This window comes from Centruroides vittatus, unplaced genomic scaffold (genome assembly GCF_030686945.1).
Source record: "Centruroides vittatus isolate TY-2023 unplaced genomic scaffold, ASM3068694v2 contig_751, whole genome shotgun sequence".
Classification (NCBI taxonomy): domain Eukaryota; kingdom Metazoa; phylum Arthropoda; class Arachnida; order Scorpiones; family Buthidae; genus Centruroides; species Centruroides vittatus.
In genome coordinates, this window is record NW_027122488.1 from 637,701 (window position 1) to 761,620 (window position 123,920).

The 123,920-nt window shown below is 31.1% G+C and overlaps 2 protein-coding genes across 4 annotated transcripts; one reads left to right on the forward strand and one right to left on the reverse strand.

Moving 5' to 3' along the window:
* Positions 1–1,424: 1,424 nt before the first annotated feature.
* LOC136981319 (pantothenate kinase 3-like) lies at positions 1,425–39,739 on the reverse strand. Of its 2 annotated transcripts, XR_010881679.1 has the most exons (10): positions 39,644–39,739; positions 32,395–32,498; positions 18,444–18,619; positions 14,099–14,272; positions 13,642–13,886; positions 9,984–10,160; positions 8,555–8,678; positions 6,887–7,012; positions 1,705–5,710; positions 1,425–1,674 (listed from the first exon to the last, which is right to left on the reverse strand). XR_010881679.1 is itself a non-coding variant. In XM_067277631.1 (9 exons), the coding sequence occupies exons 1-9, from the start codon at positions 39,730–39,732 to the stop codon at positions 5,657–5,659; spliced, it is 1,269 nt and encodes a 422-aa protein (XP_067133732.1). In that variant the 5' UTR covers positions 39,733–39,739; the 3' UTR covers positions 1,425–5,656. The 2 variants fall into 2 exon arrangements, 1 of the variants encoding a protein (XP_067133732.1); XM_067277631.1 differs by having other exon boundaries at positions 1,425–5,710.
* Positions 39,740–43,186: 3,447 nt separating this feature from the next.
* LOC136981321 (phospholipid phosphatase 5) lies at positions 43,187–113,582 on the forward strand. 2 transcript variants are annotated; one of them, XM_067277637.1, is made up of 7 exons: positions 43,187–43,357; positions 89,920–90,025; positions 97,908–97,995; positions 107,415–107,478; positions 109,727–109,851; positions 111,175–111,345; positions 112,973–113,582. In XM_067277637.1, the coding sequence occupies exons 2-7, from the start codon at positions 90,017–90,019 to the stop codon at positions 113,149–113,151; spliced, it is 636 nt and encodes a 211-aa protein (XP_067133738.1). In that variant the 5' UTR covers positions 43,187–43,357; positions 89,920–90,016; the 3' UTR covers positions 113,152–113,582. The 2 variants fall into 2 exon arrangements, with proteins under 2 accessions (XP_067133738.1, XP_067133737.1); XM_067277636.1 differs by lacking the exon at positions 43,187–43,357 and adding an exon at positions 83,990–84,112 and having other exon boundaries at positions 112,973–113,580.
* The last annotated feature ends 10,338 nt before the right edge of the window (positions 113,583–123,920 follow it).

A 123,920-nucleotide genomic window follows, 5' to 3' on the forward strand; every position in this document is an offset into this window, starting at 1 on the left:
TTCTAAAGATATTTTCATTGAAGAGCACGGATTCCCTGTTTAAACTGTTTCATAAGTATAAAGGAATCATGTAATTTATATATGAATACGAGGATGTTTGTTTGTTTCGCTATACACTCTTAGGCCGTTTGACCAATTGCTACGAAACTCGGTAGTTCCGCTGAAATACTTCTAACTTAGATCATGTCGTACGTTCCATCCCAAAATATCTATTGAATTTCTGTAAACCAATTAATTTCTATCTACATCCAATTTTCTGATTTACACGTAGCGCCATATATTGGCAAAAAATGTAACAAAATCATAAACTAAATATAATTCTTACAAAACAAAAATATATATTACATTCGCTCGATTACTGTGACACATAGCACTTGCCACTCGTATTTTTGCTTTCTGAACGATATTTTCTTAATTAAATAAAAATTATGTCCGAAATAGGAGCACCAGCGGCTTTACTTTGTAGAGAATTACGGTGCAGGCGACGTGCTTGTTCGGTTGAATATCGTAATTTTCTGGGCATATGCTACGATAACTACGAGGAAACCTTGCGTATTATAATATTCTTATCGTTAGTAGTTTTCGAAAGTATCCGTAAATTCATAAACGGGCAAATTTTCACTTGGAGAAAACGGTTACTTGTTCGAATAACGTCGACGGTTAATCCCTCTTTTCGATGTTCCTACTTTACTCACTAGGCGGCTTTACTGTCCGTTGAACGGGATGGCCGTCGGATATTAGCAATGGCTGCCTTCGGCAGATTCGACAATCGTAACCGAGCAAAGGCGTTTCGATCGATAGCAGTTACGTAGTTACGTCTGCCGAACGACGAGCGACGTATGCGTTGGAACGAAAAGCAGCCATCGTCGGTCCGTTTCGGATAGCGTAAATGAAAGACGCAACTAAATGTGATGTCAAAATACCAAACGTGTTCCTAAAACAGCGGGCGTTCGGCAGAAAAATATTCAACAACTCCGGAACTAATTTTTTTAAACTCTTATCAGGATCATTATGGGTTCGGCCGGACGGTGAGGGACGGGCCTGACATAACCGGACGGACTCCTGCCCCCCACCTAATCCCGAGTTCCCCACGGCGGTAGGCTGTCACCTCGATCCAAGGTCCTAGAATATTAGTCATACAGCCGGTTTAGCCAGATTCCGGATATATCAAATTTCGATAACTTTTCTTTCCGCTCGGAAAATACGCTTTAACCGTATTTAACTAGAGGGAGGAACGACGTCCTTAAAAAGAAAGTGTTTAAATTCGACCAAAAAATTTCGTTTATTCGTCTTCGGACCTCCCGGATTTGGAAAAAATGTTAATCTCGGCGTGCGTATATAAACTAGCATTTAGCCCGGTCCGTCTATTATGACGGAATTTAAGGGTTTTTAAACGGCGGTTAAAAGAAAACAGGAAACGACACTCCGTTTAATACTAACTTTATTTGTATTTTATCACAGTACATCCTGAGATAACCTCATCCGATCGGTCTTACGAGTATCGATAGACGATACGAAAATATTTACAAAAATATTTTATTATAACAAATATAAAACTTATAAAAAAATTAACGAGATTCCCTTTAAACCGGGTGGAAGATATCCGTCTGTCTTTTTAATATCACAGTAAATTTTGCCCAAACGTTTTACTATACTTAAAAATTAGCGTTATGTCTTACGAAATGGGAGTGGCGAACACCCCACTCCCATTAAAAACGCGTGGATTTCCGTTTAGACGAGGAAATTAAATAACGGAACCACTCTCTCCCGATATTCCCTACGTTCCGTTCTGATGGAAACAAACCGTTAGGCGGGCCGCTAAAACTCCGATCGGACGGAAACTATTTTCGCCTCTGTCCGGTCGAAAGGTAAAGGGATATGTTTTCGGCAGCCGCGTCCTCTAGACCAGGGGTGGCCAACTTTTGTGCACATAAGATCTACTTTTTATCGTAAAAATGTGTCGCGATCGACTTGTTGTCATAGGAATAGTCTAAGTCGGGGGGGGAAGTGTGAAATACATACTATGTTTATACACTGTTTCAGTACGAAGTGCACTCACTGCTTATGAGTCGAGTCATAACTGCATGCATACAGTTGCGTTCGGTTACAAATATAATACATTAAGTCAAGACATCGCTAGCGATCGACCAAAATTGGCTTGGCGATCGACCGGTCGATCGTGATCGACTTGTTGGCCACCCCTGCTCTAGACGACCGTACCTCGTTATAACGAAAAGAAGATCCGAATTCCATTAAGGACCGGCGCATTCTTCCACCCGTTCAAACTCTATAACCGGAAACTCCACCCCGGACGTCGATTCCTTCCGTAAATCGTAACCCAAACCGCGGACGAGAATTCGCAGCGGTTTCGGACTTCGGTGTTTTTTTTCCACCTAAATACCTTACTTTCGAAAATATATCCGGGGAAATTTTACTAACTTTATTGGAAAAGCCCAGGGATATCCGCCTCTCAAACTAAAAAAATTCCTAAAGAATTGCTAATCGAACAATACTATATGATTATAAGTTTACAACGTATTAAAACAAGAAAAAACAAAAAACTGTCGTCCGATCGCTAACGCTAACGCGGGTCACTAGCTTAAATTCGGAGACTCGGTCCTACCGGTCCTTTTTAATACTCAGCACGCGATATTATATACACCTTTCGGGCTGCAATTTGAAAAAAAATATAGACCTATCAATTCCCACCGTCGTCCGTCTTTCCTTCATCTACAGAATGGTGTTACATAAATCAAATTAGCGGGAGTCCCCGATTAACTATATACAAACTTCCGGTGTAAACCGGAAATCACGCTATTTCCATCCAAAACTTTCCCCCGAAAGGAGCCAGATAGACGAGCGGCAACACTCCGTTGCTAACGGAAAAGTACGGGGACCAGCCACTACTAATTCGAGGCGGAGAGCGTATATTTTAAACGAAACAAATTTAAAATACGATTAAAAATTGCAGCCCGGCGTGGTGACAAACAGTTTCGCGTATTACGCTAAAAATGCGTTAATTGAAGGAAAAAAAAACAAAACAAATTTTACTCTAAGACCGATATTTGTTAAATCGACAAATTAAGTACGACGGTGTAATAAAAAGACCAAGCTCCGAAGGAAATTCTTTTGCTTTCTAATGGTACGCGCTTCTCTGCACCTCAAACCCTGAAGGAGAAGTAGCGAAAATTTAATAAAAGTGGGAAAAATCCTTTACCGTTTAACGCAAAATTCCATAAATGCGATTAGAACCGATGGCAACTACCGTTTCAAATACGGTAATAAATCGAAAATTATTCTAATTATTCGTTAGTGGATTCGACCACCGACGACTACTTTATCCTCTATTATTCGTCCGTAACTTTTGTAAAAACTGAAAATATTTTGGGAAACCCATGGGTTCGTCTTTAGGGACGAGTTTTATAAAAAAAATTGTAAATGCTAATAACCGATAAAATCGTCATTTAGTCCCACCCTACAGGAGATACTGCACTCCTGTATCTCCCTACCCCTTCGACCTTCAACCACTAAAATTTAGTAGCATCCCATAAGCAAGCTTCCCTATAAAATTTCAGAAATTTTCGACGAAAAGCACGGGAGTTAGTAAGCTGAAAAGAGGGTAAACGAAATCGTGACCCCCCACATATTAACATCCATACATACAGAAAAATCCCCGAATTTATTTGCATTTCTAGGTCCCTAAAGCCAGGAATATAAAAATCTCGGGGGGTGGTTTTTTGACCCTTCCGATACTTTCCGTCTGTTATATATGACAAGGCCGGGACAGTAAAAGTGCCGAGGACTATAAATAAAGTTCGTAAATCCTATAAAATTATGCAGTTCCCTCTCCCATGACCTTATATGGGTTTAAACGACGAACGAGTGATAACTAAAAACCTTTTATTTAAAACACCCGGAACACTAGAGAAATGCCGAAAGGATTGGGGAAATATTGATTTAGAAGGAATCCCGTCTTTTCTTTAAATCAAAATATCTCGTTAATATGTTTAATATACACTATCACAATTCTAATTATAAATATATGTATATACAATAATACTAACAATCGTATCCTCGATCACCCACAATAATATTGAAAATGTTAACGATACCGTAGCTTCTGGTCTGGTTTGTGTTTCCGCTTTCGTTCTAAATTATTTTTTTACCGCAAGTGGCCATTTGGTTGGCCTCGAACGTATGGAAATTTAATGGGTATCGAGATGCTAGCTTTTCGATTTGTATGAAAAAAATATGCAATATTTAAGTTGGCAAATATAATACGTGGTAATTGTCCGTAACAATATTCAATTATAAACTTACTGTCTGAAGCCTGATCTTTCCAATTTTAGTACAATACTACCAAAGAAATTCCCAACTCCGTGCATAGTTTATAAAAACGCACTTAATACGAGGATGTGACGAAAAATATTTCCGCAACACCTCATTTTAAAATGCCAAATCGTAAACCATCTTTTTTTAAATTTAGATTTGTGTAGTAAATTACATCGAACGTGGTTAACTTCAATTTTGCCTGTCGTTTGTTATATTTTTCGGGTTCCCAGAAAAACCAGACTTATGCAGGAGAATAACTAAATGTTTTAGTAAGAGTGATAGGAAGATTGAAGTTCTGTCCCAAAGAGGGGTCTTCTAATGTCACTTCCCTTTATACACTTTTAGTAAATTATGTTTTTTTGCCGTTTACTCAAACTAATAGTACAACAAACAAATCCTTATTCCAAATAATATTCTTCCAACTTCAAATTAACCGAGCCAATTTTTAGGTATAATTCCTAAATTAGAATGTGATGCTTAATGGTGGCTTTACTAAGAACTAACATAAATGCCATTCAATTTTAGAAACTACTTTCTTCCAAATTTCCTTTTTGAAACTTTAAATTAATTTATACACGTTTCTTTTAATGCTTACCCAATTAAAAAACATGCTAATTTCTTAATTACCTATTCATCATTTTCAAATAATTAGTCAGATAAGTTTAGTTTGTTCATATTTTGAAAATGCTAATGATAAATTGTAATTCGGATTTCTTTACCTGACAATTTTCGTTACGGGATAAATGTAGAAAATTAATAGGATATAAATGTTCCCCTTGGCAAAAATCCACCATGGATGTAAAAAAATAGCCCTGGTATTGGCCACAGAACAGAAAGTTTTAAAAAAATGTAGCATAAAAATGTAAAAAAGCTAGCATTCTCAAATTAAAATAAATGTATTTTATATTTACTGGTTAATACCATATCTCCACATCAAATAATTTATGCGCTGGGTATAAAACGATTTAAAAATTCAAAATTTTTGTAGAAAATGTTGCATGTAAATATTCACAGATTACTGACCAGAAAATACAGTAAATTATATATATATATATATATAAATGTATATTTTGTCTATAAAAATTAAGTAAAGATTAAATCACAAAACTTGTACAGTTAGTCAAAATACACTAAGTATAAAATATTTTAAAAAGTCTTCTCTTAAAAGTAAATCCATAAATATATTTTCTTTAAATGATGGTTGAGTAATTTTTACTAATTGATCCAGAATGAGCCAAGTTGTTCTGGAAAGTCATTGTGTAATAGCTTTTGGAATGTGAGTAGGTAGATACAATTGGAAGGAATTAATTTTGTCGCTAAAAATTTACATGGAATATTTCATCATTTCCATTAAACATCCAACAGCACCAAAATAACCCTGGAAAAAATTATTTTTATTTTATAATTCAAATGCAACTTAATGGTATTAATTTATTTTCATAATTAATTTAATTTTTAAAACTTTCAAATTTAATAATATAATTATAGAAGCTAAAGATGTAATAGACTTGCTAACAGAATATTTTTTACATTTATAGAAGCGATTTTCATTTTTCTTCTAGTAATCTTGTATTAGGAGTAATAATTCTTGTCCAAAATTAAGTTTTCCTGTTGTATTCAATTTTTTCTCTAAACATTATCATTTTAATTAAATGAGTAATTTATATTATTTTGGCAATAATCTTTTGTGGTTTCATTGTGGCAGTAATTTGTTATTTATATCTTAACTATTAATTTCAAATGAATTGATATAAAAAGCTTGTGTTTTCATTAATGATAGTATTTATTTATCGCTTCAATGGATTGCTGTTGAAATTTATTAAAAAATTTATTTTTAAATTCTTGTCAATTTACTATTTAATATTACTTAATTAGAAATGTAGAACTTACAAAAAATTGTCAATTTATTTTAGGTGATTTAACTAAATATTTTGTTCTAACAATAACATTAGAAGAGTTTATTTAATGAGGATATAAGGCTATTTGGATTTAAAATGTATTCATATGCTAGAAACAAAAAACAAAATTCTTAATGACTTCATTCAATTGCATTCATTCATTAGAATTTAATTTATTTTAAATTTTTTGTCATGTTAAATTTAATGTTTTCTGTATTAAAATGTCTAAAATTGTCTTTTAGAACAGCGATTTTATTTTAGAGAAAAACAAACAGTTCATGGAGATATACAATGTATGAATGTTCTTTAATGGGTGTTTTTTTCTTAAAAAGAATTCAAATAGTAACTAAAAACCTGAAGTTTATGTAAGCTATAATATTTCTTATTTAAGCTTAAACATTCTCGAAAGGAGAATGCTAACAATGGTTTGTTTTAATTTCGAGAACTTGCTTTTTACCATCAATTTGCAAAAAACAAACAATAAGATGAGCGGCCGAACGTACACTGATGAAGTTAAAATGTAATTAGAAGAAGTACTTAATCAGTAAATTGTTTCTGATACTTACTTTTAAATAAATAAATACACAAACTACCATAATGAATTAATTATTTAATAAATAATAGTGAAAGCAAAATTAATATCATTTAATACTAACCTCATGTTTTAGAAAGAGAGCTTTCATTGTTCCGCCAGACCAAAAATCCATGGCGTGAGCCAAAAGTTTCATAGATATTGTATTTACACGTAAAAAGTTTCCCACAAATACAACACGTTGAATTCCCTAAAAAATTATCAGATTTTATCAAAACGAATATTTTATATTTAGGTTAATAATTAAATTTAATTAAATTATTTCAATTAAGATTAATCAAGTCAATCCAATCAGTTTAGTTAGAATTATTTATTATATTACAGTGCACTCTTGCTAATCTGGACTAATATTTATACAAGTTTGGATACAGGTTGTTTGGATCAGCAAAGTTATATATAACAAAAAAAGTTAAATATGATTACTAAAAATTTTTAAATACAGTAGAGCAGGGGTCCCCAACCCTACGCCCGCAGGCACCATAGCGCCCGCCAATAGTTTTACGTGTGCCCACCACTGTGCGACCACGATAAAAATAAAAATATTTCAGTTTTCAATAAAATGCTATGTAAAAGTTTTTTCGTTTTTAATGATTAACCACTCAAAAGTAGAAATGGCATCCAACACAGATAAAAGCACAAAGCGAAATGCAACCAGTCTCTTTTTCCCCTCGTGCCAAATCTTCACCAACCAAATTTCCCATACCTGAAATGAAATAAACCAGTCCGTTCTGAATATCATAAAATCAAAGTACAGATCACGACTTACAGATGAACACCTTGACGATTGCTTATGAGCAGGAATATCATTATACTCTCCTAATTACAAAGCAATGGCCAATGAAATGCAATGCCAAAAATCACATTTACTTTCAGATTTATATTTTTTATAAAGAATTTTTATACTTTGTAGATTTTGTATGCATTGTTTAGTAATTACTTGTTTTGTAAAAATTATTGTTAATAGTCTTGTGTATGTTTTATTACATTTTTGGAATTAAATGTTTTCTGTACATTATGTGTAAGTATTATTAACTATGTCCAAATATAAATTCACCTTGAAAAAATAAATGGTGCCCGCCGTCCAGCTGGTATTCTAGAATGTGCTCTTAGGTACAAAAAGGTTGGGGACCCCTGCAGTAGAGCATCAATTATCCGACCCCCGATTAACCAACTGCGTTCTAGTCGGCAAATTCAAATGTCCACTAGTGATGTGGCGCTACAATATTTGGTTATGTCTTGGCTACTTTCATATTATTTTTGTTAAATTTTTGCATGTTTTAGCTGGCAGCACTGGCTCGACCATGAAAGGGAGGCTAGTATTTAAACCAGGCCTAATACACTATACTAATAATGTATTTTTTCATACTTTTCGATTATCCGACTTTTCAGTTATCCGACCAACCCCAGTCCCCAATTAAGTCAGATAATCAATGCTCTACTGTATATACACAAATTCTAATAAATATTAATTTTTCAAATTCCTCATATTTTTAAATACAATTCACGATTTGTTTTTGGCTGCAGAATTCAGTGTTAAATAAAACAAAAGATCAGTTTGATTTAGTGAAAGTGCACTGTATATTGTATTTATACTAAACTTAATACACTATAGAATGAAGAATTTATTTACAATTATTATAAAATTAGATGAGCATCATTTTAAAAACTAACACTTAAAATTTATTTAATAGTACATATAAATTTATTAGTAATCAATACACTTGCAGATTACCTCATTCATTGCACACATTCGAGCAATAGATCCAATGTTATTTGTAATAGTAACAAGTGTTGCTCTTGCAAGATCTTCTCTGGAAATAGCTGCTCGCCTTTCTTTACAAATCATGTTTCCAAAACTGAAATTGGAAATTTTAGATTATAAAGCTCCCTAACATGAAATTTATTTATTCACAAGAGATCATACAATTATAAATAAGTGTGTGATAACATATGTTAACACACTTATGTAATACATATAAAATTTTTTTTTAAATTAATTGGCATGCAGGGCCATTGGAATGAAGGAGCATTCAAATTCAATTTTTGAAGTTGTCATTTAAATTGAATCACTCAATTCCAGGCTTTATTATCAGACTTGAAATGGGCATACTTCCTTTAAAAATTATCATTAATTCAGGTAAGAAATTTTTGAGAAATAAAATTCAAAATCCAACTATTTGGAATTTGAGCTTGTACAAATGTTAATCAAAAAAGAAATATAAAATTATAAAATGGTTTCATTCTTTATCATTGCTTAGTTTTTGCTAGTTTTAATCTTTTTGATCTATCAGATGTATATCATCTCTATGCTTTTTGGCCCCATGTGCTTTTGTGGTGGAGTTGACACGTTTTGACACAATTGAAACAAAGTAAACATATCTTCCATTCTTGGTATTCATTTATTCTTAAGAATGCCCATCATCTATTCTACTAGAAGATACATTGTGATGTCTTTTGCTTTAATACTTCTAGTGAGATTTATAATGAATATTAAATTTATTTAAAACAAAATTGTTAACTAATTCAAAAAATCTGTTTTGAATGTAAAGAACCAAACTTTGTATCACGTTTTCTTTTAAAATGCAAATTATACCGGAGATTGAGATTAAAATATTTTTGGCAGTTCTTGCCAGATAATGATTGTTATTTAGAATATTATATTTATAAATAGCAATTTTAGAAAAGCATTTTTTAGAAAATTGACATAACAAAATAAGTTAAATGAGTAAAATATAATTTAACTAATTTATTGTAATATTTTAAATCATCCAAAAAAGTTATGAGTTTTTAAAAATATTTAAAGAAATTATGAAACTTTCTTCTAAATAATGTTTGTACTATTTACAACAATCTTTTTGTGTCTTTATAATTTATACCATTTTTTTGTAACACATTGTATTTTCATTATTCTGTATTTTGTACATATCTCCTCTTACATAAGGAAGGATTTCTTCTAAGTCAATAAAGATTGACTAACTGATTATAGAGATTAGAATTAAGATTTTCTATTTGAACCTTAATATCCTTTAAAAACCTTATATCATCATTCAAAGTATCTGTTTTGTTACATTAATTAAATTATTTTTTTAAAGAATGTCATATTCTACATATATAAACATATCAATATTCAATTTTAAAAAATAAGTTTAAAATTACTTTACCTGCTGGCAACAGTTCCTGCCCTGAGATTAAATCTAGTATAATCACCGCCGTATATATCTTGAACAAGTTTATCCACATTCGTGTTATCACCATTTTCGGCAAGAGCGATGGCTTCTTCAAATGTCTCACATCCCGTCAATAGGCAACATAGACCTAAAAATGTGCCACCACCTAAACTAAAATAATAAACTGTGTAAAAGTTCCGTGATAAAAAATAATACAAACTGTCAAATACAATAGAATACAAAAAAATAAACTACTCATAAAACCTTTTTGATTGCAGCCTTTTTTATTACTATTCAAACATATATTAGAATAATTATTAAACTTACTATTCAAAATAATTACAATAGAATACACTTCTTGTAATTATTTTGGACTTGCCTACATTTATGATATGATAACTGATAATGTTAAATAGGCTAGGTAAATAAGTCTACAATTGCTGGAAGTTCTTATTATATCAAATCTAACATTAAAAAGATGTTCAAATTATACATTTTAAATTGTTTTAAGATTTATTGATTATAATTGTAATGGCCAAATTATATTAAATTTAGGGAGAGATGGTGCCTCTAGTGCCAAATTACTTGTAATTCAACCATTAATTATTATTATTAATTAATAGTCATTCAGCCATCATATAAATGAAGTAACAAAAGTCAGTAATTTAAACTACTATCCTATAATTACTATTAAAGACAATGTTTAGCATTTAAAACACAATGATTGAGCTTTACCAGCCATATGTTAAAAATGACGTCACAAAATGGCAATTTAATGCTTATTTATATGAAAGTAATAATTGTAACTGAAATAGTTATAAAATTTCACTTTTAAATCAGAGTATTTTAACTTCTATGTTTTGTTAATATTCTAATTCCTATTAAATTAGACGACTGATAACAATAAGCCAATTCTATGGTTTCTCAAAAAATATGTACTAGACTGAAATTCCCATGAAAATAATTATGAATGATAAATTATTATAGTTGTTAAACTAAAATAAATTTATATTTAATAATTACATGATAAACAAGTATATAAAAGTATGGCTGTGAATCCTCTGAAATAAATATAAATGTTGTTACAGTTTAATTATAAAGATGATCAACTATAAAATCATAACCTTATCTCTAGCATTGATATAATCTATGGAACAAAAGTATAGGCAAAGTACTATTTTGAAAATTTATCAAAAGAAAAAAGATTTCGTATTTCTTTTTAATATCTTTGAAGACCTAAATTGAAATAATAAATCACTTAGGTGTATTGTTTTAGTTATAATTTGAAAATGGACATGATACTACTAACAAAAAAAAAATGCTAGAGTAATAATGAAGGTTGTATATCTTTAAATTTCTATGAATGATTAATTAAAAATTTAATATTTTTGTGAAATAAATTTGATAGACATTAGGATGTTTTGTTCCTTTATGTTGTTTTTGAGCCAATATAAAATATATCCAAAATCTATAGTGTATAAATTATAAAATATGAAAAAAAATATCCATATTAATACTTTAATTTCATTATTCAGTTTGACTTTTTATTAAATTTAGCAGTTGAAATTTAATTTGTTTTGAATTAAATTTACTTATTGCTTATCATTTGATACTGGTTGTTAGCAGTGGTGATATTCAGCGGGTTCGCACAGGTTCGCCCGAACCCATTGTTAAAATTTTCAGTTTCCCGAACCTTGTTAAACACATGTAACATTCCTCAGTGGTTTTGTTTTTTTTAAAAGATATATTAAAATATACGTATTATACTCTGTAATACTACTAAACTAGAGCTTTATACCCCGTTTGCACCGAGCATTTCAATCTAGATTATGACCAAGGTCGGGGACTATGTCTTGGCGCGATCTCTCTCGACCATTTTAATCTTGACCGAAACGACATTTAATCACGATTGATTCAAGAGTTCTTGAAACTAGATCCAGTCATAAGAGAGATCCCACAATCCCATGCGTGCAAGATAATACAAGATGGCTGTGGTAGATGTGTCGGGCTATGGACAGCGAAATAAAAAGGGTACTGTATTACGAGAGATGATGACATCTGTGTATTATCAGCAGTGCCATTTGGTGTGAAAAATTTCTTGCCCAAAAAAGAAAAAAAAAAAAGGTTGACAGCACTAATATACTATTGTTACCTGGTCTTCGCCCAAGGCTCATTACGTTCCAATTATGCCACTGATTATTAGCTATATCTCAAGAAAAGGTATTGTATTTATTTCTAGCCCAAACTTCCATTTCGTTTGTCAGTGACTGTCAGAGAAAAATTTTATGCTAGCGAACCCTTTGTTAACTATTTCGTATATCACCACTGGTTGTTAGTAATAATTTATCTTAAGAAACAAATATACTGTATTTATTCGTGTGTAAGGCTATCTCTCATATAGGACGAGGTGTGACTTTAAAGATCAAAATAAGAAAAATTAAAATTGTATTAATAAATCTGTTTCATTTAATCACAAATAAAGTATCAAATGAACATAAATGCACACATTGTCCTGCAAAAAATATGGCATTTTAAACTTTAAGGAAAAATTTTGTAAAATCAACAATATAATTTGTTCATCTAAAGCTGGACAAATCGGGAACCTTATTTGACAATTCTTAAGTGTAATCGACGGAGAATGGATTCGACTGTTGAGTTTCTCTGAATTCTGATTAATAATCTGTTTTCATGTGGGAATGGATTAAAACTTGAATCATGCTCCCATGTGGTTTTGGAATTTCAATCTGGAATTCAATTCAAAAGTTTTGCTTTTCCTATTGCTATTCATCTTTACTCCTGACAATACACAAGAATGATTCAAATGACCCAGATAAAATACTTTTATCTGGGTCATTTACCATAGGCTGAGCATCCAGTAAAAAATGCAATTACAGTCACAAAAATTATTGCTAAAAGGCAAAAAATCCTTTGCTCGCACGTATAGGATGACCTAGGTTTTTGAAGCAATAAAAAATAAAAATAAACCTCGTGTTATACAAGAGTAAATTCTCATTCAATATAGAATTACTGTTTTTTCCATTTTGTTTTTGAAAAAATTTCCATTTTATGAAAATAAATTTATTGTTAATATGATTAACAGATACAAGTTTATGAATATTCAATTTATTATTACTACTGCTGTTTAATCTTTTGATGTCCAAAGGAATCTTGTCTGATATAAGTTATATTAACCTACGGCTGACTTAAATTTTATTAGATTTAAATATTCTTTAAAAATTTTAGGGTTTTGGTAATCGTCGTTTGTATGTTTTTAATTGATTTAGTGTGCTTAATGCAAATTGAATATTATACTTGATACTATTAAATATTATTTGTTGTAAAAAAAATAGGAAGATATATGATATATCCTATGTTCAAAATTTTTATATATATATGTATGTATATATATATATATATATATATATATATTTTATATTATATATATGTTCAAAGCTATATTTTTACAATATAGCTAAACTGGGTTTCACCAAAAATTAGTCAACGTAACTAACCCTGCAGTGTACATTGTATGAATCAAAATTTACTCCTGAGATAAGAAATTTTAAAGAATTTTGATGAAATTACATGTTACATACAACAGATAATTTAATAAATATCTTAGAACTAAAATAAAATGAATAATTTTTCATACCTTGTACCCGTTACTCTTTTATATTGATTACGAGCGGTAACTGCCAGAATACTAACTCCAGAACCAATATTTACAACTAAAAATGGATAGGGGTCACTGAAATCATATCGCACTGTTTTACAATTTATTTCATCTAAGGGCATACTCCAATAATAGCATTCATTATAATTATTAGCCTCAACATATTGAATTCCTCTTATTAGCGAATCCATTTCGTCAGATTTATGCAATTCCATACTTGTAATCTAAATAAATATTTATTAAATATTAATTCAATACTGTATGATAAATATTTCAAATATTAAAATTTCTTGCTAATTTTAATATAGATTTATTATTAGAAAAAATAACCAATGAAATTTAATAAAAAGTATTATGAAAATCCAGACTAAGAGTCTTCCACATACTTTCATTATATAAATTGTTTAAATTTGCAAACTTCAAATAAAAATTTTACCTGTTGAAATTCATTTTCAAATTTATATGCACCACCTCCAGTAGCAAATACAGTTGTATTTAAATTTGAGAAACCCATATTTTTTGCCAATTCTAAAAAAGAATGCATTGCACTGGTTGGAAAGCGAATGAAATGAAGTGTTCCTCTTCGTTTATTAATACATACATTTTTCATCTACAATAATAAAAACAAACAATTAATATATATCATAAATGTTTTGTAAAAATGTGTTTGAACCACCATTAAATTCCAATAAGTTTGATTTTGTGTTACATTTTAAAATAAAAATGATCTTTGTATTCAACTGATATGAATTCTAAGCTGATGTCAGTAGTTCAGGATGCAAATGTTTCTTGTTGAATTAGTTATCTTGCTTTCTAAAGCAAGCATTCTTAATAAATAAATATTTACATTACTATGATGCCAAGTGTGTATGAAGTAGTTTATTATATAACCATTAATGCCAAATTATCGCAGGATTTTGTCGAGCTATAATAATGCTACTAATTACCAATTAAAATGTCATGTAATTTAGCCTAGAGGTAGGTATTAGGTGCCATCTTCTGATTAATTTAATTAGAATTATTGAATTTATGTTTTAATAATTAATTTAGAAGGTTCTGTAGGAAAGAACCTGCCCCAAGTGGAAATCAAACCCACAATTTTCACTTGCCATGCAGACACATTGCCAGCTATCCTACCTGGACATCTGTCCGATCTTTGCCTCCAGAACTATTAATTTAGATATAACCATACTGGTTACTTACGGCACTGACTGGGGACAACTTCATGCCCATGGCCTTAAACTCACACCATGGGTCTTCTGGTACTCGCTAACATTAAACCTATCCACCTCAAAGCCAAAGAGTAAAGGTGGGAATGGCATATTACAAGAGAAACTAAAAAATAATAATGAAAAAGAAAATAACTTAAAAATTAAGAATGGTGACCTTCCTCCCAATACTGACTTTATTAAAAAGATATATAGTAATGAAATTGATACCATCTCAGATAAAACAACAATGACAAGTAACCCAGCGGAGATTGGAAGTTATGAGGTAGAAATGGATTTTTATGGAAAACTAAACAATACTCACTACTGGAAAATCTACACTGATGGGTCTCTCACGACTAAAGGAGTTGGCAATGGGATAATAATTAAAAATAATAATAACCGTACAACTTACCAAGCTTCCATGAAAATGGCCAACTATTGCACAGTCATCCAAGTGGGCTATGTTCAATGCTCTAAAACACATCCAAAAAAATAGCAACTATTACACAAGACTGATGGAAATATTCACAGACAGCAGAGCTACACTGCATATTCTCAAGAATAAAACTGCCAACTCCAAGCTGGCATTAGACCTTATCCAAATCGCTGAAGCCATTCATACCAAACACCATGCTACTTTTCATTGGATCCCAGCCCACAAGGGCCATGATAGCAATGAACAGGCCGACAAGTTGGCTAAAAGGGTGACTGATTCAAATACAAGTTACTTACAGTAAAATCTCTCTGAAATACATCAATAAAAATATTGAAGACATCACCAATAGGCTATGGCAGGAAGAGTGGCACAGTTCAACTACGAGTAGACACTGCTACAAATTCTTCCCCTCTATTCACGAGAGGATTAATAATAAACATTTCAAACCCTCTTTTGGTATCACCCAGCATGGGAACAAGACCAAGACATTGTGTTGCCCATCTACCTCTGACTGTATGTGAAGTTTTTGTGCCCTCCTAACTTGCTTTGGTTTATTGTTATTTTCACTGCAATGTTATTTGTCTTTATTTCTGTTATTATTTTTGTTTATTGTTTTTAATGAATTTTTTGTTCTTTGTTTTCTATGTTGTAACCCATCCATTCTTGTAAATATCTATGTATTTATCACATTTTTGTAACTTTTGTATAATTTTGATCCTTATAAATTCCGATGCAGCTCCTTCCTCTTCATTTCCACTTTCCAATCAAACTTTCTTTTTCTTTCTCCATCTTAAGTTCTTCCCAGCCTTCTTTCTTTTCAACCCCAAAGTCAGTTTACATAACAGACATCCCGCTAACCCTTTATAACAACAACTACAACGGCGTGAGTAATTAATATGGTTTTGTAAAATAATAGTTCTGGAGACAAAGACCAGACTGAGGTCCAGGTAGCCCAACTGGTAAATGTTCACATGGCAAGCAGGAGTTGTGGGTTCAAGTTCCACTTGGCTGTGGAAGAAAAAAATTGGCCCATCTAAATTAATTATTAAAATATTAATTTAATTATAAAATTTATCATTATTATAGCCCTATGTAATCTGGCAATCATTGGCATTGATCTAAAAATTGGGTTAATAGATATTTATATCATAACCATTCCATTATTTAAATACTTTTAAAATTTTTCTAAATTTTATATGTATACTTGAAATTTTTAAAATTTCTGCCAACTTTCAAGGCATCTTTCAATTACAATGTCTGTTATTGTTTATTTCATTTTATCTTTAATTTGGTATAGGTTTAGATTTATTTCTCTATTATATAATAATTATTTAAATAGTTATATTGAAAATAAGTGAATTATTATTATTTATTTATATGTATTATTTTCTTGCATAACTGTTTATTATAGTCGTCCTTAAGCTTATAATATAAATTAAGATTTAGAAATGTTGACTATCATTCGTAGTATATATAAAATTAAAGTAATTCTGTTTAATAAGAATGAAAATGTACAGTTGAATTAAATCTTAATTTATAATTAATTAATTCTAAAGACAGTAAATAAGTACAACATTTGATAGAAAACAAAGCCCAAATTATATTAAAAAATCAAATAATAGCTAACTCTCAGGCTAGAACTTGGCTAATTAATTATATAAATATGTAGGATTAAATTTAAGCACTGTTTCAAAAGTCATTTAATTCAATATCTGGCTGTTCTGAATATGAATCATCATCAAACAAAATAAGTAAGCAGGATATTTGGAACATTATTTAATCATGAGTAATAATGATCATTCTACAGATAAATTTTCTCCTCTTTTTAGATTGAGGTTTCTCAATACATCTTGATGATTCATTTGATTCTAAGTATGATTGCAGCATTAAAGCTGTTAGATTCAGTGATAAAAGTCCTTCATAACAACATATCAAATATGGTTCATTGTTTGAAATGTATTTTTTGAATGTCCGAAATTATTCATTATGAAAACATTTAATATCAAAACTGAAAACTGAATTCACATCTGTTTACATCCAAATGTTGTCAACTTACACAATAGACATCATTTGTACTCAAAGCAAAACATTAGATATTAATGTTAATGAATCTAAGAAAATATTAGATCAATAATAAAAGTTAAAACTTTGATATGAAAACAATAACTTAAATATTTTTATATAAAAACTTACTCATCTACAACAGGACCCTCCATAAATTATGTAATGTAGGTGGGTTTGCAGATAATAGTTACAAATCGTTTACAAGAATGTAAGAGTATTCACAAAACATTATGTAATGCTAGGGTCTTAATACCTGGATAACAAAATGATTTATTTTCGATTTGAAGTATTGCATAGCAAACCATGCTGTTTATGTCACTGCTTTGTAAGCTATATATATTATTAATAAAATAATGTAATGTTTGCTACTCTGTGTTGTGTATTACTCCTTAGTACAATAAAAGAGATTGATTGAAGATACCCATCCCCAAAGTTACATAATATGTATGTGAAACAGCGATGTAGAGAATTATAGAGATGGGATAGTAGTTTAAAAGTATAAAAATAGCATTGCCTAATCAGATGATCCCATATAACTATTATACAAAAACAGTTAATCTAACTATAATTTTGTTTTAAAGACCAATAGCAAATTACTAAAAAAAAGCTTATGCCTGATGGAAACAATATTGAAGCAAACTGGTCTTCTTAGACATCAAAGCAAATTTACCTGCAATTGTGGATTGCCCAGTAGTGGAATTAAGGCAAGTTTTTTCAACAAAAATGTATGCATTCATTCGAGAAAGAGCATATTCAATTTATGATATTTTTGTTCGGTGAATAGCAACACTCACATCCAGTCGATTGTCACTCCGTGGCAATTGTCAGCCTTAGTCGAAATTGAACAGATAAGTCACACGAAATAAAAACCAGTTTCTCTATAATATACACATCGAAGCAACTGCATCGACTCATTTGTTCCACACTTAAAAGTTTACAAACTCCAATCACTTCTAAACTTTTTTAGAAACTTACATAAACTCATTTTATAATATTAAAACAAAAAAAAACTCAATTCTGCATAAATTATTTTAATTATTATTAAATGACTAGAAACTTTAAATCATTACCTCTAAATGTATATCTCTTTTTCCTGTATTACCATATGCAGCTCTGCTCTTAAGAAACTGACAAATTCTATTTAAATCTCCAAAATCACAATCAGTTTTGGATAATTCATCAGTAGGTTCAAAGTAAACAACTTTAGCTAAAGTTCCTCCAATGTCAATACCAAACCAGGGCATAGCTGAAAATTTCATTAAAAGTAATTAATTTTAAATGTTAAAATATTTAATTTTTATTTTAAATTTTAAAAGAAGACATTGTAAAATTAAAAGAAATTTATAAGAATTGCATAACTAAACTCGATCTTAAGGTTTTTATACGCAAGAATAAAATAATCCAAAATCAAAACTAATAATTTTGTAACAATCTCAACATTTTCTGATTCGTTACTTCAGTAAATTCTTAAAAATTACAGCAACTAATTTTTAAGAAATCAAAAACATTGATCAATGAAATAAATGTTTACTAGTTTCAAGAAATCAGAAACTTAAATTTTTATAATCAAACAATGCCAAATTTCTTCTATGCTATTTAAATAAATTTATAACTCACAGTATTTATTTTAAACCGTATTAAAATATTGAAACTTTATTATATTTTAGACCAAATTTCAAAATAAATTAATTTCTAGCCTATAAACAGTCAGGAAGGAACTGCTATTAATATTAGCTTGAACAAATTGTATATGGAAAGTATTCTATATTAATCTAAAAAAAAAAAAAGGGGGGGATCTTCTTATAAAAGCATAAAAAATTTAGATAATTTCACAAATTTAGAAGTTTACAGATTATTTTGACACAATTGTTTTTAGCATTCCTATTTGTGACTTTACAGATTAATTACTACAAACAGTTTGAATATTCAATATTTATTTATAAGTGAAAATAAATTATATATATTTCCATAAAATAAAATGTCTGAAAACCTTTCATGCTTAAATCTATGATTTATGTACTAAAATTAATACTTGATTTTTCAACAAGTTTCAATTTATTTTTCATTTCAGATAAACTACTTAAAAATTTAATATCTTTATGAAATTCCAGTGCAATTTCAATTTTGAAAATCAAAAACTAAAGTAATGCTGATAAGCAAAAGGTATTTTTCAGAAATAATTTGTCTAGCTAGATAATGTGTCTAAATGCCATTATTGTACATTATTGCCAGTTGTATTTAATTTTATATTAGAAAATATATTTTCCTTTCTTTCTTCTTCCTATTACTATCATCTTCCCTTCCTGGAATTTTCCCCCAACTGGTGCTTAACGGCGTAACAGCAGGTGGTCTCTTCAGGACAATGGGACAGTATGCGGCCCTCAGGGTAGAATGGGGACCAAGTGTTTATTCTTTGGAGAGGACTGGGAGAGGAAAGACATGCAAAAGGGTAGCTCTCCACCATGTTTTTGGAACTGCGTGGCGACGACAAAGAGGTACGAGGGAAAGAAGGAAAATCCCGATCGTAAAAATGTCCAAGAGTACTTTTTTGTCCAAGTCTGCTAAGCAATCCATGTTTTAGAGAAGAAATTGACATTTTTCGTGATTAAGAAGTGATCCATTCAATATATATAGCACTGTGAATAGTGCCAAAATATTTGGGTACCCCTTTCTTTTTCTTTCTATTCTTTCCTTTATTGTTCTACGTTTATCTATCGTCCTACATTAATTATAATTAATTATAAGTTTAGTTGTAAGATATACATATATTTTAATTACTCTTAGTAGACTGGTTATTTTGTAAAAAAAGAAAAGAATCGTGGTGAGATTTAAACTTATGTTGGTATTCTCTTTATATTGTCGGTAACTATACTAATATATATACCTGTCGGGGATAGAGATTTTTTTTGCTGGCATCCCACAAAATTTCCTGTATCCTGTTACGCGAATTAAAGATTCTGATTTTAAAACTTTCCGTTTCTTTGTGTATGGTATTCGCACACTTCACAATAATATAGTGAATTACAATTAAATGATTCTAAACATGCATGTTTAGAATCATTTAATTGAAGTTTTCCAGCTAGGATTTCAATATTAGAAAAATGAGACTTGATCTCTTGCATAACAATGTACAGTTTCATTCTTCAGTGATGATTTTGTAAAGTATGGAAGTGAACATGTCCTTGATCTTTCTCCATTAAATATTTTTTATTGCAAAAATCTAAATCAATACTTAAGGAAAATATTAAAGCTACAAGGAATTGGACTTTGTGTTCTTTAATTATATTGCAAGTAAAAAATTATCTTCAATAGTCTCAATACATTGAACATAACAAATCACACCCAAACAGAATGAATTATAGCAATATTTAATACACATATATGCTCTTGTACACAATGGTCCCAAACATTTAGATAATTACATCAATTCATCAAACCACTTAAATTTTGCTGAGCACAAATTTTTATTTCACAAACATTTTCAACCTATTTTCAATATAGGTCATCCTCGGGTTTTAGAATTACAATATAAATCTAAATTTATATTTTATTCTAAAACATGAGGATTACCTATATTGAAAATAAGTTGAAAATAGTGAAATAAAAAGGTTTAGGCCCAGCAAAATTTAGGTGATTTGGTGAATTGATGTGGTTTAAACTATCTGCTGAGAAAGCTATGGATAATTTAGATAATCTCCAAAGGAGAATTAAGAACAATATTAAATAAAAATATAAAGGAAAAAAAAAAATCTGTCTCGAAATGTAAATGTTTAATATATATTGTGTATTTGGAACATTATGTATTATACATTATTTTCAAAAAAGTTGAAACTGGTTGAAATAAAGGCCAAAAACAATTTTCAAAAGATTTCCATCATTAATTTCCCTAATTAGCTGTTTTTCCTTTCTATTTTTATTTGATATTGAAACACAATAACGACTTTTTCTAATAACACTGTAGTGCATAACACAGAGAGACAGACTACAACCATTCACAGTGTTGTATACGATAGAGAACCAACTAATGTTTTCGGCCTCCACCGAGGCCGCCTTCAGGTTGAGAACTAAAAGTCATCCCCACCAGACCGCCAGAACAGTGTTGCCCATGAAATAAACAACATACGTGTCACGTTTCACCCTTCCGCCCAGCACCGTTCGAATTCTTCAAACAGGTTTCCTAGACAAAATTCTTCCTAGACTGTTTGTAAAAAGTTCCTCACATGGTAGAGTTCACGATTATTCAAAATCAAATTCTACACCCATGTGCGACAGAGTCCCTGTCCGTAAAGTTGATGCAGGTGCCATTGACGCTGGCTTCACATATCTCCCACCCCTCTAGGTGCCGTATGTGATCGTAACGAAAGGCACGCCATAACAACTCTGTGCTCGGGAGGTCCGCCCGAATTTCTGGGTCGGAAACTAACGTCACAAGGGCCATGGTGTGCCTATTGTTTTTGAGGTCCGCCTGATGCTTCCGTAATCGTTTCTGTATAGAATGAACGGTTGGCACCAATGTAAACTAAATCCCTACCAAATCTATCGTCTCTGATGGGACAGAATAAACACCAGGGGCCCTGTCACGATCTACTGCATCCTTAGCATTTTTGGCATGAAGATAAATGGAATCTTTGAAAAATTAAAAAACAATCATCATCCAAACTATTATGAAGAAATTAATTTGTCCTCTCAAAGTATATTTATATACTATAAGAATACTTCTTTGCCAAGCAATATAACAATATTCTTCACAATTACACAAAAAATAGACCTCATTCAAATCATCAGACAAGGATATTTATATTCTATATCATAGAAAATGTAGAGTAATTGCAGTTATGGATGCAAAAAGTATTATAAGAAACATACTACCTAAAACTCTAGCAGTTATAGTTGATTACAAAGAATCATGTTCCTAGACTGTAAAAAGTTCCTCACATGGTAGAGTTCACGATTATTCAAAATCAAATTGCAAACAAAAAATTACAGAAAATATTTTTAAAAGCCATTGATAATAAAAAGTAGGCACTATCATAATTAATGAGACAGTATATTGTCACATTTCACTATAACTTGCAAACCCTTGTTAAGTCAAAGTTTAAGGGGTAAAAACAAAATAAAATAATCCCAACTTGAAATCAATTTTGAGTTAATGAGTTTAATACCAGGAATTTAAAAAAAAATTTTCTATAGTTGTAAATTGTCTCAGTATCAAACTGATTTTAAGAATCTGTTAACAGAATGATTGCAAAATTGTACAGTTTATGGCACATTTGAATAAGGTAATCCCTTGAGTTCCAATCAGAACATCAGTAACATACTGTATCAGTAAAAGGATGTCAACACAAATGTCTCACACTAACCTTGTATAGCTTTTCAGGTAATACTTAGAACATATCACTAACGTTTTCGACCCATTTCTAGGGTCTTTTTCATTTGTTCTATAAATTTTTCTGGTTTGATTCAGATTTTTAAACATTCCAGTTTCGAATGCTTCTATCTTCAAATTTATTTTTCAAAATTTAAATATCCAAAAAGATGCTATTATAGCGTTGCATCATAAATAGCCTGCCATGCTCTCAATAGTTGTTTTTCTTCATTAAAATTGATTAACAGGCCTTTGCAGTCCACTTTAAAAATTTCTAATGCCTCCAGATTTTCAGTTGGTTTATATGCTGGGTTTGCCAGATTTCAAAAAAAAGAAAAGCAATACCACATTAGCAATATATGCCAATGAAAATGGCATTACACCTAATCTACAACAAGCAGAAATGATCCGACAAATCCAGCATATAAACCAACTGTGAAATCTGGAGGCATTAGAAATTTTTAAAGTGGACTGCAAAGGCCTGTTAATCAATTTTAATGAAGAAAAACAACTATTGAGATCATGGCAGGCTATTTATGACAACACTATAATAGCCGGCACAGGCACACATCTTTCAGAGATTTTATTTTTCAAAATTTGGAGCATTGGAGACTGGAATATTTAAAAATCAGAATCAAACCAGAAAAATTTATAGAACACCAGAATAAGACCCTAGAAATGGGAATAAAACATTAGTGAGACGTATTTGTTTTATCGCTTTGTTCATTGAATGGATTCGGATGTCAACACAAGGTTGTAATGGATTGTAGTTGTTTTTGTCAACAAAGGATAGAGCTGTAGTGTTTATCTTATATTCTGTATGAAAACAGACTTAAGAAAAAATGAAGGTAATGGACCTATCAAAGGGTGGAGGGTATACAGGGAAAATAGATTTAATTTAAAAGTACTGACAATTTCAACTTAACAAAACCATATTATATGAAAAATATATACTATGCCTGGGACCTACAGACAGCTTCAAGTTAATACATTTTGGCTTAGCAAGATTTTACTGTATTATAAATGTAATAAATATGATCAAGTTAAAAACATTATCTTTCTGCTTACAGGAATCATTAACATTATTTTCTTTCCTATAATACGCTAAACACTTTTGGATGTTCTCTGTTCATATTCAGAGTTCAAAAAGAAAAAACAAAATTCCAATTCAAACCATCTAAGATGTTCAGAATACCTTCAAAATTCAAACTAACTACCAAATGTTCTAAAATGGCTCATCAATTAACTTTATCTTTCACTTGGAAATAGAAAATGAGAAATAAGGTAGTTTGAAAAGACAAAGAAGGTTAATAGAGATCATAAATCATTTGCATCATAATTCACTTTTTCCTGTACTGTTAAGATGGACAGAGAATGTTCAAAAACACTTAGTCTGTTATAGTAAAGTAATCAGGTTCTGAGATGTAAAAAATGGACATTTGACCAACACTTCAATGTGACATCAGATAAGGCACATGATTGATTCAGATTCTCTTGTTGATTTCCGACATCATTAATGACAGATTTTGCAAACCAATGAATATTTTACTTATCCATATACTCTTGTTTATAAAATAATGATCTCCGGCGATAACGAGTATAAACAGTTAATTATGGCTCAGTGTGTGGCTTTGTTTGCCTTTTTTTAAACTCTGATAAAAGGAAATTTATGATTTTTGCTAATTATAACTGATCAATAAGACCACTGTACTTTCATGAAGTGTATATATTCATTGTTTTTCAACACGAGTTGCCATGCCAAACATAAATTGCCAATTGAGCTATCAATTGATGATTTATTGTTCTATAAATTGGATATTAAAAATTTTTATGCTATGACATATATGATTCATCTTTGACTTAAAATTCATGCAAGAAATATAGCCTATTTTTGAATATAACTTTACAAAATAGTCTAAGCTTAGTTATATTCAGTTCAGTGGAACCTCACTTAACGAGCACCTCGCACAACGAGTATTTTGCATAACGAACAAATCAAATTGTAAAAATTTGCCTCGCTTAACGAGCAATATTTCGCATTACAAGTGATGAGGAGAGGGAAAGCTCCGAATTGTGCGCATGCGGCCTGCTCCATCAGACTGTGTGTAGCACTCCTTCTGCTAGCATCTTAGTGTCGCTTGTAATCACATATTTTTTCAAACTTGTGTTCACACATTACTTATAAACATCAACAACCATAGCCCATTATATAATAAACACGACAAACAATATGCCAAATTCTTGGGTCATTAAATTTAACGACCAATTCTAAATTAAATTTTAGAAATGTCTGAATTAAAAATTAACTATTTATAATTATTAAATTTAATATGAGATGGCAGCATAACTGCCTACCTCTAGTCAAATTAATTAATTTCTAATATTTAATTATAGCATTAACATAACCCAAAAATTTGGCATATCGTTGGAGCGTTTATCAAACATATTAACTGTGATTTTGTTTTTTTTTTTTTTTTGATTTCCGCAAATCGAATTCTCATTCCAGGATGGTTCATTCTGCGCTAGAAGAAAAGATGAGGACGATTCACGCTCGTTAACAGTGTATATTGTACAACTTTTTTTGAATAAACATTGTTATACATAAAACATTTGAGCATTTTTTTCGGCAAGGAACACATTGTCGTATTTTACATTAATTTCTACTGGAAAATTTGTTTCGCTTAACGAGTGTTTCAAATTACGAGTAAGACTCTGGAATAAATTATGCTCATTAAGAGAGGTTTCACTGTATTCAAAACAGTCTAAGCTTAGGACATTTTTCAAACAGTTTAAAAATTGGGATGGTACCACAGCTAAGTTTAAGTAATAGAATAAGCTCCTATCCTACAAACAATATTAAAATATCCATTATACCTTCTTAAGCCTTTTTTCGAATTTCTGGTACTAAGTACTAACATTAACGACCACTTAACTAACGTTTTCGATCGCCTCCGCGATCTTCGTCAGGTTTTATTCAACGGTTTTCGAGATAGAATGCAATAGAATTCTTTCAAAGTTCAAACGATCGAACCTCTCACCGCGTGCCATAATTGCGAACGATCCAACTTGTTTTTAATGCCTATAATATAATCATAAAGAAAGAATTCTTTCTTTATGATGCAATTATTGATGAATTCTTTCTTTATGATGAATTCTTTCTTTAGAATGCAATAGAATTCTTTCAAAGAAAGAATTCTATTGCATTCTATCTCGAAAACCGTCGAATAAAACCTGACGAAGATCGCGGAGGCGAATCGAAAACGTTAGTTAAGTGGTCGTTAATGTTAGTACTTAGTACCGGAAATTCGAAAAAAGGCTTAAGAAGGTATAATGGTCATCATATGTACTGGTATGAGGATTGTTTCTAATATTAAAATAAAAGAAGAAAAATAATCATAATATTGAGATAGTGTTCCCAATCAAGGATCATTGACAGGAGAGGAACTAGGGATTTTTTCCCAGGCCAGAGAAAACTTAGACCTATAGTAGTTCCTATCCATATAAATTAGTGTTATTTTTTCTAACAAAACATAAAATCTTTAAAACTATTTTATTAATGTAAAAAACATTCTATATACTGTATTTTTTTTTTTTTTTTTTTGAATAAATGAAATAAGGCAAAAGGATTCTCTCTACCCCAGGCCTCATACTAGCAGGCAAACAGTACTGAATGAATTACTATTAATTAATAATTGTAACTAAAGAATCTTCAAGTAATACATTTCTTAATCATTTAACATGTTTTTTAAGTATCAGTCAATAAAACAAGAATTTTTACTAACTATAGTCATATTTATTTATTAGTTGGTTATCGCAAGTCCAGAAGTGAACACAATAAGCAGATTTTTACTGTATATACTGTATGATGAAAAAACTTATTCTTGGTGATTAAGAAATGAATTTTTCTTTATTATATATTTTAAAAATGTTTAATATTTTAATATCAATAAATTTTGGAAAATTGAAGTAAAATTTAAATAAAAATTTAAGTTTATTTAATTTACTTATTTATGGTAAAGTAACATCTTTATTCAAATGTCAATTTAAAAAAAACTTTGTTATTAATAGCATTGGCATAAAATGTTAGTAATGATTCATAAACCATGCAATGCATTTATTTCAACAAGCGTACATACATAATTTCAAAAATTTCGTGTAATCATGAATTACTAAAATTTTTTTTTTTAATTTTAAATAAAAACAAAATTACTTTTGAAATATTAAAAATTAATTTACTAAAATTATTTTATATTATATATTTATAGCATACCTCTTGTCTGTTAGTTAATTTTCTCTTATTCAAAATAATGCAGGGCAAATTAATAATTGTGTTTTGATTAAGGAATAATTGATGGTAAGATATTCATTTTTAAATTATGTTTGTAGTTATGTATATCTAACTAATATCAGTCAAAAAATTACTATAAATTGCAGCTGTGGTTGCCACCTAGCTGGCATTGGGCTGGCTTGAATGGCAATTTTAAATCGAAGCCTGCAGTTGGCAAAAATATTTGAGTGTTGGCAAAACAGTTTAAAATATAAGCAACGTTATGTTTCATTGAAAAACTATTGTATAAAATTGTTTTTAATATTTAGTAAAGTTTACTTACAATGATAGAATGACTTTCATAATTAAGTTTCTGTTGTTATTCACAGGTAGTGCTGTAATACATTAAAATTTTCAAACATGATTTGCACAATTCTAAGTAAAAATATGGTATTCACACTAAATCAACTGCTGTTTTAAGTTTTAAAAATTAATTTTTCAAGATAAAAGAGTCTAGACATTCTAGAAAGTCCTTCTGATTCTTCTTCCCCTCAAAAAGAATGTTCACACAATTGTACATTTAAGAAAATCTGGCGATAAGTGAATTAACCAATTTTTGAATTCACTCTTGATGATGATTGGCAAATGTTAAAACACAATGAAGTTAAAGCACTTACAAGCATGTTGATTGTGCAAAGAACGAAAAAAGACTTACATTTCATTTACCTTCATCCTCCCTTCTGGTCTTGTCAGCCAGTAAAGCCAGTTTTCAAAGATGGCAACCTAACTGCAACATATATACAAGAATGCTACAAACTGACAGAAAACATTAGGATTAGACCTCCAAAAGCAGTCAGGGATGAAGTACCTAGTATGTATGCATATGGACAACTTGCATGTGACATATTGGAGTCCTGGATATATGTGTTGTGCATGTGCATTTTGCCCAGTGCCATATTTGTGACATTTCCATACCATTTAACCTCACCTGATACATGACAGAGTAACCAAACTTTAAATGGGAGAAAATGTAAACTTTGAGTGGTTCACCTATTTTAGAGATACAGTAAATGATAAAACAGAATAAAACAAATTTGACAATTAGAAAAAAAATTACTACACAGCATGTAGAAGTGATGCTACGCAATGATGAATATAAAACTATCATAAAATGTACATTTTTAGTCAGCCAATGATACAATGAACAAGTGTTATAGTTTGTTTTAATTAATGTACTGTACTTAAATTTCTCTTGCTAGGAAAGGTGTTCTGAAAAACTCTACCAACCCAGCCACTTGCTACAAAATTGAGCTTTAAGTTATTTGTATGCTTTTGTGTGGTTAAGAGTTAAAAATTCGGTTAAGACAAGGTGTCACTATATTCTATCTTTAGCCACAAACTACAATCCTCTAAGAATTCATTTGAATCATCTTCAAACAGCTCAACTCCACTATACGTTAAAATTTTACTCCTGTACCAGTTGGCATCTTGGCTAGTAAGAGTTGTTAAATAACACAGTAAGAAAAAACCAGCAATGAGTTGCATAACTTTTCTGGTTGTTATGAGATCTTAATTAAAAAAGCAAATTTTATATTATTAAACAAATAAATTTGTTGGTGGAACCCTTATTTATTACATATAAGGCTAGCTAAGTAAAGAGAAAACCTGTAAGACTACACATATCTATGTTTGCCCACCAACCATTGGTTGAGGAGAGAGAGGGGGGAGGAGAGAGAGAGAGATCCTTATTTATAAGAAATTTTATATTTTTAGTTATTATAAAATGGCAAAAGCCTTAATTTTGAAGGTAGAGATGAATTTTGAAAGAATTGTAAATGAGTAAAATCTTCATTAAGTCTGACTGTACTAAAGATATGATCCACTATTCCCTCAACCTTTAACTACCAAAATTTTTTTACAAAGTTAAAACAATATCAGACATCAGCCTTTCCTTGTAGGATAGTTTTAAAAAGTTAAAATTTCACAGTTAAAAATTCTAATTTCAAGGAGAATAATAGCATGTCCAATTCATCTAATAATTTAAATTAATCAAGTTTGAATTAATCAGATTCAATTGTATATACCAGGGGTGGCCAACTTTTGTGCACATAAGATCTACTTTTTATCGTAAAAATGTGTCGCGATCGACTTGTTGTCATAGGCATAGTCTAAGTGGGGAGGGGGAAGTGTGAAATACATACTATGTTTATACGCTGTTTCAGTACGAAGTGCACTCACTGCTTATGAGTCGAGTCATAACTGCATGCATACAGTTGCGTTCGGTTACAAATATAATACATTAAGTCAAGACATCGCTAGCGATCGACCAAAATTGGCTTGGCGATCGACCGGTCGATCGCGATCGACTTGTTGGCCATCCCTGGTATATACATTATATGAAATCATAAAAATAGCATCAGAATTTCAGAAATTATGACATTTTGTCAGTTTGTAATTTCTTTATTCATAATGCAATCACTCCAATTCATAATCCTAACAATAAACTGTTTTATTTCATTGAAATAAAAAATAGTTAGAAATAAAAGGAAAACATGAGGAAATTCTAAGTACAATAGAATATTTAAATGTAACACTTAATGTTTAATCATTTTGACGCTTGACTACACTGATGATAAATTATGGCATTAAGCAACATAAGTAAATAAGACTACAGTAAGTGGAAATTATGATTTCAATTGATTTTTAAGTTAAAAGTATGTTCAAACAAAATATGTATAACTTGAAGGTCTATTAATAACAATTAGTATGGTGGATCGTATTCTACTTGATTTATACTAGTCTATGCCAGACCAAGGTCATGGTTTTGCCACAGAAAAATTACAGTAAAACCTTGATTTAACAGACTTCAGATTTTACAGACAAAATTTTCACATATGACATAGGATCAGAAATTAACACAATTTTAAAATGTTTTTTTATGTGTAACTAAATTAACAGGTTCTCTTTTCAAATCAAAGAGCCACTATTCATAAAGTGTATTTTTCAAAAAATGCTTATTTTAATTTTGACTGGATACTTGTTTATTACAGTGTCAGAACTATGGTGAGTACATAAGCAATACATACATATAGAAAACTTTTCTGTGAAATTAAACTTCTGATACATTTTGTGTAATTAAAATTATGTATGTATTTAAAGTAAAAACAGATTTTAAAAAAATTGACAAATTAATTTGGAAAACCATTATTATATAATGGACTTTAGGCTTTAAAATTCAGGTGATGGGATGTCTGTTAATCTGTTAAATTGAGGTTTTACTGTATTCTTTGATTACGCACTGTGTGTGTATCTGTATTTAAGAATTTCCTAACTATGTAATGTGTTTAGTATGACTGCTTTCTGTAGCATCATATATGTGCTGTTTTAAGATCTAATTTTTCTAAACTTGTATAGTGTATGTAGTATGACACCTGTGCAGTAAAGGACAAACACAATAATTATTATATTCCATTTTCCACAGATACTTTATTTTGTAGGAGAGTTCTGGCTATTTACTAATTTTTAGTGTATGTGGCAAAATGCATCCAACCAAGTTTCCAGATGTAATCCATCCATTGGCCTTCCACCTGATTGAGTCCATTGGGATAAGAAAACAGAATTCTCTTTACAAGTCTTTCTTGTGGCATTCTGCTTACATGTCCAACATAATTGTGATCTCTCAATGCAAAGAAGAAAAATTACAAATTCTTGCTTCTTTGTATTGAGAATTTGTAACATTAAGTAAAAATATCAAATTTGACATAAGAAAGAAAACTTAAGAAAAGTCTGAAATGATTAAATTTCAATTAAAACCAATCAAAAGTATAGTTTATTTGAATTTAAAAATAATAATTTCAATTTCAAAATATGTATTCAAAATTATGTTTTCCAGTTCCAAAGATCCAAATATTTTTGGAATATATCATTTATCTCAATAAAACAACAGCAGGAATGATTTTCTTATAAGTTTAGTTTTTTTAATATGAACTATTCCCAAAAGATTGCTTGAGATAATACATATGCATTGTAAGTGTTCTATCATACTATATACATTAATGCTGATGATATGTTGAATAACAAAAATACTAATTTGAATATTATAACCAAATATTTGTCAGTCAGAAATCAAATATATACATATTTGTCAGTCAGAAATCAAATTAATTTTCATTAAAAAAAATTAAGAACTTTTGTAATTAGAATAAGTTGGATAATTCTGAGAATTTAACAAAATTATCAGGATTATGTAACTCAAAAATTAAAGAGATTAATATATTAAAGCTATAATTGTTAAATTTAATGGTCATACAATCATTCTCACATTTTGATTTCTTTAAAACCTATCTTCAATAAAATGAAACACAGTGATACCTCGGTTTTCATCGATAATCCATCCAAAAATAATTGGCAAAATCTGAAACCGATGAAAACAGAGGCAATAATTTCCATATGAATCAATGTAAATCCAATTAATTCGTTCTAGACACTCCAAAATACATATCAAAAACACATTTTATAGAGAATTAATATAGCATTAAATACTAAAAGCAATAAGAAATTAACATAAAAGGCTAATTAGCATAAAGATAAAAGTATTAAGATTAAAGATATGATAATTAGCATTAAGATGAAAGCAATGGAATTATTACCCCACGTGTCTAGCTGAACGTCTTTGTCTTGTAGAAGCTAGTTGGACATGAGCTTATAGCCTATATCACCCCGTGGTATAGTGTGTTGTAATTGTCATGTAATAGTAGTTGTATGTGTTTATAATGGTCGTACTGAGGGAAATAATGGATTCCGGGAAATCTGTCTAAGGGTAACTAGCCCCTATTCAGGCATTACACACGTGGAGAAAACCCAGAAAACTTCACATGGCCAGCCCACCCTGGTGAAGCGTGAACCCACGACCAAACTCCTAGTGTTCAGGGAACAGAACTGTTGGCCAATAGTGAGCCATCGGGGGGGGGGGGGGTAATGTTCACACAATGAGAAATAATGCCATACTGCACCGGAAAATGAGTGGGGTTGCCCTTTGTTTTTGCAAAATTAGCAGCAAGGTCACTTGAGCACGCCGACAAAAACAAAGACACATTTTTCGTGAAAAATATCAACGAAAACCGAAACTAACGATAACTGAAGCCAACGAAAACTGAGGTATTACTGTACTTTTTACATTTTTTACATAAATATTCATGTACATATATTAGATATAAATATGAAATTTTATATCTAATTTAAAGCTATAAATGAAAATTATGTATTTAAAATCCAAACATTATAAAATCCATAAACTGAATTTAGGACCATACTTAATGCAAAATTAATATACAAACATATACATCTGGCATTAACATTTAGGAAAAAGTAATGTTTTATCATTGCTTACGATGCTGAGATTTTCCATTTTCAGAACTTCCATTGATAATTCCATTTCTTGTGTTATGATTATGAGAATTGTTTAAAATTTTAACACCATCAATGTCAACCACCCTATAAAAAAAATAAAATGAATAAATGTGTGATAATAATAATAAAAATTTAAAAAAAAATCAATGAAAATAAAATATTAATATTTTATATATTTTATAATATGAGAAAAAATATAAATATGAAAAATTTTTACAAATTTGAGTATATTAATCACTAAATAATTTGTAAAAATATCTTCAATGTTTATATATCTTTTATTTGTAAATAGTTAATATAATACATAAAAGTACATATTAATGTTAAAAAATTTGGCTTTTAGAACTTTGGAAAATGGTTTTTCCTAGTTATTAAAAACAAAACATTATTATAGAACTATAATTATAATAATTAACTTGATAAAGATATGTATTACACAGCTGTTTTTCTCATCTTCCTTTACTTTATTTAAATGAAAATTATATATGATATATTTATAATAATAATAATAATAATAAAAAATATAAATATTCAAAATAAGAAATATAATAATGTGAATAAAGTTCATAACTTAAAATAAATACACATATTTGTATTTAAAAAATACAGAATTTTCTAAACAACAGAATAAATCAAAAATAAAGATATTTTCAGTTTCATTATTTAAAAACTTTCTAAAATAAGTATTTTCCTATGTAATCACTGTTTTGAAATGTAATTAATCTTTCTTTGATCAACTTTTGCATGCTCAGAATAAGAATTAATGCATTGAGCAAATTTGTATCTTGTTTCTTTTGGTCCAGTGCATTCTAAATCTTACAGTATTAAAAGGACTAATCACTTATTTTAATTAGTATCTAAAATATCCATAATTCTTTATATTAATCCAAACTGTATTATTCAAACATTGTTCTGCAAATCTCCACTGACATTAATAATCAATATATTTTGAGTGTAAAAAAAATCATATTAGAATAACTTAATATTTGGCTAAGTTTTTCTAATATGTTACATATCAAAAGAATGTAAGAAATAATTATTTATCTTTAAGATTTACTCAAATCATTTAAGTATTTGATGATTAGACATTTATAATCCTGGAAAAAGATTCATCATCTTTATGCTTTCTATTTCCTAATTTCACCAATTTAATATAAAAAATTATGTTACTGTTACATCTATAGAATTAACACTGTTTATAAATTTGTTTATAATTATCAATTTGGTTAAAAAATTAACATAAAAATATCAATAAAAACTAACTTTAAATAAATAAAATAATAGAAATAATAAAATATACTCTTTGACAAAAAAAAATCAATGCATCCCAAAAAATAATCCAATTGCATTGAAATGTCATGTTCAAATATCTTGACCAAATATGCAAATTATAAAAAATTAACACACAATGAATGAATAGTCTAAAGTACAGTTCATTGGAAGTGACCACCAGGCCATTGCTAGACAACTATACAAGTGGAATCTATGCTCACAGTGTCCATTACACCAGTTGACACTAATATGTAGGCATCGTCAAGAAAGATTGCAATGGTGCCGGGCTCGATTAACATGAAACTATTCTAATTGGGGAGGGATCAAGTAATGTCCCATTTTGACATCACCTGTTCTGTCTTCAGTGATGTCTGCTGATTGTCAGGATTTGGTTCAAAATGGGAGTCATTTCTTTTGATAGCCAGATCCTCCCCTCAGTGGTAGTCCATGGCACCCTTACAGCACAGTTCACAACATTCTGAGACCTGTTGTGATACTGTTCCTTTCGTAGCACCCAGGGCATACTTTCTGACAAGACAATGCCTAGCCACACACAGCACACCTCTCATGTGAAATGTCTTTAAAGTTGCAATATCCTTTCTTGGCCTGCCAGATCATCAGATCTCTTTCTAATTAAGCACATTTGTTACTTGATTGTGTATCGCCTACACCCATCTGGAAATGTTGACAACTTAGCCCACATACTAAACACTGCTTGGCAAGGTATCCCTCATGATGCAATCTTTGAGCTTTATGAATCAATAACAGCTTATATTCAGGCAAGAGGTAGGCCAATGTCTTACTGACTTCTTCACTTTGTGTAGCTCTGTTTGGAAGTTTTATCTAAAAATAAATCAGATAAACTCAAGAAACATTTAATACCAAAAATAAAAATTATCATCTCTGTCAAAATAGTGTTTGAGATGTTATAATATAACATGGGGTCAGAATTTGATGATACATATTATTAATACTTTAATGATATTACACCAGAACCATACCTAACAGATTTGGCACCCAAGAGAAACCTCATGCCTGGCACCCGATTCAACATTAATTATAAAAAAATTCTACAGGTTCATTTTGGCACTCCCAAGGTCAGTACCCATCGCACACGCCAACCTTTTCCACCTATAGTTATACTGTTTTTCATATGTCACTATAAATCTATTTAAAATTTAATTATCCTTTCATTGAAGAATAATTTATCAAAGATAATATATATTAACTATTTTATAAATTGATATATATAATTTATATTGTTAGAGTAGAAATGTTTAATTTCTTCTTGATTGAGATGATAGAATATTTTTATGTAAACTGACAGTTCCTATAACTTATTTATATGACTTTAATTAAAATACATAAAATACATTAAAAATTCGTCATTTTAATAGAATCGTAAAAAGCAAACAAACAAACAGTTATCAGTTGAATCTATTTAATAATAAATTAATTAATTTTTAATATTGTAAATAATCTGTCTTAATTCTAACTTACACAAGCAAGCCAAATCTACATACAAATATTTAAAATTCTTAGATTAAAAGTTTCTACCTAATTTTCAGATCAATGCATTATTGGTTGTGTATCTTTATTTTCAATAGTACAGTTAAGTCCCACAAACTCGACCTAATGCAGACCAAGGTGACAATTCCAAAAATTACAAGTTTTATGGCATAGCGACAATGCTAGTCTAAACAGCAGAATTTTCATAAAGATATATTCCAATATTTGTAGTTATATTTTAATTTAAAAATATTGGTTTTTTGGTTGCCACTTTCAAGTCAGTGGCATTCATGTTGTGCTGTTTTGCAGTAGCACCTTGGAAAAAGGAAATCTATGCTGTTATCGAGTGTCGCCAGAAAAGAACAATAACTTATTTGATCCTAGAATTAAGTTATACTGATAAAAGTTAGATGTGCTATTCAAAAAATAATAAATAAATAAAAGTTTTACAGAATGTCAAGTTATCAAGAGTACAGTTTTCAGGACTGCTATGCTTAAATATTGATTTTAATTTTTAGTATTGCAAAATAATATTTATATATTGTTTTACATACATATATATATATATACACTGTACATATGTAAGTCAACTTTTTAAAATAATTTAATAGATATATTATAATATTTAAAAGTAAACAAATAAACCAACATTTTTATAACTGGAATTTGGAAAGAAATGTGGATAAATTTATTTTATTGCTTGCTTTTCTCACAATTAGTTGTATGTCCTTCGGAATTGGCATAAAGTTGCTATTGGAAAAAATTTAGTTTATGAAGATAAAATAAAAATTATAATGAATTATGAATATAAATTTAATAATAAGTTCAGATTTAGAATATATATTAATAGAAATATTTCCTATAACTTATTTATATGACTTTATATAATTATATGCATTGTATTTTAATTAAAGCTTTTAAAATTCACAGAAATTAAAACGTGCAATGAAAACAAATTTGTGTATATTTTAGAACTGTAAACAGGTTTCATTTCAGATATAATTTTATTATTATTTTAAATTTACTAATAGCATATATTACAAATAGAAATGAAATTTGTGATTAAAATAATCTGTATTATTCATAGTTATTGTAATAATATTTCATTTGAATACATAGTAAAGGCTAATAGTTTTTATGTAGTGTCATTTAAAAAAAGTACACAATGTAAAAAAACACCATTTATCACGTTTAATAATTAATTCAATTAGTTATTATCCAAATCACTATTTCCAGTTTTAATAAATTTAATAATAAATATTTAGAATAAAATTATTAAAATAAATGAAAAGAATCAAATTTTATATATTAAAAACTTTTTTGAGTATAAAATAATAATACAGTAATAAAATTTATCAAAATATATTTTAATCCTTTCTTTATATATATTAATATTTATTTTTAATAATAATCACAACAACAATAATTATAGTCTACAAGTAGATCAAAGCAAGAAGAATTCTCTTGGAGAACACGTCGTAATGTTCCCATAAAAATATATAAAATAATCGTGGAAATAAGCTTTGCATCTAATTTAACTGTCAGTTTACATAAAAATATTCTATCATCTCGACCAAGAAGAAATAAAATTATTATAGACGAGGAAAAAGTTTTAAAAAAAGAATAAGGAAACAAAGAATAATTATTTGTAATCATCTCATCAGCGAATTACAAATAATTACAACCTAAATTAAACAAATAAAAACTAAAAAAGTCCTTTAAAAAAGCATTAAACATACACAAAACATATATATTTTGTTGTTTTAGATCTTATATATATATATATATATATATATTTTTTTTTTTAAAGCTGATTTTTATATAAATTAATAAATATAGAATCAAACAATTAAACAAACAACACTTTTCGTATTAAATCGGTGTTACTGTAGTTATTTTAGAACCTACTATCAATATCAAATTATCTAAACGGATTTAATTAAATTTTGCAATAAAAAAGTTTTTAATTCTAAGATTCTTTTCTATAATGCTTTATGAAATATTACTAATCTTAAGTTTAAGAAAAAAAAATCAAAATTTGTACGCAATTTAATAAAACAAATCATTTCGATTTTATTCTCTGTCGTCGTTATTTAATTTTATCGGTGAATTAAAAAAAAAAAAACACTTAAATAACTCGACCAAGGCCATCAATACGTAACTGTAGAAACATTAAAAAAAATTTTGTACATCTACAAATTTAACTTTTTGTATTAAAAGTCAATGACTTTAAAGTAAATTGCCTTGACACGACACTATTAAAATTTAAATAAATCTCGCCATCGTGCAACCATTTATTTCGACAAAGATTTTTTGTATGGCCGAACGCGACGGCACCATCCATTTGAATAAACGAATACCGAGATGAAATCCCACCGTTCGTTTTGGCCGGTGGATTAGGGTCTTTTTAGTCGAAGAGTACGTTCTCGCGCTTTTGTAAAGATGTCACTATTTATTTACAGAGGCGTTGGTTTAGTTTCCAAAAATGCGATAGGCAAAGCTACTCGATTACACAAACCGATCAGTCAAGGAACTCGAAACCTCGATTCTTAAAACTTGCATCATTTCATTCCGACGTCCTTCGATCCACACCATCGTTCGTAAAAGTTCGCTAGAAAAAAAAATTCTAGTTGCGGAACATTTCTAAGTTGTTTATAAACATACAATTGACTTAATTATTTTCTTTTACTCAAAATTGACAAATATTTCGGTTAATCGAAATCGAACGGATGACCGCGAAACATTAAGACTGGCGCGCCAACTCTTAGAAATAAACGATTTTTCGCCATCAACGTATTATAATAAGATTATAATAATTTAGAATAATTAAGTTATCGAAAATCTAAACGAGGTGAAGTAATTTTAGATGGTCGCGGTGGCTTTGGAAGAGCGACATCGATGTTTCGTAATCGCGGTACACAAAAAAAAATCTGCGGTACCGAAACCTTCGGATTTAATTAATAACTCGCGTGCTACGACGGAATGTTAACGCAAACCGAGAAGTCTCTGCGCTCTCGGCCCCGTTAAAAACGCCCTTTATCAAAATACGTCTCGGCCCTTTAACGTAAATGCCGTTCGATAACACAAGCCCATTAATAAGAACGTGTAAAAAGGGCAACGTTTTTCACTCCGATCCCTTCAGGGTTTTTGGCACGGACGGAACGAGTTATAATTAACGCTCGATTAAATTATTTCATTTTATATTAATTAACATATTAATGAAATAAATGTAACTGTATTTTTAATGGAAATTACAAAGCGTTCGATAACTTTTAGAGTTTTTTTAATTTTTCTTTTTTTTTGTGCTTAAACTAATTAGCGGGATAATTTAAAACGGATAACGAAGAAGCACCCGTACAAGCTTACAAGTCGGACGATATTTTTTTTAAAGTGATTAAATTTATCAAAGTTATTACGCAAATAAAGACAAAACTCGACGTGGAAACAATTAAATTATCCTCTCCCGTATTTCGGCAATTTTTGTTTGACGGTGATTGACGGACGCAACAAATTTCATTCCGTCATCGCTCAAAAGTTGCCAAATAGAAAAAAAAAGATCATTTTAAGAACTAAAAATGTGTAATTAAATAAACAAAACAAATCTTAAAACAGTATATTAAAAAAAAACCTAATAATGATTTAGGGATGCATTTCGTAAGCGAAACTTTCCCGAGAGCTTTTATAGATATTTTGGGGGCTCCAAGCGTCTCGGGTTCCGTTGACGCGGAGATAATTTGCCGTTCTTAGCAGATCGGTCCACTTAACCCCGAAGAAATTTATAAAAATGTTCAAAATGGTGGCGACGAAAGCGCCAGCGCACGGCCGGCGACGAAAGCGGAGCGGCGCGGCGCGTTGTTATCGCGGCATCAATGGGAGTGCGGCGCCAAAGCGCCAGTGGTTTACGTCGCCCGACAACAAACTTGGATTTCCACAGTGACGTAAAAATACTTTGTGTTTTAGATTTATTTACTTACCCCTTAATAACTCTTAAAATTAATTAAGGTTAGCAATATCGAATTTGGCCTACAACGTTAGTTTTTAAGACTATTTCCTTTTGTATGGCATGACCTAAATCTTAGTTCGTAGCATTTAGCATCAATCGGTCGAAAGAAGAAAACTTCAGGATTAATTCCGTATGCTTAAGATATTAATAATAAACACAAAAAAAGAAACGACCTAATAATGTCTAGATGGAGGTTTTTAAAAGGAAGGACCAATCCGAAATTAATTCGATTTAAACCGATGTAAAAAAGAGAAAATTCTAAGTAAATAATTTCAAGTTATTTGTTATAGGAAAAAGTCCTTACGGTAGACAAGACAAAATAATTATCGATAAAATGTTACTCGTCAATTACGTTGACCTCTTCCTGAAACTCTTAACGGTGGTAATTACGACTAAAGTTAATAAATTCGGAATACGTATTAAAGAAGAATAAAAGTCAATTTACCAACTGAATTTCCTTTCTGCGGGCACATCCGTATGGACTAAACAGAAATTCATCCTTCCTCTCTGCTCTGACGATGGCGAGTGAAACATACGTTCACGGTGCATTCTGGGTATAAACATCATCGTCTACCGGTTGTTCACGTGACCGAAGTGATGCCTTTCCTTAGTGGTTACGGGAAATTTTATAGAAATTTTTTTTATATTATTACAAATATTTACCCCCTTCGAATTTACAAAATTAGTGTAAATAAATAAATAATGTATAAAAAAATCTTTGTAATTGTTTTTACCTCACCGTTTAAGCTAGCCCGTTGTTCGGACTTCTCTTAGTTTAAGATATAGTTTTCGTGTTTATTTTTAGAATTTTTAAATATTTATTCCTATTAAAAATGGGAATATATTTGTTTCGTAAAGTAGTGAATAGTGAAATACTTTATTATTATTATTATTAATGAAAAAATAAATAAACCAACGCGCGTTCTCCAAAGCTGAAAGGTTTGCATGTTTTATTTGTTACTACTGTTTCGACGGCAATTAAATTTAATCGATGTTGTTTAAAATTATTAATTTAACGAAATAATTAGTCCAAATGTTTTTTTTACATATTAACGATTTATTAATTGTCTCCGAATAAGGAAAACGGTGATATTTAGTTTCGAATTTGGGCCGAAATCGTTGGAGTAAATTGAATACCCTTAATCGTAATCATTCAATTATTTGAAAATTATGACGAAAATATAATTGATTGGACAGATTGTTAGACGCGACGACGACGGTGAATTCTTTCGTATAAATAAATAAATACGCTCGAATATTCCCGAATGAAACTAAAGTAAACATCGAAATAAATTACTCCATTTTTAAATTGCTAATAATCCAAATTAATGTTTTGCGTGATGAAAGCAATTTGAGACGATCGGAATAAGTTCATTATATACCGGTTAGATCTACGAGGTAACCGTAGAACTTTAATAAGAATCGTTTCTAGTACTGTTAGAATGTGTCTGTACGAACGTTAAGCCGAGAACCGAGGGCCCACTAGTACCCTGAACCCTGGGAGTTCGTTCGTTCGTGGATTCGCGCCTCGCTCGGACGTGGAGTTTTTCGGGTCTTCTACACGTCTGTTATGGCCTAAATAAGGGCCAGTTTCCCTTTAAAAAAAAAGACCCTCCCGGAAGGCAGCCTCCCTAGGCGGATCGCCCAAGTGTTGCGTTGCCATAACTAAACAAACTACGAGAACGATGGTGCGTTATCCTGCGGGCAAAAAGGGCAATTCCTCGGGGCCTTCTCCGACGGCGGCCCAAACCCAGCTTTTATAAAAAAAATATTTTCCAAAAAATTCCCGGAAGAAAAATTTAGCCAATACTGTACGGTACGTGAGGCCCTAATTCAAATTCGCCTGTGCCCCACGAAGCTAAAACACTCCATTGCATAAGAACAAGTTTAATTGCTAAAAAGCTAATACTTGAAGGTTTTTTTATGCACGCTTCTTAACAGAGCACGCAGTTCTTATACCGAAGGAATTAGCCTAATCCAGGGTGGCGAACCTATGGCAGCGCGTGCCCAAGTGGCACGTAAGAGAAATCATCTGGCACGTAATGTATCATATGATTCCTGTCCTTTTCAATCATCTTTTCTGTTTATCATCTGATCATCCTTTTTTCAATCAGATTTTTTACATTTATTCGAATTAAAGCGTATTCGTTTAATTTCTTTAAATATCATTATTCAAAGTCTAAGACATTGGCACGCATTAACATCTTTAAACCTAAGTATGCTTACAACTTGGCACGCGGACTCAAAAAGGTTCGCCATCCCTGGCCTAATCGATCCATAAAGTACCGCAAGATACGTACTGTATGAAAATCAGGTCTACGGAAAAAGATCCATTATATTTTAAGCTTCAGAAGGAAAAAGGATCAGTTTATGGCTTATTATTACCAAGTCCACACTATACAAATACAATTCAGAATATCCGCTATGCTACGATCACGGATTCGTTAAAATAACATACCAAATAAAAAATTAAATAGATCATACTAATATTTCTTCAGTGTATAACATTTACACGAACAGTCAGAAAGAAACGAGAAACAATCTGATAATCAAGATTAGAACAGCGATGCCAGACAAATCTGTACAATAACAGTAAATTATGTACTGATTTAAATGATGAAGCGTTAATAGAAGTATAGTTAGTTTTATTAGTCTTGAAAACATTTATTTTTTCCAGTTTTTAGGAATCGATGTCAATTTTCTTTAAGCGATAGCTTATTGTAGTCTCTTCCAAACTCTTTCTTTTGTGTCCAAATACTAACAATAATTAGAGGATTAATAGCACAGGATGCCTAATATGTGGAAGGACGGCCGGATGGCCGTGCGATCAAGGTGTCAGCCTACCGTTCTGGGGGACCTGGGATCGAATCCGAACGAGTCGAATAATCCCCAGGGATTTTTCGGGGGTGATCCGTTTGGTTATGTCGGGACACATCCCTCTCCACCCGGTCGCCCCATTGTCGGTCTGGCCGAATCCATAATGGGCCTACTAAAAGAGTTAGTAGGCCCATTATGAGTTATTTTTTTTTAAACTCTTTCCACAGAGCGGAAAGAGTTAAAAAAGAATAATAAATAGAAAAGTATGTGGAAGAAATCTAGAATGTTTATAAGAAGCTTCGAATTCAGAATGTCGGGAGGTTACTTCAAAATGTTATTAAGAAGTTTGAAATGGCATTTAGAAATCCGAGATGCGCCTTCGCCATGATTTTAATATAGCAAGGCCGAATTTCTGAGTATGTAACGAATGATAGTGGAAGGTTGCATTTAAAAAAGAATTATCAAATATTCACGCAATAATCAAAACAGGAAAGATTGCAAATTGCCGAAGTTTTGTAATTAATTTATCGCAATAATCTTAATATAAACAAAATAAATTACCGAAATTAATCTATTGATTTTATTAATTAAATTTCAAACAGCCATTGCGCAAAATCTGCATTATTTTAAATTTATTTAAAATTAGAATTAAATTTTAAAAAAAATTATTTAAAATGTTAAAGTAATGTTAAAATTGAAAATGTTCTGTAATTAATATTTATGGTAAACTAAATAAAAATAGAAATTTAATATAGCTTTCTTCTAAGCTAAAAATAAAAAATTTTAATGTAAAAATCTATGGACGGCTTCACAAACTTTAAACAAGATCGTATTCAAAAATACTCATTTAAAAAATATAAAAAACTCCCCGTTATGGCGCTTCCTTTCTGGCTACCAAGGTCTATATGGACCTTGTGGCTACGTTTGTAAACCACCGCCATCTGACGATAATGTTGCTAAGTTAACCACAAACATTATGTATCTATTATGATAAATATTTTTTCCTGCATCTAACTAAAATGATTTCTTAGAAATAAATGTAAATTGGTTCTGCATCGTTGCTAAATTTTGAGGAAGTCGTAGCAAATACATCTCACGGTCAGGACTGTTTTAACTATTAGGCAAACTAGGCACGTGTCTAGAGTTCTGGAAACAGGAATCCTGCGTCCCGGAAGATGTAAAAAAATAACTAATACCGTTTTATAAAAATATACAAAATAGGGCTACCTACCGTCCCTATCCTATCAAGGTCGGGCTGTCAGCCGTAGTGGGATGAAAGATCGAAGTGCCGAAAGGTGCCCGAAATACCCGAAAGCCTAGGCGCCAATACGACCCCGTGGCGGTAAGTAAATTTTGTATAAAGACGTTTTAAGGCTTATAACTGTAGCGAAATTTCTTGAACGTTTAGGCTGAAGAATAATTTAAATCACGGCACGTCCGTGGTTTAATTTGAGATACTCCTCGTTCCCTTAACTAGAGGCATCCCGTATTAAGTAACAAATAGACGAATGATGAAGATAGAAACTATCGACTCATAATTTTATTCAGATTTTATATAGGGCAGGGAAGGCAACTTTTTTAAGTGCTCGTGCCAAAATTACCGGATCTACGATGCAAGATTTCGTCGGGTGCCAGCCGAAATTCTTGGAAGCGTATTATTATTCGACGTCTTGTTATTGCTAGAACAGTTCCGACGAACTAATTTTCTTCCGTACGATTTAGTACGGTTGCCCGCGCTTACAATGAATTATTTGTGGGCCGCAATGTCGGATGGGTGATAATCTCGAGACGACCAGTTTTTGGATATAACGAAATATACGTGGCTGAAAGATTTTTAGCATTGCGGTCGATACAGCTATTGGCCCGAAAATATTTGGCTTCTTTTCTGGAATAGGCGTTAATGCAGACATCGACCACCAAAAAGGGATAAAACTATATCGAAGAACATCGGGGAAAATAAAGAAAAACACAGAGGCTGCTACGGAATTAATGTTTTTATAGAAAATAGCTGGGGTTTTATTCGGGATTCGATTAGAAAGAAGTATATTTAAGTTATTAATGGCATTTTTAATTTCGGAAAATAAAAAGTGCATCGGATTTTCCCCATTTATTTCGAAATTTATGTAAAACATTGCGTAAATTTAAAAGATACGAGGTGAACCATCCGTTGCGGGAAATATTAAAGTTAATATATGGGAGATTTTTATCTACAGAAGCTAAGAAAATGAAATAAATTATGTCGACTTTTTTCTTTCATCGGCATTAGATTTTGCCTTAAGAATGTCTCATGGTAGAAACAGAAATAATGGAATAATTGTTTTCGGTCGATAGGAAACCAGAGTACAGAGTACGATGTTTATTAATTTATTATTATTGAATTTGGAATGGTCGGACGAAAGCAATTTTTATAAATACTGGTAAATGATCGGATTTAAATTCCGAAATAGAATAAGTCGTTATTTGACGTCGGTAGAAAAACTAGATCCAGATAAGTATTATTTGGAATTGGAAAATACATAGAGCTAATATTTTGAAAAAAATTTTAAAACTTCGTGATGACATAATAATAATAAAATAATAAAAATACAGTAAATTTTGCACCTATAAAAAATTTCATTAATTGATTACTTTCTATTCGTTTAATCGATTTTAAAGATTTTTTTCAAAACCCAATTTTTGTATAATTAACTTTAGTTCTTGAATTATATACAGGGCCGGATTTACATAGGGACATTTGGGGCCGGTGCCCAGGGCTCCCACAAAGCCATGTTTAAACATAATTTTTTTTTTCCTATTACTGCGACAACCTAGTGTGGCCTAATCATGAGGGCCACAGGAAAAGAAAACCAAACCCGGGATAAAACCTATGAAACATCGGAAAATTTCGGGAAAAAATTTTACATAGGTATTTTTCAATTAAATTACAGTAAAATAATTAGTTTTACACAATAAAATATATGTATGTTTACAATAACCTTATTTTTAAATGAAATTTACAACTTCCTAGTTGAAATCTAGTTGAAAGTACAGTATTTTGCGTAAATTTTCTAAATCATCAAATTTGCCTACTCTTAAAGGGAGCCCCGAATTTGTGCCCCGGGCCCCTGCATTATATATATATAAACTAATTCATCACTTATTTATCATCACTAAATTGATAAGAATTATTTATTCAATACATTATTTATACGAACATTTGATTGTAATTAAGAGTGAAACTAAAATTTTTTAAAAAGTGATATTGTAATTACTTACTCCGTGGTTTAGTTTTGCGTAATCCGAACTTTGGTTGCTTTACCCGGCAGAAGAGACATCCCGGGGGTTTCCCAGTAATACTAAATAAAATATATTACCGTATTTACGAAAATGTCTAATTTCAAAACAAATTTAAATTCTCATCGCGTTATGCCAGTCTACGAGGAAAATTATTTAAACACATTTTTGGGGAATTTAACAAAGTGAAAACTCGATTCCCAAGTCTTTAAAACACACGTCCAGTCTTCGGCGGAGTCGTCGGGTTGACATTTTTAGTCTGGTCAGATTAGGGGAAAACGTGAAACGTAAGTAGTGTGGCAAAAGTAATGATAGATGTGAAAAACCCTTTTGGAAAAATACCTTACAACTTAATGCAATTACTACAATTGCTTCGACATTAATAAACCATTTAAGATGGAGAATCGAACGGGGGATTTAGAGGTGCTATTTGCAAAAAGAATATTCACTTTTTTTCTAGAATTGTCTTGGCAAAATACTCAATTCTGCTCGTCAAAGAATCCGCTACGAAAAGAATTGAACCGTGGAGAAATGTAAGCCCGACGGACTCGACGAAATACTCGAATAACCCTCATTCAATTTTGAAAAAGTCCGATCTATTTCTAACTTCACTTTCGTCGAAAACTTCAATTCGTAATGCCGCAAAGAAATTATTTGATCGGTTTATTCGGCTACGGCAAGGCGACACGTGTGTTATTTGCCAAGGGGGAATGCCTCCCGGAAAGTCTTTTACGGGAAGCCGGGCCCTATTTAGGTGTTACTAACGTGAAAAAAACCATGCCGGCGTCAACACGGGAACCGGTGTTCGGCGGTTTTATCCACTCTGCCACTGATGGCAGAGTGGATAAAACCAAAAAAATTGTTTGAAATTTCGGTTTTTGTCTGCTCTTTCGGTCTTGGTTCAAAATTTGCAGCTGGACTCAACATTCCTAGCAAACAAAAAATCTCTTATAGAGGTGGTAAATAACACTATGGAAAGCTATAATTAAAAGAGTGTGCGATTGCCTTACTATGTAAAAAATATCGTTAATTTAAAGAAATGAATTATTTCTTTCCTGGGTTTAATCTCGTCAACTTCGATCGAAGCAGAGAGCTTTTCCGCAATGGGGCACTTGATCAGAAAATTACGATTCCAATTGCGCAACGTCGTAGACATTTTACGATTCTCCTGGCGACACTTTTAATCTAGTTTATTTTATTTTTGAAAATGTTATAAAAGATTTTTATTTATTTATTTTTGTTTTTGCATCTTTAAAATGAAATACGAGTTTTATTTTACTTTTTCAATTTGATGGCAGGAATTCCCGGGATATATTATTCTAGTTTCCGCTTCTTGGGAACGACAATTGCCGAGAAATCGAACGCTAATCTGCACTTTAAAGAGAGTCTGTTTTAAATTTTCGGCAAAGAATTTTTTCCGAAAAGACGAAACTTTTTAAATAGAATTCTTCGAGTCGAAAATTGATAACCTTTACAAATTTCACGTAAATATTAAACCGAACGTGATTACGGCGTTTTTTTTTTTTTTTTTTTTTTTTTTTTTTTTTTTTTTTTTGCATCGTGCTGCGGTTAAATCGAGAATCTTCTTTTGGATTTGGCCCGTCCATGGTGACGGGTTCGAACCCCATCGACGAGCTTTCCCGGATTTTCCCAAGTAAAAGCCAGTTTCCCGTAAACATACTCTCGGGAAGCACCCTCCTCTGCAGATGGCCCGAGTGTGACGTCGCCTTATCTCTCAATTTCATTCGATCCTTAGGCTATATTTATTAGTATGCGTACCGTTGTGTCCGTATTTTCGTATTTTAACCTTGACGACTGAATATTATTTATGATTCTCGGAAAGTTTTGATAGTTCTGTTATTTCAAAGTAACTTGCCATTGTTTAGTTTTCAATTTCGTCTAGGTCGGAAATTTTGTTAATTTTTGAATTAAAATTTTAAAAAATCTCATACCCACGATAATTTTTTTTTTTTTTTTTTTAAACTCTTTCCGCCCTGTAGGCACTAAGAGGGCCTCTTATAGTAGGCCCATTATGGGTTCGGCCAGGCCCACAATGGGGCGACCGGGTGGTGAGGGACGGGGCCCGACATATCCGAACGGACCACCCCCCCCGAAAAATTCCTGGGGATTTTTCGACCCGTTCGGATTCGATCCCGGGTCCCCCAGAGCGGTAGGCTGCCACCTTGACCGCTCGGCCATCCGGCCGCTTACCCACGATAATTAAAATAAATATTCTGAAATAAACAGTCACATTTTATTCAAAAGTTTGTTTTCGCTGAAGTAATCAAATTAGTAATATTCGACATAAATTATAAAAAAATTCCAGTAATGAGCTGCTTAACTTTCCCGGCAACATTTGGTGGCGCCATCTGTTACGATATTTTATTTAAAAACTTTTTATATTTTTAAATACAGTATTATAAAATGGCAAAAAGCTTAATTTTGAGGGTAGGGACGGATTTTATAAAAAATTGTAAATGCTAATAACCAGTAATACAGTCATTAAGTCCCACCCGACTGGAGATACACACCACCCCATTATCTCCCCACCCCCTCGACCTTTAATTGCCAAAATTTAATAGACGAATCCCGTAATAAACAAATCTCCCTGCAAAATTTCAGAAATTTTCGACGAAAAGCACGGGAGTACTTTTTCAAATTCTTCAAAAGAGGATGAGCAAAATCGTGCCCTCCCCAAACACATTCATAAGCACAGAAAAAACGGGGTTTTTTCTGTACTTATGTATTCGAAACGGGGGTTTCGAGGTGTCCTAATTCAAAAAATGTTAAAATCTTTGGGGAGGATAATTTTTTGACCGATGGCCATATTTTCCCTCTGTTATATATAACAGCCGGGAAAGTAATAGCTTATAAAAAGTAGCGAAGTATTCAAAAGTTCTTATTTGTATTTTGATTGCACATAAATGTAGTACGTTATTACTATTTTAAAATTTCTTTTTACTAATACGTTTTTATTAAAAATAAAGGAATGTCTAATAATTTTACCCTGATCTGTACGTATATTATTATGGATAGAGCCTACTCAAAAGTCTAGCCTGGAGAAAGGAAGGTAAGGGTATGGGAAAAAGGACGAGAAGGTCAGTTCCGTACATTTATAGTTATTCTAAATAAAATTTTATATCATTCGCTTTAAATTGACTTAATTTTAAGCATTTTATAATATATTAAAATTGCATTCTTTTTAATATTAATTTTAAACATGGTAGGAAAAACTGTACGCGCTACGAGCTCAGCACGGAGAACCACCATATTAAATTATTTTATTTTGAAAGTAAACATTTATTACGATCGTACTTTATACCTTTAAAAAATGATATTATTTGTCAAGAATAACCAAAGATAAATGTTTATCGTAATTTATTTTCTATTATTTTAGTTATATATACATATATAAAACTTAAAATACACTTTACATAAGTAATATTTACATAAGTAATAAGTAAGTAATATAAGTAATACTTAAAATAAATAATACACTTTACATAAGAATTATATATATATAAAATTCTTATGTAAAGTGTATTATTGCAAAACTAAACATACGGGTATAAGTAAGAGATTTGACCTCTTATTTCTATGTTACAAATGCTATATTGCTTTGCACAATTTATACATCTAATTTTAATTTCCGCTACTCTTGCAATAATATATTTTATATAAGAATATTTTATTATTAAAATACATAGCTTGGTTATTTATTATTTCTTGTTCTTCATATTATATAACATTCTTACGAAAAGTTGGTGGCACACGAGTTAAAAATCATAGTCCTAGATTGTTGCTCAGGTCTTCGGTCGCCACGCAATTCAAATGCGTAATTTTATTCTAATAAAACCAAGATTTTCTTAGTTTATTTATACTTAATTATTTTAATGCTATATTATACCGAAACTATCGAATACGTGCAGGAATTTTAATAAATTATTAAATAATAATAAGAAGAAGAATGTCCTCTTTGCGCCTTACTAGGGAGGGGCACCCCACAGTTAGAGAACCATTACTGTAAAAATATTTTTTGTTTAAGAATAAAATGACGATAAAAGTCTTATTAAACGACATTTTATCATGTTCTAGCAACGTTAACAAAAAGCTAGTTAGTTAGTTTATTATTTTTTGGCCCGAGTAATTATTAACGAGGTATTCGTTCATAATTATTCGTTTACAAACAAAATTACGTTAACGTATCTCACTCATTAACTCGTTGGTTCTCTGGAGATGTCGGAAACCGTTATAGCCTCGATATCTTGTTTACCATATTGACCGAGACTATTATCATATTGGTAATTTGCTCGATTATTATAGTCGTATATCGTCGTCTTAAAATAATAATCGTAAATTTTATTTTTTTAAAAAGTATACTACGACGAATAATTAAAAATATATATAGATAATTTAATGGTAAGATTTTTCTTATTAGGAAAATTAGTCGGCGCTTACTAAAGAATTTGTATATTTCACGAAGAATTAGAATTTTTCTTGAAAATTTTGAATACAGTATTAACAATTATTTAATTTCGTTTTGTTTAGACAGGCAGACAAAATATGTATTAATAAAAGGGGTTAAAATAAATAAAATTGCGAATGATTCTATTGACTCGGAGTAACGACGAGTTTTTTCTCCAATGACTTTCGATTTAGCTTATAAAATGAAACTCGCATTTCGGAAGGACAAAAACCACTCTTATTGTAAATATGAAATTGATGTACGGCAATAGATGACCAACCACTAAAATTACGGCATTTATTACGATATTTTTACGACAATAGGTTTTTAGACAATAGGCTTTAGAGATTTAAAACGATAAGTGCCGGCTTTTATCTTTCCTACCAACGACTCAAATATTTTCTAGAAACGAAAAGAAGTAGGTCGATATTTTTGGAGGATTATAAGTACGTATTTTACCGTCGTATTAGCAACCGAGGATTAGAAGTTATTGGCTGCGATTTGAAAAAATTGTAGACCTATAAATTCCCTCTGTCGTCCATCTGTTTGTCTGTCTTTCCCTAATCTCGAGAACGGAGTTAGATAGACGAAAGACGAGACCAGACGTGGAAACCTTAGGAGCAGGATGCCTCCATTAAAGTTAACTAAATAAGAACTTCCGACTCAAATCGGATGTTGCGTTATTTCGATTCAAAACTTCCCCCGAAAGGTAAACGATCGGCACGATTCTATTGTTAAAGGAGAAGTATGATGTACCGGGAAAGCCACTACAAGTTTGAGGTGGAAAGCATATATTTTTAAATTAAATAAATTAAAAATATGATTAAAAATTGCAGCCAGTATTGTGACCTTGTCACTATAAATAATTGCTCGTTCTATTGAGAATTATTTGAGATTAATTTTATTGAGATTATTTGCTACCGTCTGTTAGGATGAAATTCGGACTTCTTCTTATTACATTACAAAACTGTTTAATTTTTAAATCTTATTTATAAATGTAGCTCCTGTGTATACGAAATCGTAGTAGACAAATTAATGATTATCTTGTAAACTTCGATACATCACATTTTTAAAAATAAGACTCTGCAGTGTTTATAATTTTTAAGCATTTTCACTATTTCTCCCAATGAATCTCTATTACGTGTTAATTTCGGAACTCCTTTGCACGATATTACGCAAATTTGTCGTAATAATTGGACGACCGGGCCACCGGATCGGCTTACTGCTCTGGCAGATCCGAATTCGGGTCGGAGGAGGTTAATACTCAGAAATTTGCTTCTTAACACTTAGATTCCTCTCTTATTTAGCGGCAAAAATGAATTTTCGTTTTATTTCAATATTTAATTCCGATTCATTATATAAAAAGATTGGAGCTGTCTATCTAATCTCCATTTTCCGTCTTATGGCGAAATTCGAGAAACATATAATAATTATTTCAGAAATATCAAATAAAAGTAAATACTTCTTCGTATTTAACGAGATAATATCGGGGATAAATTTACGTACAGACTACATCTAATCTAAATATATATTTAATAGTTTATTAAGAATAGAAAAACAATAATGATAAAATAATAGTACATATAATTATTTGAAATTTTTAACGATTTTATTGTAGGAAGTTACGTAAATATTTTGATTTTGACATTGAGAAATGTCTTTACGCCAGGAAAATAAGAGATAAAAATAAAACTTGTTTTCGGAAAAGATGTTTATCTTATCTTCGTAATTTTTGGAGATAATCCGCGCGCACGCACCAATAGAAGCCAATACTTTTATCATAAGCTAGTACCTACGATTTCCATCTGAAATAATGGGAGCCACCTTTGTAACATTTTCTGTAAGCCCTAGTAAAGGTGATTCAACAACGCTACCATAGTAAATTGTTAACACAAATGATATAAAATTGTAACCATTTCTGTACGTTTTTTATTTATTTTTAAATCGATAAAAAGTAAATAATATTTATAAAATTTGGCAACAGAAATGTTAGAGTTATATTTTTAGTTATTTTTCATTATTAAAAAATTGTTTGTTAGTAAAATATAGGCGAAGAAGCATATATATTAGGATATATTAAGACTCGGAAATTTAAAGTCGGGACTATTTTTTGTCTAATTTTCATTCGAATAAAATTTATTTACAATATTTTATTGACGAAATATTTTCGGATTATCTCGTTGTTTCGGAATACAAAAAATAAAACGGGTTATATTTAGCTAGTGAATGAAATTAGAGGCGATTTTAATTTAATTCAGGTCGTAAGTAGGATTTTTAAAAGGGTGGAGGTTTTAAAAATTACGTTATTTTTTATAACTTAGTTTGTTCATTTTTACAATATAGAGGGGCACAATACAGTAGACCAATATGGACTACAGAATAAATGTAAGTTACTCTTTTATTTCGTTTTTTATGGGGGTGTTAACGCACATAATCGATGCTTAAAAAATCAGCTCGAAATCGGCTTAAAATGCTACTTAATGATAACATCTGACTATCGTCAATAGATATAAACGTCGATCAATGTCATTCGTGTCAAACAAAATCATTAATTATTATTATTTTCTCTACTATAAATATATTTTTTAGATTACTGAACTACATATTTTCGTGATTTATATAATATACGCATTTACGGGGCATTTTTGGAGGAAAATATGCAAATCCGACAAAATTTGTTGAATCAAATTGACATAACTTTATCATTAATCACTCGATAGACAATCGGTACAGACATTGAACCTCCCGAAGGCGTGACTGGCAATTGGAATTTACTATCAATTTTTTAATTAGGTATTATAAAACTTCTTCGTATAACGTAGATCTTTATTCTAAAATTTTAAAAATATTAAATTTGTTTTAAACTGGAAAAATCCTGAAAATACGCCTTTTTACTCAGTTTAACTACCCCCTCCTTCGAGAAAAACAGCTTTGCATATTTATTATATAAATTTAGAACCCGTGGCATGCCTCTCTGGTATTAAGTTCAATGTACAACCCCCATTCCTTTCATATTAGACAATATACTTGTAAACGAGTACGTAGCTTAAGTCGAGAAAGTTTTCAATTCATTAATTTTCAATTCGTTAACGAAATAATTTTTGAGTAAATTGGTAAAATAGGTTATGTAGTGTTTTTCCAACGACCTTAAACGTGCTTTTCTTTATATTTTTTATTTAAAAAAACAAAAAAGGTTCTTGTATTTTATTCGTTTTTCTGCCCCGTATAAATAAAATAATTATTAATTTAAATGCTAGATAAAATACTAAAAATAATAATAAAAAAATTTCCTGTAGGTTGTCCTACTTTATTTGTTACTTCTAAAAATATTTACAGGCAGGCCTAATCTCAATCAATATTTTTTTTTTTTTTTTGTAATTAATTAAGACATGCCAATTATTATTGTTTTCAAATACAGTATATGGTTAAATTTAGATATTTCATTCTACTGTTGTGTGTAGTTTTGGGCCTATATTAATTAAAAATTAATCGTATTTAAAGTTAATAAATTATTGTATCGAAGAGTGGAAAATAATGTTAGCAGAGTTTTTGAGAAAACGTAAAAAATACATATTTTTTTACATTCGGTCAAACCTGCGAACAACGGCCACCGGCGGGAACATAAAAATGGCCGTCGTTTGGGGGTTATTTGGTACGCATTTTCGTTCAAAATGAAGTATGGCTGCCGTTTGAAGATAGCCGTTAATAGTTAATTTTTTTGCAATTAATTTAAAGATTTTCACTTATAAATAGATAATATTTTCAATTAATTTTAATGTGCTATTTAAATTAATTTAACAAAATTATCATTATTTCAGTCATTTATATAAATATATGAAGTAATCACATATTAATTCACTAAGCAAGCATCTTTCGTACGAGGATGATAAATTTTATCTATTTTCTGTCACACACAACTAATAAGATTAATCAATAAGTCAATTCTCCTCTCACTTCTCTTACTAAGTCTGATAAATAATTCGTTGATTCGCAATATAAAAATTAACCCGTAATATATTGTAAGTAAAATATCAAATAGATGTGAAAAACTAAGATTATACGAGGAATTAATTATTCCTCGAACGAGTAGAAATGAAATTATAACTAAAAAATTAATGAATGAAATCCCATTCTGGGCTTTTAAATTATAACACAAATCAAAATAAGCGATAAAATATGCGCCCGATATATAATTTATAAAATGAATATTTAAATATTTAACGTATCTTCGTTAATAAATCAATTGTTTTGTAATCGTTAGTGCCCTTAATATGTAATTTTAATTATTCGTCGGATGGTTCTTACTTGTTTTTCAGTGTTTAATGTCGGGGGATAGATAAATACTGCGTATTATAATCAATTTTTTCGCCATTTTTAATTTAATTTGCATAAACGGACGAAATCATAAACGTAAATTCTTACTAAAGGAGCAGTTTGAGGGTATATTTTATTGGAGAAAATGCGTGCCAAGTTAAAATGCAATCGAAAATTTGGAAGTAAAATAAGCGGAAATTATTTTTCTTGGCTTTAAACTCTAATTATAAATGCACGTTAACAGCAAAATTCGATTAACATCGCAGAGTCGGTTGCCCATTCTCGAGGCGGCCGAACGTTGGGGGTGACAAAATGTGGCTAAAATGAATAGAATTTAATATTTTAAAAGGTAACGTAACGATGGAAGACGAGTCTCTCATTCTTTTATTCCTTGTAGATTAAGTTAAAGTAGAGGGGAGGCAGATTTACTTAGGACCAGTCCCGAACGGCCACTTGTAAAATCATAGGTAGGCCTAATCTTTAAAAAATGATTGGAGATCGGAGGGAAGCATAAATCCGATGATAATTTATAAAAACAATAAATACGTTACAAATAAAAATGAAGGATGTAATTAGGGTAATACATTTAAACGTACGGTGCCGACGTAATGGCCACGAAAGATTTAATTACGCAGTCTTAACGTATTTTTATTAATTTATTTTATTAAAAATGTGATAAGATTGCGTAATTAAAATGTTGACACTTATTTAATAAAATACAAATTTAGTATTATGTCGTCTTCTTACGTAACATCCGAGAAAGTAGAATTTGATGTCAAAAATTAATTAAAACTCAGACGAAATAGAAAACGACTGCCCAAATTAATCAAGAATATATTTATTCTTTTAGCTTTAGGGACAAAAGAAATCGTATTAATCGATGGCTCATCTAATTGTTAATCGAGAATAATCGATTTTATTCTCTACCCGCATACGTCGTATAAAATTTTTAAATATAAATTATTAAATAATAACGCCAGATTTATCGTACGCGATTATAAACCGAAACAAACGAACGTTCTTTGGTCCCCTGACAACTTCTATTGTCTCTGGTTTTACGAAACACTACCCGATGCAATTATGGGAGGTCCGTAGTAATGCAATTGTAATGTATTAATATCGAAACTTCCGTCTTTTCTTAACATTTATGTTTTGTTAATTTTTATACGAATAAAGTATTGATAAAATATTTAAAAGTGCACCGATACGTTTTTGCAATTAAAAGGAAAAATTGGCCAATAAACAAAGAAATATAACCGAAATATATATTAAGATCGTTGTGGCGAGAACGGTATTTTGTTAATAAAAATCAAAGTTTCCTTAAATATCTCGTGTAAATTTCAACTACAGGGCATAATTCCCGATTTATCACGTCTACCCAGTTGTACCCATCTCCAGAAAGGTGTTTTCCCCTCTTTCATATTTTCGAACGAATTTACTGTTTCTGAAAAAAAAACTAATCAAATAATTTTCGAAAGTTATTGTTTACTTTTTATTATTAGTTGAAACGTTTAAAACGAATGAAAATAGAAATTTTCTTAAATACGATTTAATTTCATCGATGCATTCCACGAAAAAAATCCGACAAAACACCCGTTATCTGTGTTTATTATTATTATTCGGCGTTTAGAATTCTTTACGCGTGTTATTATAATTTAAAATGATTGATCGAATATGTTATCGCATCTAAAACGATAAAAATAACATTTTAAATCATATTCTAAAGGTTGTATTAAATCGTCATTTTGTGTCCTTCGGAATAACTTAAAACTTGATTTATTTTTCGACTAACGTAATTTAATGTTATTTAACTTTTTTGTCTTTATTTTTTTTTGGCTCTCTTGCAGGTGTGGAGGCGGAATACCAACCTTTCTCGGATAAAAAAGATGATGCCATCATTCCTGTAGTAAACACGGAATCCGTCTTCTTAGTGGGTGATTTCGATGCACGTATTGGCAATAATTGTTCTAAGCGAAGGGAGTGATTAGAAGGAATGGCATATCCGGTACAAACTCGAACGGTTGAAATTATTAAGTTCAGCGGTACGAATGGGATGTTTAGAATTCATTCTAAACATCCCGTTCTAAACATCCCCGAGTATCTTTTTCCGGCACAGAGATATTCATAATTGTATGTGGTATAGAGCACAGGCTGTTTCTGTGATAGGAATCTGTTAGACCTAGTGAGTTTCTCTATTGTTTCTATGGGTCTTTTCCATTTAGTACTAGACGTTGGAACGAATGAAGGAGCAAAGCCGGCAACTGATCAAATCTTGTTGTCTACTCCCGAGACCAAACGATTCGTGGTTGTTTGATAAACCTAAAAAGTTATTTTGGGATAAAAGGGGAAGCTTTAGAAAATAATACAATAAGTAAGACTTTCGCAAATGATATTTCGTGCATATTGTATATCGGGGAATTCCCGAGAAGAGATCCGATGTCGAGATGGGATGGGAACTACAAAACCGCCGTTTTGTAGTTCCCACCGTGTCGGGGATCTCGTGCTGTGGACAGAAATGCACTGCACAGAGGCAAGAATATTTCGAGGTTGAAGAAGCCGAACCGGTATAAAAGAGGGCTCTCTGAACTGCTAAGATATTTTATAGAGACGCGAAAAATTGCAACAGATGTTTTGAAATCGTCAAAAGAGAAAGCTTGGCAATTGTTTGACGAAAATTGGAATAAGACTTTACAAATTCTAGCAGACCATCCGTCGTCTTCGTGAGAGAAGTGGGAAAACTGTTTGCTCTATAAAGAGTGCGAAGAGAAAGCTCCTTAGTCACGAGAAATACAGTACATTATAAACAAGTGAAAAATTACGTTAATGATTTACTAAACCCAGTGGATGCCGGAGTGACGAACACGGATAGGGTTCATTTTGGAACGAAGAATGATCTCATTACGGTGGAATTCAGAAAGGGAAGACCGCTTACATTCGGCAAAGTAGTAGACAACGACGAAATCCGATCCGAAATGTTAAAAGCCTCGAATGACGATTTGCGTACTTTGGTTAACTCGTGCTTATCACGTAGTGTGGGTTCCAGGAAAGACAATAAAGCAATGGCAGACTACGGTTATAATCCCTGATAAAAGAAATCAGATAAAGAGATGAATGATAAAGAGGCAAATTTCGGATAGAGGGCATGGAAAATATACGACCGAATCTTCTCTAATAAATTTAGTTTATATTAATAACTAAGGTCGTTGGGATCTATTTTTGAGAACTCGTTAATTGCACCGTTTTGCTTTTTCTTTCTAATTTCAGAAAAAAATCAAAATAATTAAAATATTAAAAGTATATTTCGGTTATATTTTGTCGTAACTGCGTAATACTTACGACGGTGGCAACTTCTCGAAATTACGAAGAAAGATAACCCGCAGTGGTCAACGACGTCAACTTTCGATGTAATAAACACTAATTAAAATAAACACTAATTTTATTTAATATTCGTATCTAAAACTAAAATAAAACAGAATATCTAATCACATTTTCCGTTGCGAATTATAAGAAAAATCAAGTTACATAACCGTAAATTCGTGGGGCAAAAATCTACGAATTTGGATAATTTACGCGTACATCGAGCAAGACTTAAATTATAAAGCTTAATCATATGGATTATATAATTATTTGAAATGTTTTTCGGCCTAATATACGGAATAATTTAAAATCTTAAATCGGTCAATCCAAAATATTTTTGATCGAACCAACCAAAAGTTTAAAAGTAGAATTTGCCATCAAATGACTAAGATTCTCGTTCTTAAATTCGGACGTTCTCGTCTTAATTAATTCAACCTAATTGGTATAAAAATAAGTTTTAATTAATTAATGTAAGTCGAAGATAATTGACGTCGATCGTTAGAGCAACAAAGACTTAAGTTTAGTAATCGAATGGATAACTTTCCTCGTTATTATTTTTCCAGTCGACTTACTCAATAACTACAGAAGTTAGGCAATATCCGCAGCCAAAGTTCGGCGTAATCTCCTTTGTTCTCCAATTTATACATTCAGAAAAATATTTTTATATTTCATATGCTTTAGAAAACTTTATCCGTATCCAAGAATTGCCGGTTTTTGACCCGTCCGGATTCGAACCCGGGACCCTTTTGGGATAGGGCCGCCTGGGTCGTCTTGGTCATGTCATCTGCTGCGATAGACAGTCGGCAGTCCGAAGCAAAGGCCGACTTTTACGACGAATTGCCGAAATACGTATTACGAGTATAATGTTAACGAGCGGTGGGTCCAACTAAAACTATTTTAGGAAGCCAACCGTCAAATTAAGGTTGTCGGATTTATATATTGTATATTTTCGATTTTACTTAATTTATTCTCTATGTATTTATTTAGATAGGCTAAGCTGGTGTTTTGGATAAAATCAAATAAAAAAATCAGCTAAAATTTTTAGGCGGTTATGTCGGTTAATAATCTCTCTGTCTTAAGTGTTTTGTGATCGAATGCCGGGAATCGGTTGCACGATTGCGTTCGGTTGCACGATTGCGTTCCTCTGCCGACCTTCCGTTGTTCAGTTGTTCTGCTTGTGGCCCAATGATTTAGAATAAGCGATATAAATACCGTAATAACTTCCATGTATAAACAAACAATTATTATTTTTTGTCCATGTTTCTTTTTATATATGGGGCTATTTTTATATATGGGCCAAACTGTTAATTTTTTTTTTTTTTTTTTTTTTTTTTTTTTGTAACTCTTTCCGTCCTGTGGGCACTAAGAGGGCCTCTTATAGCAAGCCCATTATGGGTTCAGCCAGGCCCACAATGAGGCGGCCGGGTGGTGAAGGATGGGGACCGACATATCCGGACGGACCACCTACCGAAAAATTCCTGGGGATTTTTCGACTCGTCCGGATTCGATCCCGGGTCCCTCAGGGCGGCAGGCGGCTAACCTTGACCGCTCAGCCATCCGGCCGCTCTAACTGTTAATTTAAAATAACCAGTTTCGTAATATATATATATTATAATTAAATACGAATGTACGAGTAGTAGTAGTAGTAGTAAGTAAAGTTTATTGTAATAGGGTATATCTGTTACAAGGGAGAATCAGTTGATACCAACATAGTTGATTTTGTTATTTAATAATTACAAAATATTGACGTCTTATAATAATATCTAATTTGTTCAACATTGCAGTATTTCAAATATATATCAAACATATGTATTTGATATATTATATTATATTACATAACTACAAAAAATTTTAAATTATACAAATTATCATCAAATTGTAATTTTTTCACATACAAAATGCTTAGTTAGTATTTCATTGTTGATCTTGTTCGTCGCACGGAAGTTATATCTATTTCGTAACACTAGTGCCTCGCTATAAAACGACACTTATAATTTTTGGGGGATAAAAACCCCTACATCTAGGATAGCACCAACTGCAAGGTAATTATTATTATTATTGAATTATCTTCTTATTATTAAATCTTAGCCAGGTGGAGAAATTTAATGGTAAAAAATTCTGAAACATATATCAGTTGCTATATAAGGTTCTGAAATTATATTATACCACACAAGATTTTGACAGATTAGAACAATCTTAAGATAGGCAGAATTCAGGAGAAATATATCAATTATGTACTTGATATAATGACTTCGGTGGAATAGTTGATATTTTTTCGATCCCCTAACTTAGAAAAAACTTTAATAATGATTATCATAAGGAATAAGTGTAGGCCAAATCTGTTTCAATTTTTCTATTACCATAGTTTTAGCATTTAAACATTCAAACTAACTATTATTTCTTCTAGCTAGCCATAATCAGAACTATGATGACAATCAATTCCTTCTCGAAAAATTATTCAATTGGACTACTTTATCTAGATTAATATCATATGTATATTTTATGTTGTCTTTAAAGAAGAAAAACACAATGGGAATAGAATTATTATAAAAGATGATTATTATATTAATTATTGCCAATAATTTTTTTCTTCTCATTCTGGATCTCATTCATAAATCCGAAGTAACTATTATCTTTTCCTTCACTTTATTATTTAAGTCGCCTTTCTTTTCCCAGAATTCTTTAATAATCAGATTCCTATCATATACGGACTCCAATAATATTTTCACTATGGGTTTGATTTCACTGTTGGTTAATCTAACCACTCCTTCTATGTGACTATTAATTATTCCCAAGTCCTTTTTTATAAACTGATTAATTTCTTTTACATGATCAGTCGAGTTGAACGGAAAGTTTATAACTATAATGTTATTATTATTTCTCACGTTAGCTAGCTGGTCTATTTCAAATTCTAACATACCTTTCAATTGGCAATTATTATTAGATATTTCCTCTAATTCTTCTACTTTTTGGGATAATTTTGACAATTCTCCATTCAAATATTTATTTTCTTCTTTCAAAGCAATGACTTCTGCTCAAATTCCTTGTAGTTCCGTATGAATAAGAGAAAACTTATCTTGAATTAGCTCGTATATTGCTTTCAATGTAAATTGTGACTCTTCCTGAAATTGTGGCCCTAAATCTCTTGAAGTTTCGAAGTAGTCGTAAATTTTCGTAGCTCTCGAGGTCCCAGGACTATTTTTATTAAAAACATCCTCTAATTGATAATAATCTTCACTAGTTGTATCGCTCAATTGCCTTTCTTTTTCTTTAAGCTTATTCTTGCAAGGTCTGCCTCGTCCCCTTCTTTGCATATCTTCTTGACGTATTTGTTGTAGAGATCGAGGGAAAGGGCCTGGATTGGACTCAATCCCAGCAATTATTAATAAACACACAATTAAAATCAAGGAAAGTCTATTCACAAATAACCACTTTAAAATTGTCATATTTCGGCTTCTTATGGGTTTTCAATTCACTCAAAACAGAGTTATCAAGCTTCACTAAAAGTTCATCCGTACCTCCAGCGGCTAGTACACGCCCCCCCCCGAATGTACGAGTACCTAACGAATGAACCTCGAGGTGGGCCCATAAATTGTAGAGTCGCAAACGGAAAAAATTATGTCTGGCCAGGTACGGACCACGCGAGCGGGGTTTAGGGTTTGGCTCCCCCCTTCGAAATTTGAAAAATTAAATAAAATTAAAATTAAAAATTAAAGAATGACTTGTATTTGTTTTGTATCCGTTTAGTTTCTCCATAGTTTAGCGTATTGTTTTACTCTATACACTTGTGGGGTTATAATACTTTTAACGCTAAACATTAACCTAATATTTAGAGATTTATGAAATTTAATTCAACCAAATTGTTTGTTGTTTTTAAATAAAATTATATTATACCTTAATTGTTTCTACCTATTTAACACGAAACTTTGTTTCGTATTAAGTAAATGAATAAGTAATTGATTTCTATTAGTGAAAAAGGACCCTCTTAGTACCCACAGGGCGGAATTAGAAATGTTTATATACAGTATACTGTATACGGACGATCTCACATATTGTATTTTTAAATACGATGTATGATATTTATACAAAATACAATTATTTCGAATTGTATACCAGATTACAAAATATCTCGAAAATTTAATTTTTCGTAAAAAAAAAAAATGGTTTAAATGTAGCGTTAATGGTTTAAATGTTATTAAAATTCCAAGCTGGAATTTTTGCTCTTAGAAGTTATTGAAAATAATTCTATCGAATTAACTTTAATTTAATTAAGAACCATAATTTGTGTTAATTTAAACAAACGTCTGATTTTAATATACTTTCACTTTTATTCCCTTGTGTTAAAAATATCCTTCTGTATATTTACAACCGAATTACCGATTTCGGAATTACGTTTCTATTAAATACGCCTTAAAAGCCGAGTAATAAACTTCAAATTCAGAAAGAATTAGAACAATTATAAATGTAAACTATTTGGAGTTTTTGAGTTCCTTTCGGACTATTTTCCCATATAATTTTCAAGTCATCGATGATTATAAAACATCCCGACGGCGTACTGTACAGTTCGTAATTGTAATTGGGCAAGTTTTTATGGAATTTTTGTTTTCGACTTTAAAACGGATAATTATATAACTATTTGGAGCAATTATCCATTGTTAAATCAACTTATTTGATTTACTTTGGTTTTAATTGGATTAATTTAATTGGATTAATTGGATAATTGGATTAATTTTTTTCAATAGGTGTTTAATTATCTAAATACACTCTCGTTTTTTCGGATGAGGTAATTACTCGTTTTGTTACTTTAATAATAATAATATAGCCTTTATTAGACTTTCGGGATTAACCCCTTTATCTGGGGGTAGGTAATTAGTTATAAAACGAATATTTATACGCATGCGGTTACTGTGAGAGAATACCTCACACGCAAATGTTAATGGTACTAAATCATCACTACAAAATTCCCAAGTTACAAAAGCATTACGCTAATAGGCAAAATTATGCAATCAAATTATGAATAATTTGATCGAAAAAGATAAAAATAAATCTGAATACAAAATTAAAAGGTTGATAACATTTAAACCAAATTAGATTAAGTGGTGAAATATTAACATTATCCGTTTCTTTCCGATACGTTTCGTCTCGCTCTCGACGGAATATTAATTACTCCAAATTGATTCGGGAATGCGATATTTAAATATTATATTGAGTAGGTTAACCAAACCGCGTGAAGACCTTTTGGCAATTCCCAATAATGTCTGGGTATCGTTATTATTTGTATTATATTTATCGGCTTCTCTATAACCTACCTTTTCCTATTTCGACCCAGTACAAAGTAAGAAAAACTAAGGATCAACATTGAAATATTGTCATTTCTTCAAAATGGACGAAAAGATGATAATTTCGCGTAATTTCGTTTTTTAAAAATATGTTGGTTTGTTTCGTAAAATTAAACATTTTCTTAAATTTCAAAATTGTTGTTGAAATATTTTCATAGTATAAAATCATCTCTAATAATAAACTTTATATCGATGTAGCATTTTAAATTAAGAAGGGATTTATCACTTAAATTATCTGTTCGTTTATGATAGGATTTTAAAATATTCTTGTATTTTTTCCTTCGAATTTATTTTTGCAGGATAATAAATCGATGCGAATGCCCTGGCAGATTTAAAGATCCGGGGATTCTGAACGGAACTACAGCGTACGGAGCTCTTACCTCATCATTTACATGTTCTAATTGTAATGATCTTTTGCTATTACGAAAATATTTTCTTATCCTATTATTGTGAAATGAGCATTTTAATAATAGTAGTAAATGTAATATTGTATAGCCTAATTATAGTTGGGCATAATATTTCTCGTTGTAAAATTATTTAAACTTATAAGTTATTAACTCCTAATTAAAATAGATCAACTAGTAGATCTACATTTTTATGTATTTTGTACACGAAATACAGAAAACCGAATAGTTACAATAAATGTTATTATTATTAATTTATGCAGACTTTTAATTCACATTTAATACAAATTTACAGAAGAATGGCTTAGCAGTTTTTCGGTAATCAGATCCCAAAAAACACCGAGTGAAAAATTAAACTATAAAAATTGTTTTTATTTTACGCTTTTAATACATTAAGCGACTATCGATAAATCTGTAAGTAGTATATAGGTTTATCTGAGATAAACCGATGTACTAGGGTTTCTTCTTGTAATATTCGGATATCTTCGCGTCGAGAACGTCCAGAGAAGAGAGGCCATTTCCTGGTATGAAGGAGAAACAGAAATTATTTATTAAAAGAAAAAAAAATTGTAGTCGTGTTGACGATGTATAGTAATATATAATACAGACATGTGCAAATGCGGCTTTTTTGAGTTACATGCGGCTCTTGCTGAAAGTGTTAATTTCTGTTTTTTATTATTATTTTTACAATCTTATTTTTATAATTTTGTGAAAATATGTTTATTATAAAAAATTCAATATTTGTTTTATATTATATTTATATTATATAATAAAATCGCGCGCCTTACCATACGACAGTACAGAACTGCGGCTCCCATGCATTTTGCAAAACCTACATTTCGGCTCCCACTGAACTCTTGCTTGCCACCCCTGATATAATACTTATATTATATATAAAGCGTCAGCCTTAACCGCCTCGTCCATTTTTCTGTGCGAGCCTTTTTCTTGTTCATATATATAACGTTGTAGGTGGGGGTTTTCGGCAACTTTCCCACGCACTTTTCTCCGGTTAGAATTTGATTCGAGAGAGATCGGAAGTGACGGTCCAACCCAAATATTCTTTCTTTCGCCGAATCCTTTCTATTAACATCATTCGACTCGTTTCTATTATTATATTTTTACCAGAATTATCCATTTTCTTACAAAGAGCGTCACGTGCGTCGAGATATACGCATAAGTAATGTTCGCGACTCATTAATTTCCCAAATTTAATCGAAATTTTAATTCCGTTACTGTTAATGTTCCTATTAATTGAAAATCTCTCATTAATACAATAATGTGCATTCTAGTTTAACTTCTACTTCTTTTACAGCACTTCCTGCGGCGAAAGATCCGATAATTCTTTCATTTCTGAATTCCAAAATTTGCCTTCATCTTCACGAATGTTTAAATTACAATTGTAGTCGATTTTCAGAGATATGCTAAATCTTGATCGCACTTTTAGCTTCATAAAATTTCATTTTTAATTATGTTATGAATGATATCATATGTATATATATCAGGCGTGAGCAACCTTCGGTCTTCTGAGATTTTCTATGGCTCGCATAATGTCGAGATCTTTGAACATATTTGTGTCATAAATAATATACAAATCTCCCAGTCAATTCGACGAAAGTAATGAGGATATGAACCATAAATTTTAAGATTAATTATCCAAGCATTACCTCTCCTAAACAAAGTAGTACTCAGCAACGTGTACGAACTTCTAATTGTAATTAAGGAGTTTTATTAATAGAGTTAAAACAATTAAGATTTCACAAATATTGAAAAGTTGTCTAAAAGTTGTAGTTTCAAAGTTCTTACAAAAATTAAGTAAATAGACTGCAAGCGTTTTGTTTTTCTTATATTTTCATTTCCGGTTTTTAAATGAATAAAAGGTATGTAATTTTATTGCTTACATTACAATATGAGATAAAATCTGATGTTTTTAGTGCTTTGATTCTAAAAGAGTAGCATTAACTCGCGGACAAACCCGACAATGGCCCGGCCTTCTTAGAGCCTCGTCTCACTTCTTATATTCTTAATACTTTTTATTTTACATCTGTATCTGTGTAATACCTGTAAAGAAATTGGTCGGGGCCTCAAAAAGTGCGTAAAATGATCCTTTACTATAGAAAAATTCTCTACTCTTTGTTTATAAGTAAAATTTATTACGTTATTTAGAAGTTTCAGAAAGCCATACCGCGTTACGTGGCCTCTCTTATAAGATTATTTAATAAAAAAAGTATTTACATTAAAAATTTTGCTAACGATTTCCTCTAAGATATTGTTTTTTTTTATTATTTATAAATAAATTAATGACGGTTAATTTCGCTTACCATAAGTGCCTTTCTTCGTTGCCTTCAACTATTTTACGCTTCTCGATCCCATCGACTGTTGACACAATCTGTTTACGTATTGTCTAGTGGACACTCGATACATAAACTCGTGCGTCAGTCTCGTCTCAGTAATTTGAAGCTAGACATTTTGTATATTTTGCATTATTCATTGCAGTTAATAATAATAAAAAAAAAATTGTCAAACAATTTTGGATCGGATATCGTGGAGGAGTTCGAAACGTAAAGAAAAATAGGGCAGAAAACATATCTCGTACCGTGGATAATAACCGACAAACAAGAATTTATGTATTCTAAATTTTGCTTGAAATTATCTAAACACATGTATTTTATTTTAGTAAAAACTGAGGATTAAAAACTCATGAATTATCTTATATTTTATTCATAATTACTGAAATATTATTTTACTTATCAAACTATTCGATTATCTGATTAATAGAAATTTAAATTATCCGCCATAACATCCGCATAATTCCTTTGTTACGTATGACATCCTTTAAAAAGAAATAATATACACGTTCCTTCTCTTATAAATGTGTATTGTTATAGAGCGTATTAATTAAAATAGTACACATATACACAATTGAATATTAAAAATGATTATTTCATTATCTTTAATAACTTTACAATTGATATTTTATTATAGCGTAGACCTAGACCCGAGATAATAACCGATTTCTGCATTAATTATTTTTGATAATAGGTCAAGACCAAGCAGAAAGGTACGTAAATTTGTATGCGATCGAGTATTTCACGTTAAAAAAAATAAATTATCAGTATATATTTTTAGCACATTTTATTTAAAAAATATATAAATTCATTGATCTAATTTCATTTAATCTTTCTGTAAAATATAATGTACGCAATACGACAATAATGACACGCGACGTTAACAACGTATTGTGACACTAATGACGCATTGTTTGAAATGAAGAAATTTTAACTTCTCGATAACAAATACTTGAGAAATGCGAAATTCGCGTGAGCATTAAAAAAAACAAATTGCGATATTTTCACCGAAAAATGAGCGTAACGTAAAATCCTCCAAGTCTTTAGTTCAAATACCACGTGAAGGAATATTTTTAGCATACTTTCTTTCGATTTAAGAAAACAGATGATATAGGTTATTTACAGATAGGTGTACAATCGGGATTTAAGATCTTGACCGAATTTTCAAGGAAAGTACAAATAGTCTATCAGTCATTTATTTTCTTAAAAAATCTGAAGTATTCAAGAACAAACTGCATTATATTTATTTTATTTTTTATTTCGCTACAGACTCTGTGGTCAATTGGTCTTTTTCGAGTGTCTTTAAAACAAAAACAAAACAAAAACAACAAAAAGCATAAAGTTTAGTTGCATTTTTATTATTTATGGTTAGTCCTTTCTGTTTTGATATCACAGAATTCATATACTGTATATTCTTTTACAGCCCAAAATGCTTCAATTCGTTAATTTTTCTACTATCTTTTCTATTTACTTATGAAAATTTGGCCGAGAGGATTTTTTTCTTATCTTTGTTTTGAATTTCTTTTGGTTGGTTATTTTCTGTATTATTATTATTATTTTTTTTTTGTGTAGCCAATTCCAATATTTTATTATTTGGAAAACTGGAGCAGACTGACTTACAAAGAGTTTTGTGGAGGGTATTAAGTAGTTATAGTTTCTTCGATGGCTGTAGTTTTTTTTCCTGCAGTATTTTCCTATTATATCAAGAAGACGACAGTTGTTCATTTTAATCTTCATTATACATATTTAACTTCTGTAATTAAGTTCAAACGTATGGGAAGCTTTCACAAAAAACAACTGTGATCCATACAACCGATACTAAACTATTTTTAAAATTAATTAACCCTTCGGGTGGTGGCTGGAAGATACATTCAGATTAATCTCTTAAATGTCTTCGTTCCGAAACTGTGTAGAATCTGCCAACTTTGAGTAATTATTCTTAAGGGTTAGGCAACATCGATTAGATAGCAATGATCGGTCGGTTCTTTTTTTAACGGGCAAAATGCACGTTTTTCTCGTGGTCCAACAAAATGGCTACCTTAATTTATATCCGAGAGGTACCGCGTGACCTATTACAGTAACCTATTTTTGTTATTTCTTAGATTTATTCGGTGTTTTGTCCGAAAATAGAAAATTATCGCTTATGGAATCGACAACGAAAAGGATTTTCAAGAATTACGGCAGATTTCGCTGGAATCAAATGATAAAAGTTCGATTATTGAATCAGAAAATGATTTGGTGGAAGAACGCGAAGAAAACCAAAAGGAAAAAATTCAAATGATGAAGTTATCATTCTAACATAATACATTAGCGCGTAATGCATGAATTGTCAACACGTAATGCATATATTAACATATATAGTTAATTATCGCACGTTTCGCTTCATTTTTGTCCTTTATTTTATTAAAATCTGTTAGAAATTAATATAGTTCTTACGCCATTCAAAACAATTTTAGCATCTTGATTAGAAATGCAATAAATGTCTTTAATTTGAACTTTTGACAACCTATACAATGGTAAAGAAATTTTATTAATGTATCCGACGGATAGGTCGACACCGCCGCAGGGTCGAGAAAAATATGTCGTTGCCATCCGTAGGTAAATGTATTTTACGTTAACTTTATTTAAACTTGACAAACGTTAACTTAAAAATATACGTATTGTGATAAATAAACTCTCTATATTATGTTTATTTATTTGGACAAATTGTGTAAATAGAAAGTTTAATAAAGTAGTTTATGATTGTTTTCATTAAAAAAAAACCTTTAAATAATTAAATAATTCTCATTTTATAATCTAAAAAGATCTGTTTTAATTATTAATTAAAATATTTGTATACAATAAAATAAATACAAATTCTAAATTGGCTTCTCTCGAGTCGCCAATTATATTTATACAGTAAAAATTGGTGGGAGAAACTCATAAAAAAAATTTAATTGACTATATAGATTCAATTTGTTCAGAAAGAAAAGCCGTCTTACGAGCTTATGAATTTACATAAATACAAATAACGACAGCTAAAGAAAAACCGATTTAGAATTTTTATTGAGTCGAGTGTGTTTGTCACAAAAACAATGCCAAGAACATCGATAGAAATTTCTATTCGGTTCACAAATGTTGTTTCTCTTTTGAAGAATTTCCTTGTAACTCGAACAAAACCGATAGAAATTTTCAATGATATAACCTTGAAATACATAAAAGTATTCATTAATTGTGTGCAATTAAACAAAAGTAAAATTCAGACGAGGAAAAACAGGAATTTATTTTTCTTACGTAAATTTCAACGTACCGATCGAAAATTCGATAAAACATTTTAGCTTCTTACTGCGTCGCCGGTATTTTCGACCCAAATTTGGGAAATATTCCTGGAAAATACACAAACGTAGTCATTCGGACGATTTGTCATAATTTTTTTTTTTCATTCCAATAAAAAATCGATAAATTTAGAAGTGTAATTCTTTAATTAATGCAATTTCCATTGATCAGAACGGGAACGTACTGCACATGTACTGTACAGTACTGTACAATAAGCGGCTGGTTAAACGTCACACAATGTAATCTGTAAAAATATATTTTATGTTAATAATGCATTTACGAATATTCAAACGAGCTTATTTTAATTTAAATCTGTATAACACGATCGAGTTTAACATAGTTTAGTATTGTTGGATTTGTTTAACGTACGCCAGAACGCAATATGGCCCGAGGCACCCCCCATTTATAATAAGCAATTCTCGAGAACTTTTCCCCATCTTTACACGTCAGACTACGCCATATTCATGAAAAACGTACCTAGTGATCTCATTTTTGCTAGCTGTTGTTTTTTTTTATTTTTTTATTTTCTATAAGCTACGCTTTATTTATATTGGCCAATATAACTCACTAAAAATTAGCCAATATAAATAATTATATTAGCCAATTTTTCTTTTAATAATTGACCAAATTTTAATTTAAAAAAATATAAATATAATATAATAAATAGAATGAATTATCGGGTGTTGTACAAAAAAATAACGATAAAATGTTGCGTACAAAGAATAAACATAAACAACCAAAGTAAATATCAATAAATGTCGAATATGAATGTTTCTTAATTAGCACAGCTTTAGACAGTTTAACGATTAAGAAAAGTCATCCGTATTCGTTTTTCGGTATCTAGATTTGAGTCTAACTTAGGAATTTGCAGCAGAAAGAGTACATAATTATACGTTTAAATTTATAATAATACATACTTTTTATTAAAATCGCATACAAAAACAATAAAAACGAGAAAAGGATTTAAAACGTATGAAAGAAAGGATTTTATCTACCAAAATCTCTCAGAACTCCGGGGTGCACTCCAGATTAAGATCCTCTGCTTTAGAAATTAGCAAATTTCTGTGCCGAATGTGCAAATATGTTTAGCATAAAAGTTATAAATAAAATATTACGTCAGAATTTACTTTAAATGACTAAAATAGGTGAATCAACATAATAAATAAAGGTACATTTTGTAATGTACGTCTTCTTTATTATGACATCGAAACTTCTCTCACAAGTAACTTACATAATTAAAGTAAATGCAGTATTTAGTACACAAGTAAACATATATTTCACCTACTGCCATCTGTATGCGATGTTATAAATTATTTCAACCATTTTCATTTTATAAAATGGAACAACGAATTCGTTTGTTATATTTACAACAATATTATTATGTTTATTTAATTTATATAAATAATTTGAAACATCAAAATGACTATTTTAAACCTTTTTATGTAAATGAAATATTAAAAAATGAACTTATATTGAATATCGTTATCACTAAACGGAGACTTCGAGAGGGAGAAACTGGGCATCTCCCCCGGATCTACGGGTCCGTTTAATGGCTGATAGCCCTATAAAATTAATGTTATTTTTACTAACAAAAATTAAAACCTTTAAGGCTGTTTGTTATTAATAAAGAAGCATTTTACCTATTTAATTTGTTTTAAAAATCATGACTAAAAGGGCCCCGTACAAGCTTTCCACGACCCTGTGAAGTAACTATTGTAAGCTATAAATAAACTCATTTAACGGTCAATAAGTTAATTAAAAGTTAGTTCGTTTAATTAATTATAATTAAAAAATCAACGATTATTTATTATTATCCTTATTACTTTCGAATTTCAAGGAGTTATTCTTCGGGTCAATGCTAAATTACTAAATTCTTTTAAGTTCTTATTTTTAAAAAAGCAGTTATATAGAACTATTAATTAATTTTACAATTTTTATAATCGAATTTCAACCGCATACTATATTATTTTAATTAATTAATTAACTAACTTTAATTATAACGTATATTAAAGATAATAAATTGCATATTAGTTAAATTATAACTTAATAATTAAATTTCAAAAAAATTGCCTACATATTAAATTAACTTAGTAAATAAATTTATTGATAATTTTTTTCATATTTAAATACAAATAGAATTCTGTGAAATCTTTTCTGTTTATGAAAGAACACAAATCCCGAAATAAAGGGGGAGATACTAGGGAAATTTCCCCGAATTTCTGAAATTCCCGAATATAAAGATTGGACTAAACTTTATCGAGAAATCTCTCGATAAAGTTTACTCGAATCCAACGAATTAAATAACCCTAAAATATAGATTAATTATTTTAACGGCAATAAATAAAATATAACGAAAATTAAGAGTTTGTATTTTATTTCCCGTTTTATTTCACATAAAAATAAAATCGGAGAGAAACCACAAATTAGCGTTATTCAAAAAAGATATATTTGATATTGATAAATCATATTTCCCGAAACTGAATCTTGGCCTCTTAATTTACGTCATCAAAATTAACCTCGATTTTTAAAAATACTTTGGAAAATCCTTGACCGAATGATTCCGATCGGAAATAATTAAAATATTTTTAAAAATTTCACGAAAAATATATTGTTTTAAAGTTCAACCTTATAAACATCATAAATTTTATGGTTTATAGTAACAATAAAATTGTAAATTTAGTCAAAATAAAGATTAGAATCAAGAAATTTTTTTAACTTGTAATTTAAAAGCTAGTTATTTCAGGTTTTAAGGGGCGTCATTGATCCCAAAGAATGATACATTAGAAAACTCGGAATTCTATTGTTATTTTTTTAACTTACTCTTCAAATTTTAATTGCAAATTTGGAATAACATGGTAAAATTCATACATTTGTAGTTGTTCCTCGTATTTTTTAAAATGTATGTTCCTAGAATAAACATTTTCCTTATTCCAATAAAGAAGAATAGAAGGAAATTTGAGAAATAAAATTTCCTTATCGCTATTTAAATCGAAAATTAAACACACAATATATAAACATTAAGGAAAAAATAGTAAATAAATAATCAATAAATTAATAAAATCTCCAATTCCTTTTAATCAGAAGGAAAATTAGTTGTTATTTATTTATTTACTCTTTCCGCCTGTGGGCTAATATTAAAAGGGAATTTATCGAGCCCCTCACCCGGCCGGCTTATTGTGGACCTACCGAACCCACAATATGGCGGCTGGGTAAGGGGCCCGGTGTATAAGGAAAACGATTCCTTCGTTCTGCATTAATACATTTTTCTGTGTATCTGTAGAAAATAATATTTCTACCAAAGTTATTATAATTTTAGGTCATTTCGGCGGAAGTGTTATTTCTTACAAACGTATATTTTCTGAAATATCTCGAATTTACTTTGTTACACGAATTAAATTTCTTAAATATAAAAAAAAAATAATAATAATTTGGAAGTTATATTACAAATTTATTTACGTACGTCGATGAATGTTAAAAGATAACTTTTATTTATTTTTAAACAAAATTATTTTCTTTCTCTTCGAGCACTATTAAATATTATATATTACTTTCGTGTAAATTCGAATAAATCGAACTTTTAAGTTACTCTCCAGAGCTTAAATTTATTTTATAAAAATTTATCGGATTTCATAGTTGTGTATATTGTTCTTGTGTATATTAAATTATATTATTTACTTTATTATTAAAGTTTGTCGTAATTTTGTTCGAAAGTACTTTATATTTGTTAATCGTAACACCTTACACAATTGCTTAAAATTAATCCTCCCACACCAGCGTATTTGTTACGAAAGGACTTCCTCTTAATATACAGACTAGAAAAATAAATTGGTTATTTATTTTAAAAATAATTTCGTCTTTAAAACTTTTTAATTTTGGTGCGTAAATTAATTATTTTCGTTACATTTTCATACCTGATTTATGCACCCGTGCGTAACCGCTTTTTATACGTGTACAGTATTTGTAAATATTGTGTATTGAACTTTCATGGTTGTTTAATTTTTAAGTAGGTTATACCATGGAAATAAGAAATTATTATTATTATTATTTTTTTTAGTTAAAGCTTTTTTACTAAGTTAAATTGTAAGAATTAAAAAGTAGAGGAAAAAACTAGGCGAGCTTTCATCACTTTATTGTGCAATTTATATTTGCACGGCTTTACAAATAAAAGGATAATAGAATAAACATAATGATAATTTTTAAATATAGGACAAAGTAAAAATTTAATGATATTAAAGATTAATATAGCCTACGTTAGTTATTAATCTCTTAATTAACCTTAATTAACGTCATATGACTATAGTTTGCTATTTGATATATTTATAAAATCAATTTAAATAATACAATTATAATTAAAAAATGGTTTTTATCTCATTTTTTACTAAGGTAATAAAAATTTCTCATTAATCTCGACGCAGTTTCATAAAAAAACGATGTAAAAATAATGCAAATAAACTACAGAATTTGTAATATTGTATTATAATTAAATAGTAATTAAAATAATTTCTTTAAATATAAGTACCGTACATAAATTCATAAATCCGCCGTATAACTTGCTGGAGAAATATTGTAAACAGTTCTAAAAGTTTATTTTATAGACCTGTATAAAGATACTTAATATTAGCCTAAATTACAAGTAAGGCGCATGGGGCCTAAGTTCCTGCCGGAAGATTGAGCAATAAATGCAAAAGTACGAATAAAAATCTTCTTTAATGGGTTTTAATGGAATTTACAGATCGAGTACATTATAATGTTTCGCGATAATGCACAGAAAACAAAGAATGACGTTAAATATTTAACGAAATATGCAAATTACGCAATTAATATCCAGAAATCTCAGGTAAAATCTCGACGATAAGGCGACGTTCATTAATTAAGGCCTGGAAAAAAGTGCAAATCGGACAATGGATTTGAAAAGATCGGCGGCGAGAGTTTGAGAGATTTGTTGTCGTTTCTGCCAAAGAGTGGATCCCAACTCTGGAGGTGGTGGAAACTATACCAGGACGGCAATTGGTCTTTCTTCCACATTACAGATATTTTCATTGGAATTTTGATGGGTGATTCGGATTGGACTTTCACATGGCTTAATCAAAATCGTCCAAGAATAGATCTAATATTAATACATATTTTGACTCGATTGTTAAAGGTTCTAAAGGCGGCCGGTAGAATCTAATATTGGGTGCCGTGGCGGGAGATCGCGCGACACCACCTTAATAGATTTCGCGAAATTTTTTAATCGGTGCAGATTTTGATTAATGTTTAAGTTAAAATTAACATTTTTATTAAAACCGGCACCTATTAAAACATTACGCGAAATCCAAACGATTCTATTAAGATGGTGCCGCCTGCCCTCCCGCCACGGCACTCCCGTATCAGACTTCACCGCTTACGACGCTACAATTACATTTAACCAGGTAGAAACCTTTGTCCGACTTTGTTTTGTCTCGAGCTTCTCCATCGCTCTCCGCTTCATTGTTCCACATTTCTTCCATTCATCGTTCAGGGGTTTTTCTATCGCGGATTTTGCAGAACAAAACTTCTAATAAGAAATAAAGCTGTGGCACGAGCCAGACGCTTTTTAAATCGAACCAATTGCATTGTACTCTGTGCAAACACCGGAGTTCGATCGGGGGTTCGCGCCTCACTCGAATAAGCTGGCAGCGGGAGTTTTATCCGGGTTTTCCTTCTTGCCAATGACGCCTGAATAGGGGCCAGCTTCCCCCCAAGTCCTCCCGAAAGGCATTTCTATCTCCCCTTCTCGAGGTGGCCGTCTCCTATAAGGCCGGCTTTGGTCGCGTTCGTGACCTTTCTTCTGTCTTTCCGGATTGGCCGTCTTCTATAAGGCCGTGTCTTCGGTCGCTGTGCGATCACTTCTCCTGTTTCTTCTGGAGTATAAAGCCACATATAAGCTACACACTCCTCTAGCCAAAGCAAATTGTACTCTGTGCTATGCGATATTCGGGTATACATTACGTTGGCATCCGTAGCTTACGCTGCTTATAGAACAAAAAGGAAAGTATTTTATACAATGTAAATAAGATAATTCACTTTTGAAATTTCCCGTAATAAATTATGTTAAAACGGTTTGAATATAAAATTAATTAAGGTCTCACACGCTTTAAGTGTAATTGTATTTTTTGCTGTGAGCCACCCGAAATGTAACTTTATTTAAATCTTGATATTGTTTCGGCTAGTTTACCGTAATTTAAAATCCTTTTCGTTTTTACATTTAGAACAAACGAGTCTATATAAAAACAGAACTTACAAAATAATAAACATTAAAACACTATTAAAGACTTAAATTTATCATATTCAATAGTCGTCCAGCTCCGGCTCTCTGCTTCCATTATTTTCCGTCTTCGTTATATTCACTCGACTAACGCGCACGAGAAAAGATCCGGCTTACAACTACTCGACGTCATAAACTTATTAACCAATCACCGAAAAACTATTACGGTGGCAAAAGCCGATCGGGAATAGAATAAAGGCAAGGCTCGCAACGCGCAGGCGTCCCCAAAGCCAAAGTGCTTCTTTCTTGTTAAGTTATGGCAATGCAACACTTGGGCGATCTGCCTAGGGGGAATGACTTTCAAGAGGTTGATTAAATCAATATTATGACCATACAAATAATTTTGGGTCTTTACAGAATTATCCTTTTTAATTGTCCAATCAGAGACAGATGGTAACAACTTAAAACCAACAAATGACATTAAAAAATTCTCTGGTGGAACTCTGGAACAGCTTCTTTAATTTGCATATCTACATTATTAAAAAAATTCCACCAGAGGTCAGCAGATGGATATAAATACAACTGTTTTTTACCTAAGTGATATTGTGAAGAATTGTGATACTGTGTTCTTGGCGTCGGATCCTCAAAGAAAAGGTCGGCGTCATTTGTATTGTATGAATTTTTTAATGTCATTTGTTGGTTTTAAGTTGTTACCATCTGTCTCTGATTGGACAATTAAAAAGGATAATTCTGTAAAGACCCAAAATTATTTGTATGGTCATAATATTGATTTAATCAACAAAATTAATCCTTGGAACTTTTTTAATAACTTCCAAGAGGTCTTTTTAAGGGACACTGGCCCCTATTTAGGCGTTACAGACGTGGAGAAAACCCGGAAAACTCCACGTGACCAGCCCGTCTGAGCAAGACGCGAACCCACGACCGAATTCCCAGTGTTCAGAAGACCGCTTGGCCACTGGTGGGCCAAAACCAAAGTGCCACTTTTGCACCGATTGATTCTATTTTATAATTTTAATTCCTCAATAATTTGTATTTTTACAGAATTTTAAATACGAAAAGGGCAAATGGCTCCGATATGGAAAACCCGTCGTTAGTAGCCTACCACCACTCCTTTGTGCAAAATATATTCGTGTAATAATATTACTGGAATGATGCGTTTTACTCTGTCTCTGATTAAGCATGTGATTTGCACTAATTTCTTTACGAATGGTTTCAACGTAAAATTATTTTTTCATTATTTCGTTATTATCGTTATCACTTTGAATCTCGCACCCCTAGGCCCGGGTCTGGAGGACATTACGGGAAATATACACAAGAACTTTTCCTAAAATAAACAATTAAGTATTTTTCTCGTTTGATAAAATCGGTTTAACTCGTAATTCTCAGTAATCCGGCGATACAATAATTTACAATACACAAATAATAAAATAAATTTCTACCGTAGAATTCGTAATTGTCCTTCGATCATTTCGTAGATATTTTTAATGCCCATCTTTATTTTTATCTCGAAGTTTTTGTTAAATACGGAATATAAAGTTTTAAAATAGTATTTTGTTTTAAATTCTGTACTTAGCTAGTCGACCAAATTTTGCAAATATTGATTGATTGAAGTATCTTGTTTATTTATCTCTCTTTTTAATCGAGGAAAAGTTATAAACAGATTAAAATATAAGCAGAAACCAGCGTGTAATTATATAAATAAATATATTGCTCGATTATATGTTTAATCAACGGTGGTTGTTTCCGGCTTACAAACTGGGAAATTGCTCTCTGATTTTTGAATCGGAAGCAGTGACGTAGCTAGGGGGTGCGGTAGGTGCGGTCCGCACCGGGCCCCTGGAAAGCGATAGGCCCATGGGGGCCCCAAAATCGCAAGAAAAAAGACCCGAAAAATTTTTTCACGGCAATCAGAACAAAGCAAAATTTGGCATTTGGATGCTCGAGCTGGGGCCCCTATACACAGGAAAACCAGCAACTCAACTGTAATCTAGTTATACACTATATAAACCATTACACAAAACTATTTTAGTCCGTTTACGTAAACAAAACAAAGAAATACAGTAATACCTCGGTTTTCGTTGACTTCGGTTATCGTCGGTTTCGGTTTTCGTCGATTTTTTCGCGAAAAATCTGTCTCGGTTTTCGTCGATTGCCTCGGATTTCGTCGGCGTGCTCAAGTGACCTCGCTGCTAATTTTGCGAAAACAAAGGGCGACTCACGGTCTTCCGGCGCAGTTTGGCGTTATTTCTCGTTGTGTGAACATTACCCCGCACGGCTCACCATTGGCCAACGGTTTCGTTCCCCGAACACTGGGAGTTCGGTCGTGGTTTCGCCAGTGGCGTAGCGTGGGTGTCAGCCGCCGGGGAGGAGGAAAATTTCGCCGCCCCCTTATTTAGGTATTATTATTATTTATTGTAAAATTTTGCCGCCCCCTTAAAGTGCCGCCCGGGGTGGGCCGCCCCTGCCGCCCCCACTACGCTACGCCACTGGATTTCGCACTACGCCAGGGCGGGCTAGCCACGTGAAAGTTTTCCGGGTTTTCTCCACGTCTGTAACGCCAGAATAGGGGCCAGTTATCCTATTACGGATTTCCCGGAAGGAATTATTCCCCTCGATACGACCATCATAAACGCCTACAACTACTATTACATGACAATTACGTCACACTTTACCACCAAGCGATATAGGCTAGAAGCTCGTGTCCAACTAGCTTCTACAAGACAAGACATTACCCCGCGTGTCTAGCCGAACAATTCCATTGCTTTCATCTTAATGCTAATTATCTTATCTATAATCTTAATGCTTTTATCTTTATGCTAATTAGTCTTTTATGTTAATTTCTTATTGCTTTTAGTATTTAACGCTATATTAATTCTCTATAAAATGTGTTTTTGGTATGTATTTTTGAGTGTCTAGAACGAATTAATTGGATTTACATTGTTGGAAATAATTACCTCGGTTTTCGTCGGTTTCGGATTTCGCCGATTGTTTTCGGATGGATTATCGGCGAAAACAGAGGTATCACTGCACCTAACGCATCATTCATCAAATGAAAGAAATTGAACGTCTAAAACGCAATGTTTTTAACGGAATAAATAAATTCAAAAGACGAAATTTATAGAAAAAATTACTTGTTTTCGTTTGGACGTTCCCGATTACCATTACGGAAAAGGGACACCCCCGCCGAAAAATTCTTTTGGGGGCCCACAAATCTGGTTCCGCATCGGGCCGGAGAACCATAGCTACGCCACTGATCGAAAGTATGAACCGTGGTTATTATATAATACGGTTTGGCAGTTGCTTATTCACCGTTTGTTTTCGTTCTGGGGACGATAGGGCAGTGTTCGATCACCCGGTAGGCTAAATTGATTACTTAAAAACCCTTAAAAATACATATGTGCTAACGTGTGTATTTTTAAGTGTTTTTAGTTATTTCAGTTGTACTTTTTGAGTTTTCCTTAAAACACTGTTGTCGATTCGGCTTTACATTGTCTGTTTTTAAAGAGACGAGCGGAAAATCGTCGACTTTTTTTACGAAAATGCACGAGAATTTACAATTGGTCGATCTCTAGCAAGTGGGATGCGAAAATGTCGGGCGCAGAGTCTCTATAACGGCAAAAGTTGTACATTTTTACATCACTGGCAGACTGCACTGTTTTGCCAGGTGCAGAAACAAAATACTTGCTTCGAAACGTAAACGAAAAGTTGTTCCACTTAAATTAAATTCAATAACTATAAAAAAAGTTTGGATAATTTTATGAAAATATCAGTTAACAATATAACTGCAGCTTTCGTAAACTATTTTATATGAAAATTTTATTCTTATAAATTAATTGTATCAATTATTAACAAATAGATATTATTTTGCAAGAATTTAAGATATTTTTAATGAATTTATTGAGAAAATATATTTTGCAGAAGCTTCTGAATTTTTATTTAGAAAGTTATTAACCAATTTCTTTAATACTAAATAAAAATAAAAAATAAAAGGTTCTTGGAGAAGGATAAAATGCGTGAATTTTTAAACTAACGAAGTAAAGTCTTCGTTACCTTAAAAATATAAAAAAACAAATTATAATGCTTTAAATAATTTGTTTTATTTAAAAAATAAAAATTAATCGTGCAATTTTAGGTCATATTAAACACGATCTTTTGTCATTTATTGGGGAGCGTGACCCTGTAATTTTGAAAAAAGGCTCGACACTTCCTTTTTCTGAATTATATTATTCTTTACTTATATTCAGAAAGGTCTTAATATTATATTTAGAAGTCGAGTTACGTATGTTTTATATGCGTCTTATACATACTCGACCCGCTTTCCTTCCGAATCCTGTGAGCAAAAATGGCTCTGGACAGAAAATTCTACTCTGCCCCCAACCGTATTATCTAGTAGCCACGGTACGAACTGATCGAATGCTGTAATTCGATCAATATGTTAGGTGTTTCGAATACATATCTGAAAGTACAAAATTTCGATTCCTCGATAATTCTGTAGTTCTATTCTTCTGAAGAGGTTAAAGATGTTTATGCATACCAAAGTTTTAGACCTCGAATAACGATATTTAAATAAATTAAACGAATACGCTTTAATTAGAATAAATGTAAAAAACTGATTGAAAAAAAAGATGATCTGGCGATATACCGAAAAGATGATAAATCAAAACCGTATGATACTTTACGTGCCAGACGATTTCTCCTTATATACCACTTTGGACAAGCGTGCCATGGGTTCGTCACCCCCTAGAATCAAGGGATACAGCGCTGGGCTACCGAGTGGACGAATACGTATCAAATTGTCGGTGGTGACTGTTTTCTGCCCGTCGTGGTCTGCGCGAATTTTGAGGTTTATTCATTTTTCTTTTCAATGGAAATTGTTGAAAAGGAGAATGGCCTGATGGCTGCTATTTCCTACGAGGGAGTAGCAGCCACCACGCCCAGGAAACTTTAGCATGGTGTTTCAGAGAAGGATAAATTTAAAATTTATAATTTATTTATACATTTAGGTATTAATTTTAGTTTAGATCTGTTATATTAATTAATATTATTGTACAATGTGGATTATTCGTTGTTTGGGGATGAAAATCCATTATGGTAAAACATTTCCAATAGTGATGTAACGAATATTCGGTTACTACCCGGTATTCGGCCTATTCGGCCTATTTTTCACTATTCGGCCGAATACCGAATATTTAAATCACTATTCGGCCGAATACCGAATATTTAGTCACTATTCGGCCGAATACCGAATACCTCAAAACAGGAGTAAGAAATAACAAAAACACAGTAAATTAATCATTTTGGTAACTTTTATTAATGCCGAAAATTAAATTATAATTATTAAAGTTAATAAGAAATAGCATCTAACTCTAGTATTAAATTATTTCGTAATTAAATAATATTATAGCGTTTTTTTTTTTTTTTTTAACTCTTTCCGCCCTGTGGGCACTAAGAGGGCCTCTTTTAGTAGGCCCATTATGGGTTCGGCCAGGCCCACAATGGGGCGACCGGGTGGTGAGGGACGGGGCCCGACATATCCGAACGGACCACCCCCCGAAAAATTCCTGGGGATTATTCGACCCGTTCGGATTCGATCCCGGGTCCCCCAGAGCGGTAGGCTGCCACCTTTACCGCTCGGCCATCCGGCCAATATTATAGCGTTTATCTAGCCCGATATCTTATGGCATTGATGGCGTGTAGGTTAGAATGTATCGGGCATTAATGTTATTGTTTAGTTAATTATGTTATATTCGTATTCGCGTATATTTTAATATTTTTTACGATGTTTTAAAATGATTTACGAAACGTTTATTGAAACTTATCGTATTTAAAGAAAGAATTATTTATCTATTTCTAGAAGATGAGTAACTAATATATAATTTATTTTATATATAAAACAAAGAACTAGCATTTTTCATTATATGCAAAAGATAACATTTGAAATCATGTTAATTTTTAAAATATTGACAAAAACAATAGCAAAAAAATATCACAAAACTTCACAAATAGAAAACCCCCAATAATATATTTGAACTGTTCCACAACTGGGCAGTAACTAGACCATACGTCCCCACTAAAGTATATCCTTAGGGCACTATTCAGTCTACAAATACGTAGTAAAAACAAAATTTTAGTGCTTAATTAAAGAGTTAAAAAGATCGATTGCAAATAAAATAACTTATAAGTTATAACTTACATCTAAATACCAACAACTGCCGAATCATATCGGGCTATTTACGGCTATTACATAAATTATAGACCAATTTGGTACTAGAAGTAGACGTTAGGCTCCATCTCATATTAACTTTAATAATTATAATTTAATTAATTAATTTAAATAATTTAGACCTAATGGAAGAAAAAATCGTAGTGACAGCGGGCCAATAGAGAGCACGGTGCGCGATCCTTGCCATAATGCGGTTTGCGCGCCAATTTTCGTACGTGCGTTAATCAAGCCGAATAGTTTGGCCGAATATTCGGCCATTCGGCAACGCTCCTGGCCGAATATTCGGTATTCGGTTGAGGACGAATATACTATTCGTTACATCACTAATTTCCAAATATATGGCCAAGGGCTAACATTTATACTAGATTGTTTTTTTACTTCAATATCATTACGTTATTTGCATAAGTAGGATCTCCGAAAGGGCTGCCCAAGATGGCCTTTGCACCGACAACTCTCCATTTTCCCGGTGATGCTGATCTAGAGTATTCGACGAGCGATCTCCAGGAGGAATTCGTCGTGGGGCTATCCACCCCACCCATTCCTTTGGTTGGACATTTCAATGTATCTTGAAACATTTTAGAGAACTTATTTATTTTTTTAAAATTATTATAAATTAGAGATCTACAGAATCTAGAATCTTTTTGCAACAGAACCATCGAAAAGCAAAAATTTAATGTAAATTATTGGGACATGGTCACAATGCTGCAGTTTTTAATCATATTTTTAATTTATTTCACTTAAAATATATGCTCTCCACCTGAAATTAGTACTGTAGTGTCTTGCCCCTGTACATCATACTTTTCTTTTAACAATAGAGTAATGCTGGTCATCTAGTAACTACTTTCAAGGAAAAAGTTTTGAATTGAAATGGCGTAGCTTCCGGTTTGCATCGGAAGTTCTTATATAGTTAATCGAAGCGTCCTGTTCCTAAGGTTTCTGTACAGAGGCCGGATGGCCGAGCGGTCAAGGTGGCAGCCTACCGCTCTGGGGGACCCGGGTTCGAATCCCGACGGGTCGAAAAATCCCCAGGAATTTTTCGGGGGGTGGTCCGTCTGGATATGTCGGGCCCCGTCCCTCACCACCCGGTCGGCCCATTGTGGGCCTGGCCGAACCCATAATGGCTTGCAAAAAAGGCCCTCTTAGTGCCCACAGGGCGGAAAGAGTTAAAAAAAAAAAAAAAAAAAAAAAAAAAGGTTTCTGTACGTGGTGTCGTCTTTCATGTGTCTAACTCCGTTCTCGAGATTAAGGAAAGACAGATGGATGGACGACAGTGGAAATTGATAGGTTTACAATTTTTTGAAATTGCAGCCCAATTAGGCCAAACCATAAACAGCAAAGTAACTAAGCATTGTCGTCAATTATTTTGCACAGAAAATCATTTATATGGTGCCTGGTTTTCTCCTGAATACAAACGCGTTGTGTAGTGATAGCTCTTGGTTAGAACATTATTTATCGGCTCTGTCAAGGGCATAGCCCATTCTCGAACAAGAGCATTTTGATGCTCCTGGTGTGTTTGGTGGGGCTGACTGCATCTCGTCGTCCTAGACCATCTCACACATGTTCTATGGGACTACGTTTATGCAGACGCGAGAAATGGAAGAGAAGCTAGAAAACCAAGCGAACTAAGGTCCCGCGCCTTCAGGAGTACTCTCTTTGTTTATGCTCTAGTTACGTTCGTGAAAAAGCGGGAAGGAATTTGAAAATTCCTTCCCGCTTTTTCACTTATAGATACATTGTAAAATGAATTTTAATGTGTCCATAGGTATCGCTACATCCGTCTGTCACATTTCCACGGTTACAGAACCTGAAGAAAAATATATAAAATTCATTTTGTTTATGGCCTGGTTTTCTTCTTCTTTGCAGCTTCTCGGGCCATTTTTTCACGTTCGACAGTACACCATCGTCGCCATTTTATTGTCGTCGTTGTGCGGAAGCCAGGATGACGAACTACTGCGCGTACGCCAACTAAATGGCGAGCGCTAATTCTGATCCCAAAAGATCTCTAGGTTGTTTTTCCTCTTTATGCAATTGCATAAACGTAGCTTTAGACCTTGATTCCACTGGCAAGTTTCTAGCATAGCGGCAAGCGATGGGGCGAACGTTCAGCCGTAAAGATATGCAGTAGAACTTTATTCCGTTGAAATCGGTAGCGTTTTCGGCTTTGCAAAGGAGCCATTTAGATGAACTATTACACTGTCTAGTTCAGGATAGATTCTATTGTTCAGATGCACGGTATTACTTTATTATTAACGAAGTTTTAGCTGCAGCAACAAATATTCGATACGTCGGATTTTCCTTGTGGGCGCGACTACTCGGTACAGAGATCAGTTGTGAGATTATTTCCGACGAAATACGTGCGAGTGGAATCAAACTTTTACAGACGGCTAACGAGAATCTATTGTTAGAATCTCTAGATATTTACTGTACTGTTTATACTCGTAACTTGTGATTTAGAATTATAAATATTAATTGGAAACGTCTTTATCATCAGAAGACGTTTCTAATATCTTTATGATAAGAATAAATAGCAACGAAAATTGTAGTAAATTAATTTAACATATATTAAATTCTGTAATTTTTAAATGTTTAAAAAATGTTATTCCACTCGTAAAATGAATTCACATTTTATATTATGAGCATAATTAAATTATTAAAATCTCAGATGGCGTTAAGAAGACTTTTTCCACATGTAGTATTGACGTGTTTTTTCTCGATCTCGGTTTAATATTTGCTTTAGAAATTTTAAAATGCCGACGTCTAATAATAATTTATTTATTGAAATCGCTATCAGAATTTTCTTAGGAATCGTATTTTTGTAAGTGTTTATTAATGAATAAATATATATCTATTTTATTTCATAAGAACAGTTAAAAGGATAATTGCTTTATATGAACATATTTATGGAAATGTCAGTTTCTTATATATATTTGGATTCATCCTATAATAATTTTGTTATTTTACTTGATATAATTCGTACAGTTCGTATTGTTTTCTACTGAAGTCTCAATTAAACTTCATTAAGTTTAATATTAAAGTGTCTAAAAATTAATTTTTCAAATTAAATTATCTTAATGATGTTTCATTCCTTATTTTAAGCAATTAATTAAGTATAAACAAAAAAATTCTATTATTTTTTTACTGCTATTATTGCTAACTTTGCATATTTATTTGAAAGTCTTTTACTATTTGATAGACATTTATACAAAAAATTTCTATCCTGATAATTTGTTTTGAAAAAAGATTATCAATAATTACTTTATCATTTCTGATTGTTTATAACTTCTGTGAGGAAGAGTTTAATGTCGATAGTTAATTACAAAAAATAGTATTTGACATATATAATGTGGCAAAAATTAAGCTTTTAATACATAAACTAGCATCTATTTTCTGCTTACGCATAAATGACCTATTTAAGGATAATGTACGTATTAATGTCGTCTGACAATTTTACATTTATCTTAACCCTAGAACACAAAGCATTGTCATTTTTACAATGCAGGGTCAACAATACTGATTTTTCTCCTTACTGTTTTGCACTATCTTGCTGTCGTTTTTAGTATCTTCCTAAATTGTTGCCTGGATTGTTGTAGCAAGTGGAGATTCTCGCTAATGTTTTTGTTTATGTAATAATTGAAACTGTTTTCATCAATTATATGAAGCTGTTTGTGTGGTGTTTAGAATAAAGAAAGTTTTGATTTTATTTTCTTTATCTGTGGATTTTCTTATTTTGGCATAATTCATGTAGATTTTTTTTTTTATTCTTTCATTTTTACTTGTTATTGTAGATGAGCATTACTAGTGCCAATGATCTTGATTTTAAGAAGAAAATTCTGTGGTTTCTTGATGCAGAAGAAGAGATTGAGTCTGAGAATGGTGCAAGTACAGATGACGAAGTAGATGATGTAAAAGATCAGGTCATTGTGATGACCTGATCTTTTACATCATTTGATTTTACATCAACATGTGATGACAGTGAAGATGATGACTTGCTAAAGTTATTGACAGCACCAGTGATAGTGGGTCCACAGTGCACCAGCAGCAGCATAAAATGTAAGCACAGGAGACTAGTGATCTCTTATTCTGAAGAGAGTTCAGAAGATGCAAGTGGCATAATTGAAAGCTTTCTGTCTATTCCAGAAAACCCAATTATACTTGTTCTTCCAAAAATAATTATTAGAGGGAAAAATAATCATTGCTGAATGATTATTCATTCATTTTATTTATGATTATTCATTCATATTCATTTTATTCAGTTGCTTGTTGGACATATGAAGGAAATGAGGAGAAATGATTTCCTTATCCATCTAAGTGAGGAGCTAACCAAGTCATGAGTGAAGAAGAGGCTAGAATCACACAACTTGCAGACACAGTTGAACCTCCTCATAAAAAATGTTTTACAGAAAAATCCTGCCATTCAAAGAGAGAATCCAACCTCTGGAAATAAAATAACAATTTGTCACAATTGCTCTTTAAAAAATAACAAAAATGGTTACAACATATTGTAGCGAGTGCAACCATGCATGCTGTAAATAAATTTTGATAATTAAGAGTCTAAACTTTATCAAAACCAGTATATTTCAGGATATATTCATTACATTACTGTCAGTCAGTATTCTGATATGGAAATAATTAATTTAACAAACAGTTGTAAAATTTATGAAGCTTTGTTTTCTTATACTAATGATTTATGCTTTGTGATTTAGAGTTAATAGCATTATATGTCTGACTATTTTCATTGAAGACATTAGTATTTAAATTTAAGTTTTGGTATTCTTTAAAACAGTGGTTCCTACAGACTCCCAGGGGTCCTTGGTACCACTTTGGGGGTCGGCAAATTAAAATTAATTTGGGGGTGCGTGGACAACGTCAGGGAATCTGCAAAAAGTTTAATATAAAGTAAAATATTTGTGACCCATTTTCATTATTAGGATAGTTAAAAATAAATAGTAATAGATAAATTGGTAGCCATTTTTACATTCTGGCATACTTGAAACAAGCTAAACCAAATATATTATCTGTACATTGTGTCATTCATCGACACCATTTAATTGCCAAAAACCTTAGTGAATGCTTGCATGGCTCACTAGATTGTCATTCGGGCAGTTAATAAAATCAAAAGGAATGCCTTAAATGAGATTTTACTTGCTCAACTTTGTTTAGAAAATGATGAAGATTATAATTGTTTACTACTTAACAGGGAAGTTTGTTGGTTATCTAAAGGTGCATGTTTGGATTGATTTTATGCACTCTTTGATTCAATGTTGGAATTCCTGGACAGCAAAGACAATGATTTGTGGCTCGATTTAATTAATTGAAAAAATGACATAGCATGTATAACTGAATTATTTGCCAAATTTAACGAAACCAATTTGAAGTTACAAGGTGATCAGTTAAATTTAATCAAAACTAAAAGTATAACATCTGCATTTGTTGCAAAACTTTTTTTATACAAACAAAACTTGGGGAGAGGAGAATGCTCTGTTTCCAAATCTTTCAAAATTGCAAAAATAAGATGATGATTTGTTTGTTTATTGTCAACACTTAACAGCTCTTCATTCTGACCTCAGCCAAAGATTTGAAGATATTCTTCACTTGGGCATCCCCGATTGGATGTTGGACCCTTTTGCAAGTAGACCCACAAACTCAGAAGAAGCCATACTAATACAGGAGGAACTTATTGAATTATCCACAAATGAGGAGCTGAAACCAATGTTTGAACAAGGATATCACAAATTCTGGTTACAAAAACAGATATCAATTTTATATCCTGCATTATGGGCCACTGTACAGAAGCTGTTGATTGTTTTCCCGTCTTCCTATTTATTAGAACATGGATTTAGTGCAGTTATGAACCTCATCATGAGAAAAAGAAATCAACTGCAAATTAGTACTCACAGAGACTTACAAATGTTACTCACAAACATCGAGTTGAACATAAATAATCTCATATTATCCCATCAGATTCACTCATCTCATTAAAAAATAATGTGCTTTTGTATTTTAAAACAAAATTTATAATTTCAATAAATACTACTTTAAATATAAAAATGTTTTATTTATATTTTATTTTTACATCACCATTCATCATCCAAGACATCAAAGTTAAATTTGAAATTTTGCTATAATGCAGTTGTATAGAGTTATTTCACTTGGGGTTCATGGTCAGGTTTTTGCTATGAGAAGGGGTCCATGGGTATAATAAGTTTGGGAACCACTGCTTTAAAACTACCAAAATAGAATCTGGAAGCCACAGTTCAATCATTAACTGTTTATTTTGCAATTAATTATAAATAAATGATTAATGACTGTATTTTTCAAAACATCAATAACTTTTGAATCAAATTAATTATCTTTATTCTTTTTTTAAAATAATTATCAACATTCTATATCCAAAATAATTTAATATTTCCAATACATAAGTTGCATTATGACATATTATAATTCCCTACTGCTAAATATTTATAGCAGATTTATTACAAAAAGTGGTGCAAAATGAATAACTTGTCTAATTAAACCAAAATTATTTGTTATTACTGAAAATATTGTCATAAACTTTCAGTGAATATTCAAATACCTTTATTATATAAGGAAAGAATATATTCTAATAGTACCTAGTATCCTAATAGTAATATGAAAAAGTGTTCTCCAAAAAATCTCTCTCTCAGAAGTCTTGCATCCTCAGAAAAATGTATTGTATCCCCAAGATGCATGCTTTAGAGCAAATTTGAGCAAATTTAAATTCTCTGTACAATTTAATTTGTTCAGTTTGAAAAAGTAATTACAAGTAATGCTATTGTAACTGCTTTATAATGTTAGAAAGCAGTTGATATTGGACTAATTGAAAATATTTAAGATAGAGTACTTCAGTTTGATTTGTTTTTGTGTAGTAATAAAAGTAATGTTTTGTTTAGAAGTTATCATATTACAACAAACATTTAACTACAAACAAACAAAAGGGAACAAATTGATTACATAAAGCTGAAATAAAACCAGTAACAATTTTTGACTTGACAAAAGAGAATGAACTGCTTGTGTAATTATATTTTGCATTATGGAGAAAGTTTTATAACACAGATGCTAGATCTCTAAAGTTATTAACAAGAAATCATTTGTTTATTTATTTCTGACCGAAATTATACATAATGGAATATTTAAATATGAAATATCATTAACTTTTTCAGATGTTAATAAAGTGGAAGTTGCATTCGTGTTTGTCTTCAATTATTCATAAACTTTGATACAAACTTTTAAAACAGTTTTATTTAGTAAAAAACATACATTTGTTTTAGTAATGATAACAATAGATTATAGAATAAAGAACTGCTAGCTTAACAATACATAAGTAAAAATATTTTTCATGATTTGTTTGTTTTTTTAACAATAGCAATTACTTTGTTCCATAAAATAAATTATGGAATGAAAAAGTACATTGTATTATGTTATTTATTAAAAAGTTATTGTATAATGTTATAATAGTTAAAATAAATGTCTTGAAATAAAATGACAATTTTTTTAGAAGTTTTGAATTTAAAAAAAAATTAAATATTATTCTAGTAAAAAAATTAAATCATTGCACAAATAATTCAAAACAATTCTTTACAATCCAACACTAATTATTTTTATTGAATAAATGCTTTTAACTATTTTAAATGGCCATCATCAGATTTTAGAATAAAAATTGTTTACAATATAAAAGCTGTAGAATGTAAACCTTGGTCATATTTAAAGTAACTGAAAACATTAGTCATTACAAATTATTAGTGCTAGCTTTTCAAATATATTTGGTGGGCTCAAAATGGGACTAAACTGACTGTAAAAATTTGAAAGAAAAATAAATATAAATCAATCAGATCCTCTGTTAATAATATACATTCAAAAATATATAGAATAGGTTATTCTAGTTAATCTGAATATATAGAAATATATTTAGATTAACTTAAAGAATACAATTCTCATTAAAATTCCTTAATATTTTGATGTAGAATGATTTTGACAATAGTCAATATAGTTTTAAATTGCTACTCTAAAGAAATGGTTCACAAATTAAAATGTATTTGTAACTTATACACCTTTATTTTACTAAACTAGAATATTAAAACTATAAAACCATTACTAAAGAATGATTACTCATTATTAAAGACTGTATCATGTTGCAAATGTGTTTCTTCTAGCTGCACTTCTTATAAATTTATCACAGGCTTCTTTTGGGTCCAAATTTTCAGTGTGTGCCTTGTGCACATTCAAAATAGCCATGTGATTCAATAAAACAAATGGTAGGAAAATATTGTTGAAGTAAGCTACTGGCTTAAAAAATTTTTACATGTTTATCTATTTTGCTGAAATATACTGGTAAAAAAATATCACATTATCCATATATTTACTGATGCACTTTTAACCAATTACTGGTAAACCATTAAATTGATTTACTGGTAATGCAATTCCTATCTCCAACAAGATATATACATTGGTTACTTTCTTTAAAATTTTATTATTTCTTTAAAATATTTTAATAATAATTTTTAAGACAATTTATTCTACATCCTATGCTATAGATAGAATTTTTATGTTCTATAAATTTTTTACAAATATTTAAATTTAATAACTTGTGTGTGTGTATTTTAGGATTCTAGACTTTTCGGAACCTTTTCGAAGACAAATACAGCCCGAGGAATTGTGGTTGTATAAAAATCCAAGAACAGACAGTTATGTTCCATCATTAATGCTATGGGTAATTGTAATTTTTAATTTATATATTATTGAAATGATTATTGTTATAATTTCACTGCTATGCCACGACATTATTGTCATGTTGTGTTGTCATAATTTTTTGATGATTTTTATACAATAAATAATATAAGCGATATAATAAAAACTAAGTGATGATTTAAATGTAAAAATCAAAATAATTCAAAAAGATAAACTGAAGTAATACATTTCTTAATATTTATGATATCTGAATTTAAATTGACAAATTTTAATTTAGATATCATAAAATATATACAGTGGAGTACTATACAACTAAGGGGATACATTATAGGAAATTGTATTATCGAGACCTGCATTATCAGATGATTTTATGCAAGTTTAAACCTAGTCCTGGAAGTTGAAAAAGAAAATGTATACAGTGATAGCCTAGTTTTCATCAATAGTTTGTCCGAAAACAATCAACGAAATCTGAAGCCGACGAAAACAGAGGCATATGAATCAATGTAAATCCAATTAATTTGTTCTAGACAGTCCAAAATACATACCAAAAACACATTTTATAGAGAATTAATATAGCGTTAAATACTAAAAGCAATAAAAAATTAATATAAAAAACTAATCTAAAGGAAAGCTATAGAATTGTTTGGCTAGACACGCAGGGTAATGTCTTGTCTTGTAGAAGTTAGTTGGACATGAGCTTCTAACTTATATTGTCCCATGGTAAAGTGTGACATAATTGTCATGTAATAGTAGTTGTATGCATTTATGATGGTTGTATTGTGGGGAATAACGACTTCCAGGAGGTCTGTTTAAGGGTAATTGGTCCCTATTCATGTGTTACAGATGTGGAGAAAACCTGGAAAACTTCACATGATCAGCCCGTCCTGGCGAAGTTCGAACCCACGACCAAACTCCCAGTGTTCAGGGAATGGAAACATTGGCCAGTGGTGGGCCGTTGCAGGGTAATGCTCACAGAACAAAAAATAACACCACAATGAGCTGGAAAACACGTGGGTCACCCTTTGTTTTTGCAGAATTAGCAGCAAGGTCACCTGGGCACGCCGACAAAATCTGAGGCAATTGATGAAAACTGAGACAAATTTTTCACAAGAAAAATTGACGATAACCAAAGTCAATGAAAACTGAGGTATTACTGTACCTCTAGATCAGTGTTCTGCAACCAATGTGCTGTCATAAGGTGAAAGGTGTGACATGAACTTTTACATATTCTATTAATTTCAAGTTTTATTTATATATTTTTATCACAGTTGCTCTGTTTCTTATGCTTGTATTTCATTCTCTACTGCAGCACTGATGAAATAAGATGATGATAATAAAATAAACACACATATTGTCCCAGTACTCACTTATTCTTTTGGAGTTATACATTGGACTCACACAGATCTTGAGCAACTTCAAATAAAAACAAGAACATCATCACTCTAAGCATAAACAACGTCATCCTAAATCAGTCGTAGAAAGATTAACCCTTCCATGTAAAGATGGCAGATGTGACTTGATTGACATAGTTAACCTCCACTGCAAACAAATACAGACACTGAGAATTTTTCTACAAAAACCAAGAAACATCACAGTTACATAAAGCAGTAACTCTAGCAGACTCAAATAACTCAGGTCTGCAAAAAAAATTTTTTTTTTCCAGCTGCATGGGATATTTTTGCTGAATTATATGTTTTAAAGATTGCAGATTCTAAAAATGACTTCCGTAACATCCCATCAAGTATAGGTTTTTTGCAAAATAAAAACAAATTTATGATAAAAACTCTTATTTATTACAATCAACTAAATATATTATATTTTCTTACAACTAATCAAAAAATTGTTTCTGATATTTATACACAATTTTAGGTCTGCTCTTTTTCTTATGAAACCTTTTCTTCTTCTCTTTGATGCTTCTCAGAACTCATTTCTGATTTCCTTCTCTGGTTTCTCGATTGAACATCCAACAGTAGTCAGCTAACGTATTGACATCCCATTTTCCTTGGTAATGTCTCTTGATATCACGGACATCCTGGTGAAATCTTTCACCCTGTTCTTCACTGTAGGCTTCCAAGTTTTCGGGAGAATAGTCAATATGGGAGTGTAATATTATGTTCGCACACAATCCACAACTCACTTTGATCTTGATTTACCTACAATCTGGATTGTGACTGTCGCCAGTCGAACGTCGTGCTGTTTGCACAGGCAGTCCGCTTGAGAAGAACGCGATGATAAAACTGACATAACTATGCGGTAAGTCATGAACATCTACAAACAAAATGGAAGATTTGGTTAGAAATAAATACAGTACTTTTTCTTGCCACATATCTGATAATAGACAGATGTCATAGTCTTTCCAAATACAGTATCTTTTTTATTTCTCTGTCGATAGCCCAACACATGTTTCGCAGCCATCTTGTATTTTCTTACGCGCGTGGGATTGTGGGATCTCTCTTATCACTGGATTTAGTTTCAAGAACTCTCTCGAGTCAATCACGATTGAACCTCATTTCAGTTGAGATTGAAATGGTCGAGGGTGTTTGCACCAAGGCATAGTTGCCGACCTTGGTCACAATCTAGATTGAAATGCTTGGTGCGAACGGGGTATAAGAAATGAACTTTTAAGCTTATCTTGCATCCTTGAGCTTCATATGCTGCTGCCAGCATGCATTGTACAATGGTTTTGTAATCAGGGTCCTTAATATTCCCCAAAAACTTATGCACTATATTCTCGAAAGAGTCCCATGCTTCTTTTTCCTTTTCTCCCATTGTTTCCAAAAATCTGCTTTGTCTTGATTTCCAAGTTTCAATTTGAAGTATGCAAAATAAACTTTCTTCACAAACTCACTTATGTTTCTTTGTTGACTTTTCATTGTGTATTCACCACAAACATAACAGACGCTGTTGGGAGAAATTACACAACCTCTGCGAGCCATATTCCAGAAATAAAAATACAAGCACAGTAGCATTCAAATGCTGGATATAAACTGAGTGTGGCATTAGATGGCCAGCAAGATAATGAACTTATTTAGCTTGTTGAAACATTTTCTAATCCAACAGCAGGTTGTTTATATTTATTCCTAGTATCCCAGATAACATGTCAAAACATGCTCAACCTCACCAGTAATATTACTCACTATCAACTTTTAAAATGTTTCTGCACGATCATGCAACCTTCCTCCTAACACTAAAACTACTTAACCCACCTCCTCCTACCACTACTCTCTTCAACCATTAACATTTTTATTTATTTATTGCCTAGTCCATCTGTAACTGATAGAATTAATGTGAGAAGTCTTTGTTTTAAGGCCCTTTTTTAAATAAAAAAAAATAATACTAAATTTTAAGTTAACCAGGAATTTTATGCTAAATACAAACAAAAACTTGAGTGTAACAAAAAAAATTGACAAGATGGAATTTTTTTGGTATTTTTTTTCATTTTTACCAAGTTGAAATTTGTAAGAAAATGCATAAAAATCCTACGCAGTTTTTTACTTGCATACCTGTGTAATACGCCATTAAATTTACATTCACAATGTATGGACATGACACAACATATAAATAGCATAGACACCATTAAGCAATCATGGATGCAAAAGGCACTCCATGGCAGACATCCCTATGACCTGGCCCAGTATTTTTTTGACAAAACTGCATCAAACAGCTGGTCAGCTTGGAGATGCCTCTTTGGGGAGATGGAAGGATTCATGATTGCCATACAGGATCAGGTCATAAATACTAAAAAATACAGAAAACACATACTCAAAGATACAACAATCACAAACGACACATGCAGAAAATGTCACATCATACCAGAAACCATACAAGACATCACTTCTAGTTGCAAGTTCTTAGCACAGACAGATAATTTACATAGACATAATCAAGTAGCAAGTACATCAATAGCTTGCAAAGAAACAAATTATTAGACATCCATGAACCATACTACAAATTCAACAGACAGTATTGGAAAACAACATGCACAAAATGTATGACAGAGCTATAATCACAGATAAAACAATTTACCACAACAGACCAGACATCACACTCATTGACAAACACAATAAAATCACGTACATTATAGACATATCCATTCCAAACACTCACAATGTACAAAACACATGCACTAAAAAAATCAGCAAGTACACAGAACTCACTCAGGAAATAAAGCATCTATGGAGGATGAATAGGGTGCTTGTTGTACCTGTTGTTCTCTCCTCTACAGGTGTCATACCATACATGCTACACGAAAGCCTGGGCACATTAAAATTGAATAGAAACTTATACATCACACTACAGAAGGACACTATATTGAATACATGTCAATATTCATATTGTTAGGAAATTCCTGAATACAGACACACACTGACACACTTATTTAAGTTTTGTCTTGTTTTGAAATTACACTGCTTTGACTCTGATCAGGCATACTACACAGCCATCAGTGTCAACCGAATATAACTTGCAAAACCGAACACGATAATAATAATAATAATAGGTTTATGGCATGACGAAATTCTATTAATAGTATCATATCATACGTTTTTGAGGGGAATAACATTTTGGTGTGCCATGTTGAATCATGTCGAGTCATAGGTGTGCCGTGAGTAGAAAAAGGTAGCGGAACACTGCTCTAGATGACAAAATTGAATTTTGTATTGGTACTAGTCAAATTTTTTGTCATATTATATGAATTAGCATTGTAGGGGAGCTTGTTGTATGGGAGTTCACTGTATATGTGGTTTCATGATAAATTTTACTAGTATATATGCTTCTTGAATTATTCAGCTAATAAATTTATAGAGCTATTACATCATTATTGAACAGAGCATAAGCAGAGTTTTAACTTTGCATAAATCAGACAGTATATATTTTTGTAATATGTCTGTGATTGAAGTTTAAAGCAACCATGTGACTAATAAACATGATTTTTTGCAAATGGTACAACTTGGCAAGGCTGATATCATGACAAAGCTGGAAATTTGATCTTTGGGCCGAGTTATTCAAGGTTTACCATGTAAAGTCTATGGGCCAATTGCGATTTGTAAGCTGGTCATGTGCTACACATCTCTACAATATTATTTTATTTTGATCTTCTTTATGACAGGCATTTAGCATGCATGGCTTCTGGCTGCACATGTTCATGTTTTAAATGTTTCTTGACATTTTTGTGTTATGACATTGATCATGCATGTCCTCTCCAAAACCTTTGTTTTAGACTGCTTTATGCATAATATTAGAGACATGTCACCACATCTGTGTTTTTGTATGAAGCCTAAACAGAAAAAAACCTATACTGTGGAGCTTGGTTTCATTTTTCAAAAAAATACCTAGTTGATATTATTACTTACAAGAAAATATTTTTATAAAAGAAAGTGTTTTGGATTTTTAACTTGCCAGTTTTGAAATTATATTTTTATTTTTTGCAATATGTTTTCAATTTTAGATGATATAACATTTCAAAATTTTATTTCAGAAACATTCTGAAGAATTTTTTAAATTTAAGGAAACTCTTGTTTAAAAATGGAAATTATTAAATCAGAAAGCTGAATTCACAGATTATTTTTGACTATATTTTTAAGTTAAACAATATAGTTTAATCTAAAAGTAGGCAACAAAACTACCATCTCGTATTAAGATTAATAATTAGAATTAGGTTGATCCAGAATAGTCCTACTCCTGCGCAGGTTGTTTCCAGTTACTCTACCCAGATCATCATTTTATCTGCACTTCTAGACCAGTCAAAATTCATTCTAATTAGTTTTTTCCAGAATTTTCTAAATTATTAAACTAAACTTCAAAATTAATTTTAATTATTAGTCTTTGTGCAAGACGTTAGCATTACTGCCTATCTTCAGGACAAATTTCATTGTTTAACTAACTAAAAATCTAGCTTATTTGGTATTTGATTACCTATAAAATTTGGGCTTTGCTAATATGGTACATTTTAAAATGAAAATAATAACTTTTAATTATATATAAAACTAGCAGACCTGGCCACGCGTTGTTGTGGCTCAATAAGTATCTATTATAAATGTATAACACTTCCCCCGTGGGTGGAATTTAAAAAAATCCCTTCTTAGTGTACATTCTCTTGATGTACTCTATTAAAATGCAATCAAACACGCATCTAAAATAGTATAATAAAAGTCGAGTTCTTCACAGTAAGCCTTAATCCTGTCTCTCTCCCCCGCAAGGAAATATTGAAAAATCTCTTTTTAGTGTATATTCTGTTGACGTAACCTATTAAAACGCAATTAAAAACGCAAAAAACCACATGTAAAATAGTATAATAGAAGCAGAGTTCTTCACGATAAGCCTTAATCCTGTCCATCTCCCCCAGTAGGGGGAATTTCGACATGTATATTATATAACAGGCATGGGCAAATGTGGCTCTTTTTGAGTTACATGTGGCTCTTGCTGAAAGTGCTATCCTTCCCAGCCTTAGCATACTATCCGCCATGACAGTACAGAACTGCGGCTCCCGTGCATTTTGCAAAACCTACATTTCGGCTCCCACTGAACTCTTGCTTGCCCACCCGTTATATAAAAACACGTGCATATTCGAATGCAACATTGTGTCAAAATTTCAAAGGAATCGGTAGGAACAAACAAACATTATATTTTATTTATATAAATAGATAGAAAATGATCTGCTTTAGTCCCTTCTCACAGAAAAGCAGAATGCCTCACAAAAAAGCAAACTTAGATCGTTGGAGTTAGCGCCATCTGTTGGACATAAAAGCCTTAATCCATATATAAAGATATTTTTGGAAGGGAGAAATGATGGTCTTCACATATGCCAGAAACCTTTGCGGGAGTGTATTAAACAACTTCCCGAAGTTTCATGGCAATCGGATAAATGGTGTGGTAATGCATGAAGGACAGACACCAGAAAGACATACATTCGTTTTTATATATATAGATAAATATATTAGTTAAACACTCAAGTTTTCAAAGAGCCAGAAAATATCGTTTTTTATTAAATAGAAAAGATTTTTTCTGACTTTTTGAGAACTTGAGTATTTCTTTAAATAATTTATTCATATGGAACAGTAACATCCCCAGAATTGCTGTACATAAAATTTTTCTGTGATTAATATTTAGCAAAAACTTGATACGTATTAATTACAAAAAAATTTTTGAATATAATTAAAACCTTATATAAAATCTTTCAAATGAATATCTGAAACAGTGCACAAAAATCAAGTTGCTACAGGTGGTCCAGAAGTCAGTTAAAAGACAGGGAGAATATTGTTACATGCAAGTCATGTAATATTTAGTACTAACATTTATTTGGTAGTTAAATACAAGATATTTACCCACCTAAGAGGATATTTCTGTATGGTCAATATTTCTATTTTTTATAATGAAAAAAAAAAACACGGACTTTTTGAAAAGCGGAGTTAAGGTGTAAAAATGATTAGCAGTGATGTCATTGTGTTACAGTGTAACTCGCTTGTATTCTTGAACCATGTAATTGCCAGCATGCACTACTTTTCCATAATGATGATGAGATTCTTTCTATGTTTAGAGAGAAGCCTGTAAAGAAAGGTCTGTTGTTATTTCCTGATGATATGTGCAAGGGATGATATATATTTGAGAATTTTTATGTGAAAGTCTAACTTCATAGGAAGAAACTGACAATTCTATTTAATAGGCCACCTGTTCCAAACAAGCTTTAATCATTCTTAAAAAGTTAAATATCTTACTTAGCTGTCTTCTGGACAACCCTTTACATAAACAAGAACTATTTTATAATTTTAATTCTATTTATGTATTGAATTTCATGATGTATTTAACAATATTAGTTATTTGTTAAATGATAAACTTAATTTAAATATTTAAAATATCTTCTTATATGTTTATTATCTAAGATAAATTCCAAATTTAAAATATTTCAGCCAATTGCATTTGTCATTCCACCAATAGTCATATTTATGGTAAATGTGACAAGAAAACAAAAAACTGATGGGGAGCAAGCTATGTTAGGTAGCTATCTTTTAAGTTTTATTGTTTATATTTACAAATTATTGATTAAAATTACGTTATAATAATATGTGCATTCACTGAAAGAAGTTTAATATAATGCCTTCTATTAATAATTTTCTTAATTTTTAATTCAGAGATTTTTTTTTAGAATAATAAATAACAATTTTAAAAGTTAATTGTTGATAATCTTGTAATAGAGATAATTTATAAATTGTTCTTTGAATTTTGAATAAAAAAAATCAAAGATACAAGTTTTATTGTTTTTAAGTTTTAACTCTTTCTTCCCTGAGGGCACTAAGAGTCTTTTTTTTTTTCCCATACCCATCGTGGGTTTAGCAAGGTCTACATTAGGGACAGCCAGATAATGAAGGACATATCTGGAACTGATCACTATGAAAAATTCCTAGGGAATTGCTTGCTCAGATTCAGTCCCTGGTTTCCCACAACAATATACTGTTGTCTTAACTGTCTCAGCCATTTATCTGTGAGGAAAATATAACTTATATAATTGTTTAACATTAAACAGTTTGACAAATTATATGTTAATTTTGTTTTAAGATAATTATTAGTACAGTTGAATTTGCTTAAGAGAGCATCCTTGGGATTGCTGCATCATGCTCTTATCTGAAATAACAAGATCACCCAGGGATTTTTTTACACTATTTAAATCTATTAAATAGGAGCTCTATCTAACTTAGTGTACACTTAGAAGCATTAAAATTCATTTATTGCATGAATGTAACACATGAAAACTGGATTTAAGTCCAAAGCAAGTCACTATACCAGAAATATCCAGCACAAACTAAAAAATAATAAAACAAACAAATTTTTCATAATTTTTAAATCATCATCTTTAGATTAAAGACTGCTGAACAAGATTTAGATTTTCATGTAGATGTTCAACGGTCTATAATCTTAAGATGTTTGTTTTATTATTTTTTACTTTGTACTGGATATTTCTGGTATAGAGACGTGCTTTGGACTTTACCACATAATTTTACTTGTATAAATTAAAAGACACAGTCGTTTCCAAAAGTTCTTTAGACAATCACCATTTTCTTTCTTGTTCTAGAACAAACTGTTGACGACCAGACCTTTCTTTTGAGGCTACTTAGTCGTCTAGTTAAAAAAGTACCTTAAAAAACAAAAAGAGTCCAATTAAAATTTCTAAAATTTCTAAAATTGGAATAGTGGTAACCTTACGACGTCTTAGTATTTCCATCCTTCTCCATTTGGGAATTTCGAGTCTTTTATATCCACTTGTAATTAGCACTGTCGAATGTAGATGATGCCTTTACTTCCCCTGGTGACGAATTATTGCGATATTAAAGTTTTTTAAAATTTTCGTCGGATGGTAAAAATTTTCTTGTATAAATGAAAAGACACTGTCGTTTCCAAAAATTCTTTAGACAATTACCATTTTTACAATAATATTGTATTTTACTGTAACATGCATATTTTTTCCATTCTTTTATCATCAGTTTTATCAAATTATCAGTAAATACAATATATTTACCAATTGCATTACTTTCACTTCATTTCATTCCTCTTAATTAGGAGGCCTAGCTGAAAAGATGTGAACACCTTTACTTTAAAATTTTTCAATGTCCTCTAATGGACCATACAGTATAAAAACAATTAACTTTATTCTTGCAATACTGTAATTATTTTCTATCAAATTTGAATACAACAGTTTGCAAATGTGGACTTGAACTATATATACTATTGTAACTATTCATGTAATAAACAATGTAAACAAATTTACTTATAGAAGTCCATAACTTTCTTTTGGGTATGATTACTCACAGCTTTCTTTTTAGTCATTGCCTTGATCTTGTAAATACATTACAGTTGATAAAATTTTCTTCTAAATACTTACCTCCATGCTTAAATGAAAAAGTTTGTCTTTATGAGAAAAAGATTTTAGTATTTGTAAGCAATTTTCATTTTGTCATAATCTTCCTTCACTCATTTTCTTTTAACCATATTGCATATTTCAAATTTGTAGTGTGGCAAGCCTGTCTCTTCATGTTCTGGATGATGATGTACTGCAAGATGAAAGATAGACCTTTATAAATCTTTCTTAAAATAAGAAAGTTAATTGCACCTCATACCAAATAATGATCTAATTTTAATGTTACGATGTAACATATTCTGACTTAAGGCATTAAAACCAATGTTTTATTCAAAAAATTTTGCAAGTACTTTTGATAGTTTACAACTATCCTAAACTTGGATTAATTGACCAGATGTACTATAACCTGTGTTAACATATACCTTTCACAATGTTAAAAAGGAAGTTTTAGAACAAAGGTAAGAATTCACTGCTTATGCAGAATGACAAATTGCTTTAATTTAACACCTCCCGTGATCTAACTTGAGTTCACAAGCTGTCACTGTACTTCTAGTAAATTTATATTGATGTACTGTACAGTTGATTCTTGATGTGTCACTTCATCTTACCAGGGGATATAGAAGAAATTTTGAGTTAATAAGGTTGTAAATGTTATGATGCAAATAATACAGTTAGAATTAAATATATTAGATGTTTATTATTTCTTATGTACATAATTGTACAAAATAACAAATATTTATATCATAAGTGAAAGAAATTTGGATACTCAAAGTTTTGCTTTCTTTTCTGTTCTGTCTGACACTGTTGCTGATGAAATTTTCAAAATGCTTTTCTTATTTTATGGATTTTCAGGTATTGTCTGACCAACTTGGCCGAGACCATTGACACAAATAGGCACATGCAAACTAAACCAGTCAGTTTGTAAAATAGAGATGGTGCTTTTTTGACATGGAAAGGAATGTTTACATGTACAAAGACTGTTTTTTGAAAGAAGAAAACTACTTTTAAATGGCATATTACTTTCTTCCACTTACCTAATCTTTTAAGATAAGCAGTAATTTATGAATTGATGAAACTCACTTTCCTTTGACATAGGAACAATGGAGTGTTCTTCCAATTACATCACAATCAAAGTTATATAAAGCCATTGTTTCTGGAATGTTATTCTTTGAACTCTTTATCAATGAAATAAAATTTGGCTCATCTTCACTACCTTCTTCCGAGTAAATCTTTTTTATTATTGACAACGATACTTCAACAATTTTACTTGTATACTTTGTACAATGGGTGGCTGGAATGATGAAATCATCACTTTCAGTTTTCCTGTCACAGAATTGAACGATGACATGTAAAATATTTTTATTTTGTTGTGGAAAGGTTTGTTATGTATAATGGTAAAACATGAAAACATACAAAAGAATGTAAAAAGACAAATTAAATTTCATGCTAAATTTACTACTAACAACAAATGAGCACCTTCAGCACAACTTCATTTCTACTACATCTTGGAGGCCTCTTCCAAGATTAGTCTAAGAGAATTAGAAAAATGCTAGTGACAGGCAGTGCTTAACCTGGCTGAACTATAGAGAGAGTATTCGATGAAATGCCAAATTCATTTAAGATTTTACAGTTTTCTTTTCACCTCTCTTTAAGATTAATTATGTATACATTTTTTGTTATTGACAGATCTTTAATTTTTTACTTGCTGTTTACAATTTTTATTTCAGTTGAAATGAAAATGAAAATGTTTTAATTTGTTGATCTGATGCTCCTAGTACCAATGACTGTGTATATTTGGTCTTTCTCTTCTGCATTTGTTTATTCATACTGAGGCAAAGCAGATCTTTTATATGCTCAGATACCTTTTATACTGGTCAACGTATTTCTAGATTAAGTATTATTGGACATTTGGCTTTACTGAAGGACGTTATGAAGAAAGACATCATTTTGATGGGTTCCAACAGAATATTAGCTCAGTTTGTGTTTGATAGGCACTATCTGCTGTCTTTTTCCACTCTCTTTAACTGGCATATGAATAGAGCAACCTTTCATTCACAAGATATAGTCTGGTTTACAAATGGATCCAAAACTGATAGTAGCACTGGTCAGGGCTGGCCAAAGAAAAAAGCAGGGCCTGGTGCAAAGTTGTGCAGGATCTTTTAATAATAATAAAAAACAATTTTGAACAACAAAATAATATTTTAATGGTAAACATATCATCTGTTAAATAGATTAGTGAAAATTAGTTAAATTTGCAAATAATGAAATGATAAATTTTCAAATTTTGCAAGAGTTGGATCATGCAGGAACACGGGGCCTTGTGCATTCACACTGTGTTTACACTGCCCTCTGGCTTGCCTGGGCACTGGTGCTGGCATTTGTGGAGGGCAGCAGATAGAGGCTTCTTTCTTCCACTCTTAAGTTTCCCACTGTATTTCAAGTGGAGTTGCTAGCTATTATTTGGCATGTTTGCATGATTGAGTGCTTCTTCTTATTTTATATGGCTTGAACCGGCTTTTAGCATTTCTTATAATAATTTTTTTTACAGTTGTGAAAGAATGGACTGCCTCTAATCATTCTAAGTAGTGGAGGTTGGCTCCTGGCTTAAAGGAGAGCAAGACATTTTTGCTTAGCCTGCTTTCAGGGTAAACTGTGGATTTCTTGGCTTTCAACAGGAATAATGTCTACTTTTTGGTCAATATTCTTACTGGTTTGGTTGCTTTTGTAAACATCTACGCAGACTGAAACTTCCTCCTTGTTCTCTTATCACTTTTGAGGATCTGCTGAAGACTCTTTGCATCTCATTTGTGAGTGTGCAGATCTTTGTTCAGGTAGACTTGTTCATCTGGGCTCCACTATGCTAAGCCCTAATGAACTCCATTGGTTTTTCTTTAGAGGTCTTGCATCTTTTTAAAGAGATCAGGCTTCTGAAGTAATTTCTTGTAAAGTGCAATTTTAGGTCAAAGTGCATTCAGCCTATTGACTCCCACTTGTACAATAACATCAACATTACAAACTTTACAACTGAATTTCTGTGTGTTTAGTTCCAAGAAAGATAAAGGAAAGCACAGGTCTGATTGGCCAATAAATTAGTGAGATGTAAGATTTGATTAGCCAATTCAAGTGTAAGAATGAACTAATTACTTTAAGCATAAAATATAGTCAGATTTTTTTCTGTACTTCTGTGTCATGCTTCAGAATAGCTAATATGTCAAATAACTTGTGTCTTCAAGTATACATAATAATTTATTTTTATTGGGCTGCAATTTTAAAATTGCAGACCTATAGATTTCCACTGTCATCTGTCTCTTCGTGCATCCTTCCTTAATCTTGAGAACAGAATTAGATAGATGAAAGTTGAGACCAGATACAGACCAGAGATCCCAATTAACTATATACAAATTTCTGGTCTGGACTGGAAGTTGCATGATTTTTTAAAATTAAAATATGACTAAAAGTTGCAGCCCAGTACTGTGACAATGTCACAATAATTTAGATTTTTCAAGTTTGTCTCATTGTGATTTATCCTTTTGGAAACATAATACCGTAGAATGCATTTAAAATTAGACACAAATTTACTTCAACAGAACCTTAAATTCTGAATTAGCAAAATGCCTTTAAAAACTGTTTTGATTTAGAAAGATGCAAAACGAATTGTGTTCGTGAAAGCTATGTCAGGATAAAAATGAAATTTGACTTAGTGAAGTTCAACTTCTCAATGGTCAGCTGTAGTTCCTGAAAATGAGCTTAAAATTTCATATATTTTTGAATTATTAATCTTATTTGTGTGTATTTTGAAAACAGTGTTTTTGTTTTAGCAAAGATGAAGAGGTGTGGAGTGTCAAGAGAGCTGACCATTGCGTGCTGCAGGCCAAGTGTGGAAGCAAGGCCACTGTGTGTGAACCTACTGACATGACTTTGTAGTTTAATTGTATATGAGGCTTCAGAGAGCTGGCATTGTATGTCCACTATGTATTGTTGCAATGTATTGACAAATGTAGATCTTTTCATGACCTCCACTGCCTTGCTTTTATCAGCCTTAACCAATGTGATGATCTGTGATCTGAGCCAATTTCTACTTCTTTCAATGTATTGCCAAAATGTACTACTCTCTGGCTGGTGTTTGTGTTCTTCAATAGCAAATACAGCTTTCTGTCTAAGATACTCTCTGCTGGAATCTGGACACTTATTATTTTCAGAAGATAGTAATTTCTCCACATTTGGTATAACTGAGTATGGATTAGGTGCATTAGGTTGAGGCACAAACATACATACATATGTCGATACATTGCAAAAATACATAGTGGACATGCAATGTCAGCTCTCTGATGCCTCAGATATAACTAAACTACAAAGTTGTGTCAGTAGGTTCACACGCAGTGGCCTTGCATCCACACTTGGCCTGCAGCACACAGTGTTTTTTTTTAATAGGAAAAAATTGTCTTAATTGAGCATGTTTCAAATTTAAGCTTTCAAACTATAAATATATTTAAAAACTTTATGTAAAATCTATTAAATTTACAAAAACTTTTGTCTACATACTCCTAAGATAAATGTTAGCATTTCTTTTGTTTGTTTCTCTTCAGTAAGAAATTCCATCTATAAAATCAATAATTATGAATTTTATGACTTGAAAATAAGAAGAAAGAGTACATTATATATAATTGTTTCAAGTGGTTAAAGTTTCTATCAGATTATCTATATTCTTTGCTCTGAAATAAGGAGTTAATGATTGTACATGTGTACGTCTTTTATATAAAACAAATGAAATCTTATTTGGATGAAAAAATGCAACAGAGAGCCTAAAGCGAAAGTATTGATTAAAACTTGGTATTTGCATTGTTCAGTTCTTGGCTGTAAAATGACATTGCGCATGCCTCATACGGTTTCAAATTCAAACCAGTTAGGGACTTGTGTTAGAACAAATCTATTGTAAAACAAATGTGACAGTTTCACTTTAAAGTTCCTAATGTCTAATTTAATTAATTTTAATTATTTAATATGACAACTCAAGAAATTGAAAGCCCAAAAAAATAGGAAGCGAACTTGTAAATTTAATAAAGATTGGCTGACACAAAATGAATTTCAAAAATGGTTATTGGTTAAATGGTTAAAACTGGTCAGAAATTTTGAAAAGGTGGCAACATGTTTTTCGGCAAAATTGAAAATAAATTTCTTAACAGCCCTTAAAAATTTTAATTATTAAAATTTTATATAAAAATGTCAAATTCATTTTTAATACAATATTGATATTTATTTATATATTTTAAAGTGGAATAATTAAAGTATTTATTTGATTGATTAAATTTTTAATACAGAAAAACATACTTTTTCTGGTCTCATAATAAGAATAAGCTCTTCTCTAACTACACTTGCAAACAACCAAACCTTAAAAACTTTAATATGTAGTCTTTATATTACATCTAACACTTGTAGTGAGTAGGAATCGCCAAAGATTCAGACTCAACATTGATAAGGAGTACAAAGGCTGTAGAAGAAATATCGCACAAATACAAATTAAAGGACCAAAAAAAAAAAAATATTTATGTAGCTCGCAAAGATTCGATAATTAATACACTAGTACACTAATTACTATGATTACAATGACACAACCTAATAATGATAATTACAGTATGTACAAAGGCGAGTGTGTGTTGGGGTCACTGTTACATTCATTGAATCTTGTTTATTCCAACAAGAAAAAAAAACAGGAGAACTATACTCAAGTATGAATTATTTCCTTAATCTTCCTTCCTTAAACAACAGCCCTTCCACTCCAGATACAATCTTCCTCCTGATGCAAACGGATTTTCCCTTTGTCCAAAAAAACAAAGAGAGAGTGTCTCGCCACTACTATTCTCCTTTCCTCGCTAACCCTTCTGCTCAAGACCTCCTCACCTTATCCCTCAAAGCCTTCCTTTGGTGTGTTCTTGACAAGTCCTCTGATGAAAAAAAAAGGTGCTTGCACTCGTTGTACTCTCCTTTTTATAACCCCTGCCATCCAGAGTTTCCATCTTAGTCACGTGGTGTCTTTACAACCAACCCCGAGCCAACAAGTGGTTGCCGAGGACGGAGGCATGCGACAAACAGAACATTTTACAAATAAACAGGTATCACGACAAAGAAGAAAATACGATACAGAAATGGCACCGATATACAAAATATATAATTACAAAAAAAAAGAAACAATTTAGTGACGAAGCACTACACACTTTTGGTCAGAATAAGCATTATTTCTTTAAGTGTGGCAATATAAAGAATGATAGCTTCTCTTCTAATTCCTTAAAGAATTCATTTAAATTCTTTCTAAAATTGATTCTAATGAATTCTTTTGATTTAAAATTGAGAAGATATTAAATAACTGTTCTATGTAACTTTTTGAACTAGATGAGAAATTAAAATAAATGTTTTAATTAATAATGTATCTGAGTTTTTAGGAAAATTCATAGACATTAATAATTAAATCCATTTAGAAAAGTTGTCATAGGAAATCCAGTAGCAACTTAGTGTTATTCTCTAATTATTATTTATGGGGGTAGTCAGTGGTGATATTCAGCGGGTTCGCACAGGTTCGGCCGAACCCGTTGTTAAAATTTTCAGTTTTTTTTAACGGGTTTGCCCGAACCCGTTGGTAAAATTTTCACTTTTCCGAACCTTGTTAAACACATGGAACATTTCTCAGTGGTTTTGTTTTTTTTTAATATATTAAAATATACTTATTATACTCTGTTATACTATTAAACTAGAGCCTTATACCCCGTTCGCACAGAGCATTTCAATCTAGATTGTGAGCAAGGTCGGGGACTATGTCTTGGTGAGATTTCTCTCGACCGTTTCAATCTCGACCGAAACGAGGTTCAATCGCGATCGATTCAAGAGAGTTCTTGAAACTAGATCCAGTCATAAGAGAGATCCCACAATCTCACATGCGCGAGATAATACAAGATTGCTGTGGAATACGTGTCGGGCTATGGACAGCGAAATAAAAAAGATATTGTATTACGAGAGATGATGACATCTGTCTGCTATGAGTAGTGCGATTTGGGGTGAAAAATTTCTCTGCCTAAAAAAAATAAAAGGTCGACAGCACTAATATACTATTGTTACCTGGTCTTCGCCCAGGGCTCGTTACGTTCCAAATACGCCACTGATTATTAGATATTTCCCAAGAAAAGGTATTGTATTTATTTCTAGCCAAAACTTCCATTTCGTTTGTCGGTGATTGTCAGGGAAAAATTTTCTGCTAGCGAACCCTTTGTTAACTATTTTGAATATCACCACTGGGGGTAGTTATCTTTTTGTCTTTGTGACATCACCTATAAATGTATAAATAAATAAATAACTTGAGCAATTTTAGTACTATGAGAAGCATGAAAAAAAAATTGATTTTTACAATTTCGAGCTTATACAAAGAATGATTTACTGCTCATAGGTTGATCAATATGTAATTCCATTCTTTTTCAAATTTAGAAAACAGTATATAGTATATCAGAATTTTGTAATTGTTATGATAATTAAATTATAAATTAAATTTTTATATAATACAATTTTCTTTTTTATTTAGGTGTTTCACTTGCATTAATGCTTAATGGAGTTATCACAAATGTTATTAAATTAATCGTTGGAAGGTTAGTTTATTTTTAAGATTATAATAATATATAATAGAATACCAATAAAAATAATTGTTTATTTTGAAAAATAAATTAGTTCAAATACAGTAAGACCTCGCTTAATGCTTCTTCGATTAATGCTGATTTGCAGTCTGTTCGAAGTCTTAAAAAGTGCTCAAAATTTACACAGATTCAAATTAACGCTGCAGTTGATCAATTTGTGTATAATATGATTATTCCCAAACATGAACCAATCGGCAAAAGGTGGCAATTTGTCGTAGCCCTGTACTTTCCTTAAATCTATGTTTGTTTGGTGCAATTTTGGAAAAAATATAACATCATAGATGCCACATGCAATATCGACTTCGCTTGGCAAGAATTAATTGATAAATGCATGAATGGAGCGTGAAAGAAGTTATGGCTGGAGATATCCAACAATTCTCAACGAGAAGAGCCTATGCTGTGTTGATAGGTTGACTAAATTGTCAACCTAATCAATACAGCAGGACTAGATGTAGACGAGCAGGATAATGAAGAGTTACTGCAGGATTCTGGTAAGAGCCTTACCAATGATGATTTTTAAGAACTGGCAGAACAAGGAATTCATGTAGAACTGAAAAATAGTGATTCTGAAAATGAAAAACCCAAAGAATTTCTCTACAGATTTCCTTAGTAAAAGTTTGGTAATGATAACCGAAATCATTGATCAAATTGTAGTGAATGATCCAGGTTTAGAAAGGAGTGCAAAAGCAAGATGAGGCATTTTGGATGTGATCTCCTGCTATCGACATTTGCTTAAGGAAAGAAAAAGAAAGCGACAAATGAAACTACACGACTTTATCGCAAAAAACAACAATGTCAGAAGAGCCAGGACCTTCATCACAAAAAATGAACATTATATTTCTTTGTGCATATGTTTGTGTTATTTAACATATATTATTATGCAAATTAATATAAAAATAACTTAAAATTAAAGTAAAATCTGTTTATTTTTGACCACGTGTTTCCCTTTCCCTATTTACTCTGTGTTAAAATTACTAAATACCGAACCTGTTACCGGTGTAATTTGCGTGAAAAAATCTTCTTTCCACAAACGTTTTCGAGCTTTCCAAACAGCTCTTCTTCAGGTAGAGAAAAAAGGTTCTGACGAAATACTTCGAAAAAAGACGAAAAAAGAACGTAGACATTTAAATAAAAAGGGAATCTAAAAATAGAATGCAGATGTTTAAACAAAAATTACGGAACTCGCATATCAAACGAACATTAAGGTGGACATGCACATTCGTGCGCCGATGTTGCTATTTATAGATCGTTGTTTATGAGGGCCTGCCACGCTATAGAAAGATTAATCTCATCCTTCCGATTTATACATGTGGTCCGATGGTTAGCCTTACAGATGGATATAGCTTCCCGCCATTTTAGTTGGTCCAGGTGGGGCGTAGTGTCGATGACGTCAGCTTTGTCGAACTCCGGTTCTATATCGGGATCAGATGCAAAGGTGGTTAGGGCCGTGGTGTACCGCCCGTGCCGAAGGTCCGCCTGATGTATTCGCCTGCACTCTGGTATTTAAAGATTGCTTGGTTGAGCCGATATATACAAGCCAATATATATTTTTATTTAAATGTCTACGTTCTTTTTTTGTCTTTTTTCGAAGTATTTCGTCGGAACCTTTTTTCTCTACCTGAAGTAGAGCTGTTTGGAAAGCTCGAAAATGTTTGTGGAAAGAAGATTTTTTCACGCAAATTACACCGGTAACAGGTTCGGTGTTTAGTATTTCATCCCCGGTGTCGGAGTGAAGAGTAATTTTAGTTAAAATTACTTTGTTTAACGCTGTTTCATTTAGCGCTTTGTCATCTAGAATGCATTCCCCGTGTTAAGTAGGGTCTTACTGTATTACAAATAAATTGGAATATGTTAAGAATTCTTTATGATGTTTCAGTTTGTTTGCTTTGTTTGAAATTATTTTTTAAATGATCGTATGATCCAAAGAAGTCTTATCTAATAAAGATAAAAATACTCTTCAGTTTGTCAGATACATATAGTCCATCTCAAACCTTAGTTTTCTCATTTGAGAGTGGTTATCATGAAAAGAAGCATTTTATATTTTAGATACATCTTACTTGTTAGTCAGGTAGTCAACACATACATGAAGAATACTTGTTTTTAACATAATTTTCAGTAGAAATAAGAAATTAATTCTAAAGATATGATTAATTATAGAAAACAATATATAAATACGTAAGTTCTAAGAGAATATTATTTTTAGGCCTCGTCCAGATTATTTTTGGAGATGTTTTCCAGATGGACAAATAAAGCCAAATCTTGAATGTACAGGCAGGAAAGAAGATATAATAGAAGGTCTTAAAAGTTTTCCAAGTGGACATTCCTCTTGTAAGATTCAGTTTTATTCAGTTTAATAAGAACCATATCTACAAATAGCATTAAATGCTTTTAGGTATAAATGCTTATGTAAAATAATAATTAATTTTACTCTAATATAAAGAAAATTTTAATAGGCATATATTAATTGTAAATATTTATTTCTAAACGTATAACATATAACAACAAAGCTTTGAGAAATGTTATTTTTGATTGAATATATGTAATTTCTATGAAAGATGCTCTACATAAAAACTTTTTTCCAAGTAAAAAATACTTATTCCAATAAAAAATGTTTGAAAATATATTTTAAGAATGTTCAGACTCTTTAATGAGTTAAATTTCATACATTAAGCTCATTTTCAGTTTTAGTTAGTTTTAATACAAAAGAAATTAGAGATGCACAACACACAAAAAAGTGAGGATTGCAAAGGGATAGACTTTCAGCAGAGGCCAGCAATTGTTGGCTCAAACTTTGAGTTATGACATGGCATAAAAGAAGTTTTACTGCATTAGAGACAGCAACAACACCATATGAATAGTAATCAGTGACTTTTCCTACTCAGCTTCTGCTTCTGAAATGGATCGGGGATCTAGCAGCAAAGAAACAAAATTTTACCTTTATGTGAAGGAAAATAAATGATCATTTCTTTCAATAAAGATAAAGTATTGCGTTATCAATTTTTATTTTTTATCCTGATGTAATTCATTTAAGTGAATTTTTTTCTAGCATATGCAGTTTGATGTTCAATTATTGAAATTATTGTTTATCCAAACTATCCTTGACCCCAATTAGTTTGGATAATTGGAGTTCTAATGCATGTCGTTTAATAAAAGTTTTTAAAAATTTTGCATTATGAAGAATAATTATTTATTAAATGGAAGTAAATTGTAAAATGCATAATTATTGCATTGCCAAATTTATGTGAATTTAATGGGATTTATCAATCTATAAGCATTGGGAAAGAGTAATTATGTAATTATTTTCATGCATGTACAGTACTACATACATACATACATACATACATACATACAAGACTTGTGTAAACTGGACTTGCCCTGTACCAAATATTTTTTCCAGTTTGGCAGGTTTCTGCTTAGAACAGATTTTACTGTACAGTACATATCAAATAATATAATTTAATAGGATCAGACTTAACCTTAGAAATAAAATTTATGAATTTTAGTAGACAAAACTTGGTAATGTAACTTAATTATAAATTAATTCATCAGAAAATATAAATTTTTTTTACAATTATTTTATGTTAAAAAAATATTATGTAAAGAAATGAAAATAACTATTCCAATAGTAAGTGTAAATAAAATATTTTTCAGTTTCATTTGCAAGTATGGGTTATGTTTCGCTCTATCTATTTGGAAAGCTTCAAGTATTTACTACTAAGGGAAGAGGACAATCTTGGAGATTATTAATAGCCTTTAGTCCTTTGTTGTTTGCACTTATTATTGCTTTGAGCAGAATGTGTGATTACCATCATCACTGGCAAGGTAAGAATTTTATATTATTACATAGTATACAATAATAATTGATATTTGATGAAATAGTAGCATTTATGTGCATTAAACAATGCTTTACTTTCATTCATATGACTTTAATTCAGTATAATGAGTAATTAATACTAGTCTATTCAAACTTCTACTTTATACTGCTTTATTTTTAGTTATATAAATATTTTTTGGATTGGATATTTATTTATCAGATTGAATGCATACATTTTTCAAAAATCTGCTTATGATTCAGTAACTTAATTTCTAAATTTTCTATACGTGTAGATATAGAAGTGCATTTATACCAAATTGATGGTGCTAAATCCAAAATCAGTACTCCTTTCTCCTTGACCTAATTTTCAGAGGTCACTTAATCAGCAATTTTAACTGTTGACGATAAAGAAAAATCCAAATTACAAAGTTAGAATCCAAGTTAGCATGACTAACTCCTGTTTCAAATTTGACAAAATGAATTATTCTAAGTGAGAATTAAATTAAGAGATGGTCTGTGTTTTGCTTGTTCAGAAAATAGTCATTTCTGAAGTGATGCTGCTGTTTATTTGTTTGAAATAACATTATTTCATACATAACCAGTCTTATTTTACAGTTTCTACTTTGTTTTTTAATTTTTAATGGTTATAAAATTAGTTATCACTTCATCTCTGGAAATTAGGTCAAGGCCATCCAGATGATTATTATTAGATTCAGCAAATAAATAAACTTCAATTTCTGCATTTATTTTCCTCAGTTATTAGATCTAATAGTCCTTTCAAGCATTCTGTACAATGAAAACAAAACCTCCTATATCTTTTGCTCAATAATCTCTTAGATTAACATTTCTAACTTTAAAAACAATAATTATTTTTACTTCTTTGTTCATAATTAAAGTTTTAAATTTTTATAAAAATCTTAAACTTATTTTTATTAATCTGTATATTATCATTCCATCTCAATTCCATTAAAAATATATTTTTTTTTAAGTTTGAAAAAGTGAATAACTATAAACAAACAAATGAAATATGTCATAAGAAAAATATTTCATTTCTGTTATGATATATTTCATTTGTTTGGCATTTTTCTAATTTACGCAATGTCATGTTTGAAATTTAATTTAATAAATATGCTATTTATTTGTGTTCAAGCTAACAAGATTAAATTTATCAAACTTTTAAAAAATAAATATAATCAAAAACTAATGTAATTTTATTTCCATGTGAATAAAATAAAATTAGTCAGAAAATTATAATAATTCATAAATGAAATTTAATGCAATTTAAATTATATTTGTATAAAAAGTGTGTACAAAAACTCAATTACTTTCTGCTCTAAGAAGGCCCTTTTTTTTTTTTGAGACCGACGCCGGTTTGGTCAAACCCGTAACGGGATCGACCGGCCGACGAGGAATGGGGCCCAACATATTCGAGTTAAAGTACTTGTGAAAATTTTTGGAGATTGCCACTGGATGGAAATTTTATCCTCAGAACAGCTGGCTGCCACTGCCATCAAATAAAGTGGTATAATCAATTGAAATATTTTCTTGAAAAATCCAAAGTGTATTTTTAAAAAATTCAGATTTTATTAAAAGTCTGAAATGTTTGATAAAATTAATAGAAAATATTTTTCACAGATGTTTTAACCGGATCGTCTCTGGGTTTCTTTTTCGCTTGGTTGTGTTACCGTCAATACTATCCGGCACTAAATCATCCGAACTGTGCCATGCCATATTCGGCATCGTCGAATCACGCGACCAACGGAAACAATCCAGAAAAAATGGACGAAAATTTAGAAGAAATCAAATGGATATGAAAATTAGCTTTAGGATTTTTAGATAAAGAGAATTTATTTACAGAATTTAATCTCTCAGTTTTATGAGAGAATAAATGAACCTATTTTTAGGTAAATAATATTTTCCTGGTGGTCTTAACATTTTATTAGATATTTCAAAATATATATATATATATATATGTATAATATGTATAATTTTTGTAAATTAGAAAATTTTAATGATGACAAAATTATCTGTAATTTATCTTAACATGGATGGAAACATGTCTAAAATATTATACAATATCCGTTATCTTATGAAGCTTATTCTAGTTATAGTTTATATTCCAGAAATGACATTTCGTTATATATTAAATATTATGATATTTTATAAATGTATTTTCTTGAAACATGATTAAAAATTTAAACATTTTTTAAAACTTTAAACATCTAAAGATCTGTTTAATAAAAGGAAGAGAATTATTTCTTATATCTTTTATTTATTATATTTAATACATATAATTATACAGATAATTTATTATTTGTCTCAAGATCTGGTAAACACTGTAACAAATTTAAATTGTATAAATGTTTACATTTGATATCAAAATTTAAAAGTTAAATAAATAAATTAGAAAAAAGCAGAAATTCGTATTTATTAATCAAATTACAGTTGTTGAATAATTATGTAATATTTGGTAATATGAATAACGATATTTGATCATTTAATATGAACTTTTTAAATATTTAATCATTAAATTTTTTTTTATTCAAAATTCCAATTTTTGTAAAAAAATTTTAAAGTGAATATTCAAAATATAATGAAGTTAACTCAAGATAAAACTAAGTTATCTGGAGTAAAAGAAGTATAAAGGAAATTTCAAGTCTTTTTAAAATAGAAATTTACAATTATATTTTTAAATATAAAAAATAAATAAATATATATTTTATTTTATATAATTGAAATATATATATATATATATTATTTCAATCTATTAATATATTCATAGAATTAATACTTTGTTTAAAATTTTAACATATCTTTGAATTGTAAAATTTTATAAGAATGACTCAAAATTTAATTTTGTATTATCCTATATAAACTAGTTATTATTTAAATTTAAATATTTTTTTGTCTTTGTTTAAAGTATTTAGATTTTTTATTATTTGCTTTATTTTTAAAGATCTGGATTCACGATATTTTCAGCATTTGATTCTTACCTCCTTGGTGTCCCTTAATCTTCTTATTTTATAGTTTCCAGATAAATCCAAATAGTTTCTTGTATATCATGCATTTTATTTAGTTTTAATTTATACATTCTTTTATTATTCTGTTTGATAAATGAAAGTTAAACGATGGAAAAAAAGCACCGAGGAAACAATAGAATTTGACAATGTTACCAATTAGCAATTTTTAGATTTTGAGGAAAACCTTTTTCCAAATTAGAAAACTTGCATTTGTTAAATAATTATGAGAAAGCAAAAATGGCACTATTCGTTTTCTATCAGTTTTAGAAATTTCATTTGATGACGAGTGTATCTTTTTACATTTATACTATGTTTATGCAATGAAAGTTAATTGGCTTACGATTTATTTCCATTAAAGTTAACCGGGAGTAACGGCAATAGAAATCGAGATGGCATTTGTACAGAATTCAATTCGATTTAGGTTAATGTATCTTCAGGTTGTTAATTCCAGTAGAGTGCAAATGTCGTGAAGTTGCACGTATGTTAACCCATTTATAGAAAGTTACTTCGGTTGCAGAAATGGTGTTATAATAATAATTAATATTAGCTAACTACCATTCTGTTCAGATGAGAAAAACTTATTGGTTAACTTTTATTGCGTAAACACAGTATTAGATTAGCAAATTACTATAATAGTTATATTTTTGTCAAAGTTATTATCGACGGTATTGACTTATTAATAGCATACGTAAGAAAAATATCGTCGAAAACTTTCAGCTAATTTTCAAAGTAATATACTGTGTCTATGTGCCAAAATGTATTTTATTCAAAATTAAGATACGGCAATGATGATGTAATAAGTTGTTAAATATTCTAATAATACAATAAGGTACGATATGTATTATAAACGGAAATGTATTAAGTATATGCAAAATTTAATTTACACAAACAGTAAAAATTAATTTGATATAAACATTTCTTAATAAAAAAAAATGATTATATCATTTTGATATTTCATTTTAAAATTGTTTATAAATGAAAATATTATTTTGCAAATGAAATGAAGTATATTTGAAAAGCAAAAAGTTGTAATTTGATATACTCACACACACTGTATTTGAGTAAATTTTTTACATATTGCAAGATTTAAAGTAGGATGCAAAGATAGATCCAACTCTGTACATTTGAATGCTTTGAAGAATCAATCATCAGAAAACTTGACTTAAAATGCTTATATTTAAGTTAGTCTTTTATCAATTAACTCTTTCTTCAAATAATATATGTATTTAGTTTCTATGTTGGTGGATCTCTGAAAACGTTTTGCCACGGCATTTGGCTAAGAAAAATGACTCGTGGACGCATCTGTGCAAAAACGTAGCGAGAATTGCTCATAATAACATTCGTACTCCTTTTCATTTAAGATTTTATTATTGGCCAGATAGGCTTCATTGGGTAATAAAATCTAAACCGTCCAAAACGATGGATATTTTCACGATGGCAGGTCAAAAGTTACAAAATTGGCTTCCCGGCAGCTACATTCGAGAATCCTCACTCTAGAACCTAGCTTGAGTTCTGGATTCATTTTAGATACAGGCCTCTAAATATTAACTTACATTTCTGTAAAGATTATTAAATTATTGTATATTAAAAAGTCCTCATTACAATGTTTTTACATATCAAATGAACAGTATTAAAAAACTTTCATAAATTAAAGTGGACATTTTATAATCCGGTAAGTGTCTTTCTTAGAATACTTTTTCCGTTATGCAGAGCAAGTATGTAAATGTTGCATCTTTATAGAATGCAGAGTAACTAAATTTAGGCTTTACTATTTCCTTGTGAGTTACCAAATTAAAGGCATTTTCTTTGTAATTGATAATAAATTTGTTAAAAATGTAGTTCTGTTAAATAAATACAGTGTAACTCGGATAACTCGAATGTTTTTAATTCAAATTTGGTTGATTCGAATATTTCTTCCAGACACTCAAATTTCATATAGAAGTAATGTAAAAAATTTCTCCTTAATTTGAAGTTTTTTGGGTAATTGTTCCTTCGACTTCAAATTATCCAAATTCTGTCATATCAGACATAATACAAATCCACGTCAAAATCTATTTTTATTATTTTGTTTACATTTTTTTTACTGTAAATGTACAGTAATGTCTAAACTTCTACTTTTTAAAGGAACTCTAAAAGGCATCAAAATTAAGTCATTTGATCATACAACAACATATCAAAAATTAGGTATAGTAAATTTTTCTGTTTTTATTTGATTTCATTTGAAAGAAATTCTTAATTCAAAATATTAATTTATTTAAATCTCTATTTTTTATGTATGTTCCTAACATGACATTTTTAAAATACAATAGGATCTTGCTTTATGTAGAATTGCTATCTGTATATATTACTGATGTTGAATGACTAACTTGATCCATGAATGCACAGAGATAATTGACTATTAATACTGAAACACCGACTATTTTTATTATAAAATTTGATATATGCAGTAAAAATGAGTAAAATGTTTTAAATATTTCTTAATACTTTTGTTAAGTTGTAAACTGTTGCAGCAGTATCTACGCAGACATTGACTTCTGGGAGTCAATTTGAAACCGTTTATTAAAATTACTAGTTTGGCAAATTATGACAGTTCAGGATGTAAATTTACACACTAAGTATTAATACACATAGTTTTTTTATGAAATCAGTATATGGATTAATACTAACTCACCAGATTTATTTATTTATATATTATTATAATTAATTGTATGAGCAAAAAAGAGAAGAACAGGCTGATGGAAGGTCAAAGAATCCTCAAAGGGGTCGATAGTCAAAAAAGTTTGGGGACCCTCAGTACGGGCAGTCATTTTGTACTACTCTGGACAGAGCATAAAGTTAAGCAGAATTTTGTTTCACACGCGACTCCCATGTAAGACAAGATCACTCTGTATGTGCAATCGATTGTTGAATTTCTTTGTTCCTGGATAAGAAAATTCTTAAATATTTCTAATATAAATTTCATATCTTAACATTTAAAATATGGGAAAAGTTTCTAAAATCAAATGTATTGTATATATATTGAAATATCTAAAGATAAACAGTAAATATTGTAAATTTAAAACATTCATGTGAATTTTTTGAAATACTCAGGAAGGATTCATTTTTGTAATATTTAAAGAGAAATATTTTACATGAGCAAATGTGTACTTAATAAATTTGAATGTGTAATATTGTAAATTGTTAAAAAAAATTTAATTCTACTAAAGGCACAGGAATATGTATTCAAGTGTGTTAATACATTCCAAAGCTTTTTAAAAACTGTTATATATAAGTTATTATTATTGGTATTGTAATATGACAAAGAAATAAATAAATTCATTCCTTATTTTAAAATATTCATAATGTTTTGTTGTTTTTATTCAATCAGTCAATCAGTTATTCCATTATTTCATCACAGTATTCCTTAATGGGAAAGCCAAGAAAAATGTGGATTTCCCATGCATAAAACCCTGCAAGCCTTAGTCCTTTGAAGACCATCATATAGGCAAGGCACAACACATCAGGAACACTCATCTGCTCTTTCAACCTAGGACCTGCTAAAACCACATACCACATCCATACTTGACAATCTTGTATCATTGTATGTATTATACAATTTTCATTTTATCTGCATTTGTGATTCTTTCCAACCACATGTATGGCGCTGCCTTTTGTTTGGAATCTGTTTCTCTTTCAGACACTCTTCTGCTACTCTAACCATCTTTTCCTCTATCTTCTGTGCCCTTCCTCTACACTGCTCACATACAACTTCTTATACACCTCATCATTTGACATTTTCTCCATGTGGCCAAACCAATGCAGACATCCTTGGTGTCTCATTCAATTACATTCTCTTTCACACCACACTGCAGCAATACACCACAAATCCTCATTGCTTGTCAGATCTTTCCTTGTCACACCACATCACACCTCAGATAGCTCATCTCGTCTGCAGTCAATCTGCTCTTATGCTTTGTTTAAATATCCAAGCCTTGCATCTATACAACAGAGTTGGAAGGACCACACTCTTGTACACAAAACTATTTGCCTTCTTTGAGAAACACATTTTTATGATTCAGTCGACCTATGAACCCAACCATTTTCATATAATCATCCATTTGCCTTCCAGTCTTCTTGTCTACTCTGCCATTCAAAGGTTTCAGGTAAAGAAATTTGCTTACCTGCACCTTTCAGCTGTATCTTGCATTTGGTCATCCCTTTCAAACAATATTATTTTCATTTTCTCTCTATTTATTCTTAATGCCATTTTTTTTCACAGCACTCATTCAATCTTGACGTAAGACACTGCAGTTCACTGGCTTTTGGCTGGTAGAACAGTATTGTCAGCATATAATGTTGGCAAGCCCATAGTCATACCGAATCACTCTGACAATTCACCAGCCACTCTAACATGCTGTGCTGTTCTCATATAATGTTTTTATCACCTCAAGCAGCTTCCCACTCACCCCATATTTATGAGAGTATAAGTACTCTCTTCTCATTTGGTTGTATGCCTTTTCTAATTCCACAAACCCTGCAAAAACTCTTGTTCAAATCAAGTACTTCTCAACAATCCAAAGATTCGATCCATATCTCTTTCTCACTACAAATAACCCACACTGAGCATTCCAGATGTCCTCCCTAGTAATTCTCATTACCCTCTCCACTATAACTCTTGCAAATACCTTTCCTGGCATGCTTAGCAGAGATATCTGTGAATCAAATGCAGTTTTCACAATGAGGAGATGGAAGACACTAGTGCTACTATGCCAATAACCAATATATCAAACCGAAAAGGATAAGTTTTTATGATATTAATATTTTAAACATTTATTAGTTTCGGTTTGATATACAGTATACTTCCAGCTATCCGGGCTAATTGTGGGTTATGGAGGCACCGATAATCCACAAGTCTGTTTTAACAGAAGCTAATAGATTTTTCTTTTCTTTAGTTTTAAATTTCATGTTAAATTTATTATGATAGTTTATTTATTATGAATAGAATACATTTTGATAAGTTTTAGATATGATCAGAGTTGAATAAAACTTGACAAAACAGAAAATTCAGAAAAATTTATTGAACTAGTCTAGTGCCTTGCAGTTCACTATCAATTTCTTATATTATTAACTAGAATGATGGATTGCTGGCTATGTACTGTTGTAAAACAACATTAATTTTGCAATACTAATGATTTTTTGATAAGGAAATGATTCAAAATATTTTCTTCAAATATTTTTTTAATTAAATTATAAAACTGTAGTGTACACATAAGTAAAGATGTATTCTTCAAGGATCAACTACACTTACTGTACCTATTCTGAAAGTAGTTCTGATGCTCAATATATCATTTTAAATAGCAAGATTTAACAATGCAGATTTTTAAAAATTTTAATGCTAACAATTGTTGCTTCTAGTCTGGATTCTTCATAACGTAGCCCAGGGTTGACTGATTTTACTGACTTATCACACCCTGTAGGTTAAGTGATGAAAAGGAGTTGGAGATCAAGCGGAAGAATGTGCTTTATTGGTAACAGATGCATTTCAGACTCGTAGTCCCTCGTTGGTCCAATCTTTTGGTAAAAAAGATGGCTGCAATCGACAAGTACAAGCTGCATTTTGAGGCAGAAGCGATTAATGGACACTAGACTCAGATATTTGCTGCGAACTCGGATGAGTCTCGTCGATTGCTTTCAATCCGGTAACGTCCGAGAGTCCGGAAGGTCCTTGAGGAACATTCTTTTGTTAAATGTCCTATTGTCACACATTTGGAAAGAGCCGGTTAGCTCCCTAAGGTATTATTTTCTCAAATATGAGTCAAAAGTGACCTAATTTTTTTTTATAACTGCTTTTAGATCTATTTGGAAAGCGGGTACTCTGATTAATAATAATTTTTAATTATTTCAAAAATCCAAGTAGATAATTGAGATAGTTATGGATATAAATTATCATCCCAAGTTAACTCAAGTACGAGAAAAAATTCAGAAATGCATAATTACAGTGATTTTTTTTATTGAAAATATTATAATGTTCTTACTAAATATGCTAGTGAACATTCATACATTTGTAACAATAAAAAATTGCTAAATGTTTTTGTATGTGATATGTTTGAAGCATGGCACTATGTACTGTACAATAGAACTTCACATTGTAAACAGTAATATCATTTCTTTTCTTACATATTTACCTCATGTGCCATGTTTCTTAAAATGTACTCCCTACACACTTGTGGGATTGCTCTTTTTCAAGGGGTGGAATGGCTTCAGGGAAATGTCTTTCTGTCAATTGGAGTGGATGAGTGCTTTTCCTGGCCAACCCATTTTTTGGTGAAATAACACTTTCCTTGTATTTTTCAATAATTCATTCTACCACTCAAAATAAATTTTAGTGGTTCTTACCCCCAGCTTCACCATAGAGAATAAAGGAATTCCATACAGCAATTTCCAAGCAAATGGAAAAATATCTTTTTATAGTACTTTTTCTTTGTTTTCTGGGAATTGGATATGTCAACTTATGCCGATCTGCACGATTGACGCCTCCCATTGTGTCATTATAATCCAAACCTATCTTTGGCTTTATTATTTTTCATCATTTTTCACTATTCCCATGTCTATGGTGTACCCTGTTGGTGATGTCCTTTTGTCTTTCAATCGTAAAGCAACTACTTTTTCTCTTGTACAAGTGTAAGTACAAATTTCTCTTTTCAGCAATTTACATTTCGGGGTGGGTGACATGTCTTTGAGTGTCATTTTCACCATTCTGTACATATCTGCAGAATTTGAAATTAGAAAATTTGCCAGCGTGGGGATTTGTAAAAATTGTCCTTTGTTTAGGCGTGGTTTAGTGAGGGTCGTAACCACTTTTGTAGATATAGAAAAATTTGTGTAATGTGTGTCAAACTCTGTCCCTTTCCTAGTGTAAATAATTAAGACTACTTGCATAGTCCACCGATAGATTTGCACAGCATATAAAACTTTATTCCTTATTCCAAATCTGCCCCTTTTCAATGGGAATATACCAAACCCATCCAAGTTGGCTCTCTTCCACATTAATATCCCTTTCTGGAATGTAAGATTGAAATTTATTCTGTAGATACCGGTACACTGGCCAAGCTAAACAAGATTTGGCCAGTGTATCGGTATTCGGACACAGTGATTTAAGGAATCGTAAGCTTCGTTGTCAGAAAAGTTTAGATATCTTTTGATCTGGCAGAATCTTTTGTATGACATAACTCGAAAAATGGAGATGCAATACATCTCCACCATGCCCTGGCATGATTAATACATCTGCAATTCTGGCTTCTGTACAACACTTTGCAAGATTGAAAGCACAAAAAAAATTTGAAGTTCACTGCATGTTGGAGGAATGATATTAGAATCCCGAGTAGATGTGCACAGATTGATGTATTTTAAAGTTTCCTTTTGTACAATATCCAGTAAATTGTTTTCAAAAGAGAGTTCAAATATTTGCAGATCATCGTCACCATAATTAATGGTTAGACGAGAATTTTCAGAAAATGTAAATTGAGGTGCAGCAGGAGAAATGAAGTCATGTCGACATTTTGCCATATTCTCACCCATCATCACTTTCCTCTTCAGTGGTAGATAGAGCAAAAGAATCGCTGCCAGATTCTGAAACCGATATGTCTGTTTCATTAAAATCAAAATTGCCTTTGCTATCCATTGATTTTATTCAAAAATTGTGATGATATCATATAGATATAACTAAGTAAATGCCACCAAATGACAAAATTTAGGCAAAGTTTTTCTTATAAAAAGAAAAATCATATAGGGTAGATGTACCAGTTTTGGCCAGTGTACCAGTTCTGGCCAGAAAACAAATTTAACTTAAAAATATAATCACAAACGATTCACACAGTTAACAATAAAAGTTTGTTTCATTGGACAGATTTGAAATGTGGTGATTATATATTTTAAGTTAAATTTGTTTTTCTGGCCAAAACTGGTACATCTACCCTACTCAAGATATTACACTTGGGAATGAGAAAACATTGACAGTCCAAGTTAACTTCGAAAACAGCTTTATCAGGCAAGGACTATTGGTTCTAAAGATATGTGCAGCTAGGACTAGATGAGAATTTCTTAGTAAATGCTTCATCAACAGGATTTTCCCAATGTCAATTTTTTGAATCCTGTTGAGCAGTTTCCTGTTGGAAAGCTATATTCGAAAAATGAGCAAAATCTTGTAGATGTGAATCTCTACTCTCAAAGATATGCCTCAGAAAGGCTATCAGATCCACACGATAACACTTGTACACGCTGTTAAATGGTCTGACACCCCTCACCAAAGGAACCTTGGAGTACTGGCACAAGTGAACATATGGGTTATTACCCAAATGTTCACCTGTGCCAGAACTCCAAGGTTCCTTTTTTAGCTAACCTTGCAGAAAAACTAAGCTTAGGTAAAAACAAAAATATGTCGACAAGCTTAAATGAAATTTTTGCAAACAAAGGATCAAAAAGTGGATCCACAGCAACTCCATAATTATCTCCTGGGACAATCTATCTCCTCCAAAAGGCACCTTGGATGCATTATGGCTCGGCCCACTCTACGCTCATTCTCCTCACATGGTCCAAGTTAACTCGGGATGGTATGTTACAAGCTTAGGGATACTGTCCGATGTTGGAATTCCTCAATTTTTCAGGTTGACCCGATGCTAATTTTGGCCACCTTAATCTTCTGGTTTTTGGTCACAAAGATTTTTGTCCTGTGAATAAAATGATGTCGGAGAAGATTGACAACCCCACTAGAAAGGAAGCCAAATGGAGATTGACAAAAGTGCGAAAATTTTTGGAAAAAAGTCAAAATGACAATAACGTGCTGTATTATTGCACTGGACAACGTGCTCAGAAGAATTAGCAACGGATGTCGATTGATTGCTTCTTCGGCCCCAGTAATTAAAGGTAAGACATTAAATGCACATTATCTTTTTATGAAACATTTATGGTAATGGGACAGACAATTCAAACCGAGCACGGGAAAAGTATACGTTTTATACTCTCAATGCATTTTTCCTCTCTTGTATAAAATACATGTAGGCTATGCAGTTTGATCAGAAATGATAGCCCATTCCACAGAAAAAAGTAGTTTTTTATTGTTTAATTAAAATGATTGATGTATTTTACATATTTAAAACTCAAAAATAAACTAAATTGTCTTAATACTTCTGTCTCGTCCAGTCACGAGTTTTAAATATGTAAAATATCGTAGGCCATTTTAACGAAACTGTGTGTGTTTTTAATTACTGACTGTTGCCAGAGGATGTTTCAAACCATTTATACATAATTTTGCAGAGGCATGGCCTCTAACGAAAGGCCATCTCTGCAAGGAAGACCATTTGTTCCCGGCGATTGGATACGGCAGAAGGAAAAAGAAGTTTGTTTATTCTACAAGTTTTAATTTGTTTTCCATTTTCTCAGTATACCTTATTTGGTTCACAACACATTTAATTTATTTCAGTATAGCACGTAATATATGAACTAATTAATTTTTTCTCCATCACAATGCTATAAACTTTTTTCGACAGACTGCCAAATTTGCAATCAAACAACCTGCAGAGTCTTAA

Bases quoted from the DNA above. Each gene is read 5' to 3' on its own strand.
- LOC136981321 (XM_067277636.1), top strand. From the start codon at position 84,045: ATGCCGACGTCTAATAATAATTTATTTATTGAAATCGCTATCAGAATT. The intron at 84,113-89,919 runs GTAAGTGTTTAT...TGTGTATTTTAG, and splicing joins TTCTTAGGAATCGTATTTTT to GATTCTAGACTTTTCGGAAC. The intron at 90,026-97,907 runs GTAATTGTAATT...AAAATATTTCAG, and splicing joins TTCCATCATTAATGCTATGG to CCAATTGCATTTGTCATTCC.
- LOC136981319 (XM_067277631.1), bottom strand. From the start codon at position 39,732: ATGTTTCACTCGCCATCGTCAGAGCAGAGAGGAAGGATGAATTTCTGT. The intron at 13,887-14,098 runs GTAAAATTTTTA...ATATTTATTTAG, and splicing joins TTGAAAATGAATTTCAACAG to ATTACAAGTATGGAATTGCA. The intron at 10,161-13,641 runs GTATGAAAAATT...TTATTATTTTAG, and splicing joins AAAAGAGTAACGGGTACAAG to TTTAGGTGGTGGCACATTTT.